Source organism: Nycticebus coucang, chromosome 5 (genome assembly GCF_027406575.1).
Source record: "Nycticebus coucang isolate mNycCou1 chromosome 5, mNycCou1.pri, whole genome shotgun sequence".
Taxonomy (NCBI): Eukaryota; Metazoa; Chordata; class Mammalia; order Primates; family Lorisidae; genus Nycticebus; species Nycticebus coucang.
In genome coordinates, this window is record NC_069784.1 from 129318169 (window position 1) to 129440064 (window position 121896).

The 121896-nt window shown below is 37.7% G+C and overlaps 1 protein-coding gene across 2 annotated transcripts; it reads left to right on the forward strand.

The window, feature by feature from the left end:
- Positions 1-53552: 53552 nt before the first annotated feature.
- On the forward strand, positions 53553-111885 carry OPRM1 (opioid receptor mu 1). 2 transcript variants are annotated; one of them, XM_053591328.1, is made up of 4 exons: positions 53553-54120; positions 94262-94614; positions 95377-95897; positions 111685-111885. In XM_053591328.1, the coding sequence occupies exons 1-4, from the start codon at positions 53831-53833 to the stop codon at positions 111721-111723; spliced, it is 1203 nt and encodes a 400-aa protein (XP_053447303.1). In that variant the 5' UTR covers positions 53553-53830; the 3' UTR covers positions 111724-111885. The 2 variants fall into 2 exon arrangements, with proteins under 2 accessions (XP_053447303.1, XP_053447304.1); XM_053591329.1 differs by lacking the exons at positions 94262-94614; positions 111685-111885 and having other exon boundaries at positions 53728-54120; positions 95377-95647.
- Positions 111886-121896: the final 10011 nt, after the last annotated feature.

A 121896-nucleotide genomic window follows, 5' to 3' on the forward strand; every position in this document is an offset into this window, starting at 1 on the left:
CTTTAGGGGGCAAAGGTGGGAGGATCGCTTGAGTTCAAGAATTCAGGAACAGCCTGAGTCAGAGCTAGCTAGACTTCATCTCCACCAAAAATAGAAAAAATTAGCTCGGTAGTGCGGCAGGTGCCTATAATCCCAGCTACTTGGGATACTGAGGCAGGAGGATTGCTTGAACTCAAGAGTCTGTGCTGTGAGTTAAGCTGATGGCATGTCACTCTAGCCTGGGCAACAGAGTGAGACTCTGTCTCAAAAAACAAAAACAAAAAATTCTGCGAGTATTATTTTTTAGCTGTTGTCTATTTTCATACCGCATATGATGCACATTGGGGAGTTTTCCTCAAATTTAGTCAACATGCCAAAATTTATAATTTTTATTAGTAGGACTTGCTAATTCATTTAGAACATTAACTATGTGCCTAAAACCACCCTTAGCACCACCTGTGCTCTGACAAAAAAAAAAAACACTGCTATTCTAGTATTCTCTGCAGGTTGTTAGACCTAGCAAATGAAAATATATGCCTAGTGACTCTTGAATTTTAGATGAACAAGAAATAATTTTCCATATTCTTGTGTCCTGTGCAATATTTGCCATTCTATATTTTATCTGGTAGGCCTAATTAGATGTCATATGGCCTTACACAGCATACTTTCTGGAATCCTTACTAGGTCAGGCCTAAAAGACATTCAGGTCACTATAATCTTAATTCCCTCAGATAACTAGAAAACACAGGAGGACCATTTATTTATGACATTTTCTGATTTTGCTCAAAGCCACTTTATATATATACATATATTTTACATATATATATAAATAATATATATCAAACCTCAAAGCCTAAAACATTCTTAATTTAAACTGTAGTTCTTTAGGATCTGTTATTATGCACTTTGCATTATGTCATGAGAATAATAGGCAATAAGCCAAATATAGAAAAAAAAACATTATGGGTAAAAGGAAAGAATGAAAACAATTTAAAAAGGCAAATTCTTAAATCTTACTAATGCACATAGTTATAAATATGCTAAATTATCTTTTCTTCTGTATGCTCTCTGTTTTTCACTTTTTTAAATCTATTAATTTTATCTCCCAGAATTTCTCACATAGAGAAACAAATTAGCCACTAGTTCTGTTACTAAAGTAACTGCTAGTTATATAATTCTGAAATTATAGAACAATAGTTCTGTAATTCCTGAACTTTACTTACCTTGAAAGAAGTTTTACCGTGATATATTTCCATACATACAATGATGCTGCCGGATGCTTTGAGAGCTGCCTTATCTGAAGTTTTGCTGATATAGAGAGAATATGTCATGTCACTTTCCTAAACAATTGATGAATAGTTTTGCTTCAAATAAAATTTGGCAAATGGGCCAAAATAATCTTGTGCCGTGGATTCACATAAAAATACACGTTTGTCTGTCTTTAAAATTGCAATATTAGTTCTTCAGAGGAACTCAAGAGGGTCTTAAAACAATTCACAACCACAAACTGAATATCAGAAAGTACGTGATGTCCTTTAGTATCTACTAGGCATGTTCTCTAACCTGTCACCAGATAGATAAACAAATGGATAGGCAAGGCTATTTTAATGTATAAAAAGTGTAAGAGCAAAAATGGAAAGCTAGTGCTGATGTTTCCCTTAGTCAGAGATTTTTATTCCTGTTGGCGCCAGTAACAGGGAAAGAAACTGGGAATTAGAATTGCAGGTATCCCTGGGAATTGCTGCTCCTTCACCTGAGACTTGGCTTGCCTTAAATGCCTTGTCAACTTAATTGCTCTATAAATCTTGATGTGGTCTGAGTTTTTCTACTGTATAAATTGGTTCATGAAATGAATCACTGACATTTCCCTGAAATGTAACATTTTATGTTCACTTTTGCTGCAGCTGTACTGAAACTCATACTGCTCAGCCCTGGGAAGCTGAGGTATCACACATGGGTGTCTACAGCTATTGGAAACCTCACTTTCCAAATGGCAGAACTAAATTTCATACGAGTGCTCATGAAGGCTTCAGTATCCAAAATCACTTTACTTACGCTCTCTGAAATTTGGAACCCAAGGGGATTTAGACAACACTATATTCTTCATATCCGAGATTACTACTGAGAGTCTCATTAACTAAACTCAGAAAATAAAGACATTTGGTTATTAAATTATATCACAAATAAATAAATGTAAACATCTCATTGTTGAAAGACAGCCTAAGGTACCCTAATAACACATTTGGAAGGACTACTTATTGAGAAAAGCAGATCTCCATCACAGTAAAAAGCTCAACATATACGGAAGGACAATTATTTTATAGTGAAGATAATTCCAATAGTAGTTGCTTGGTTTTGGCAGTATGTAAAAATATATAAAACTAGTCATTAATTTTAATAACTTAATAACCATTGGAGTAATCATTTCCAGTGTTTCTAAAAAGAGAGAGGTAGCTTTTAATTCTTTTCTTCTTAGATTTTTTAATTATTATTTCTAAAAATACAAAATATTTGCACCCTTGAAAATATGCATTTATGTGCGTCTCCTGTCACTAACCTTTCCCTGGCTGTTTTTTTCTTCCCAGCTGAACCAAAAAGACAGATTGAGAGTCACTCTTTATGACCCCTGCTGATGTAAAAGCATTTGGAAACTGGTCAGTCAATGAATGTTATTAAAATTCCTTTAGGGAATTTGTATCATACCTATCTGTTTTACCATTGTACTGGGTAAATTTAACAAAAAAATATAACCTTGAAATCTCAACCCAGGAAGGTAACATATTCATAAACAAAGCAATAATCACAGAGAGAAATGGATAAGTTATTTAGAACTAATTTTATTAGACTTCAGGCAAATTGAAATTTCTTACGCTAAACTAGTGTTGTTGATTTCTACATGTATTGCCTTGTATCAGAAAACCTCATGTATAGTAAGAGTAACTCAAAACACACAAAGCTGCCTGGGAGGTCTACTATTGATCGATTTTCTTGTGAGTGTTCTGTGAATGATAAAGTTGCATTTCTTAAGTGCAAGTTCTCTTTAAATCCTTTAGATCAGCTTTGTGAATCATTTTTAAATTGCTCATGTCTTACACACACATGTTTTAGATTAATCTATTTCTCCCCATTGGGTCAAAAGCATTCTTAGCTCATGAACTGACTCCCAACAGCCATAGTTTGCAACCCTTGTTCTAGGCAGCACAGTACATTGAAATACCACACGTACCTACAGGAGTTGGGGCGTCATGTCCAAGCCAAGGCCATGGGGACCCAAGCAAATCCAGCACAGAACTCAAACAAGACTGGAGTTTATTGCTCCTCTATGGTCTGATGTATGGATTCCAAAAATATCTCCTCATGTTCCTTCCTTATGGAATGTACTTTATTATCTTACCAGCTCTAATTCTATACTTAGAAGTCTCATTCTTTATTTAAAAAAAAAAAAAAAAACTAAACTAAAATTCTAAGGGGGAAAAATGCATCAGGCCACGCAATCTCTCACTGTGTGAAATTGTGAAAACGATTTCTTCTAACAACTACACCCAGAAAATGGAAGTTTTAATGGGGTAAATGAGAGGATGAAAGCCTCCTTTCAGATAATAGATCCCACAGAAGAAGGCTGAGTGTGCTGTGGAGGGAGGACGCAGGCCAGCAGGGGTCAGGGTGGGGGGCTAGGCAGTGAGAGACTAGGGTGACATACAGGTCAGGGGAGGTGCCACAGACGCTAAGGGGAGGGGACAGGCAGAGTAAAACAAAGCATGTTCAGTAATTGCCCCAGAATATACCTGGTTTTACCACTAAGATTAAATCCTACTAAAACAAGGATATTTGTGGGAAGGGGAGGAGGAAGATAAGAATCCTTTCCCTTTTTCTTTAGACTTCTCGTAGGGGTTACTTAGATGCACTTTAGACAAAAGACAAAATGAGGCATCTCACTTGATGCAAATGTGGGACAGTACTGAATGTGCCGCAGATGTAAGCCAGGATTTCACAAGGCGGGACCCCTGAGAGCTGTGGGGAAAATGTTCTGTCTCAGATACATTTGGAGGAAGAATATGTTCTCTGTAATGCAAGAGACATTTCCTTAGTGCTGTTTACAGTCCTAGATACTCAAATCGAATCTGTTAACCTACAAGGGGAGCTAAAGTGTCCATCATTTCCCAAATACATCTGAAAATAAGGGGTGTGTGTGTGTGTGTGTGTGTGAGAGAGAGAGAGAGAGAGATATCTTTCTGGGACAATCCTATTAAACATTTTTTTTCTTTCTCTTTTTCTTTTTCTTTTTTTTTGAGACAAAGTCTCACTCTGTCGCCCTGGGTACAGTGCTGTAGCATCATAGCTCACAGCAACCTCTAACTCTTGGGCTAAAGCTATTCTCTTGCCTCAGCCCCTGACTAGCTCGGACTACAGGTGCCGGCCATGAAGCCCGGCTAGTTTTTCTGCTTTTAGTAGAGACGGGATCTTGCTCTGGCTCAGACTGGTGTCAAACTCCTGAGCTAAAGCAATCCACACACCTCGGCCTCCCAGAGTGCTAGAATTACAAGCGTGAGCCACCATGCCCAGACACTAAACATATTTTCCAAAACATTACCTTAGTTATAACTTTCTTATGAAACTAAGAAAAATGGTGGTTAATTTCCTAGCCAAGCCTACTACTTTTTTTTAATAAAGCTGAAATAAATTAGTGAACATACAGTAAATTTTTAAAAATATTGTTAAAACAATAGTAATTAAATAAAACAGGGGTATATTTTTAACATAGTACATTAAATAGAACTCCTCTGGAAAAAAAGAAGAATTAGTGAAAGAAGGTATAAGAGTTTAAGAAAATTATGAAGGGAATTTTGTAGCTTATCACAGGCTGAGGTATTTATTTTCATTTTTAATAGTTTTACCTTCTTTCAAATTAAAAAGCATGACAAATATACAAAATTAAAACATAAAGATATAAAACCATATATTATTTTACCGTTAAGTATAATTTGCTTGAAATGTATTTTCTTACCTTCCTTGTTTTCTTTGCTTACCCACATATTTATCAGAAAGAGATTTTGCCTTAATCATGTTCCCTTCAGCTCTTTTTATCAAGTATCATAAACATATAAACAATGTTTATATGTTACAGAACCAATAATCTTCTCAGTGAATTATCAGGATGAGCACCCCAGTCACCGCCACCTCACAGAGGAGAGTAGGTTGGGTGCTGTGCCTCACGCCTGGAGTCCCTGAACTTTTGGAGGCCAACGTGGGAGGATCCTTTTAGGCCAGGAGTTCAAGAATAGCCTAGGAAACATAGCAAGACCACATCTCCATAAAAGTTTTTTTTTTTTTAAGAGAGAATAAAATAATACTGAGTTGAGGCATTTGCGACAGCTACTCAAGTGACCTCACAATCACGACTCCTCTCCTCATCAGTGGTAGCATGAACCTGACTTCCAGCAGAATTGATACTTTTGCAAGATTTGAAATTTATGAAAAGGATAAACCTCAAATGTCCACTTTGGGTTATGGCTTTTTAAGTCAATATGGCGTGTATAGTGTGTATAGTATTTTTCCATGTAATTACGTCTTGGTAGAATCTGTTTGCCTTTACTGTTGAATACTATACCACTATATGAATATATCGCTATAGAATATTACCTATTCTACTTTTGTTTTCAGGTGTTGGCTCTTTCACACTGATATGTGATTAATACTTAGCAATGGAAGAGCTGAGTCGCAGGCACTAAGTACATTCAGATTTAGTAAATAATGCCAAGTCGCTTGGCAAAGTGGTTGTTCCAATTGACATTTCTGCCAGAGCTTCCAAAGCTGCATAATCTTGCTAACACTTGGTATTGTCAGTTCATTCCATTTAGTCCTTCTGATAGATGGGGGAGGGGGATCAGGGGGGTGGGTTGTGTTTTAACTTGGCTGAGTAGCTAACTTTTTATGTATTTATTGAGCATTTGTGGATTTTCTTTTGTGTCCAAAATACTTGCTCATAATTTTACTGGATGTTCTATCTTGCTTTATTATCTTTTAATAATGTATATAGTCTATATATAAGCTGTACTCTATTTTTCAATCTTTTTAATGAAATAGTTGGATAAGGTTTTCAATATCTGCTAGGTTTACTGAAGGAACCGCTAACCTCTAACTGTCAGTGGAGGCACAAGTTGGATGTGCTGCAGCTCAGAGGGTGTGAGGACAAGTATTTTGTCTGCCTAATCTCTCAAGAGTCCAGAGTGACTGAAGTTTCACCATCTGGAATATTGTTAGTTGCTATGGTGGGACATAGAAACATAGAAATCCAGAAAATCTCATACCAGAAGTTGGAACATGTCATGTCTTGTCACACAAAATTGCCCAGAACTAGACAATTGTTCATGCCCCACAGTGAGAGTGATTGAGATGTGCAGTCGCTCAGATGCCCAAAACAGAAGAGGGAACTTGCAATGTCTGGACAGTTCTCCTTATTAATAATATACATCTATGTTCTAGCTTTTAATGTCTGCCGTGCATTCCGGTTTGGCCTTATACCACACTTACACCAGTTTTAGTTTCTACTGTACATAAAAGCTGTTGCTCTACAAATCGTAAATACCTGCAGATTTGTACTAAAAGGAAATAATGGCCTTTTGTACCTTATCAGGATTCTTGCTCATACTTCATAAAATGGAAATCTAGTTTTCCTCCAGGTTTAGCATATTAACATGATATGTTGAAAATTGTGTTGATTATACCTGCAATTTGTATAGTATTTAAGTTTTTCAGGATTCTGATATGGTCCTAAAAAATCCATAAAATTGTGTTGACTAGTTTTTTCAGGGTGAAACAAATAGAATTTTAGTTTACAAAATTGGTCATTCATTAAATTCAAGTTTGAGTAATTTTCTGGTAACAATGAAAGAAGTCACATCTATCACTTAAAGTAAAGCCATTCTGAAGATTATTTTTCCAGAATACTCTAGGTTTATCACATCTTATACAATATTTAACCAATTAATATGACTACATAAAATTCTATAGGTAAAGGAGTGTTACTGTAGATTTCCATAAAGCTCATAATTACACTTGAAGAGCTATACTAGTGAATTTAGACTGGTAAAAATAAATAAATCTGGCCAACTTAACTGACACGGAGATCTTTAGAACTCAGAAAATCAACATGGCAGTCTTTCAAATTAAAGTACATTTGATGACATTTTAATTTCAATCAAATACTCAAAAACTATTAAAATATTATATAAAGCAAACATAAACCGGGCTTCAACAAGATTCAGCAGCAAAGTATGTTACAAATAATGTTATTCTAATATGGTTCTTGCTTTATCCAATTCATTTTTTATATGATCTGGCTTTGTAAATTGCAATTTAAAGGAAATAGTAAATAGTTTTAAGTCATTTTCTTGTATTTTCTAGGAGGTTATTTTATTCTTTTAGATTTCAAGTGGATAGGATTAGTGCAATCAGCCACAGTTTATGACATACTGTGATGCTTGCTTATTGAATTCTTTGTAAATTTATTTTGCATGCTTTTATTTTGAACCCTCTTACCTCTTTGTATCATACCTAATATCACCTCATCTTCATTCCAATCCATCATGTCACAATAAACTATGTGAATATAATGTACATAATGGTCTTGAGTATTTTAATCTGTTTTTTCACAATTTTCATTCAAAATGTGTGAGTAATCCATGCTGCCCCATGTAGGTACAGAAGTTTCCTTTTCACTGTTGCATAGTGTTCCATCATTTGCAATACCACAATTTACCCTCAAGTCCCCATTGACAGACATTTAGATTTTTTTCCCACTCTTTGATTTTGTTAAGAATGCCAGGCAATCTCCTTGTGCACATGTGGAATGATTTTTCTTGGGAGTGTATCTCAAAGAACAGAGTTGATGAGTCACAATGTGTACTCATACACAAAGGCACTGCAAATGGGCTCTGAAAATTAATTTTGATGATAAAAATTATCATTTTAATTGCTTTATCTTTTCTTAACTTTAAAATATTCTTCACTAATGAGATTGTAAAACCTTTCCAGTCTGTTAGGTGTACATGTTCCTTCCTGTGAATTGCTTAATTATCCTCTTCTTGACTAAGGACCAGTGTTCTTGTCTTATTCTTTCTAAATTAAAAGAATTTCTTATATATTTGAGATTTTAATTATTTTTAGTTTTATATTGTTCCAGAATCATCTCCATGTCAGTGACTTATTGGTTGATTTTATCCACGTGCTCCTTGTATAATAGAAACCTTGTATTAAATGCAAAACCCTCAGATTGTGCCTTTATGTTTTTTACATGATGCACGTTTTATTTTTTAATGTTTACTGAGGCCTAACATGCTTAGGACATAGATTTTGAGTGTACATTGTGTGTGTAAACCCTTATAAGATCATACAGAACAACATTTACAACAATTCTAGCACTCCCGATGGTTCTCGTATCCCTTCGCCAGCCAAAACTCATACCTTCCCATCCCCCACAGCAACTACTCTACAGCCAGATATTAACTTCCTGTTTTTCACCTGCATAGAAGTGAAATCACACATTTTGTACTCTTTTCTGTGGTTTTATTCACTCACAGTATGACAGCGAGATCCATCCATGTTGTTGCAGAGAGCAGTGGTTCCATTGAATAGATTTACTGCAACACATCTGTGCACTCTGCTGCTGATGGGCGTTTGAGTTGTTTCCGGTTTGGGGCTATTACACTTGTTACACTCGTGTTGTACAAAGAATTTTACAAACACCTTTTGTACCTATGCCTTTAGGTGATCACATACACTTATTTCTCTTGAATGTATTTATATATACATTTATAAGGATATATAAGTTTCTGAGTCAAGGAGTGTGTATAAGTTTGGTATTTTACCTGTATACAAATAGCACTAAACACTATTTTTGTAAGATTACAACACTGGTTTTCAAAGTGGTTGTCCAAATTTATACTCCAAAGAGCAGTACACGAGAACTCTAATTGCTCTACATTCTTGCCAAGATTTTATAGTGTTGGTCTTTTTAATTATAGCCATTCTCACAAGCATATAGTACAATCATATTGTGTTTATTCTTTTTATTTCTCAATATTTAACTTATTTTCTCTGGCTTCTTGATTAATCTGTGTAACGAATATATTACCTGAAGTACCACGGTAGTAATCTTTGCATATGGACTATCAGTGTGTACAAGTCAATTTCCCGTTAAATTTCCCATTAAATTCATTAAATATTACTATTTAACCAGAATGTTTACCAGTCATAGATATTAACTTTTATCAAATTTATTTTCAACATCTGTGCAAATGTAAAATTATGATGTTTAGTATATTAGTTAATAAATTTTATTACTAGATTTCCAAGTGTTGAACCAAACTAGAATAAAATGCAGTTTATTGTGCTGCTAATGTGTTGCAATTCTGTTTGCTTCGAATTGTTTACTTTGAATGTCTCTATAACTATCCAAATGCAAGTTTAATTTACGGATATTTTCAGCGCTCTATTTTGGGACCATTAAAATCAAGGTTATGTTTGCTTCGTAAAAGATACTGGAAGTTTCTCTGTTTCTCCTCTTTGGAAATGGTCAAATAGCAGTGATTAAATCTCCTTCAAAGCCTGGAAGAATTTTCTTTGCCACTCTCTAGACTGATGCTTTTTTCAAGAAGTAGCTCTTTGACAGCAATTCCTACTTTTTCTGTGACTTGTTTGTGGCTTACTTTGGTTTTCTTAAAGGCAGTGTGCTAAAACTGCTGAAAAGACAGCATCCTGTGCCCAGAGGCCCGGTTAGACCCTTGCTTGATTCCAGCACCTACTGGCTGTGAGTCCTTAGGAAGATTATTCTTTTATGCCTCTATTTCTTCATTTGAAAAAGTGAGAATAATAAAAAATAAAACCCATCTCATAAGTTTCTTGTGAAGAAGAAAAGAAGGTATGCAAGCTCTCACAATAGTGCCTAGCACAGAATAAACAGCATTTAGTGCTTTTATCTCTTCTGGGGGCAATTTGAGCCATTTATACTCTTGTAGAAAATGGATTTCATCAAATTAAGTTGCATAATTTGGGCACAGCATCTCCTTCACATCTTTCAATTCCCTTTGTATCTTTTGTTATTTCCCCGTTATCATTTTTTATGGTTTATTGGCATATTCTGCTCTCTGTCCCTTGATTGATTTTGCTAACAGTTTTTAAAATGTTAGCAAATGATCTGGGGTTTTTGTTCCCGAGGAAAACCAAAATGAAGTTTTTTTCATTATTGGTAATGATTTTCAGTTCTAATTCATTATTTATCATTATCATTATTATTGCACTTTTCTTTCTGTTTTCTTTAGGTTTATTTTACTTTTGCTACATTCTTACATTGGGTGTTTCTTTTTTTTATGTTTTTCCCTTGATATTTTACATACAGGTATTTTCTTCCATCTGTATATATATCAAAGGATCAGATAGACAATATCACCTTTTTAAAAATTTTCCAGATATTTTGCTATTTTGGTATAGAGTTTCTCTTTTACTAAATAATGTTTTAAGGAATTTTTTTATCTGTTTTTTTTATGGTTTCGGTTTTCTTTGAAGAGATGTCTTGGTTCCTAACTATCTTATAAATAATTTGATTTATATTTAATTTTGATTGTTCTTAATTTATAGTATTAATTTTGTTAATACATGGTCTATTTTAATTTTCAGCACCACGAGCACTTGAAAATGACACTACATCTATTTTCTGGGCATGGGAACCATGGTACCACTCAGGTGACCAGACCTCTGTGGTTTTCCTTACGTTTTGTTTGCTTGATCTGCCATGAGCAAATAATAATGGAGTAAAGACTACCAATAATGAGGGGTTTTTTCTGTGTTTCCGATAGTTTTGCCTGTTGAATATTGAACCTGTTTTGTTTGGTACACGGATATTTATAGATTATCATACTTTATCTCATTTAATGCATTTTTACCTGATGTCACTCTAAAGTAAGATTATGACTTCTTTACTTTGGTTTGTGTTTCCTTTTCCTATCCTTTTAGTTTCAACATTTCTAAATTATTTTTAAAAGACATATCTTAAGCAGTAATTATTATTTGTGTTGTTTTGTAATTTAATCAGAAACTTTTCTTTGTGTGAGTTCATTTAGACCATTTGTATTTGTTCATACATTATTTTGATCTGATCTCTGTCATAATATGTTCTATTATACTTTAAATTCCATTGCTTTATACCTTCTGCTTTATTTTATTTGGGGTATGTATCTTTAAATAATTTAGACAATATTTTTATTCCAGTGATTACCTTTACATCTATAAACCTAAAAAATACCTTATTTTTATTTTTATAATATTTTATTTAATACATTGTATGATCAATGACAAAATCAATATGGTTCCTCTTCCTTCCTTTTCCTGTTTTATTTCCCTGTTATTCAATTTTTGAGAAATATATTTTCTTAGTGATATTACTTGATTTACCAGTTTTAAAATATATTTTGACCCATAGCAACAAAAAATGGGAAAATTGATGTACTTTATTCTCTGCCTCTTCCCCTTCTGATTTTTGTTATATAATTTCTGCTTTTTTTATATCTTATATTTTCTTTATTCATATGAATATACTTATGAATATACCATTTTTTTATTCATCCATCTATTGGATACTTGAGGGGGTTCATATCTTGGCTGTTGTGAAAAACACTACCATAAAGATGTGAGTTCAAATGTGTCTTCAATGTCTTAATTCAATGTTTTGGATATATACCCAGAAGTGGAATTGCTAGAGCATCTGCTATGACTTTTGCTTAGGCTATTGCTTTTGTTTTTAACATTTCTATAAACTGTTTTCTTCAGTTTATCAGTTTTTGGTGTCTTTAAAAACCTGTGATCCTTTGTTGGATATTTTTATCTATTTTATTGTGTAGTTTGGGTCTTTGCCAACTTTATAGTATTCATTATGAGCTAGGTGACTTGAGCACCCAAAGCAAAGGTCATTGGTAGGTCAGAGGTTCAGGGTCAGGCTAGCATGGTGGCATTAACACACTGCAGACAAGTTTCTAAGTAACAGAAGGGAAATACTGTCCTTTGCACAGCCTTTTATTATTTATGACATGGATAGCCCATTCCTTAATCAAAATTCAAACATTTATTATAGTTTTTGTCTTATTGTTAAATGAATGCATTATTTACCACAAACCCTTTTCTTATTTTTCCATTCATCTCTTGGCTGGCTTAAGTTCTAAGCAGTTGTCAAAGCAGTTTCTTCAAAAAAAGGTTAATGAGAACCACATTCTCAGAGTGAATCTGTTTGAAATGTTTGTTTGTTATTTTCTCCAATTTTCTTTTTATTTGCTTGAGAGCATGGCTGGACATGCACATTTTCACTTCTGAAATATACTCACACTATCGTACATTATGTCTCCAGGATTCTTTTTCTTTTTTTTTTTCATAACTGAACTTTGTACCCCTTGACAAACGTCTCCCTCTATTTCCCTGCCCTGGTCCTGTAATCACCCTTCTACTCTCTGTTTCTATCACTATGAGTCTGATGTTTTGAGATGTCCGTGTGGGTGAGACGACACAGTGTCTGTCCTTCTGCATCTGGCTTATGTCACTTAGCCTAATGTCTCCAGGTCATTGATGTCATTGCAAATGGCAGAATTTTCTTATATTTAAGGCCAATAGATACATTTTATTGTGTATATGCAACCACATTTTTTTTTTTTTTTTTTTGCAGTTTTTGGCTGGGGCTGGGTTTGAACCCACCACCTCCAGCATGTGGGGCTGGCGCCCTACCCCTTTGAGCCACAGGCGCCGCCCGCAACCACATTTTTTAAATACATTCATGCATTGATGGACATTTAGCCTGTAAAACCAATTGGCTCAAATTACTATCTTGGTAGAAAATATTTAACTATAGAGTCATTTTCATGAATGGTTATATTTTTAATGAATTCTAATAAATTACATTTTTCCCATTTTACCTTTCTAATGTTAACTTTATTTTGCCTAGTATTTTCTTGTTAAAATTCAGCAAAAATTTTTCATGTTTCTCAAAGAACCAACATTAGGTTTTCATTCCAACATGTTCTATCTTTAAATGTTATGGGTGGTTCTCTTTAGAATCTCCTTATTTATCTTTCTAGGGTCTTTTGTTTGTTTACTCTTGTGTCATTATTTATTGCTTTAGACATTTCATTCACAGCGACTTTGTCTTTTCTGTTTCAAGGGTACTTTTTGAAGAAAGCCTATCTTAATTCTTCTCTCATGACAGTTAAATAATATATTGGCCCTATAGAAATTACAGTGACAGCTTTTTCTGTGGGTGGTCAGGAGATGATTTACAGATGAGTTAAAACATACAGTGTTACAAGGGAGTAGTCAATTTCTAGGTTATTTTTTTCCTTTGTAGATAACTTAGTCTCTTGACTTTTGTCAGACTTTTGTTTTTGTATTCTTAGAATTAATAAATATCATCAAAATATCTTTGAACAAATTTATTTTTTCATAATTCCTGGCAGAAATTTGGTAAACTCTTTCAGTCTATAGATTCAACTCTATATTCAGGTCAGGAATTTTTTCTTTTAGGTTATGCTATCTCTTGCCTATTCCTTTCTTTCCTTTTTGAATGATTCACATGTCGGTTACCTGAGCCTATCAACCAAATCTTTAACCGTTTCTCCCAGAATTATTATCTTGCATTAATTTGCATTCCCACCAGCAGTGTAGAAGTGTTCCCTTTTCTCCACATCCACACCAACATCTCTGGTCTTGGGATTTTGTGATATGGGTTAATCTTACTGGAGTTAGATGATATCTCAAAGTAGTTTTGATTTGCATTTCTCTGATGATTCCTTTTGGAAAGATGTTTGGAGAACACTTAGAGATCTAAAAATAGATCTGTCATTCAATCCTATAATTCCTCTACTAGATTTATACCCAGAAGACCAAAAATCACATTACAACAAAGATCTTTGTACCAGAATGTTTATTGCAGCCCAATTCATAATTGCTAAGTCATGGAAGAAGGCCAAGTGACCATCAACCCATGAATGGATTAATAAATTCTATACGTACACCATGGAATATTATTCAGCCTTAAAGAAAGATGGAGACTTTACCTGTTTCATGTTTACATGGATGGAGATGGAACATATTCTTCTTAGTAAAGTATCTCAAGAATGGAAGAAAAAGTATCCAGTGTACTCAGCCCTACTATGAAACTAATTTATGGCTTTCACATGAAAACTATAACCCAGTTATAACCTAAGAATAGGGGGAAGGGAGAGAAGGAAGGGTGGGGGGGGAGGCTGGGTGGAGGGAGGGTGATTGGTGGGATTACACCTGCGGCGCATCTTACAAGGGTACATGTGGAATTTAGTAAATGTAGAATATAATTGTGTTAACACAATAACTAAGAAAATGCCAGGAAGGCTATGTTAACCAGTGTGATGAAAATGTGTCAAACAGTCTATAAAACCAGTGTATGGTGCCCCATGATCCCATTAATGTACACAGCTATGATTTAATAATAAAAAAAAAAATTTAAAAAAGAATTATTATCTTGCTTTTATTCTGGGCTTTGAGATTACTGATGCCCTTTGATCTTAAGGGCTATTAATGCAGCTTTCAATAGTGGCAATTTGGAATTAGGAATTCATCTACCAAATTGTTTATTTGTAAAATCATGGTTTTAAATACAGAAAAATTATTTTGTGTGCTCAATTTGTATTTCCTTAAAAGATGGAGGGATTTTTTTTCCTCTCAAAATGTATTATCTGCCTACAAAATCAATTATATTATACCCAATGTCCTGTTTGTTTTCCAACTGTTGGATTCCCTTAAATGAGATGTGTTATTCTTTTTTTTTTTTTGAGACAAAGTCTCAAGCTGTCGACCTGGGTAGAGTGCTGTGGCATCATAGTTCACAGCAACCTCCAACTCTTGGGCTCAAGCAATCTTCTTGCCTCAGTTTTTCTATTTTTAGTAGAGACAGGGTCTCACTTTTTGCTCAGGCTGGTCTTAAACTCTTGAGCTCAAACCTACCTTGGCCTCCCAGAGTATTAGGATTATAGGCATGAGCCATTATGCCCGGTGAAGATGTGTTATTCTTTACTTGGTCATCACAGGTGGCAAAAAGCAGAGTGGCTTCTATTCCAGTATGCCTGTGCCTACAGCAGAGTGGCTTCTATCCCAGTATGCCTAGCCTACAGCTAGACTTGCTTCCTGTTGGTGCACCCAGAGGAACCCTGTCATTTCCTCCAAGTGTTCAAGTCTACCAGCCTCTAGGACAGAAAGGACTTAGTCCACCTTAGCTCCTTCTTACCGTCTGGACTGTCAGGCAGACACAGCGCCAAGCTCACACTACGCACACTTAGCTAATGGAAAGCTCTTCCAAGAGCTCATCTGTGGGGTAGATTCACACCTAACATGTACAATGCATCTGTCCAGTGATGGGCACGCTTACAACTTTGACTCACATTGTACAAAAGAAATTCATGTGACCCAAACATTTGTGCCCTCACAATATTCTGAAATTTAAAGGAAAATTAAACAAAAAAAGAACTCCAACCAAAGTGTCCAAAGCTCTGCAGAGTTCTCTCTGCCCAGACACAAACTGTACCCAATTGCCTGTAGGCCACTGCTGTATTTTTGCTTTATTTTGAAGTATTTACTCTTCATACAGCTATTTATGGGATAAAGAGAACATTTTGAGAGCTGGACTTACTTAATTATCTAAAAATGGCATTCTTTTCTAGAAGCAAGTTTGCTGTTACTGTTGTGTTTTCTCTCTGAAATGTTTCCCACGGACCTCAGGATTAGGATGACTTCTGTGTCTCTGTCTTCTGTTGTTGCTTCCGTAAGCACCTCAGATGAGGATTATCACAACTGCCAGGACCACTATTCAGTAATTGTGGCTTTTATGCCTACCAGCCTCTAGGTATGTTTTTGTGCAAATTTATGGTTTTGTGCAAATTTAATCACTTTAGTTTTCAAAGTATTAGGAGATTTTTATTTGTTTTCTATTGTAGACAGAATAAAATGAGAACCAGACTCTTCATGTCTTTTAAGGAAAGCACACATTACACACAATCTTTATGGAAACCTGTAAATGAAGAGGAGAAGTATATTCCTGTTATTAGGAGCATTGCCTGGACTCTAGTCTAACAGGTGTTCATTCTGACGTCTGTGTTCCCTTCCAAGCTCAAAGCATCCTGGAATAGCTCTCCCCGCACAATGAAAGACTCAGTGGTGTTACATAGTGCCCAGGCCCTTCATTTGCGGCTAGCATCATTGATCAGGAAAATACCCCAAATTACATCACTCTTCTATATCAGTGAGAAGAAAGGGGAAATATTCTAAGACTTTTAAAATGTAAGTTAATACATAAGGCTTCACTTAATAAATAAGGAAATGCAAAGATTGTTCAATCCCTCCATAATGGTTATTCTAATCCTCACTATTCATACAGCAAGCCCCAGTTATCCCTCTCATATTCTAATTTAAGTCACTCTCAGAAAGGAAGGCATCCTCAGGCACCCTTGGGCTTTGGGGGGTAGGTGGAAGATATCAGCTATCTTAGTCTTGAGTTCTCAGAATAACTGGTGTTTGTTATGCCCTTCCCCCACCAATTTATTACAGCCCTAAGAAACTTCCTACCAAGTTGAAGTCTGAATATAAACCTCCTCCTATGGACATTCACCAGTCCCATTTCCAAAAATTCAATTACTCGGTCTAGGTAGTGTCTGCACAGGCACAGAGCTGGAAAAAGTCTGTGCTATCACTGTTACTTCAAAAACTAATTCTCATTCCACAGAATAAAATATTCATTCCCTGGAGGAACTGAGGACACTAAGAGCATGTTTAAATCGTCCGCCCATTATCACTTCTGAATGTGTCTGCTTCCTATGCCATTAGACAATTCAGTGACTCAAAGCCAGAAGTTCATATTCCCAAGTGAAAAGCCTTACATTTGGTCTAAAATTACAAATATACTACAGTGCAGAAAATGACACTCTGAGATTGGCCAAAGGGTTTTATTCAACATCAGAGCATGTAGACCACTTCTGAACTAGAACTAAAAATTATCTTTTATAAATATATTTTCTACATTGATGTGCTTTATATAAATACTTATGGTTCTAACAAAAAACTTAGTTTTCTTACAACTGTGGTTTCCCCTGACCTACGGCTCAAAAATAAATTATGATTTTTCTTTTAGGAAAAGAAAAGAAAAGGAAAGAAAAATCACATCGCCTTTTACTTAGCCGTGGGTTCCATCACTAGGCCTTATCTACTTATTTTCTCTACAATGGTGGATAGTTCTATTTGTTAAAGAAAAATACAGAAATTGGTCTGTTTTTATGCTTTGAAGCAGCATTCTTTTTGGCTGAGTAACATTCCATTCTGTGTGTGTATCACATTTTCTTTATCTAATCATCTGTTAATAGATACTTAGGCTGATTCAGTATCTTGGCTATTGTGAATAGTGTTTCAATAAACATGGGAGTGTAGACATCTCCTCGAAATATTGATTTCCTTTCTTTTTCTGAATATACCCAGCAGTGTGCTGGCTGGGTCACATGGTAGTTCTATTTTTAGTGCTATAAGGAACCTCCATACTCCATAGTGGCTGTACTAATTTATATTCTGACCAATAGTGTATAAGGGTTCCCCTTTCTCCCCATCCTCTCCAACACTTAGTATTGCCTCTTTTGGGGATGCTTGGTAATGATTGATACAGCATGCCATCATTATGAATTTCACTTTGTTGGTTACTGAATATTATATTTTTGTAATTTTATTCTGGTTACTATTCTTAATAACTATTTTTACATCCTTGTCTACTAATTCTACCATGTGTATTATTTGAGGGTTAGTTTTGCTGATTGATTTTTTTTACTCACTATGGATAACATATTCCAGCTTCTTGGGGGATGCTTGGTAATGATTGATACAGCATGCCATCATTATGAATTTCACTTTGTTGGTTACTGAATATTATATTTTTGTACATCTATAAATTTTATTCTGGTTACTATTCTTAATCTTTTTTTTTCTGGGACAGCTATAAGTTACATAGAAAGAGTATGATCCTTTCATATCTTGCTCTTAAACTTTGTTAGTCAGCTCCAGAGTGGCATTCGGTCTTGGGTTAATTTTTCCCACTACTGAAGTAAACAACTTTTGAGTACTTTTCTTGATGTACCATGTATTAGAAGGTTTTTAAAATTCAAATAGGAACTATTCTCAGCCCTAGTTCAAGTTTTCTTTAATACCGGCAGGTGGTTCTTCATCTGGCCTCAGACTCTGTTCTTGCGTGTGTACTTACTTGCATGCACCTGCCGTCTGGAGCAGCCTCTGAAGCTCTCTCCGTCTGCAGTGCTCTTCTCTGTGGAACTTTGCTCTGCCAACTCCAGCCACCTTGTCCTCCATGGACTCCCAGCTCGCTCTCTCTCTTCAATCGAAAGAAATCACCAGGCTCTGTGCGGACTTCCTCTTCCTGTGTGACAAACTCAGCATTTTCTCTAGACAGGATTTTGAGGTTTGGGGGGCCTCACCTTGGGGATTTCACGTCTCCAAGGCATCATCGTACTTTGTGGCCTGCCTGATGTCCAATACATTTAAAATAGTTTTCAGATATTTTTAGTTATTTTAGGCAAGAGGTTAAATCTAGCCCTCTGTTGCTGCATCTCTGGAAACGTAAATCCCAGAACGGAGGTTTTAAATTTATAAAATGTCAATCCAAATAGGAAAAGAATCTAAATTTGACATTTTATGCCCTAATTCTGCCTGAATATGTGTTTATTGATACAAGCTGTATGATTAATTGTAAATGGGAAGAGTTGAAATTTCACTAATATTTTTTCACTTCATACTCAATGAAGGAAGAAGCAATTTTTCCTTTTAAAGGTAGCTAACTCTGCCCCTACTTTTATTCTTTAAACTGCAATAATCTATTAAATCTCCCATCAGCTACATCAAAGGGAGAACCTTTCACCAAATGAAGTGGCTGAATAGCTCTCATTTACTGTTGACATCTTTTTCTGTGTTGGGAATAACATAAAGAATCTCTCTGGGAAAGATTCAGGAAGTAGAGACAGTAAGAAGTACTCAGTTGTGTTTTCCTTTTACTTTTTTTTATTATTATTAAATCATAGCTGTGTACATTAATGCAATCATGGGGTGCAATGTGCTGGTTTTATATACAATTTGAAATGTTTTCATCAAACTGGTTACCATAGCCTTCACAGCATTTTCTTAGTTATTGTGTTAAGACATCTATATTCTACATCTGATAAATTTCACATGTACCCTTGTAAGATGCACCGTGGATATGATCCCACCAATCACCCTCCCTCCACCCATTGTCCCCCCCTTCCCTTTCCCCTTCTTCTTGGGCTATAATTGGGTTATAGCTTTCATAATAAAGCTATAAATTGGTTTCATAGTATGGCTGAGTACATTGGATACTTTTTCTTCCATTCTTGAGATACTTTGCTAAGAAGAATATGTTTCAGCTCCATCCATGTAAACATGTAAGAGGCCAAGTCTCCATCTTTCTTTAAGGCTGCATAATATTCCATGGTGTACATATACCACAATTTATTGATCCATTCATGGGTCGATGGGCACTTGGGCTTCTTCCATGACTTAGCAATTATGAATTGGGCTGCAATGAACATTCTGGTATGTATATTTTTGTTATAATGTGATTTTTGGTCTTCTGGATATATACATAGTAGAGGAATTGTAGGATCGAATGGCAGGTCTATTTTTAGATCTCTAAGTGTTCTCCAAACATCTTTCCAAAGGAACGTATTAGCTTGCATTCCTAACAGCAGTGTAGAAGTGTTCCCTTTTCTCCACATCCATGCCATTCCTTTTACTTTTTATGGACCTCATGTTGTACTTGAGTCGAAGTTCATAGAGGTTTTAATAAATTTAAAACCTGGGTACTCATAAAACCATGTTCCCAACTCCAGAACTATAATTATGTTTTATTTGGCTCTGCTCCAAGGAATGCTAGCATACAACATATCTCAAAACAATTTTCCACTCCATTTAACTTGTGCGTTTGTTTAGTAAATATTTGTTGAGCATCTACTATGTCAATCTGCTATGTAGGACACTAAGAATATGATACATGAAACAAAAAACAGTCTCTGTAATAATGAAGGAAGTCATCTAGTCAGGAAATGGGTAATACAAGTACACAAATGGGTAAGTATTTCCTTATAAATTGTGTTGGGTGCTATGAAGTAAATTTAACAAGGTGCTATGCTAGACAATAAAAAGGTCATTGATTTTGATGATCTAGGGAAGTCCTCCCTAGGAAAGTCACATATAAAAGAACTGAATGAAAATAACCAAGCATAGAAATAGCAGGATGTACATGGAGGAGTATGTTTGCACTGAGATATTAAGAAAGGAAAGAAAAACTCATTGTGTTAAAGAAAATGAAATAAAGCCATGTGGCTGAAGTACAGAAGTACAGCAAAGGAGAGAATAGGACCAGCTGAGTTTGGAAGATCAGCAAAAGCCCTACAACTATGGGCCTGAGTGCAATGGCCGTTGAAGAGTTTAAAACAGGGGAACAGCTCTCTGGTTTTGGAAACTAAGTGAACAATGATGTTATTTGTTGAGATGGAAAAAGAGTGAGAAAAAGTTTTAGAAGTGAAATCAGCAGTTTGGTTTTAGCCTCATTAAGCTTGGGATGCATAGGAGTTGTCAAAATAGAAATGCGCACTGGCCAGCTGAATAAATACTTCAGAGGAGGGGCATGAAACAGAAATACAATATTGGTAGTTGTTAGAATTTAGGTTAAATTTAAAGGTGGGACTGGATAAATGTACCCAGGGAGAGAATGTAATGGGGGAAGCTAGGACTTATCCCCGAGGAGTTCCAGCATCTCAATGCAGGTGCAGAAAGAGAAGGCATGGCCAGAGGAGGAGGAGCAGTCTGATGTCATAAAAGTCAAGAGAGGAAAGTGATTTTACTTTTTAATTTAAAAAACATTATTTTTCATTATTATTGGTACATAATATTTTTATTAAGCAGGTTGAGGAAAGAGATGGCAAATTAACTCTATCAGAATAAAGGTCAAGAGTGCTCTTTTGAGCAACCAAATTTATGAAACATTATTAAGTGATCCAAGGTGAGGAAGTCGAGACTGCATGAGTGACAAATAACTTGGAAGAAATTAATTTGAACAAAATCAATGAAGTAGAATGCAAATAGGAGATATGGAGAAATACCAGATCTAAGGTCTCAGCCTGCCTTGTCTGACTCCAAAGCAAATACTCCTAAAGATGCGTTGTAATTTTTGGTAACCCAATGAACATAGCTTTCAGTTTCTCATTGTTTGGAAACTGCATTGGCCCAGGATTTGACATCCAGCAGAGTGGCATCCACTTGCTGGGGTCTGCTCGTAAAGAATGGGTTTAAGGACTGAATACTCACAGCATACTTGTGCTGTATCATTAGTAATATACATAAATACTGTATTTACTTAATACACCTTCTATGCTACATCTTTCATTATTTAAAAAATGGCATCATGTCATCCTAAAACTTGTTCTTTTCTCTGTGTCATCAATTTAGGATACTTTAAAAATAAATTGTTAAAGCGTATTTGAGTTTTCAGTGCTATATTAAAACATTTTTATTATGGAATTTAAAGAAGGCACCTTGTAATGAGCCCCAGTAGGACTGTGCTTAGAAACACAGGCCTGAGACCAAACTACCCAAATGATCCTCATTTCCACTCTGTATTACCAGTGTGAACTTGGGCAAGTTACTTTTATATATTCTATCTCAGTTTTTCCATCTACAAAATGGCAATAACTTCATGGCATCATTATGAAGATTAAATGAATTTAAAGAGTGCTTCGGTAATAGACTTCAGTATATGACAAGCATTAGGATATTATCTTCCCTAAAGAAGAACAATTATCTATTTGGAAAAGTCACCCCTTTAATGAAGTGTTCAAGTAACGTTAGGAACCGGCAGAGATGCCTCGCAGTTAAACCACTTGAGATCTTTTATCTAAACATAGATAACTAGAAGTTTAATATCAAAATCTTAACAAAATTGTCCTTGGCTCTTCGCAAATTTGCTTGTTGTTCAAGCTTTCTTCCATCCAATTACTCTTAGATTGTCTTCCTTTAAAAAGATAGGCAGGGCTAAATCCATCAGCACCAAAGCTGGGAAGCCCAACAGTTTCACTTGGAGGAGAATACTCCCCAGAGCTCAGAGGAGGTGCGATCTGTCATAACATTGCACACTTGCACTAACTCTGCATTCCAATAGTTTGCTGAACACAGGGGAAGCAAGCATGAAAGAGCAGCTGGGTCGGGCCGGCATCCCCACACAGTATGCAGTAATGACATTGCCTCAACTAATGGCCCCTTTCTGCTACAAACAGCAGAATTCAGTCAAGTGGATGTGGCAGAACTGAGTTGCTCTAAGATGATAAAAAAAAAAAAAGGGCCTCTGCCTTTCATGTGACTGCAGCTCCTTGCTCGTGTGGTTGCTACATGCAATAAATGTCATTCTAGAAGAAGGACCAACCCTGGCACCCCATCAGAACTTTTCCTGGAAACCTAGAGCACAGAACTCTGACATTCTCATCCCACCATGGCAGAAGCAGCTGTGTGAGGCGCGTTGCTGAGATTGGCATGGCCCTGGGCAAGGCAGGGTGCATTTATTTTGTTAGGGAAACTTTTCTACTGAATTTGCTGGAAAAAGAAGAGGAAAGGCTACTTGGCACTCATTTCCTGAGTCCCCATGATAGAAGAGCAGGCAAATGAAGAAGAGAAAAGCAAACACCACCGTGAACACGACGGAAGGTCAAAAGTTACGGTGTATTTGTGCATTCGTACAGCATGTCTATGTGGAATAAGTGGAATTTATGCCAAATGATGGCTTTATGGAACTTGTTTCATTGGTCTTGTTGTTACTTCTTAATTGTATGATACATTTGGGAGCCTGGACAATTTATAGGATATCCAGAGCTCCCAGGGATGGAAATTAAATCTTTAAAAAATGAGCCAAGGGCAGAAGAAAAGTTTGAACAGATCAAAAGTTTCACAAAAGTGTTGTATTTTTAGTATAAATGTAACCTACCTTGTGACCTCTGCAGTCGCACAAGCAAAAAATTGAAGCCCAAGTAATTCGAATTGAAATAATGCATGTGTTTCAATTACATGAGTGCTACAAGAGAAAGTAAAAATTAATTCTAACCACAATACTTTCTAAGATGATTTCACAATTTTGCATTTAGTCACATGTAGATATTTTAGAACCTTTCCACTTCAAAAATGATCATTTGTAGCAGCTGTTGGAATAGAAGACAAAATAGGCCCATTTGTTTATTTATTTCACAGATGGACTATGAATACAGATGGTACGATTAAAGTTATATCACAGCAACGTTTGCAGAGAAGTTGAATTTAAATCTGAATATGAAAAACTACTCATTCAGAATTAAAAAGAGTGAAACTTCAAGAGTCAAGACGAGTCAACCTTCCAAACAATTCAAACAATACTCTAATGATCAACTAAACAATGTATATCATGGACTTCCACTTCTAAATGTAAACATTTAGATGTCTTCTTTAGTTCAGTTCCATATGCCATGAAATCTCTGTCTCAAGAACACAAGTGAAGCAGAGAATTAAATGCATTTTTTTGCTCTTATGTGCTGGGACCAATTCAGCAATATCAATGCAACTGAGTATTTATAATTACGGCCTCAACAAAGGGCTTACTATTGGCTGACTGACAGAAGGATATGAAGGTTGGGTTTCCAATAAATAAGTTTGAATAGCTGACGAATTTCTGAAATAATCTCAAGTAAGTAAAACTTAGTAGAAAAAAGCATGTTTTCTAATTGCTGTTATGTAGAAGCTTATTGTAATTTATAAATTATTAAGAATTATTGCCTCTCAGAAAGGAGCAGTTAGATGGAACATCAATGTTTGTTCTGGATCATGAATGGATACGTCTCCTCCCTTCCCCTAAGAGCTGGTAGGTAGACTTAAGCAGAAACACAAATTTTCAGAGTTCACACTTTTGGCAAAACAGTGATCTTTACCACAACATCTTGTTTTCAGAGCTCTCTTAGATGTAATATCTTCAAAGGGATAAATTGACAAATAGTGCCCTGCTTGACGTCTCAGTCTCAAAGGTAAAAATTTTGTTTACAATTTCCATTCCTGGTATCTATCTAAGACAAATGAAAGTGTACGTTCTCACGAAAACTTGGAAAGAGATGTTTATTACAGCATTATTTATAATAATCAAAAACTGAAAAAATAAAAGCTCAACTGGCCATCAACAAACATAATAATGGATAAATAAATTTTGGAAATACCCACATGGTAGAATACTACTCAGCAATGAAAAGGTGAGAACTACTGATCTATGTAACAACATGGATGAATCTCAAAATAATTATGCTGCGTGAAAGAGACAAGACCAAAATTAAAAGAAAAACTAATACAAGTGACAGAAAAAAATACAAATAGCATATGAAAAAAAAATTTTTATAAATAATAAATTTTAATATATATTGCTAGGTAAATTCCCCAAAATCTTAGTAATTCTTTTCCAGTTCAAAAAAATTTCTATTTCTCTCCATTTTCTTTTTTTTCTGGGTAGAAGAGAATAGGAAACAATAAATCTTCCTCTCTTCCTTACCCAAGTTCTGAACTAATGAAGAAACATACAGTAACTACACAAATGGAGATTTTAAAATGTCATCTGAGAAGCTGGATTGGATGCTATGTCTTTAGATTGGCAATTAAATTGTCTTATTAGTATTTTATCTCAGCATCAGATAGATGGTCCCACCTCATCACGGAGACATCTGTCAACCACAGGTGTCCCTCTGGAGCCTACTGTATGGCCAGGAGCACATGGAGAGACCGTCCTCTGTGCAAACGGGGACAAGAGGATCCAGATGGCTCTGATCCAACACACTCAGCTTCCTTGACCAATCGTCCACTTCTGGACTGGAGAAAATGAGGAGCAGGAAAAGGGACTAGGGTGATTCCACAGTGAATCATCAGGCCGAGTTGGCGTTACCCCAACAGATGTTATCAATATATGTAATTTTCCCCAGTGGTAGATGTTTTGACTCGAGTTTCCCTGACAACTTATAAGATGGCCTTCTTTTCATAGGCTTATAGGCCACTGCATTTCCTTGGTGTAAACTGCCGGATTTTCTTCTGAGTTTTCTTTTTCTTATTCATATGTAGGAGGCTTTTTAAACATTAGGGGCACTAACTTTTTTGTCTGTCATACTTCTGCAAATGTCTTCCTCCTAGTGTATTATTTGTCTTTTGGCTGACTTTATAGTTTTTCTTCCCACAGAGAACCTTAAAGGTTTTATTTAGTAATGCCACTCAGCAAAGACTAGGACTTTTTGCTGTGATAATACACAATCGAATCTCGGGCAGTCTGGGTTTATTGAAAATCCTACAAAAACCCACTGAAAAAGGCTTTAAAAAAATTAATACAGTAAAAAGACCTGCTGTAATAGTTTTTACCTCTTTCCCTTACTTGACGAGGATAACCTCGTTAAAATCTACTAGCAGTTCCCTAGTTATCCATATGTCATCTGGCCACTTGCGTGGGCAGAAAATGATGAAATCAATTTAAACAGTGCGAGGAAGGGAATGAGGTCACTTCAAAATGATTTTAATCTACTGCACTAATTGCACCTCAAGTGCCTGCACACATTTCTCCCAATTTAAAACTCCTTTTTTTTTTATTGTTGGGGATTCACTGAGGTTACAATAAGCCAGGTCACATTGATTGCAATTTTTATGTAAAGTCCCCCTTGCAATTATGTCTTGCCCCCAGAAGGTGTGGCACACACCAAGGCCCCACCCACCTCCCTCATTCGCTCTTTCTGCTTTTCCTCCCCCCCATAACCTTAATTGTCATTAATTGTCCTCATATCAAAATTGATTACATAGGATTCATGCTTCTCCATTCTTGTGATGCTTTACTAAGAATAATGTCTTCCACGTCCATCCAGGTTAATACGAAGGATGTAAAGTCTCCATTTTTTTTAATAGCTGAATAGTATTCCATGGTGTACATATACCACAGCTTGTTAATCCATTCCTGGGTTGGTGGGCATTTAGGCTGTTTCCACATTTTGGCGATTGTAAATTGAGCTGCAATAAACAGTCTAGTACAAGTGTCCTTATGATAAAAGGATTTTTTTCCTTCTGGGTAGATGCCCAGTAATGGGATTGCAGGATCAAATGGGAGGTCTAGCTTGAGTGCTTTAGGGTTTCTCCATACTTCCTTCCAGAAAGGTTGTACTAGTTTGCAGTCCCACCAGCAGTGTAAAAGGGTTCCCTTCTCTCCACATCTACGCCAGCATCTGCAGTTTTGAGATTTTGTGATGTGGGCCATTCTCGCTGGGGTTAGATGATATCTCAGGGTTGGTTTGATTTGCATTTCTCTAATATATAGAGATGATGAAGATTTTTTTCATGTGTTTGTTAGCCATTTGTCTGTTATCTTTAGAGAAGGTTCTATTCATGTCTCTTGCCCATTGATATATGGGATTGTTGGCTTTTTTCATGTGGATCAATTTGAGTTCTCTATAGATCCTAGTTATCAAGCTTTTGTCTGATTGAAAATATGCAAATATCCTTTCCCATTGTGTAGGTTGTCTCTTTGCTTTGGTTATTGTCTCCTTAGCTGTACAGAAGCTTTTCAGTTTAATGAAGTCCCATTTGTTTATTTTTGTTGTTGTTGCACTTGCCATGGCAGTCTTCTTCATGAAGTCTTTCCCCAGGCCAATATCTTCCAGTGTTTTTCCTATGCTTTCTTTGAGGATTTTTATTGTTTCATGCCTTAAATTTAATTCCTTTATCCATCTTGAGTCAATTTTTGTGAGTGAGGAAAGGTGTGGGTCCAGTTTCAGTCTTTTACATGTAGACATCCAGTTCTCCCAACACCATTTATTCAATAGGGAGTCTTTCCCCCAAGGTATGTTCTTGTTTGGTTTATCGAAGATTAGGTGGTTGTAAGATGTTAGCTTCATTTCTTGGTTTTCAATTCGATTCCAAGTGTCTATGTCTCTGTTTTTGTGCCAGTCCCATGCTGTCTTGAGCACTATGGCTTTGTAGTACAGACTAAGATCTGGTATGCAGATGCCCCCAGCTTTATTTTTGTTACAGAGAACTGCCTTAGCTATACGGGTTTTTTTCCGGTTCCATACAAAACGCAGAATCATTTTTTCCAAATCTTGAAAGTACGATGTTGGTATTTTGATAGGAATGGCATTGAATAGGTAGATTGCTTTGGGAAGTATAGACATTTTAACAATGTTGATTCTTCCCAGCCATGAGCATGGTGTGTTCTTCCATTTGTTAATATCCTCTGCTATTTCCTTTCTGAGGATTTCATAGTTTTCTTTATAGAGGGCCTTCACCTCTTTCGTTAGGTATATTCCTAGGTACTTCATTTTCTTTGAGACTATGGTGAAGGGAGTTGTGTCCTTAATTAGCTTCTCATCTTGACTGTTATTGGTGTACACAAAGGCTACTGACTTGTGGACATTGATTTTATATCCTGAAACATTACTGTATTTTTTGATGACTTCTAGGAGTCTTGTGTTTGAGTCTTTGGGGTTCTCTAAGTATAAGATCATGTCGTCAGCAAAGAGGGAGAGTTTGACCTCCTCTGCTCCCATTTGGATTCCCTTTATTTCCTGGTCTTGCCTAATTGTATTGGCTAGAATTCCAGCACCATGTTGAATAGTAAAGGTGACAGAGGACAACTTTGTCTGGTTCCAGTTCTAAGAGGAAAAGCTTTCAGTTTTACTCCATTCAGTAAAATATTGGCTGTGGGTTTGTCATAGATAGCTTCAATCAGTTTTAGAAATGTGCCACCTACGCCTATACTCTTCAGTGTTCTAATTAGAAAAGGATGCTGGATTTTATCAAATGCTTTTTCTGCATCTATTGAGAGGATCATGTGATCTTTATTTTTGCCTCTGTTAATATAGTGGATAACGTTTATGGACTTGTGTATGTTAAACCAGCCTTGCATCCCTGGGATGAAGCCTACTTGATCATGATGAATGACTTTTTTGATGATAAGCTGTAACCTATTGGCTAGGATTTTGTTGAGAATTTTTGCATCTATGTTCATGAGTGAGATTGGTCTGAAATTCTCCTTTTTGTTTGGGTCTTTTCCTGGTTTTGGTATTAGGGTGATGTTTGCTTCATAGAATGTGTTGGGGAAGATTCCTTCTTCCTCAATTTTTTGGAATAATTTCTGCAGTACAGGAATAAGCTCTTCCTTGAAGGTTTGATAGAATTCTGGAGTGAAGCCATCTGGACCAGGGCATTTTTTAGTTGGAAGCTTTTTTATTGTTTCTTTGATCTCAGTGCTTGAAATTGGTCTGTTCAGGAGGTCTATTTCTTCCTGGCTAAGTCTAGGGAGAGGGTGTGATTCCAAATATTGATCCATTTCCTTCACATTATCAAATTTCTGGGCATAGAGTTTCTGGTAGTATTCAGAGATGATCTCTTGAATCTCTGTGGGATCAGTTGTTATTTCCCCTTTATCATTTCTGATTGAAGTTACTAGAAAATTTACTTTTCTATTTCTCATTAGTCTGGCCAATGGTTTATCTATTTTATTTATTTTTTCAAAAAACCAACTCCTTTATTCATTAATTTTCTGAATGATTCTTTTGTTTTCAATTTCATTGATGTCTGATTTGATTTTGGAGATTTCTTTTCTTCTACTGAGTTTAGGCTTAGATTGTCTTCTTTTTCCAATTCCATAAGATGGCTTGTGAGATTGTTGATGCGCACTCTTTCTGTTTTTCGAATGTAGGCATCTAAAGAGATGAATTTTCCTCTCAAAAGTGCTTTTGCAGTATCCCACAGGTTTTGGTAGCTTGTGTCTTCATTGTTGTTATGCTCAAGGAAGTTGATGATTTCCTGTTTTATTTCTTCCTTCACCCATCTGTTATTCAACAGAAGATTGTTTAATTTCCATGCCTTTGTGTGGGGTCGAGCGTTTTTGTTAGAGTTAAGTTCCACCTTTAGTGCCTTATGGTCTGAGAAGATACAAGGTAAAATTTCAATTCTTTTGATTCTGTTGATATTTGTTTTGTGTCCCAGGATATGATCAATTTTAGAGAATGTTCCATGGGGTGATGAGAAGAATGTATATTCTTTATCTTTGGGATGGAGTGTTCTATATGCATCTATCAAGCACAGTTGTTCTAGGGTCTCATTTAAGTCTCTTATATCCTTGTTTAATTTCTGTTTAGAGGATCTGTCCAGCTCTGTAAGAGGAGTGTTAAGGTCTCCTGTTATTATGGTATTGTCAGATATCATATTGCTCAGACTGAGTAAAGTCTGTTTCAAGAATCTGGGAGCATTTAAATTGGGTGCATAAATATTTAGAATTGAAACATCTTCTTGTTGTATTTTTCCCTTGACCAATATAAAGTGACCATCTTTGTCTTTTTTGACTTTAGTTGCTTTAAATCCACATGAATCTGAAAATAAGATTGCAACTCCTCTTTTCTTCTGAATTCCATTTGCCTGAAAAATTGTCTTCCAACCCTTGACTCGGAGCTTTAATTTGTCTTTTGAAGCCAGGTGTGTTTCTTGCAGACAGCAAATGGATGGCTTGTGTTTTTTAATCCGGTCAGCCAATCTATGTCTCTTCAGTGGGGAGTTCAAGCCATTAACGTTTATTGAGATAATTGATAAGTGTGGTAGTATTCTATTCGTCTTATTTTGTGAAAGTCCATTGCTTAGGTTTATCTTTTGCATCAGTGTGGAGGTTAGGTTCTGTCCTTTAATTTCTGAGTTCTTACTTTGCTGCTGATACATTGTGGTGGTCAGTGTGCAGAACAGGTTGAAGTATTTCCTGTAGAGCTGGTCTTGTTGTGGCGAATTTCCTCAATGTTTGTATATCCGTAAATGATTTGATTTCTCCATCAATTTTTAAGCTTAGCTTAGCATGGTACAGAATTCTGGGCTGAAAATTGTTCTGTTTAAGTAGATTAAAGGTAGATGACCATTGTCTTCTTGCTTGGAAAGTTTCACTAGAGAAGTCTGCGGTCACTCTGATGGATTTGCCCCTGTAGGTGAATTGGCGCTTACTCCTGGCAGCTTGCAGAATCTTGTCTTTTGTCTTGACTTTGGACAGGTTCATCACGATGTGTCTTGGAGAAGCTCGGTTAGAGTTGAGGCGACCTGGGGTCTGATATCCCTCTGAAAGCAGTGTGTCAGAATCTTTGGTGATATTTGGGAAATTTTCTTTTATAATATTCTCTAGTATGGCTTCCATTCCTCTGGGGCATTCTTCTTCCCCTTCTGGGATTCCTATAACTCGTATTTTGGAAGGCTTCATAAAGTCCCATAATTCTGACAGTGAACGTTCTTCTTTCTCTCTCTTCTTTTCTGCCTCTTTTACTGTCTGAGTTATCTCAAGAACTTTGTCTTCTTCCTCTGAAATTCTTTCTTCTGCATGGTCTAACCTGTTGCTGATACTTTCCATTGCATCTTTAAGTTCCCTAATTGACTGTTTCATTTCCTTCAGCTCTGCTATATCCTTTTTATATTCTTCATATCGTTCATCTCTGATTTGATTCTGTTTTTGGATTTCCTTTTGGTTATTTTCCACTTTATTTGAAGTTTCCTCCATTGTTTCCATCATTTCTTTCATTGTTTTCAACATGTGTATTCTAAATTCCCTTTCTGTCATTCCTAACATTTCTTTATAGGTGGAATCCTCTGCAGTAGCTACCTCTTGGTCCCTTGGTGGGGTTGTTCTGGACTGGTTCTTCATATTTCCTGGAGTTTTCTGCTGATTCTTCCTCATGAGTGATTTCTTTCATCTGTTTCCTTGCCCTAATTTTCCTTTCACTTCCTCTTGCTCTTTAAGTTCCTGTGCCTGTGGACTAAGGGTTGGATGAGTCCTTATGGTACAGGACCAGAAGGGTGAGAAGGTTGAAGAGCAAGAAAGGGATGAAAGAAAGGAGGACTGAATGAAAAGAAAAAAAAAAAAGAGAACTGAGAGGGGGTGGGTAAAAGGAATATTGACAAAAAGAGGAGAGGCACAAAAAGGGGGAGACAGAGCAATATAGGTGTAAAGTAGGGTACTTTGACACAACTTTAAAGAAAACCCACCTTCTGGGGGTGCCCAGTTGGGTGGTTCCCTTGAGGTCAGCAGCTCTTTGCTAACCTGGTCAGACACAGGTTAGTACCACACCTCCACCAAGTAGAGAGGAAAGACAAAAATGCTATAAATCAAACCGAAACAAGCAAACAGAAAACTTTACGGGATAAAATTGGGTGAAAAACCAAATAATAGCAGTAGAAACACTAGCAAAAATGAAGTTCTAGTTATTGAAAATGGCAGCAATGGGAAATTATAATTAAACTATGATCTCGGGTGCACCTGTGTGCTGATGGTATCAGAAGCCTGGAAGGGATGCTCTGAAGTTACTCACTCCATCTTTTTTGCAGTTCACTTGCCTGGATGCAGAGACTTAGGGTAGCCCTATCTCATGAGGTTATTCCAGGTCAAGCATCCAAAACAATGCCAGGCACACAGCTGACTTCCAGAAAAATGTGTTCATCATCCTGGTGAGTTGTAAGAAGGGAGAGGGAGGGAAGGAATCTGAAGCCATCACAAAGCTTCCCCACTTCTAACTTCCTTAAGTCCTCCTTCTGCCATTTCTCCGTACAGGTGACCACTGTAAAGTTGTCGGAATAATTGGAACATCAGTTTCTGAATTAGGAAAATGGAAATAAAATAATTCCTACCCAGCAAAAAAGTCAAGTCAGACCACTCAAGTAGCAGTGCGGAGGGGCTCCCTGGATGGGAGTGTCTTGGCCATCTACCCACTCAGTCCATTCAGTCAGTTAAGTTGACCGTTCGTCAGTCAAACAGGACATACCTGTGATCACACCAGGTAAAAGGCAATGAACTGTTCACCTTGTAGAATAAGGTACTTACTCATCGCACTCCCAGGGAAACCACAGACAAAAGATGTGCTCTTTTTTTCTGACTTTTGTTTAACATGCAGCATTTCTGTGTAAATCCAGAAAAAAATTTATCTTTCAGGTAAGAATATATCTAATTTTCTATTCTGTTCACAGTAACCCTTTATTGTCTTTTTTGTACCTGCTTATGAAAAATGTAGGAGTCTAATGTCTGTTATAGTCTTGGTAAATAATAAAAACAGGTTAAGTCCACTTATATCGTCCCAGGAGAAAGAATTCAATATTCTCATCTAAGGACAATGTTATTTTCTTTTTCCAATCTGCCAGTTCAGGAATGAGAACTCATCTTCTGAAAATACTACTATCTCCAGACCCAGGATAACCTTTCTCTTTACATTTCAAACATGGAAAAGTTTTTCAAACTGGAAAAGTAAAGCATTTTCTATTTGGATGCAAGGGCCACCATCTTCACCCCATTAACATCTTCTCTTTCTGAACACACAGTTTTTCTCTACAAATTTTGTTTTTCAGTGCATCACATTTTTTTTTTATTAAGTCATTGTACATAGATCATAAATACATTTATTCCATTATGGGATTCAATATGTTGCTTATTTGTACAAATTGGAGTGCTTACATCCTACTAATCAACATAGCCTTCACCTCATTTACCCAATTACAGCATTAAGACATTTGTGTTCTACACCTGATAGATCCAACTTGTACTTAATGTGCTCCATAGGTGTGGTCCCCCTACCAACCCTCCATTTATCAACCCACCCTGTTCCCTTTCTCCCTTCCTTCCCTCCTTCATCCTAGGCTATAGTTGTGTTTCATTTTTCATATTCTAGTGTGAATGATTATAAATTGGTTTCACAGTAGTACTGAGTACATTGGATATTTTTTTTCCATTCCCGAGATACTTTACTAAGAAGATTATTTTCCAGCTCCATCCATGTAAACATAAGAAAGGTAAAGTCTCCATTTTTTTTAATGCTGCATAGTATTCCATGGTATACATATATCACAATTTATTAATCCATTCATGGGTCGATGTCAGAAACTTTTTTTTTTTTTACAATATCACCATCTTATTTTATCCAGCTTACCATTTCCCCCTTCTCTTGTAGAGGTTTCTGCATGTCCTCTCTGGGGCTTTGTGTATTAAACAGTGTCCCCTTTATGATTTGATCCACCTTTAAAATATTTTAATATGGCTTCAAAAGACAAATTAAAGCTCCGAGTCAAGGGTTGGAAGACAATTTTTCAGGCAAATGGAATTCAGAAGAAAAGAGGAGTTGCAATCTTATTTTCAGATACATGTGGATTTAAAGCAACTAAAGTCAAAAAAGACAAAGATGGTCACTTTATATTGGTCAAGGGAAAACTACAACAAGAAGACATTTCCATTCTAAATATTTATGCACCCAATTTAAATGCTCCCAGATTCTTGAAGCAGACCTTACTCAGTCTGAGCAATATGATATCTGATAATACCATCATAACAGGGGACTTTAACACACCTCTTACAGAGCTGGACAGATCCTCTAAACAGAAATTAAACAAAGATGTAAGAGATTTAAATGAGACCCTAGACCAACTATGCTTGATAGACGTATATAGAACACTCCACCCCAAAGATAAAGAATATACATTCTTCTCATCACCCCATGGAACATTCTCCAAAATTGATCATATCCTGGGACACAAAACAAATATCAACAGAATCAAAAGAATTGAAATTTTACCTTGTATCTTTTCAGACCATAAGGCACTAAAGATGGAACTCAACTCTAACAAAAATGCTCAACCCCACCCAAAGGCATGGAAATTAAACAATCTTCTGTTGAATAACAGATGGGTGAAGGAAGAAATAAAACAGGAAATCATTAACTTCCTTGAGCATAACAAGAATGAAGACACAAGCTACCAAAACCTGTGGGATACTGCAAAAGCAGTTTTGAGAGGAAAATTCATCGCTTTAGATGCCTACATTCAAAAAACAGAAAGAGAGCACATCAACAATCTCACAAGAGATCTTATGGAATTGGAAAAAGAAGAACAATCTAAGCCTAAACCCAGTAGAAGAAAAGAAATATCCAAAATCAAATCAGAGATCAATGAAATTGAAAACAAAAGAATCATTCAGAAAATTAATGAAACAAGGAGTTGGTTTTTTGAAAAAATAAATAAAATAGATAAACCATTGGCCAGACTAACGAGGAATAGAAAAGTAAAATCTCTAATAACCTCAATCAGAAACGATAAAGGGGAAATAACAACTGATCCCACAGAGATACAAGAGATCATCTCTGAATACTACCAGAAACTCTATGCCCAGAAATTTGACAATGTGAAAGAAATGGATCAATATTTGGAATCACACCCTCTCCCTAGACTTAGCCAGGAAGAAATAGACCTCCTGAACAGACCAATTTCAAGCACTGAGATCAAAGAAACAATAAAAAAGCTTCCAACTAAAAAATGCCCTGGTCCAGATGGCTTCACTCCAGAATTCTATCAAACCTTCAAGGAAGAGCTTATTCCTGTACTGCAGAAATTATTCCAAAAAATTGAGGAAGAAGGAATCTTCCCCAACACATTCTATGAAGCAAACATCACCCTGATACCAAAACCAGGAAAAGACCCAAGCAAAAAGGAGAATTTCAGACCAATCTCACTCATGAATATAGATGGAAAAATTCTCAACAAAATCCTAGCCAATAGATTACAGCTTATCATCAAAAAAGTCATTCATCATGATCAAGTAGGCTTCATCCCAGGGATGCAAGGCTGGTTTAACATACGCAAGTCCATAAACGTTATCCACCATATTAACAGAGGCAAAAATAAAGATCACATGATCCTCTCAATAGATGCAGAAAAAGCATTTGATAAAATCCAGCATCCTTTTCTAATTAGAACACTGAAGAGTATAGGCATAGGTGGCACATTTCTAAAACTGATTGAAGCTATCTATGACAAACCCACAGCCAATATTTTACTGAATGGAGTAAAACTGAAAGCTTTTCCTCTTAGAACTGGAACCAGACAAGGTTGTCCTCTGTCACCTTTACTATTCAACATAGTGCTGGAAGTTCTAGCCAATACAATTAGGCAAGACAAGGAAATAAAGGGAATCCAAATGGGAGCAGAGGAGGTCAAACTCTCCCTCTTTGCTGACGACATGATCTTATACTTAGAGAACCCCAAAGAGTCAACCACAAGACTCCTAGAAGTCATCAGAAAATACAGTAATGTTTCAGGATATAAAATCAATGTCCACAAGTCAGTAGCCTTTGTATACACCAATAACAGTCAAGATGAGAAGCTAATTAAGGACACAACTCCCTTCACCATAGTTTCAAAGAAAATGAAATACCTAGGAATATACCTAACGAAGGAGGTGAAGGACCTCTATAAAGAAAACTATGAAATCCTCAGAAAGGAAATAGCAGAGGATATTAACAAATGGAAGAACATACCATGCTTATGGATGGGAAGAATCAACATTGTTAAAATGTCTATACTTCCCAAAGCAATCTACCTATTCAATGCCATTCCTATCAAAGTACCTACATCGTACTTTCAAGATTTGGAAAAAATGATTCTGCGTTTTGTATGGAACCGGAAAAAACCCCGTATAGCTAAGGCAGTTCTTAGTAACAAAAATAAAGCTGGGGGCATCAGCATACCAGATTTTAGTCTGTACTACAAAGCCATAGTGCTCAAGACAGCATGGTACTGGCACAAAAACAGAGACATAGACACTTGGAATCGAATTGAACACCAAGAAATGAAACTAACATCTTACAACCACCTAATCTTTGATAAACCAAACAAGAACTTACCTTGGGGGAAAGACTCCCTATTGAATAAATGGTGTTGGGAGAACTGGATGTCTACATGTAAAAGACTGAAACTGGACCCACACCTTTCCCCACTCACAAAAATTGATTCAAGATGGATAAAGGACTTAAATTTAAGGCATGAAACAATAAAAATCCTCAAAGAAAGCATAGGCAAAACACTGGAAGATATTGGCCTGGGGGAAGACTTCATGAAGAAGACTGCCATGGCAATGGCAACAACAACAAAAATAAACAAATGGGACTTCATTAAACTGAAAAGCTTCTGTACAGCTAAGGAGACAATAACCAAAGCAAAGAGACAACCTACACAATGGGAAAGGATATTTGCATATTTTCAATCAGACAAAAGCTTGATAACCAGGATCTATAGAGAACTCAAATTAATCCACATGAAAAAAGCCAACAATCCCTTATATCAATGGGCAAGAGACATGAATAGAACTTTCTCTAAAGACGACAGACGAATGGCTAACAAACACATGAAAAAATGTTCATCATCTCTATATATTAGAGAAATGCAAATCAAAACAACCCTGAGATATCATCTAACCCCAGTGAGAATGGCCCACATCACAAAATCTCAAAACTGCAGATGCTGGCGTGGATGTGGAGAGAAGGGAACACTTTTACACTGCTGGTGGGACTGCAAACTAGTACAACCTTTCTGGAAGGAAGTATGGAGAAACCTCAAAGCACTCAACCTAGACCTCCCATTCGATCCTGCAATCCCATTACTGGGCATCTACCCAGAAGGAAAAAAATCCTTTTATCATAAGGACACTTGTACTAGACTGTTTATTGCAGCTCAATTTACCATTGCCAAAATGTGGAAACAGCCTAAATGCCCACCAACCCAGGAATGGATTAACAAGCTGTGGTATATGTATACCATGGAATACTATTCAGCCATTAAAAAAAATGGAGACTTTACATCCTTCGTATTAACCTGGATGGAAGTGGAAGACATTATTCTTAGTAAAGCATCACAAGAATGGAGAAGCATGAATCCTATGTACTCAATCTTGATATGAGGACAATTAATGACAATTAAGGTTATGGGGGGGGAAGCAGAAAGAGGGATGGAGGGAGGAGGGTGAGGCCTTAGTGTGTGTCACATTTTATGGGGGCAAGACATTATTGCAAGAGGGACTTTACCTAACAATTGCAATCAGTGTAACTGGCTTATTGTACCCTCAATGAATCCCCAACAATAAAAAAAAAAAAAAAAAAAAAAAATATTTTAATATACTCAAGACTGACACGTTCTGAGGTAGTATAAGTGCAATGTGACAACAAATTAACTGTTTCTTTTTTTAAAAAAACTAAGCACTCTAAAACAGGAACATCTAAATGAAAGTAGTCTTTCAAATTGGTCATTTTGTAGGATTATCTATTTCTAGAAAAACAAGCTGTTTGGAGAATCAATCTTGGTATTGTCCTCAAAAATTTTATGAGCCAAATTAAAAACAATCCATCCCCACACTCTAAGACCGAATATCTTTTTCTAAACCCCAAATAAAATCATATGAGTATAACACAAAGCCGTGATTCAGAATTGTATTTCAGAATATCAGTTCTAGTTTCAGAAAATAAAGACTTAAACATTTGCTACTATATTAAAGGATACATCAATCATTTTAAGGAACCACAGTTCCAGGTGAGATTTGCTAGAAATATTCTAGTCTATTATTGATAATTCTGTAGGCTCCTGTCAGGAAATGTTTGAAGAGACATATATTTCTGTATATCTATTCAGGCATGTCCCCTTAAAAATCAGTAGCGTATCTGACAGACTGTACTCCTCTGAGAGTCTCTGCTTTTACATTTAAGAGGACATTTTAACATATTTATAAAGAATGGCAACTCCTGTACTTTTAAATTTGTTAAAAATTGATTAAGGAAATAAAAAGACAGGCATTGTGAGATCATTAGCATTTTATAACTTTATTTTTTTTTGAGACAGAGTCTCACTTTGTTGCCCTCGGTAGAGTGTTGTGGCATCACCGCTCACAGCAACCTCCAACTCCTGGGCTTAGGCAATTCCCTTGCCTCAGCCTCCCGAGTACCTGGGACTATAGGCACCTGCCCCAAGGCCCGGCTATTTTTTTGTTGCAGTTTGGTCGGAGCTGAGTTCGAACCCTCTATCGTTGGGATATGGGCCAGTGCCCTACCCACTGAGCCACAGATGCTGCCCACAACTTTTCTTTTATGCCCAGAAAAATTTTAAAGATTTAAAATAGGGACTACACCTATCTCTTTAAGAATTTAAATCTTCAAAAAAAAAAATAATAGCAAGACATGTGGAGGCCACCTGTAGTCCCAGCTACTAGGGAGGCTGAGGCAAGAGAACTGCTTGAGCCCAAGAGTTTGAGGTTGCTGTGAGCTGTAACACTACAGCACTCTACAGAGGAGGACAAAGTGAGACTGTCTCAATTTAAAAAAAAAAAAAAAAGAATTTGAATTTTCAATAATAGTTTATTATCAAGAATGAGCCTGAAATTGTCAGCTTGCCTCAACCAAAAGTTTTATTCTATGTCTGGACTCTTTCAAGAGAAATTAGGAGAAAAGTTAAATTTAAAGCTTAAAAAATGGAGAACAGATAACATTAACCAGATTATACTTTCCACTTTTTCATTAGCAGATTAATTTTAGTAGAAAAAAAATTTTTTTTTATATTTTCCCCACAAGTTTTGGCAAGTATAGAGAAATTGGAAAAGGGGTCTGGGTGCTGGACCTTGTCCTATATCAAATCTGTGCAAGTCTTTTTACTGAAAAGAGGAAACATTCTACGCAGATGGGAAGGATTTAGAATAAAAAGCATTAATATGTATGTGTTGCTTTCATTGTTGCTACTAGAAAGGGCTACAGAACAGTCAAAACCTAAGGCAAAGCTACATTAGTACAAGTCTCCTAACCTGCAAGTGAATGTAGGTGGAGCCTAGAATTTACATATGATCCAAGGCAAGGGGAAGAAATTCCAGCCACAAAGAATCTAAGTGCAAGTTAATTCCAGGGTTACCATAGAAGTTAGTTTTAATTTTACATTAAAAGTAGTAAGAGGGGAGCAATGAGTATTTTTTCATATGTATGTTGGCCATTTATCTGTCCTCATGAGAAAAGTTTCTGTTGATGTCTCTTGCCCAATTTTTAATGGAGTTGATTCATCTTTTCTTGCTGATTTGTTTGAGTTCTTTGTAGATTCTGGTTATTGACCCTTTGTCAGATTCGTAGCCTGCAAGCATCCTCTCCCATTCTATAGGTCATCTCTTTGCCTTGTCAATTATATGTTTAGCTGTCTTTCTATGAAAAGAAAAGCAATGAGAAAAAAATAAAATTTCTAATAGTTTAATCCCACCAACATACCTTTAAATAGTTTGTATTTCCTTAAATTTTCCTTTAAAAATGCAGTCTCTTAATGTTAGTATTAAAATATTGATTGACAATTTTAAATTATTTTACTAAAGGTGCTCAAAGGAAAAGTCATCAGTTAACTTTTAACTATTAAAAGTCATCAGTTAAAAGTCATCAGTTATCATTAGCGCATAAAGTTTTAAAGGACACTCTGATCCTTGTGTCTAGTGTGAACCTAACTTTTGGGTCTACACCACTTTCCTGGCAATCCATAACTACAGGAAGAACTGAAGAGCTGTGTATTCCATCACTGCCTGTATACACTGGCAATAGAAATGGTGTCTATTGTCAGTCAACAAATATTCATTAAATATCTACTATGTGCTCGAGAAAAATGCAAGCAAAAACAGAGACAAGAAAGTGCTTGCCAAGTTCAGGGAACCATCAGCTGCTTGATATTCCTGGGGAGCTAAGAAAGTGCAAATAGCAGGTGTCCGTAGATGCACTGGAAGGCGTATGTTGAAGGATCTTTGATATGAGTATGTTCAACTTTATCCTGTAAATTATGGGGAGCCAATTAGCATGATCAGCAATGGCATAGTCTTATTTTTTCTAAATATCATTTTTGGAAAAATGTATACAGTGAACTTGTAGAGAGGATAACAGATCAGTTAAAAGCTTACTGTACATAGATAATGTAACTCTCTATAAGTGATGAAAGTCCAAAGTAGAAAAGTGATACCATAATGAGAGGATGTTTAAAAGGCAGAATCAGCAATCACGGTGATTGAACATCAGAGCGAATTTAGTCTGGGATTTTTCTTAATAAATATTTACATCATGCTTACATGTGCTGAGAACTCAAGTGTTTTATTAACAGAAACATTTAATAACAATAAGAGCCCTATGAAGTAGGCAGTATAGAAAATTCAATTCTATAGATAAAAAAAACAGGCCATCAACAAGTTAAGTAAGTTGTCCATAGTCACAATACTGGCTCAGGGTTAGAACAGGGTTTTACCAAAAAAATGGGGCTCCAGAGTTTATGATAGTTTAACCACTACGAGATTCTGCCTACCTAGAAGGGTCAGGAAGGCTGCCAGGTTTCTGCCTTGGAAAATGCAAAGAATAGTGATACCATTAAGAAAATCATGTTTGGGGGTGGCGCCCGGGGCTCAAGGAGTAGGTGCCAGTCCCATATGCCGGAGGTGGTGGGTTCAAACCCAGCCCCGGCCAAAAAAAAAAAAAAAAAAAAGAAAATCATGTTTGGGTAGGAAGGTGAGAATACTTTGGGCATGTTGCATTTCCAGTGCCTGTAAGTTATTGAAGTAGAAACATCTTCCAAACTCACGTGTATAAGAATCCAAAGCTTCTAACAAAAATCTGAGCTAGAGTTATAGATTGGGTCGGTCAACATATAAGCTAAAATCTCAAATCATTCTGGAAGAGCTTATTAAGGTTAGTAGAGAGAATGCTGGAAACCTTTAATATTTAAGATGCACACAAAGGAAAAAGAAATCGTTAAAATAAACAAACAAAAATGATTGTCAAAAGTGAGAGGATAGGCCTGGCCATGGTGGCTCACACCTGTAACACTAACACTCTCGGAGACCAAGGCAAGTGGATCTCCCAAGACTCAGGAGTTCAAGACCAGCCTGAGCAAGACTGAGACCCCCATTTCTACTAAAAAATTTTAAAAATAGAAAAACTAGCCAGGCATTGTGGTGAGCCCCTATAGTCTCAGCTTCTTGGGAGGCTGAGGCAAGAGGATCGTTTGAGCCCAAGAGTTTGAGGTTGCTGTGAGCTGTGATGCCACAACACTCTACCCAGGGCAACAGAGTGAGACTCTGTCTCAAAGGGGAAAAAAGGAGTGGGAGGGTAATCAAGAAATAAAGTTATACAGGAGAGAACGGATCAAGAATATGAAGAAGAGAGAGCTTATAAAATAAAGGCTAAGATGCCAATAGGTTCAGCGTTATTAAAGTTCAAGTCCTTGGAAAGGGAGGCCTGACGTGGGAAAGTGGGGGAGTGTAAGTGAAGCCCTGAGAAGCAGAGGGAAGATGGAGGTGAGCACATGAATAATATGTCAATTTTAATGATAATGGAACAGCCCAATGTTATTAACACCAAAATAAAAGGGTCTTTTGTTCAAAAGCAGATGTTTAAAAACAGAATTGAATCACTAGAAAAGTGCTGCTCCCACCGTTTTCTCTGTGATCAGTGGAGCATGAAGTTCAGGGAAAGAAAGCACAGAACAGCAGACAGGTAAGAAGGAGGGTTAACCTCTTTTTCTTTTCTTTTTTTTTTTTTATTTTGGAGAGTAATTGAGGCTATCGTATAAAAGAGGGATGAGCTCAAGGAGTAATCCTAACATAATTAACATGTCACTGATACAAACGTTCAGCACATTGACAGGAAACAAAAGCAAGAAAGCCGAGATGTTTTTATAATGGTCTGTACTGGGGCTTCTGCAAGTGTGGTCTACGGATTTCTGGGGTCTCTGAGACACCCTTTAGGGATTGATGAGGTCAAAACTATTTTGGTAATCATTCTAGAAAATTAAATGGCTTTTTCACTGTATTGAAGTTGCATCAACAGAGCAAAAGAAGTAGTGGGTAAAGCTGCCAGCCCCTTAGCAGGAACGGAGACAGGAGCCCCACACCAGGCCAGCAGCAGCTGCACACTTCACGGAGCTGCAGTCACAGGAAAGGAAAAAGGAAGCTCCACTCCTAGGTCATTAATGGGTCAGTGAAAACTATTAATTTTATTACATCTCAACCCCAGAGAACATATCTTTTTAAAATTCTGTGTGACGCCATGGAAAGTACACATAAAACATTTCTGCCACCATCCAAAGTGGGATGCTTGTCCCAAGGAAAGAAACAAGCATGATTGTCTGATCTGCTAACCAAACTAATTATTTTTCCACGAAACGCTATTTTTTATTTAAAGAATGACTAAATAAACGATGTTTATTCAGCATTTTGGGTCTGGCAGATTATTTTCCTGAAAATGAAGGAAATGAGTGTATCACTTCAAGGAAAACAAAGTATTTATTACCAATGATGAAATTCAGGCTTTGAAGCAAAATTGAAAATTGGAAAACTTCTGTTCTCCACTGTAAAGAAATTTCCCATAAGACCAGTGCTGTTATTAACAAATGTGATTTGCTCTTATTATATAAGGAAATGGTTCAGCATTTGCAAAGTGACATAACGCAGTTAACTAATATGTATTTCATTACTAATATGTAATGAATAATGTTACAAAATCAGGTATGAGCAGCACATTCATTCAAAGTCAAAGATAGACCAATGAATTTAACTGTAGAGTACAAAAAAATGTGTTGATGTCATTTCCATGTCCACAAATTCCAACTAACACTGAGGAAACTAGCAGTTGTTAAGTTTAAGTTTAATGCTAAAGAAAAATATTCACCATTATGTGTAAAAGCCGCTAAAAAAGACCATCCTTTTTCCAGCCACGTATCTAGGTAAGTCCATATTTTTTTCATATACTTCAACCAATCAACGTATTGCCACAGACTGAATGCAGAAGCAAATATGAGAATCCAACCATCTTCATTTACATAAGACATTTGAAAGAACCACAAATGCAAAACAATGCCACTATTCTCACTAAGGTTGTTCTCCTAGAAAAATATTTATGTTGACATGTAACAGGTGTATTGTTGTTACTTTAAATGAATTGGTAAGTTTTTTTAAAATCCCTGTTTTAATTTCCAGTGTGATAGACTGTGCTAACAATAACCTACATAAACAGAAGCTCTTTGAATTGTCAGTAATTTTTTTCTTTGAGAATATATTATGGGGTGCAATTGTTTTGGTTGCACGATCTGCTTTTGTGCAGTTTGAGTCAAAGTTAAACATGCCCCGAATCCTCCATAATTTTTAAATACATAAAAAGAGTCCTGAGACTGGGCAGCGGCTCTTCCAGCGGAGCGCGGCGCGCGGCTTGCGCAGGAAGAAGGCCAAGTTCGCGCAGCTGTGCAAGGCTGCGCAGGAGCAGGGCCTGTGTGGCTGCTGGAGCCTGCGGTGGCTGCTGCAGAGGCTGGCGACGTGGCGGCGGTGCTATCTGCGGCGCGGGGAGCGGCCGGAGAGGCTGGAGGAGATCCCGCTGCTCGTGCTGGACCATGCACGGGCCGGAGACTAGGCCGCCTCGGCCCCGGCGGAGCCTGACCTCCACGCCACCTGCACGCTGCGCTTTGGGGTTCTGTTTTGTAAAGGAAGTCCACAGGCACAAAAACTTAAAGAGCAAGAGGAAGTGAAAGGAAAATTAGGGCAAGGAAACAGATAAAAGAAATCACCCATGAGGAAGAATCAGCAGAAAACTCCAGGCAACATGAAGAACCAGTCCAGAACAACCCCGCCAAGGGACCATGAGGTAGCTACTGCAGAGGATTCCACCTATACAGAAATGTTAGGAATGACAGAAAGGGAATTTAGAATACACATGTTGAAAACAATGAAAGAAATGATGGAAACAATGAAGGAAACTGCTAATAAAGTGGAAAATAACCAAAAGGAAATCCAAAAACAGAATCAAATCAGAGATGAACGATATGAAGAATATAAAAAGGATATAGCAGAGCTGAAGGAAATGAAACAGTCAATCAGGGAATTTAAAGATGCAATGGAAAGTATCAGCAACAGGTTGGACCATGCAGAAGAAAGAATTTCAGAGGTAGAAGACAAAGTTTTTGAGATAACTCAGATAGTAAAAGAGGCAGAAAAGAAGAGAGAGAAATCAGAACGTTCACTGTCAGAATTATGGGACTTTATGAAGCGTTCCAACATACGAGTTATAGGAATTCCAGAAGGGGAAGAAGAATGCCCCAGAGGAATGGAAGCCATACTAGAGAATATTATAAAAGAAAATTTCCCAAACATCACCAAAGATTCTGACACACTGCTTTCAGAGGGATATCGGACCCCAGGTCGCCTCAACTCTAACCGAGCTTCTCCAAGACACATTGTGATGAACCTGTCCAAAGTCAAGACAAAAGACAAGATTCTGCAAGCTGCCAGGAGTAAGCGCCAGTTGACCTACAGGGGCAAATCCATCAGATTGACCGCAGACTTCTCTAACGAAACTTTTCAAGCAAGAAGACAATGGTCATCTACCTTTAATCTACTTAAACAGAACAATTTCCAGCCCAGAATTCTGTACCCTGCTAAGCTAAGCTTCAAAATTGACAGAGAAATCAAATCATTTACGGATATACAAACATTGAGGAAATTCGCCACAACAAGACCAGCTTTACAGGAAACACTTCAACCTGTTCTGCACACTGACCACCACAATGGATCAGCAGCAAAGTAAGAACTCAGAAATTAAAGGACAGAACCAAACCTCCACACTGATGCAAAAGATAAAACTAAGCAATGGACTCTCAGAAAATAAGACGAATAGAATACTACCACACTTATCAATTATCTCAATAAATGTTAATGGCTTGAATTCCCCACTGAAGAGACATAGATTGGTTGACTGGATTAAAAAACACAAGCCATCCATTTGCTGTCTGCAAGAAACACACCTGGCTTCAAAAGACAAATTAAAGCTCCGAGTCAAGGGTTGGAAGACAATTTTTCAGGCAAATGGAATTCAGAAGAAAAGAGGAGTTGCAATCTTATTTTCAGATACATGTGGATTTAAAGCAACTAAAGTCAAAAAAGACAAAGATGGTCACTTTATATTGGTCAAGGGAAAAATACAACAAGAAGACATTTCAATTCTAAATATCTATGCACCCAATTTAAATGCTCCCAGATTCTTGAAACAGACCTTACTCAGTCTGAGCAATATGATATCTGATAATACCATAATAACAGGGGACCTTAACACTCCTCTTACAGAGCTGGACAGATCCTCTAAACAGAAATTAAACAAGGATATAAGAGACTTAAATGAGACCCTAGAACAACTGTGCTTGATAGACGCATATAGAACACTCCATCCCAAAGATAAAGAATATACATTCTTCTCATCACCCCATGGAACATTCTCCAAAATTGATCATATCCTGGGACACAAAACAAATATCAACAGAATCAAAAGAATTGAAATTTTACCTTGTATCTTTTCAGACCATAAGGCACTAAAGGTGGAACTCAACTCTAACAAAAATGCTCGACCCCACCCAAAGGCATGGAAACTAAACAATCTTCTGTTGAATAACAGATGGGTGAAGGAAGAAATAAAACAGGAAATCATTAACTTCCTTGAACATAACAACAATGAAGACACAAGCTACCAAAACCTGTGGGATACTGCAAAAGCAGTTTTGAGAGGAAAATTCATCGCTTTAGATGCCTACATTCGAAAAACAGAAAGAGAGCACATCAACAATCTCACAAGAGATCTTATGGACTTGGAAAAAGAAGAACAATCGAAGCCTAAACTCGGTAGAAGAAAAGAAATATCAAAAATCGAATCAGAGATCAATGAAATTGAAAACAAAAGAATCATTCAGAAAATTAATGAAACAAGGAGTTGGTTTTTTGAAAAAATAAATAAAATAGATAAACCATTGGCCAGACTAATGAGGAATAGAAAAGTAAAATCTCTAGTAACCTCAATCAGAAATGATAAAGGGGAAATAACAACTGATCCCACAGAGATACAAGAGATCATCTCTGAATACTACCAGAAACTCTATGCCCAGAAATATGACAATGTGAAAGAAATGGATCAATATTTGGAATCACACCCTCTCCCTAGACTCAGCCAGGAAGAAATAGAGCTCCCGAACAGACCAATTTCAAGCACTGAGATCAAAGAAACAATAAAAAATCTTCCAACCAAAAAATGCCCTGGTCCAGATGGCTTCACTCCAGAATTCTATCAAACCTTCAAGGAAGAGCTTATTCCTGTACTGCAGAAATTATTCCAAAAAATTGAGGAAGAAAGAATCTTCCCCAACACATTCTATGAAGCAAACATCACCCTGATACCAAAACCAGGAAAAGACCCAAACAAAAAGGAGAATTTCAGACCAATCTCACTCATGAACATAGATGCAAAAATTCTCAACAAAATCCTAGCCAATAGATTACAGCTTATCATCAAAAAAGTCATTCATCATGATCAAGTAGGCTTCATCCCAGGGATGCAAGGCTGGTTTAACATACGCAAGTCTATAAACATTATCCACCATATTAACAGAGGCAAAAATAAAGATCACATGATCCTCTCAGTAGATGCAGAAAAAGCATTTGATAAAATCCAGCATCCTTTTATAATTAGAACACAGAAGAGTATAGGCATAGGTGGCACATTTCTAAAACTGATTGAAGCTATCTATGACAAACCCACAGCCAATATTTTACTGAATGGAGTAAAACTGAAAGCTTTTCCTCTTAGAACTGGAACCAGACAAGGTTGTCCTCTGTCACCTTTACTATTCAACGTAGTGCTGGAAGTTCTAGCCAATACAATTAGGCAAGACCAGGAAATAAAGGGAATCCAAATGGGAGCAGAGGAGGTCAAACTCTCCCTCTTTGCTGACGACATGATCTTATCCTTAGAGAACCCCAAAGACTCAACCACAAGACTCCTAGAAGTCATCAAAAAATACAGTAATGTTTCAGGATATAAAATCAATGTCCACAAGTCAGTAGCCTTTGTGTACACCAATAACAGTCAAGATGAGAAGCTAATTAAGGACACAACTCCCTTCACCATAGTTTCAAAGAAAATGAAGTACCTAGGAATATACCTAACGAAGGAGGTGAAGGACCTCTATAAAGAAAACGATGAAATCCTCAGAAAGGAAATAGCAGAAGATATTACCAAATGGAAGAACATACCATGCTCATGGATGGGAAGCATCAACATTGTTAAAATGTCTATACTTCCCAAAGCAATCTACCTATTCAATGCCATTCCTATCAAAATACCAACATCGTACTTTCAAGATTTGGAAAAAATGATTCTGCGTTTTGTATGGAACCGGAAAAAACCCCATATAGCTAAGGCAGTTCTCTGTAACAAAAATAAAGCTGGGGGCATCAGCATACCAGATCTTAGTCTGTACTACAAAGCCATAGTGCTCAAGACAGCATGGGACTGGCACAAAAACAGACATAGACACCTGGAATCGAATTGAAAACCAAGAAATGAAACTAACATTTTACAACCACCTAATCTTTGATAAACCAAACAAGAACATACCTTGGGGGAAAGACTCCCTATTCAATAAATGGTGTTGGGAGAACTGGATGTCTACATGTAAAAGACTGAAACTGGACCCACACCTTTCCCCACTCACAAAAATTGATTCAAGATGGATAAAGGACTTAAACTTAAGGCATGAAACAATAAAAATCCTCAAAGAAAGCATAGGAAAAACACTGGAAGATATTGGCCTGGGGAAAGACTTCATGAAGAAGACTGCCATGGCAATTGCAACAACAACAAAAATAAACAAATGGGACTTCATTAAACTGAAAAGCTTCTGTACAGCTAAGGAGACAATAACCAAAGCAAAGAGACAACCTACACAATGGGAAAGGATATTTGCATATTTTCAATTAGACAAAAGCTTGATAACTAGGATCTATAGAGAACTCAAATTAATCCACATGAAAAAAGCCAACAATCCCTTATATCAATGGGCAAGAGACATGAATAGAACTTTCTCTAAAGACGACAGACGAATGGCTAACAAACACATGAAAAAATGTTCATCATCTCTATATATTAGAGAAATGCAAATCAAAACAACCCTGAGATATCATCTAACCCCAGTGAGAATGGCCCACATCACAAAATCTCAAAACTGCAGATGCTGGCGTGGATGTGGAGAGAAGGGAACACTTTTACACTGCTGGTGGGACTGCAAACTAGTACAACCTTTCTGGAAGGAAGTATGGAGAAACCTCAAACCACTCAAGCTAGACCTCCCATTTGATCCTGCAATCCCATTACTGGGCATCTACCCAGAAGGAAAAAAATCCTTTTATCATAAGGACACTTGTACCAGACTGTTTATTGCAGCTCAATTTACAATTGCCAAAATGTGGAAACAGCCTAAATGCCCACCAACCCAAGAATGGATTAACAAGCTGTGGTATATGTATACCATGGAATACTATTCAGCCATTAAAAAAAATGGAGACTTTACATCCTTCGTATTAACCTGGATGGACGTGGAAGACATTATTCTTAGTAAAGCATCACAAGAATGGAGAAGCATGAATCCTATGTACTCAATTTTGATATGAGGACAATTAATGACAATTATGGTTATAGGGGGGGAACAGAAGGAGGGAAGGAGGTAGGTGGGTGGGGACTTGGGTTGTGTCACACTTTATGGGGGCAAGACATGATTGCAAGAGGGACTTTACCTAATAATTGCAATCAGTGTAACCTGGCTTATTGTACCCTCAATGAATCCCCAACAATAAAAAAAAAAAACAAGTAATACTAAAAAAAAAAAAAAAAAAGAGTCCTGAGACTAAAAAATATGACACCTCTGTAAACATAGAGTGATGAGAGAGACTCCACGGGGTACTACCAAACCTTCATAACTAGCAAGTGAAAGCAAGACTCAAATAGAAAGATATTTATAACTATGGATCACTTCAACTAGTTGTTTGGATAAGTTATTGAAAGAGTTGAAGCCAAAGCCACCACCTTCAGGTCCTTAAAATAATCAGATCCTTTAAAGTCAATTCTGAACTATGGAATATAGTGCAATTGTAATTCTCCTTACTGATTTCTAGACCACAGACCATACAACAAGACATAAACACCCCAAAGGCAAAGGATAAACTCTTTCATTTACATGCAACCCTTCAAAACCTCTTTGAAGTTGATTTTTACATTTTACAGAGGAAAAAATCAAATAGTAGAAAGCATGAGTACTTTAAGTTCCAACGAAGTAAATATGAAAGCCTGGATTTTGGGCTGCTTTTGATTTCAAGTCCAGAGATTTCGTCCACTCCATCCCAGGTGCCTTCTGTTAGTTTTATCTGGTGGAGGTTGGTGTGAGAGTTTGGGGGTCTGATTTATCTCTTTGTGTATTTTACCATGTAAATAAATTCTACCTATTCCACTTTACTGGATGTTTATGCAACAGTGCAGTGATCAGGGATAATACTGTATTATAATATATTTGATTATAATGTATTTAGACATTATGTAACATAGAAAATATCTTTACACAACTACACAAAATGCTCTTGTAATGAAACCTTGAATGTCCCCTTTTTCCCTCAGCTCTAAACTGCTGTAATTGTTGCCTAGTAATCGTGCCTGTGTTCCTCATTAATAGCTGTTAATCATGTGTTCCATTAACAGCTACTCTCAGAATTAGCTCTGAGCTTTTAAAGTAAATGTAGGATGATGGCAATTATATAAATAACTAAAGCCAATAGATTTTGAAATTCAAGGAAGAGAAGTAACTTACACTGCTTTTCTGGGACTCATCAATACTATGACTAAATGCATTGCTTTGAAACAAATATTTTTATTAAAAATGTATATGATGTGGACTTGATACCACATCATATACATTGTTAAATCTAGACCAATAGATAATAAATTATTAGTACTTCAAATAGACAATTTGGGCTAAACAAGAAACATCAACAAATAGGCATATGACATAAATAATACATTGAGGCTTAAGAAAATTAAAGACTACATGAAGGGCTCAACCACAACTTGGCCTTTACCCAACAAATTCAAGCAGTGTGACTTCATCATATACCCTTATATTAATCTGAAATTAAAAAATAAGGTAAATTTTTAAAAGATTACATGTTTAGAATCCCTGCCACAAAAAATCATTAGGTTTATAATAAATTATTGACATATTTACTTACAGTTGATCTCCTTGTAAGGGATTTCTCCCTCGACTTCAGACCACTGTGGTAGGCAATGTATAATTATAGGAAAAAGGAGAATACACCATAGGGAAGTTAAGAAATAACAGAAGCTGAAACTTGAGGTCCTTTTATACTATATATTGAGTGGTATTAATTTATTATTTCGGTAACAACTTTTCTCTTGGTTTCTTATGACTGTCTTGATATATTGGAAAGAAAAACAAATTTGCTCTGCATTTTCCCAAAACGTATATTAATTGGATGGCCAATACTAAGGAGTAGATTAGTACAATTTAAGGGAGGACATGAAGTGATGTCCAGGACATCCTGTGTTTAAGATACAGGAATAATAATTGTCCTCAGTGAAAGATGAGAAAGACCAATAGAAAAAGAAAACATCAATCTCATTTAAGATTGAAGCATAAAGTTTAAATTCCTCTTCCAGAGAGTGATTACATTGTTTATAAAATAGAATTAGAAACAAATGTTTCTAGAAAAGGAGAATAGGAATTGTTTTTGTTTTTTTTTAACTTTTTTTAAGAAAAATCATGTGGTTAGCCCATAGGTCTATACATTTGCCTTCTGACTAACAGAAGGTATTGAGTTAGAAAGGGCAAAAATGTCTTAATTAAAGTTTTCATAAAGAGGCTTTGTTTTGAATCTATGCTACTTAAAGACTACCTAGATGGCTTTGGACAATGTAATAAAGCATATGCTAATTGTTTATTCAGTTAAATTCAAATATTATATGCATGTGTGCATATGTACTTAGTATATGAGAGAGGCAGAGAGAGAAGGAAGGAATCCACTTTGCACTAAGTGCCACATTCATGATCAGGCCTTCCATCAGGCACCTCACTGCAGAGTAGAGAAAGCCTGGGTAAATAAAGTACATAAAGTAGGAAGGATAAACACGAAAGGTGACACGATCACCGTTCCAAAAGACGTTGGTGGCTCATAATCATAAACTGGATCTAACAGGATGTAATTTAAAAGTAAAATAAACTACAGTGCTATAATCAGATTCCACACGTAAGTAAAATTTTGTAGGAAATGAAAAACTTCACTTACCAGGTGTAAGAAGAAATATCCAGGCCAACCACAGTGGCTCATGTCTGTAATCCTAGCTCTCTGGGAGGATGAGGTGGAAGGATTGCTTGAGCTCAGGAGTTTGAGACCAGTCTGAGAAAGATTGAGACCCCATCTCTACTAAAAACAGAAAAAATTATCAGGGTGTTATGTTGGGTGCCTGTAAGCCTATAGTCCCCACTATTCAGGAGGCTGAGGCAGGAGGATTGCTTATACCCAGGAATTGGAGGCTGCAGGGAGTTACGATGATGCCACTGCACTCCAGCCTGAGCAACAGAGTGAGACTCTGAAAAACAAACAAACAAACAAAGATCCTGCAATCAAAAACAACTGTAGCCATCTTTTTAAAATCCTGCTTCTATTATAGTTCCTGGTTTAAAGTGAATCTTTAATAAGTATTTGTTGAATTAACTTGGATCTTGTTTAGGGAATTTTCACAGTAATGAGCCTAATAGAGTGGAAAGAGCAGGGTGATCAAAAAAGTAAAAATAAAAAAGTTAATGGGATCAGGCGGTGCCTGTGGCTTAAAGGAGTAGTGTGCCGGCCCCGTATGCAGGAGGTGGTGGGTTCGAACCCAGCCCGGGCCAAAAAACTGCAAAAAAAAAAAAAAAAAAAAGTTAATGGGATCTTCATTGTACTGGTGGAAATAGGAAGTTTATCTTCTTGCTCAACATTTTTGGTCAGGAAAACTTAGTTCAAGCTAAAACCCTTTTTAGCTCTGGAGCAGTACTTTAACAGCAGAGAGATGAAGTATCACGTGAATAAGATGAACAGCAAGGACACGGAAGAACTCAAAACTACATCTTATAAGAAACAGGTGAAGGATGGTAATTTTTAACTGGTAAAAGAGACCATGCTCTTAATTTCAGACATATGAAGTATAATAGTAATGTGTTATCATTTCTTAAGCAACTACTATCTCGTCCATCTCATTTAATCCCACTCATAGACGTAGTCAGTCCTTATTTCTAACCAATGAGAAAACTGTCACTCAGTAAGGGAAAGTAACATATCCAAAGCCAGGCCTTATCACACGTGTGCATTTGTCTTTCCTGTGAAGCAAGCACAGCTGCCTCCATGGGGCCTCTCGGGAATGAATGAATGGCAGACAGATTTCAACTCAACGTAAGAGACCTGAGGTATTGCCTTCGTAGGAGAGTATGTTTTAAGGCATTTTTTGTTGGTCTCTAGGAAATCTCTAACATTTTATTGCTGAAATGTGAAAGGGTAAAAGGATCCTTTAATGTGAAAGGGTAAAAATAATACTGAACATTGGGAAAATAACCCATGATTAATACAATTTACCTATGAGTTATCTGTTTTCAAGACAAATGTCTAAAAATAATACTGGAAATAAATGTTCCTTCTCAGCTTGCCCCTTCTCTGCTCCTCAAGATGGTAGTTAACGTTCTACAACCAGCTGGGGCTGTAGATGTTCAATGTTTATGGTTGAAAGATTTGTGCGTGGACAGTGCATGCATGAGCAGGAAGGAGAATTACTTCGGAATTAGTGTTATCCTGACAAAAATAAACCTAACTCCTGTAGCACTGACAAATGTATTTTTTTAAATAGAGGCACTTGTGAACTTAGATGTAAAATTTTAAAATGCATCAGTGCTCTTCAGAGACCTTGCTGCAGCCACTCCAATTCCAGACACCTAGGTGCCTCCTCCTGGAATTCTGACACTTGAAAACAAACAGAAATCATGCAAATTGTGTTTGGTGTGAGCAGCTTTTCTCCTCAGAAGCGTGCATCTACCTGGGAAGGCTGGAGGTAAAAAGTATAAAAATCCCCAATATATATCTGAGATTTAAGATATGGGGGATCAGTCAACTTTACTGAAGGCCACAATGTCCTGATTCCCATAACTGGTTTTATGCCTCTTCCCCCACTAGGACAAAATCAGTTCCACACAGAACTTTTACTCTAGGAGAAATTGGGGTACATGGGGAACAGATTTTCTCCACAAAAGTTTGTTTCTTGCTTCTTTTCCTGGGGTGGGAGGGGTGGACAGATCACTCAGATTTCTGGTTTCAGGTAGGTTTGTAGGTTTAAGAATTTGAAAACATGATTGTCTTTCCTAAAGTGTAAGCAAAGGAGAGGATCGTGTGAGCCCTGCCCCCAGATGACTCCAGCAGGCAGTAGGGGGTTCGGGTGGTGTTGGGGTGCGTGAAACCACTGCCTTTCCTTCAGGCTGCAAAGAGTGAAGCGCTCTGGGGAAGCGCAGTGATGTCAGCCCCTTCCTTATTTTCACCGCTGCGGAAAACTCTCTCCCCACCCTCCTCTCCAACTTCCTCCCTCCGCTGCGCTGGCACCGCAGAGAGCCCCTCCTAGAGGTGTTGGCACAGGAGAGTGCCCGGTGGGGAGACACCTCCTCGGATCGCTTTGCGCAAAATCCACCCCTGCCCCCCGCCCCCGGCCCTGGGATCCCGCCCGGCCCGGGCTCCCCTGCGCAGCGCGCGGGGTCGGGATGCGCCTCCGTGGACGGCTGGGGCAGGAGGGGGCCGCCAGCCGAGGACAATGCCAGACGCTCGCCGTCTCCCGCCTGACATTCCTCTCTGGCTCCGCGGGGGTCGGTCTCTGTAGAAAACAGAGCAGGAGCTGAGACAGCGGCGAGAGGCTGCAGCGGAGGCGCTTGGAACCCGAAAAGCCCCGGCGCTCTCGGGTACCGCGCATCGCGGTCAGCGCCGGCGGTCAGCAGCATGGACAGCAGCGCCGTGCCCATGACCGCCAGCAACTGCAGCGATCTCTTCCCGCGCTCAGGCTGCTCCCCAGCCCCGAGCCCCGGGTCCTGGGTCAACTCGTCCCACTCGGACAGCAACGTGTCCGACCCCTGCGGTCCGAACCGCACCGAGCTGGGTGGTGGCGACAGCCTGTGTCCTCCGAGCGGCAGCCCTTCCATCGTCACGGCCGTCACCATCATGGCCCTCTACTCCATCGTGTGCGTGGTGGGGCTCTTTGGAAACTTCCTGGTCATGTATGTGATCGTCAGGTAAGAACGGCGCCACGGGTCCCCGCAGAGAGCTCAGCGGCTGGTGGGGGGGGGGGTATGGGGTGGGAAGGGACCCCCTAAGCCCCAGGGGGTGCTTGCCGGGGGACGACAGAGAGGAGGTAAACTGGGGGGCTGTGGCCACGACCTCGGACAGAGCGATTGCTCTTTGCGTGGGAAATTTTACCTCTCTGTTTTTTTTCCTCCATTGGTAAAAAGAAACCAAATTTTCGGGAACAGAAAAGTTGCTTTGACAAAGGCCATAAAGGTCTGGCAAAAACGAGGGGTGGAAGGAGGGAGAGAGAAAGGGAAGAGAGGAGGAAAAGACAGAGAAAGAAAGAAAAGCTCTATCTCAGCACGCTTCCCTGTCCTGAAAACCAAGAGCATGGAGTTCTGCACTCAGAGCCTCCGCAGAGCTGTGGAAGCAGCAAGTTGTGAGTAACGAGAGAGGAACTGGAGTTAGTTTTTCCTAACTGGGGAGCTGAGTCTTGTCAGCTTTTTAAAGCATGAGCCTTGCTCATTTTCCTGCCCCACCACAGCCCCACCCCTTCTCTACCATGTTCAAGCAGCCTTGGCCTCACTCTCCTTCCCCTCTGTTACCACAATAGGTACGGGAAGTTTTCCTGGCCTCCCTCTGTGACGGTGTCACTTTGTTTTGTTAGCTAGACCAATTTGCTGTTGGTAGCTGCAGATTCTCTAAGTTACAAATGGCATCTGGAAGAGGTAGGATGGTTCAGGAGATCTGCAGGACATAACTGATTTTCAATGCCTCTAAAACGTGGAGCCATCTAGGAGGGACCAAAAACATCGTAATTCTGCATTAGAAACTATTATATAGGAAGTTGTAACGGGTACTCGAAACTAAAGGAAGTGTCTTTATCAAGTGAAATCATTCCAAAAGAGTTTATCCAGGTGTTCCAGATTTATTTGGCAAAAATTGTGCAAGATTTCAGTGTTCAAATAGAGATTGATGTTGACTGGGTGGGTCTATGTTGATGTGTCTGTTCAAATACTATTTGAAATGTGGAATACTATGTGGTCAATTTTGTTAAACAGGATAAATTATTTAACACTTTAAAATGGCTCCTACTTTGAATTTTTCTTCCCACCAGCGGTTATATGTATATAGGGAACACGGCATTTTCATATTCAGTTACAACATTTGCTTCACCTATTTGGCAAGTATTGTAGGTTTCAGTGGAGCTTGTGAATCATTTAACAATCACCCTTCTCATTATGATTTCATTACTAATGTGCTGCAAATTGCTTGGAATTGATTCTTTCTACTTACGTGTCTGATTTTTTTTTAATTAATGATTACTAAACAGTAAAGCTAATTTCCTTACTCTTTTAATGAGAAATAAGCTGTGTCTCTGAGAAAAGAGCACCATCTATTGAGAGGAAAGCTAATAACAGAAAGAAAAATGCAGGAAGAGAACCAATGGAAGAATTTATTTTTGAAAACATTTATTTTATGTAATTTAATACAAAGATTCATACTAAAGATAAAAGCCAACTCCAACTCTGCAGTTATAATAATATAAAAAAACCTGTCTTTTAAAGGAGAAATATTTTTTCTTATTAAGGGCCTGTCTTGAAAAGGAGAAATATTTTATCTCATTTTTTAAATGAAAAAATCATAGAATCATAAACTGGCAGAGCTAGGAGAAACTCCAGAGATTATAAAGAGCCTCAGAAAATATAAATGACTTCTCTAAGAGCAGGTAGCTCATAAGTCTAATATCACTAAGTCCCTCAGCTAACAGAATTTTTGTTTATTAGAGCAGCAAATCATGATTTGAGTTAATTCAACTGTTGGTTTGTTAGAGGAGGTTAGCTAGTGGTAATAATGAGGGAATGATAAGTTACCCCAAGATTTATGGGTAGAATCCTAGAGGACAAAAAGCATGAAATGAAAATTACCAAAGCATCCAGTGATCCTGCCATCTGAAACATAATCTTTCATTCCCTTTCGTTGCTTCTCCTTGGTATTTTCCTTCCTCGTATTTCTCCCCTTTAGCTTTTGCTTTTCTATAAAGAGAGAACCAGGAGAGCAGCAACCAGCCATAGAATAAGCAGATTAGTCTTGCTCTAGGGTCTACGAGGGAGCTGGTTAGGTGAGTTCATTTTCAAGGCATCACCCTTTGACTTCTTCTTGACTTGGAGAAAAATAGTGACACTGTATCTCACCGAGCATATATTAGGCTTTGTTCTCTGCACTGAAAGTTCTGACAAAATGCAGCACTATTTGAAAGGTCAACTGAAACACCCACCTGTAGCTGGTTGAGTGTGTAATTCCAAGGTCAGGTAACCCTCTTGCAATGTGGTTGTGAAACAGAAAAATAGGCAGTTCCATAACGGATGACATGACAGGGGAAGCAGCTGGTGGTTGAAGAAAACACGTCTATTCAGCTATGAATGTATAATTGACTGTCTCCAGGCTATGATGTTTTAACCTCCAAATGATCAGTTCAAGGATATATTTATTGTCCCCGATAAAAGGGTAAATATAATTCTGCATCTATTGAAGAGTATTGAAGAGAGTTGCTCACTTCCTTCTATTCAAAATTCAGCAGCTACTACTGAATGATCAAGTACTTACAGTTTTCTGACCAGATTAAGAAAATATTTATTAGAATGTTTTAGTATATGGCATGAATCATGAGGCTCAGATGACTATGGCAACAACAAACAAAAATAACTGCAAATACAGATGCCGTGATGAATTCTTTTCTGTTCTGTGTCTTCTAACACCATCATTATCACCACCTTCATTAGCAACATTAAATAGTATGACTTAAGTGGGATTTTCGTGTAGTACCACACCAAGGAATATAAGGGAGGAAAAGCGATGCTGTGATATGATCTAAAAATTTAAAACCCATATGTTTAGGAATAGAATATTATCAGTAATCATCACCTGAAAACCTTCGAAGTTTTAAAAACAACAACAAAAAAGCTTGCAGAATAATAATGTTATATAAATTACCACAAAAGTTTTGGAAAATAGGATGATAAAAATATTTTTAAGTAGCAATTATTCAAAATGGTATGATAGTATATTATTGTCAAGAATCTTTTTTTTTTTTTCAGTTTTTGGCCAGGGCTGGGCTTGAACCCACCACCTCTGGCATATGGGGCCGGTGCCCTACTCTTTTGAGCCACAGGCGCCACCCTATTGTCAAGAATCTTTTTATAAAAACATTCAAAATAAGACACAAAGTTACAGCACCAGAGATATTTCACTGATGGAAAATATTTGACCAAAGTATAGAATAACCATATTGCAAAATCTAATATAGTGTGACACGTGTTTATTCTCTGAGGGTTTTTTCCAAAAAGATCTGTCCATGTAGCTCTGAACATGGTATGTACAGATACTGTGAGAAAAGATGGAGGCGTCGGAGCTCTGAGATCTTTCTAGCCTATGTAATCCATCCTCCCAGTAAGGTTCCAATGAATAGCTCCAAGTAATAGTGCCTGCATTTATTTATTTATTTACTTACTTACTTGAAACAGAGTTTCACTCTATCACCCTTGGTATAGTACTGTGGTATCATAACTCACAACAACCTCAAACTCTTGGAAGCAATCCTCTTGCCTCAGCCTCCCAAGAAGCTGGAACTATTGGCACCTGCCACAATGCCTGCTTATTTTTAGGTACAGGGTCTTGCTCTTGCTCAGGCTGGTCTCAACTTCGTCCCAAGTGCTAGGATTATAGGCGTGAGCCACTGAGCCAGGCCCAGTGTCTTTATTTTTAAGATTATTTCTTAAGGCGGCACCTGTGGCTCAAGGAGTAGGGTGCCGGCCCCATATGCCAGAGGTGGTGGGTTCAAACCCAGGCCCTGGCCAAAAACTGCAAAAAAAATAAAAAAGATTGTTTCTTAATTTAATTAGAGAAATTCTCAGTGTGTCTAGTTATCAGAGAAGAGAATTTAAATATATGCAATATGTTACTGTCGTTTCTTTTTCCAAAAATGTATTTCTGATTTTAGAAAAAGTTCTTCTATGAGCTTATACTTATTCTTATATAATAAATATTTGATTCAGTTTTAAATTATAAAAGCATCAGTCATGCTTTTTTGGAACAGAAGTATAAGTTTTTAAACTTAATTCAGACTTAAGTAGCTGAGAAATTAAGGAATAATAAAGTTTTAATCTAATTTAAGGATATAGGTGCATGTGTATACACACGCACAAACACGAGTATATGTATGTGTGTATATGCATCTATATTTGAATTAATTTAAATACTATATCACTACATATGCCCACTAGTAAATTTTGTAAAATAAAAAGATAATAATTTATTTAAAAAACTTAAATTTTAAGAAAGTTCACTTTTTTTTTTTAAGTCCACAAAATGTCCTAATTAGAGGACGAACTTAAAGGAGAAAAAAATTCAGAAACAAAATTTTGTCCTTAACATAATGGCTCAGATCAAAAAATACCAACTTAATTTCATGTCTTTCACTTAGTAATGGAGAGCTTCCAGTATCAATTACAATTTGAACTTTAACTGCTATTTCCCATATAGGTGCTGATTCTGTGGGAACACCTCTTCCCCTGTGTCTCCTGAACAAACTAAAGTGCTTTTACTTTCCTTGGTTGTAAGCTGTGTCTTTACCATTTACATGGAGTTACCCATCACTGAGTTTCTTATACTCTTCTTTTATTTTTTGCAGTTTTTGGCCAGGGCTGGGTTTGAACCTGCCACCTTCAGCATATGGGGCTGGCACCCTACCCCTTTGAGCCACAGGCACCACCCTATACTCTTCTTTTTTTCTTCCTTGAGTGAACTATCTTTTATTTTATAAAATATTTTCAACATAAACATGTATAATTATGTAATGATTCTTTTAAGAAATTATATATATAATTTTAATAATTTATACTTCCATATCCATGGAGGAATATGGATGGAGAGATAGATAAATAGACAGACAGATAATCTAAAACAGTTGAAATCTCCTCTGCTCCCTCACGACTGCCAAGGTAATGAATTTAGTGGAGATCATGCATGTGCACATTTTTAAACTTTTACTACATCTATGTGTTTACCCAAAGAAAATATAGGGTGTTTTTTTACATAGTCTTATAAATTTTTGTCATCTGTATCATATTACCCTTTTCAGTTTATACACATAATTTGACTTATTACCCCAAGTTGTTCTCATTCCAATAGGCCATTGAGAGAAACTAGATGTCAAACAAAACCACAAAAACAAACTAATGTACATTCTAGCCGTTAACTCTCCTGAGTAGTTTTAACTGATCCACTAAGAAAATTATGTGCTAAAAATTATTTGTAAAAATGTCTTTATAATTGGCTTCCCAAGCTACTAATATTTTTATTAATACTTAAATATAATATTCAGGAAGATTATTTTAGCTATTGCTACAACAAATAAATCTGTTAATAAATTTAAACAAGGGATAATCTCTCTATTTCTAAGACAAAAATAAAAATAATTGGTCTCTGACTGTCAAAATGTATTCAAATGATAAGTACTGACAATATTTACTTTAAGACTCTCAACAGCTTGTAGAGACCCCTTCCTTATGCATAAAAGTTAAAAATATTATTTCTTCTAGAATCCCACTTAAGGTAGTAGTTGAAATAGAATGTTTTGGCAACAGGGGAAAAAATAAGCTCATTTTGATAAAACAACATGATGCTTTGCAGTACACAAGTGGTAAATACCAAGACTAAATGTAGAGCGAAATTTTATTTATCTATTTTATGTATTTATTTATTTATTTATTTATTTGAGAGAGACTCTCACTTTGTTGCCCTTGGTAGAGTGCTGTGGTATCATAGATCACAGCAACCTCAACCTCCTGGACACAGTGATCTTCTTGCCTCAGCCTCACAAATAGACAGGACTACAGGTGCCCAACACAACAGCTGGCTATTTTTAGAGACAGGGTGTCACTCTTGCTCAGTCTGGTCTTGAACTTTTGAGCTCAAGAGATCCACCTGCCTCAGCCTCCCAGATTGCTAGGGTTACAGTTGAGTGGAATTTTAAAATATGAGAATTCGAGTCTTCAGTCCTCACAAAGTTTAACATAAACTTAACTGAAAGTTTGAAGATTGTGGCAGCAATCTTCAAACTTGTTTTTAGATGTAAGCAGATATTTCAAGAACTTGGAAGCCAAGGTATAAAACAGATGAAACTGGACCTGACCTGACTTAATCATGTATTGGGACCCAAAAGCACTGCTTGGCTTGCATATCTTTCCCACTTTCCATGGCTGTCCCCAGGACACCTGCATGGAATGTCTCTGGCTCTTGCAAACAATGGCTTTCATATTGTGTGAGATCATCCCTATAGCCACTCTCACTTCCTTCACTTCACCTTGTCCTCGGCCATTGCTTTGCAAGTCAGGATTGCCCAAATAAAATCTGGTTAATTCTTCACCTTAGCTGCCTCAACATCACTTGCCTTCTGCCCTGGGGCTTTTTACTGGAGTAATTGCCCTCTGTAGGAATCAGCCTGGAACTTACGTAGGCACTATGGACCTGAAGTCCATGGAGCAGCACTTGACAGAGAAATGGAAACCTGGGGACAAGTGGTCCCCTTGTTCTCCTCTCTCTCAGATGCAAGATCCTGGGACACCAACTATGAGGCACATTCAAAGGTCCCATCCACATTGTGGCATCTCAAGAATATGTCTTGTCTTGGCTTTTCTTCCTTTCTATTTTACTCTTTTAGATCTCCATATCTGTCCCTGCAATCATTTTGCAAAATGATTCACCCGCACAGTAGTTCTCAGCCTCTGCTAAATATTGTTTCTGTTCTTTTGTAATTGGTTACTATAAGTTATCTCAGTAAAATCTAGTTAAAAAATAGAGTTTTTACAGACCCATTGATATAAGTTTTTCTTGACAATTAAAAATTCTTAAGAAAAATTCTAATTGGTATCCCCAACTGGAACTACCAAGGTAGTTCCTAAGCTAAGCTTTCTCTTCCATACGTGTTCATGTTTCAGGATTCAGGAGAAGCTGCTGTAAGATTTGCTGAGCGGAGAGGGTGTAGGCAACAGTCATGTGCAGTGTTCAGTTTACCTCTTCTTGAGCTTGGGATGATGGGACCATTATTGTCTGTGATCAATAACGGCATTAAAAGTCTTCCAGTCCTTCTAACAAATTACCTGAGACTGTGTAAAAGAAAAACAACCTAGCACTCCCATCACCACTGATTTCAAGTTATAAAATAACTTTAAGAGTATCTTGTGATGATTAAGCTCAGGAAAATTTCAGGATCCTCAAAAGTAACCTAAGACATCAGGTACAAGAAACAAAATATGTAAGAAGCATCATACAGTGAGCCTGCCAAGCATCTCTTTCCTTATCCATGCTTTCTTACCTTACAGAACCTTTTTTCCTTCCCCACAAATTTTTCAGGCTGAAGGTCTTTGAACCAAGACATAAATTCCAAAAGGAGTAATAGTAGCGAAGAAGAAAACGGCCTTGGTTCAGACCACCAAGTGTCAATTGTGGCTCCACTTCAAAGCACTCTGTGACTCACTCTCCTTATCTGTGAAATGTGTGAATTGGACTAAGCATATCTTACGGTGGCTTCAATGACTATTAAGCACATTTTTTCCTGACTATACTATCTTTAATCATGTACAAAACTAAAATAGTCTTGGTGCCAATTCCATCACAACTCTTTGGATTCTACATAAGCTCAAATGGGTTCTGCCAGAAAGAGGGAAGAGGGAAAAGGAGAGAGAGAGAGTGTGTGTGTGTGAGAGAGAGACACTGACTGCCAGGTGTCCTGGCCAAGACCATAGTGAAAGTGAAAGTAACAGTCAAGATGTGGTTCATAAACTCCACATTATAAGGAAGAAGTCAAACAGAAAATTGTGCACTCCCCCAATGTTCCATTTCTTCTCAGAGAAGACACCACGTGAGGGTCACTTTTTTGAACACAGGTGCAGGAATGTGATGGGTGAAATGGGGTCATTTTCTTCACTGCACAAGGAGCTCCAAACAAAAGCTCCTGCTGTTTATGGATCTGTGGGCCTGAGGGAGGGATGAGAAAGACTAGGAGTGGGAAAGCACTGAGTCGGAGTGCAGAAAACGGTCTTCAAGGATCCTTGGTAAGGAAGTCTTCGCAAAGCCACCTGGGAAGTTTCTTGCAAGGGCTTCTCAAGATGGAGCCTTCTTAGGGATTAGGAATGCAACTCTGAGTGAGAGCATGCCTGGAAAAGGTGGCCAGGGCACACTCCTCCCTCTTTTTCATTCCCTATTTAATTCATAAGAGATTGCTTTAGTCTTCACCTTCAAATATTAGTTACATTCCAGATATTGTGTTCTAAAACTGATGCAGAGAGATAATGCATCAAATGACCCTTGTGAACCAGTGGACAGAGATGGAACACTTGATGAAATCTGTGACGAGTTCTAATGACAGATCACTATGCTCTGAATATGTTTCTGTCTAGGCAAGAATATTGTCAGATACAGTTTTTTTGTTTTATTTAATTAGACCATGTGTTCATTTATCCATTGTATAGAAGTAGGTGTGTCGGAGCACTCAGGCTACCATAGCAGAATGCCACAGGCTGGGTGGCTGACAACAACAGCAGGACTTTATTTCTACAATTCTGGAGACTGGGAGGCCGGGGCAGAGGTGCCAGCAGGTTCTGGAGCAGCATACTTCTTAGTTCATAGATAGCTATCTTATCACTGTGTCCCCATAAGACATAAAGCTCTCTAGGGCCTCATCATAAAGGCACTAATCACATTCATGGGAGCATGACCTACTCACCTTCCCAAATCCCTATGTCAACTACCATCACACTGGAGATGAGGTTTCAGTGAATGAATATGGGTAGAACAATTTAATATATAGCAGTAGGTATCCTAAAGTGATTCAAATAGTTACCATTCATATTTACTAAATCAAGCCAGCCTGACTCACCATCTTCCAGTACACTCATAATTTATCTCTTCTATATGTTTTTCTTCACTTTTCCCTCTTCTTTATTTTTCTTCTATCATCTAATTCTTTTCCTATCAAAATCCTTCTTATACTAGTCTCAATTTAAATCCATTCTTCTTTAAAGCCTCCTCCAAGTACTCCTATGACTAATTTTTCCAGCAGTGAACTCAAAATATGTTACCTTCATGAAAAGAAACCTGTGCATGGTCTTACAAAATGTTACTAGATATTCCTTGCAGATTTGAACTATGTCTATCTGTTTGTGTTTAGGTAAGAAATTCAATATTCAAAGTGGACCAACAGAACTACTCATCTTTAAATTAACTATGTAATTCTAAGTTTTTAGCAATTCAAATCTACCTCAAATTATTCAGGAATAAAATGTAACGTGGAAAATTGCCTCAATTTACTGCTTTATTCATGCCTATTTAGCTCTTACCACTTGAATTATGAAAAGTGATCTTTACCATATTAGCAAGTCATAAATTCAAATACGCACACACAAACATGTCTATGTATGCATATATATATATATATATATATATGTCACAAACCTTGCATAGGGAATAGATTGTTACTCTTATAATAGACATACAAAGGGTAAAATTCAAAGAAGTAAAAAAAATTAAAAGTTAATATAGTCAATTTTCATTAGTCATGGAAATTATGTTTTATAAAATCACTGTGACCACTGAATTAGCAAATAACAAATATTGGCTTCTAGGGGAAATACAGGAGTAGGCTCCTGTGAGCCCCTGGTTGTAATATTTTCATCAGGTAATCAATCCATAATCTTGCTTTATATGTGTTTCTATTTAAAGGCACCTTATTTAATATGTAGTTGATTTATTAGCATTGAACTCCCAGTTAATGGCACTATAACTCACACCTGCACAAAGCTTTTCTGGCACAAGTACTTTTTCCACCAGGCACATCACAACCTTCTTGGCTTAGGGACAATAGACATTAATGCAGCACTATGCGTGGGGCCATTATAAACAGTGAAATCACAGGCAGAAAATATAGAAAGGAGAGAAACAAGGCAATAAACAGACTCTAGAAAGGACAATTTCCCACAGTATGTGCTGAAACAAGATGGCAGCCCAGAGCTTTGTTTGACCTCACCTGGGAAAGTGCTCACAGAGGGACTCAGATTTTTCACTGCTCTTCACTTGTCCACACAAGTCGTCAAATGGCTGCAAAAGCCCACAAGTGTTATGGTTGGGTTAAATAGATCTTAGTGAATAGGTCAATTCCCAAATACAGAATTCTCAAATAATGAGGATCGAATGTGTATACAGTCTTCTTCATAAAAGTATTTTAAAAACACAACCAAAGAAGAAAATCAGGAAGCCATGTCCCATATTAAATGTGGCCGCAAGGTCATGACCTGAAGATAAGTTCTCTGTTTTTGTCATCATTTACTATAGTTAGGTAGAATCGTTAGAAAACGAAATGGCGTTCCATATGCCTCACTCATTAGTCACCAGAAGCCTAAGCACATCACGCAAGCTAAAAACATACATATTTTATTTTGTATATGGAAATAAAATCCTCAAAATTAAATTGACTCCCTTATATTTCTAACAATAGAAATTTAAGTAAAATTGGGACTATGTGATATACATAAGGAGTGTCAGGATCATACTTCAAAGTCAGCATATAGGTTGGTTGTCTCTTACGCTTTCATTTTTAGAATAGCTCTAAACTTCAGAAAAGACCTTTAGCTAATAAATAGTAACTGCACTATAGCTATAAAATCACAACGATAACTTGATACTTATATAAAATTGAGCAATTTTTAAGCCACCGAATTCTTATTCTAGTTTTAATAACAAACTGAAAAGGGCTCTCGGCCTATAATTTAATGGTGAGAATGAACAAAAAAAACCCAGAAATGCAATACAGAACATAGAAATCTATTTTATAGCAAAATAATTTTATGGGCCAATGTAATGTTAAGATTTAAGTGATTCTGAGATAAGACTCTCACCTCATTCTGTTCCATTGAGATGTACGTATAACTCACACCCGCTGGAGAAAGGGGGTCACCTTGCTCAGTCTTTCCTCCAAAGGCCTAGAAAGTAAACATTTGAGGCGTTAGCAACCAAATGATCTCTATCACAGCTACTGAAGTCTGCCACTGTGGCCCAGAGGCTGTCATGGGCAACACACAAAGTCATACACAAGACAGCAATGAGTAGCCACCACTGCTTTCCAGTAAAACTTTATACGGACGCTGAAATTTGAATTCCATATAATTATAGTGTGTCAGATTATGATTTTTCTTTTGATTTGTTTTCAACCACTTAAAAATGTAAAACCATTCTTAGCTGGCAAGCCACAGACAGAGGTGGTAGGCTGGACTTGTCCCATAAGCTGTCTTCTGCCAAACTGTGGCACAAAGCATGCTAAATAAAATGTGTATTTTTGTAGTGGTCATAAAATAGTTATATATCACCTTCTTTGGAAAATTTGATTTTACATTATTTAATAGATGAAGACAAAGCACATTTAGTTACAATAACCCTAAAACCACCTTGGAGTATTTTTGAACATCAGAAAATTGCAATACAGATATGAAGTTAACAGAAACCAGAACAGCAGCTATGGATTGTTAAGGCAGAGGATACGGCTTTTCTGCAAGTGATATTGAAACTGGGTTATAATAATGACCATGCAGGATTGTCTCAATTTCACTCCAGGCCCTCATCTCTAATTGTTGACTCTTCATTTGGCCCAGTCGGCCGTGTTCATCACCACCTTAGCCAGCAATTAAGGAGGAAGGAAGTGCTCAGAAAAAGCATTTCTGATGAATTTTCCTCGTTTGGATATGCTTTGTGGTTACCTTAAGTCACTGCAATTTTCTAGGCTTACTCACAATATTTTCATCTTCAATCATTCGGAAGCTTTCAGGAAAAATTGAAAATGTCATCTGCAAAGTCACATTAACTTCTTGGCAAATGTAAAACGTGTTCTCAAAGGTGCCTCTGCCTGCACCCCCTGTGTGCACCCAAAGAGGGAGCGGCAGTTTCATCTCGCTCCACCTCTCTTTATGCCGTTTTAAACTTAAAAGCTCATTGCTTTGATTTTTTTTTTCTTTTCTTTATGACTTACATAATTGCTCGTTTTTTAAAAAAATTGTTTTTTGCAGTTCTCAAAGACTGCTTTGGAAAATATTGTTACTTAGTCTTTAGAACCCAGACTTTTTAACTAGATAAGAAGTAGCCCTGGGATCGCCTAAGGTGTGTTTAGGACGTTTGGAGGCCCTCAGCTCCTCGGCCATGGTCTGGTTCATTGATTTCCTTGAGATTCACCAAGATCTCCTCACTACCCGACTCTACATCTTAAGTCAGCACTCACCTATCAATGTCTAAATGACTACTCCGTCCATCAGTCCTGCTCAGAGAAAACGTTCTTATATGTACAGAAATTCTTTAGATTAACCAGATGGTCATAGGGCAAAGATTTGCAAAGAGGGCCAAGTTGAAGGAGAGTTTCAACTGAGGTTCATATAGCCCAACTGAAAAATCCTATCAATCCTAGAATCTCTTAGTGAAAACCAGTTCTAAATTCTAGCAAGAAATTCAGAAAGGATAAAATGAATATTAATATTTGAGAGTTTCTTTCCAACTAATTCATGGAACATCAAAGCTGGGCCATAAATCCTTGGGACACACTTACACAGGTAGAAGGAGAGGCCTCCTGGACCTCCCCATCCAGGTCTCAGTCCTGATTACATATTAGAATAACCTGGGAATCTCATAAAATGGAAGCCCACCAGAGGCTAATTAAGTCAGAATCTCCAGGTAGTTCCTGGCACAGATAGCTGGAAAAGTCGCCCTGGTGCTTCTCCTGTGTAGCCAAGATGGAGAAGCCCAGGCCTGGTCCAGCCTATCCGGTTAGTGGCTGAGAAAACTGTGCCGTTTGTCAAAGAGATTTGAAGATCTGTCAATATGTTTTACTTTTCTGAACTTTAAGAAGTTGTTTCCAGAACAAGTAGCAAATTAGATTATCTTCCAGAAAAGTGAAATCTTGGGATATTTTGGAAATTTCCCTAATTTGACCAATCATCTCTCTTCAGAGTAGGTAGAGTGCGGTGAAAAGAGCAGTTAAAACCAGACTGAGAAAACGTGTCCAATCTCTGCCCCTTATCACTATGCAACCTCCATGAATCTCATCAGTTAGCCCTTACTGCAGGAATAATATATATGTATGTTCAATCTCACGTGTATCTTAGCCAAAATTAGATAAGATACCTGAAAGTGTGTGACAAACTTTCAAGTGTTATGTAAAGCTAAAGAGTTTTCTTATTTGCTCCCAATTTATCTTCCTTCCACCCGACCCGAGGACATTGGCATGTAATATAGCAACATTTACCCAGTCCTTTTGCATTGCTGTAGTTCAGATATACTACACATCATTGTGTTTCTTTTTTTTTTTTTTTTTGTAGAGACAGAGTCTCACTTTTACTGCCCTTGGTAGAGTGCCGTGGCGTCACACGGCTCACAGCAACCTCTTAACTCCTGGGCTTACGTGATTCTCTTGCCTCAGCCTCCCGAGTAGCTGGGACTACAGGTGCCCGCCACAACGCCCGGCTATTTTTTGGTTGCAGTTTGGCCGGGGCTGGGTTTGAACCCGCCACCCTCGGCATATGGGGCCAGCGCCCTACTCACTGAGCCACAGGCGCTGCCCAACACATTATTGTGTTTCTAATCACAATTTTTGTTTCTAAAATCACCATCTCTTCCGAGGTTTACGAAGCTAGGCAATGCATGGCAATTCTTTCTTCATTGCCGTCAGTTCGTTCCTGCTTGCTCTGGGTCATTTCAAAACCATTGAGTTGATGACGATGAGGATATGAAGAGAATGCAGAGCACAGATAATCGCAACTTATTTTGCAACTTCTTTGGTTTACTATTGATATATTTTTAAATAGTCTAATAAACTCAGGGAGGGGGGATGCAAAACAATTATTGTTTGGCCAAAATAGCCATGTTTGCTTCTTAAATCCCTCACAAATTTTTGAATTTGTGTCACAGTCAAAGAGTCTAACGCAGAATCTACGTGTGGACTGTGTGTTACGGAACTCCTTTCTACTCAGCAGCATTTGTTCATTTGTATTAGAAGAAATAACTGATAACAATGGCATTCTCCAAACACTGGCTTCGAGAATTTACGCATTTATGATTTCATTCTTGCAAAGAGTCATCCTGACCCCTGTTAAGTCTGACTCTGTAATCACAGGAAAATTGGTCAAACGATGGAGCTCTTCATGAGGGGGTGAATTAATGACAATTCCATGGGCCCACGTGTCTGTTTCTAATACCTTCACCATGGATTTTTCCAGGACTTGCAAGGCAGTATCTGCCAACTTCCTAAATCAGGGCATTAGACTTTATAAATAAAGCAGGCACAGGATGTAGTAGAGAGTAACATCCTTGAGGTTTATGGTGCCCCTGAGAACTAAGACTCTTCCAAGTACAGAATCTATGGGAACAAGATCAATGAAACCGGAGGCCTTTTTTGTTTCTGAGCATTTTTTCACTGAATCAATGGGTTCAGTGCCAGTGAGTGGTTGAGCTTTTTGCAGGGAAGTATTAAAGGGTAATTGAAAAATGTTGCCAGCAGTCTAACTTGAACATTAGAACCTGATTGTGCCTGCCAAGATGAACAAGGGAAATTATTATCAAGATTATAATTTTATATTTACTCAACCCCCATCAGCTCTGAAAAGGAAACCACATGGATTGAATAGAATTAAATATGAGCCTGCTTCTGATAATGTCCATGACCTGAGGTCAATAAAATAAGCAGCCCTATTAAAAGCAGACAGCATTAAGTGAGATCCGTCGAATAGTCTTCACTTCTGATGACAAAAGGAAACTTTTCCATCTTCTTTGTAAAATAAACAAAACACATCTAAGAGCTGAAGAGAATGTGTTGAACTTTTATAGGGTTGCACGTTTCTCTTTATATTTGAGTAATTTGATTCTCATAAACTTTCTGTGTGTATAGACAGGGAAGAAATTATTCTAGACTAATTTTAAAGAAATTATTCCAGACTAATTTTAAAGAAATTGCAACATACTTACTACATTTGTTGATTGGTATGTATCAAGTACCCTCTTAGAACTCCAGACATCAGTGAGCAAAATAGACACAGTCCTACCATTTTCTAAAGGGACAGTGTAATGGGTAAGAATATTAAATCATTTCATCAGTTTATATGTGCCAAAGGTAGGACTATAATAGCTTACCTTGTTTTCTTTCAACCACATTATCAGAAAACCATTGTTCTGAAGATTTATTCCAATCAATGACTGTAGTTCATTTTCCTTCAACGTCAAGCCCAGCCATGGGGTAACTCCTGATTTAAGTTTTGTTAAAGGACTCACTTATGAGTCAGAGACAAGATAGAGAAAAATGAGTGGAAAAGGCCACAGTTAATTTTTGTTAAAAAAAAAAAAAGAAAGAAAGAAAAAAAGAAAATTCTATTAGCCATAATTTACAAGTAAATTGTCAAACTGGATATTGTGAACGTTTTACAAATATTAAGGATGTTACCATTGAGTAGTAAAGCCTTGAATGAATGAAATTCATAGAAAACCTCAAGAATCCTTCTTCCCAGACATTCATTAGCTTGTTACTGTACTGAAACAATAATCATAAGTATTATCTACTTATGGATAATACTCCGTCAGATGAACACAGGCAGAAGGAAAATCAAGCTGGAGGTCAAACATAAAACTTCTGGCTTTTAAAAGCTAACAGTTTTATAAATTTAGGATATAAATATCAAAGGAGAAATTGATGGCATCTTTTAAAGAAGGATTACTGTTTGGAACAAAGAAGAAATATATCACAATCCACACAGGCATTGCCACGTTAGTCAGTGCCCCAAAACATAACTCAAAACACATACACTCCACCAACGATAATTTCCACAGGAGAGCAATAGTATCCCAGCATTTTAGAACTCGAAAGCATATGAATGAAGAAATTAACAGGCCTTCTACACACCCTCACTATTAAGAACTTTTTAAAACATATTATAAATAAAGATATATGTCTTCTACTTTACCAAAAATAATTCTAACTCAAGAATAAAGCTTAAAACCATACTTTTGTGTGACAACCACGCTTTGTTCACACAGTTGTTTGAAGTTAAGTTGATATTAAAAACATAATATCAGCATTCTAGATGGAATAGATAAAATCATACAATTTACCAAACCAAAACATTTTTGAAAAGATAATTGGCCAAGAGGACATGATTGCAAGAGGGACTTTACCTAACAAATGCAATCAGTGTAACTGGCTTATTGTACCCTCAATGAACCCCCAACAATAAAAAAATTAATTAATTTTAAAAAAGAAAGAAAATAGTCGTGTTTTCATGACACTTGTAAGTCAGAATGCATCAGTTGTCTTTAGCACACATGAAAACATCTTGAAACAATGGTAATATAATCAAAAGTGACCCTTTGATAGATATAAATCCTTAATATGGGCCCATATTCTAAAGACAAATAAACATGAATAAAGCAGAACATGTGCTTCCTAGTGATGTGTCTTGGAGAATGCTGTCAGCCTTACTCAATTTAAAATCCAAGATAGGCATCATCACCGTCATCACTGTACTTATTGAAAGTTGCTGTATATCAGACTCCATACTAACCATCTTTGGATACACAGCTCCATTTTATAAAATTTTCATCCCTACACCAACCTTTTATTTTTTTAATTTCAGGTTAATCTGAGGGTCCAAACAACTAGGTTACCGTACTTGCATTTGTTAGGTAGAGTCCACCTTGTACTTGTGTCACGCCCCCAGGAGTTATGCCATGTACCCTTACATTGTGCCCATTAAGTGGCAGTCCACCAATTCCCTTCCCTCATGTACCCTTCCTTTATCACCCCTCCCCCAACTTGAATTGAATTTGTTCTTTTATGTGAGCATGCATTAAATCATCTACTGGCTTCATATTAGCATTGAGCACATTGGATATATGCGTTTCCATTCTTGTGATACTTTACTAAGAAGAATATGTTTCAACTCCCTCCAGGTTAATACAAAAGATGTAAAGTCTCCATCTTTATTTTACAACTGAATAGTATTCCATGGTATACATATAGCCCAAAGTTTGTTAATCCATTCCTGGGTTGGTGGGCGTTTAGGTTGTTTCCACATGTTGGTGACTGTAAATTGAGCTGTGATAAACAATCTAGTGCAAATGTCATTATGAAAAAATGATTTTTTTTTTCTTCTGGATAGATACCTAGTAATTTGATTACAGGATCAAATCCGAGGTCTAATTTGAATTCTTTGAGGATTGTCCATATTTCTTCCCAAAGAGGCTGTATTAGTTTGTAGTCCCATCAACGGTTACACCAACCATTTAAGGAAGGTACTAATGTTGCCCAGCTTTTACAGATGGGGAGAAAAAAATTCTGATGATTTATGTAATAATCCCAAATTTGCTAAGCTAGTAAATGATGGAACTAAGATTTGAATCAAGAGCTTTATTATCCTGAAACTTCAGATTTTAAAGACTGTTGAAAGCTATTCAATTGCAGCAAGGAGAGATTTTCAAACCAGTTACCAAGCGTTCACTTAGGTGGCTGACAGGTATATTATTAAACCTTTTATATCTTACTTCTCAGAATGTTCCCCAATCGGCAAGCTGTTCACGAATTTTCCTTAATTGATAGGCTCTTCCCCATCAAAAAGAGAATGAAAGAAAGAAGAAATCTGTCTCCTTGAAAATCTAAATCTGGACGTTTTCCTTTATATCAGGCTGGATATTTTTAATTGACTTTTCGTCCCTAAGCTAACTAACTGGATCTAAGTCTCTAATGGAGTCTGCCTTTCAGCCTGAAAAAATAGAATCCATAATTACCTGTGGAATTTCTAATTACAAAATCTCACTTGTGATCTATAGGCACCATCACACTCTACACCCCAGAGCATCATTACTTAGGGTATGATCAATAGGCTTTAATAATCACTGACCAAGAGAGAGCCGCTATGCCAGGTCAGTGCAGGGAGCTATAAATCTATCTAGTGAGTCTTTCTGTATCTATTTTTTTGGCCAAGCACAATGACATTTTCATATTATCCTTTACATTAGTGCGTTTTTTTTCAAGAAAGGAAATTTCTAGTTTGGAGAATGTAGCATATAAGCTCCTTCAGGATGGAGACTATATGTTTTTGTTTTTGTTTTTTCTTTTTTTCTTTCCCTTTTGTATCCCGGAACTCAACAGAATAACAAATAATACTGAGGCGCAGGGTAGCTGAAATGTTTCAGTACACTGAATTGACTCCAATTTTATGTTTATGCTACATTAGTTTTGGCTGTTGGTGTTTGAATGCTCCATTTCTGATTTTTTAAAATGACAACTGTTAGATCATTATTCCTCTAGAAGTTAATAGTTGAAAGAAATTTGGAATTCCCAAGAGTAAATTCTTATAAAAGAGTTACCTATTGTTCGATTTGGGAGCAAAGGTATTTTCCAATGCTAATTTCCACATTTAAGTTGAGAGGGGAACCTAAGTCTGAGGTTTCTTCCTTTTTCCTTCTCCTACTGTATGTCCCAAGGAATCCAGATGTGAGTGGGGTTTGGAAGAGATAATGGTGATTGAGAAAAAAAGAATGTGGAAGAATTAAAACTTAGAGAAGCTCAGAATGTCAGTCTGGAGGAAGATCTTTTACTCAAGGATTTTGCTAAAGCATCCATCTAATTAAATTCAAGGAAAAGACACTTGTCTCCCTACCCTAGTGAGCAAAATGCCAGATGGACAGGCCGAAGGCACATTAGCTGGAGTTCCTGCCAAATGAAAGCAACCAGGCACAGCAGAATTACTGCAGGGAGCCTGAATAAAGCAAACAGACCCCAAAAGGACTAGAAATCCTCCTTCTCCCTTATGACTTGACTCTTACCTCTAACTCTTTGCTTCTCAAACAGCTGATGGGGTCTCTTATGAAAAGTATGGAATCCTAGCCAGTTCAACTCCATGCCAAGGCTTCCCGTAGACTCCTCCAGTTATTCCATATTCTATGCCTGAGAAGCAAATTGGGGGATGGGGGGATTAGGTATCTGGGGAGATTTCCAGAAAATGGAGTTTTGTTTATTGCTTCCATATAATAGACTGAAAAATGACAAACACTGAGAGAAGAATTCTTCACTGTGAGAGTGTTTTTTTCTTGAAAAATCTCCCGGGGGAGAAGGATGAGGTGTCAATGGTCATATTAACAAGACAACTAACTGTAAGGATGGGGTTCTTCCCTGGAAAATGGGAAGAAAGAAGGCACAAGACAATTTGTCACTAGGAACCCAGATTTCTTTCACAGATCACACAAGCAGGGTCTACTAGGTGACTATAGGAAATCTCTAGCCTCTACTATGCATTGGCTTTTCATAAACATTGAAAAGTACAAAATTTAAGTCAAGAAGAGAAAATCCTACTTCACAGACTGGAAAATACAGTGGCGATGAAATTTACTAATATCTCACTATCAGTGCAATGGGTAGCAACACTTATGAATTTAAACGGATTTAACAGAGGTTTATATTTGTGTCTGGAAAACAGATACATAACTTAATTTGCTCAGCCCCAAACTAATGGCTTTCTGCCATCATCAAAGACAAAATCCTTGGCATAAGGGGCAGGCATATGACCCTGAGAAGGAAATTTAATATTCTCAGAAGCCCATTCCATGGAATGAAGCAAAATTTAAATAACCGTGATGCTCCTGCCACCTAAATGCAGGCAAGGTGCACTTCTCAGTGTCCCCATGTCAACCCCTTCTGTTCAATAATATCCAACATGCCATTCTGAACTGATTTGGTTCCAGTCTCCTACCAGACTGAAGATTCCTCCCAGGCAAAGAGGCGTGTCTCAGTTGAGTACTTGGGCCTTCCAGATACTTGGCAAAAATAAAAATTAAAAAAGTATTAAATAAATATATGTTGACTTAATGTTGACATAAAGACAATTCACAGTGAACAAAAGTAATTATGAAAATATAATGCATTCTATAAAAATTTAAAGCACACCCCTAGCTGTTAGATGCTTTGTATCATAAAGTCCAAGAAAATTATCTTTAACTAGTTTGAAGTGTATGACTTTGATCACGAAGTTAGAGTATTAAATATATCAAATTTTTGTCAGAGTTTGTCTGCGCATGTTAAGTTTACAGTGATTGATTGGCATTTTAGTTTTTATATAGTTTAGTATTAGATTTTTAAAAATGAATACCCATTGGCATAGTAATACAACTATACATAATAATATGAAAACAAATAAGAAGGGAGAAAATTGCAAAAGTAGTAGGCAATCCTGAAAGGCAATAAAATATTGCATTGGAGAGATTTCCACTAACATCTAAATCAAGTTCACATTTGGAGCTTTCCCATCAATATTAAAAATACGGTTACATACTTTAATTTGTGACTAAAAAGGTTGTTAATGCCAAATGAGTCTATTCCAAGTTGGAGGGCAATTCTATATTGACTTAATAACCCCTATTATACAACAAGACTAAAATTTCAGGCTTTAAAAACTAATGGGAATTATTTGCTTTGCCAAATTACTAGTTTATTTGTTAATCATATTTCCTCCTAACCAATGTTATTGAAATCTCCACAGGGGAGAGGAAAATACCTTCTAAAAAATCTCTCTGTCTGAAAATACTTGGAAAAAACGCAATAAACTGCTTTCTGTTTCCTAGAAAAAAATCCCAAATCAGCATGATGGTTAAATTATAAAGGATTGTATAATTCTTGAATGGTAAACAGTTACCATAAATACACGATTTTATGTATATCAAGGTCTAAAGGCGCTAATTGCATTACCTTTATTTTTTCTTTGGTTGGTCCTAAGAGATTTTAGAAAGCCACTGCTGTAGACTTAACTAAATACCAAAATATTTAGATAAAAGCAGATACTATGGCACACTAAAATAAAAAAGATAAACATGAAATGTTCATCAACAAGTTTGGCAAATGGAACTTAGAAGTATGTCTTCATGAATTTTAATTAAGCCACTCTTTTGCAAAACTTAAGAGCAATGAGCACATTCTTATTTCAATGTCAACTTCCTACAGTGTCCTGATACATAATTCTCTCTGATGTGTTGTGCTATTATTAAATAATGCCAATGGTAACATCTCCAGGAAACACACCAAAGCTACAAATAACACAAATCTTAATTATCCAGATATTATGTTTGCATAGCAACAAACATCAAGATATCTCAAATGCTCAATGTTACACATTTTGTCTTTGACAATTGTTCTAGACCTTACTTCTCTTTTCTTTAAAATAAGAACTAATCATAGTCGTCTTAGCTACTACTAGGATCCTTGTGAGCATTAACTTGCACAAATGTATGCAGAAGACTTTGTAAACCTTATTATATTTTGTAAAACTGATTACCATGCACATAGCTTTATTTCATGGTGCACATACACCACCGGTGTGATGTAGTAGCAAAGACCATCAACTTTATTAAAAAACAGATATGTATGGATTTAAATTCTGCCTCTGACTTTTTTTTACTCTAATTCATATTTTTATTGTGGTAAAATACGCACAACATAGAATTTCCATCTTAACTATTTTTGAGTATACAATTCCGTGATCTTAAGTTTGCTTGTATCATTGTGCAATCATTACCACCATCCATCTCCAGAATACATTTCATCTTGCAAAACTGAAACTCTATACTCATTAAATAACAGTTCCCCAGTTTTTCCTCCCTCAAGCTCCAGGAAATCGTTTCAAAGATAGTATTTATCTTCACTTTAAATAATGTCCTCAAAGGTCGTCCACAGTGTACCATGTGTCAGAATTCCCATCCTTTTGAAGGCTGAATAATATTCTATTGCATGCACGTACCACATTTTGCTTATGCATTCCTCTGTTAATGGACTTAAGTTACTTCCATGTTTTAGTAATTATGAATAATGCAGCTATGACTTGGGGTGTGCAAATTTTTCTTGGAGACCCTTGTTTGAATTCCTTTGAGTGTACATGTATATAGCCACAAATGCAATTGCTAGATCATACGGTAATTCTACATTTCCACCTCACCAACACCGGTTACTTCCTGTTTCATTTGATAGTAATCATCCTCATTGGTGTGAGATAGTATCTCATCATGGTTTTGATTTTCATTTCCTTAATGATTAATGGCATTGAGCATCTTTCCATGTGCTTATTGTCCATTCATTTCATCCTTTTGGAGAAAAGTCCATTCAGGTCCTTGGTTTATTTTTTAATCAGGTTGTTTTTTGTTGCTGAGTATTAGGAGTTTTCTATATGTTCTGGATATGAATCCCTAACCAGATATATGATTTGCAAATATTTTTCCAATTCTGTAGATTGTCTTTTCACTACGTTGATAGTGTGTAAAAGTTTTCATTTTCATGAAATCCAATGTTTGCTTTTGTTGCCTGTGTCTTTAGTGTCATATCCAAGAAATCATTGTCAAATATAATGTAAAGGTTTTGCCCTATTTTTTCTAAGAGTTTTATACTCTACCAAAGAATGTTAACTTTGAGGATAATCTCAAAACCAGTTATCATAAATTGTTGATGAATCCATTTTAAATTAATTGCTATATACTAAAAGCTTTTATTTAGGTCTTTGGTCCATTTTAAGTTAATTGCTATATATCATGTTAGGTAAGGGTTCATTCTCATTCTTTTGCACATGAATATCTAGGCTTCCAAACACTGTTTGTTGAAAAGACTGTCCTTTCTCCATTGAGTGATCTTGGAGCCCTTGTTGAGAATCATTTGATCATATATACAAGGGTTTATTTCTGGATTCTCTTTTCAGTTGGTGGTAAGTCTGTCTTTATGCCAGTACCACATTGTTTTCATTATTACAGCTTTGAGGTAAGTTTTAAATCAGAAAATGTGAGCCTTTCAGGTTTGTTCTTTTTGAAGATTTTTTTATTTATTCTGGTTCCCTTGAGATGCCATATGAATTTTAGGATGGATTTGTCTACTTCAGCAAAAACTTCATTGGAATTAGAATAAAGATCGCATTGAATCTATAGATCACCATGGGTAGCATTGACATCTTAACAATACTACATCTCTAATCCATAAACATGGGCTTTCTTTCCATTTATTAACATCTTCTTTGATTTCCACCAGTAATGTTTTGTAGTTTTCATTGACAAAAATGTTTACTAGTTTTCATTGCTCTTCACCTCCTGGGTTCAGTTAATTACTAAGTGCCTTATTTTTGAAGCACTATTGTAAATAAAACTTTTTTCCTAATTTCCTTTTCAGATTGTTCATTGTTTGCACACAGGATAAAAACACAACAGATTTTTGCACTGGCTTTGTATACTGCTACTTTGCTGAATTCATGCACATGTATTAATTCTAACAAGTCAGTTTTGTGAAATTTTGTAGTTTCTTAAGTAGAAAATTATATCATCTGAAACAGAGATCATTTTGCTTCTTCTTTTCCAGTTTTATGTCTTTCAATGAGGCATATTTCCACAGTGGCAGCTGCCGTATTGGTTGATGCTTTTGTATCTTCTGGCCTACAGGCCAGAGAGAAGAGACAGCATCCATTATGAAACTGAAGCAGAGCTTGGGGAAGAGCTACTAGGCTGTACCTGGGATAGCAAGCAACTCTCCTGAGTAGAACAGTCAAAATGAAATGAGGAGCCTCTCGTATGTTACATCCACCTCCAGCCCATCTCATCTTCCTTTCTCACTGAAACTGTGTGGTGCACAAGGCCCAGGAGCTGATTCCAACTCTTCACTCTGTTTAGTAGAGAACAGTCTACTAAAGAATGTTAACTTTGAGGATAATCTCAAAACCAGTTATCATAATGTTGATGAATGACCACACCATGAAGGACACCAGGGCTAAGGACAGGAACACAATAAACAGAAGAATTTACACTTGAGGAAACAGAATTCAAAAGTAACCACACAAGAATTTTACAATAAATTATATTTAATATCTTTAGAAAGAAAAAGGAAAGCATTGTTTCTATGAAATAGGAACAAGCAATTTTAAAATAATAAGAGGTAGCTATTAACATTCAAAGCCAGGCATGGTGATACTTCCCAGCTACTCAGGAGGCTGAGGCTGGAGAAGCCTTCCAGCCCACGAGTTTGAGGCTGTGGGTGAGCTCTGGTCGTGGTGCTGCACTCCAGCCTGGGTGATGGAGTAAGACCTCATCTCTAAGTAAACAAATAATAAATTACATGAAAAGCCCAGCAGCTAAGGACTTAGGCAACCTGGGGTTGTAGCCTAGCACCGCAATTGCTAGCTGGGTGTCCCTAGGGCGAATTGCCTCATCAATCTTAGTTTTTTCATCTGTAAAATGGAGACAGTTGGTTACAATACCTACCTCATAGCCTTGGTATGAGGATTAAATTATTTAACATTTGTAAAGCAGGCGGAACAGTATTTGATGCATAAATGTTACATAAAGAAACAAATCAAAAATCTTGAAAATAATCATCATACTGTTTGGCATTCAAAATTTTAGGAGTGAACTGAGAAATAGAATGAAGATGAAGAGCATGTTAATAAGCTGTGAAAATGTAGTAGATGGAATAAAAATGGAGAGTGTGAAGAGACAAATAAGATGCCAGAAGGACTGACACAGAGAAGCTGTTGTTTATCCATTAAAAGTAGAGAACGCAGGAAATGGAAGAGAGGCACTATTTAAGGAATGATCCAGCCCCAAATTTCCTATAACTAAAAAAAATTGGTGAGGCTTTGAACTAGAGGGCACTCTGAGTGTCGAGCACAATAAATCTTTTTGTAAAATTCTCAGTAGATTTTAATGAAATTCAAGAGCACACACACACGCACACACACACACAAAGAGATAAGATAACAAGTACTACAAGAGAGAGGGTTCAGAAGAAGAGTTCTCATTAATGCAACTGGAGTGAAGACAAGGAAGGGAGAAGTATTTCCAAAGTGCCCAGCTGCTTTGAACATCAAGCCAAACTAAGTATTTTAGACATTACATCCTCAGTGCACACTGAAAGCACATTATTTAAAGATATTGAAGTAAATAATGATCAGTTACAAGCATCAAAAGTTATCTCATGAGCATTAGGAATGACATGGGATAAGAAAGATTGGTGATTTTCATCACACGGGTGTATTTCAATTATAAAGGTGATATCTCCTTATATAATCAAATTTAAAAAGCATTTTTGAGTGCCTCCTATGCATGAGGCTTGGAACAATTGTAAGACTCAGCCCTGACTTTAAAAGACTCCCCCTGTCTGTTAGAGGGAGGCTGAGTGGTAAACCCAATCTGTTACTTACTAGCTTTCCAACTTGGTGGAAGGGAGTTGATTTCTCTGAGGCTTAGTTTTCCTATCTGTAAAATGGGAGTGGGGTGATGGTAACGTGACGGTTCCATCAACTTTGTATATTACCTAGTGCAGCACCAGGCATTCATATTCTTTTTTTTTTTTTAATATACCTTTTATTTAAAATTTCCATCTGGCTCAAGGTGTTTTTAATTACTTTGGATCACCTTAACTTAGGGGCTTTATTTTTTTTTTGAGGTTTTTTTTTTTTTAAGTCATTTATACATAGATTATGAATACATTTATGCAGGCAGTATTCTAATCGTTACTCTGCTCATGTACATCAAGGAGCCGTTTGGATGCATGTTCTCCAAAATACTATCTCCAGATAGTAGGATTCAGCTTATTCTTCTTCAGCTTATTCTTTGTACTTTCTGTACTGTTTGATTTATTTATCCAGTGAACACATATAATTTTTATAGTATAAAGTTTAAAAAACACTCTGAAGGTATCAATATTTTTAAATTATTAACAGGCAATTTCAGAGATCATTTTTAATAACCTCAGAATAAGGCAATGCCTTTATGAGAAACACATTCACACACACACACACCATAGCACGTTAAAATTTAATACCTCTAAGGAACAAAAAACATCACAAATAAAGTTAAATAAATGGTAGTAGTCTTAGAAGGAATATCTGCAGTATATATTTTAACCTCGTAAAGTCAATAAGACAACATACCCCAATAAAAATGCTCAGAAGACAAAAATGAATTCATAGAAGAGTCCATACAATTGACCAAGAAACGTACAAAATTATTTTCAACTTCTGATCAGTAAACGGTTCGCGGAATCAGTAAGGAGATATTACCTGTCACTCATAAGATTTGTAGATATTTAAATTTTTTAACATAAATAAATTATTGGGAAGATCTGGTGGTGCCTATGGCTCAGTGAGTAGGGCAGAGGCCCCATATACGGAGGGTGGCAGGCTTAAACAGGGCCCCGGCCAAAATGCAACAACAACAACAACAACGTAGCCGGGCATTATGGCAGGCACCTGTAATCCCAGCTACTCAGGAGGCTGAGGCAAGAGAATCACCTAAGCCCAAGAGCTGAAGGTTGCTGTGAGCTGTGATGCCAAGCACTCTACCGAGGGCAACGAAGTGAGACTCTGTCTCAAAAAAGAAAAAAAAAATTATTGGGAGGATGTAGGAACCAGAATTTTATCCTTTCCTCAGGTGGGAGGATAATCACTGCACTGGGTAATTTGGGTGACTCTCTTTAACAGAAATGTGCACCCTCTATGATCTACCTGCCAGCCCAGAGAAAATCCTACCCATCAGCACTAGGGGACAGATGCAGGAACACCAGTGCTGCATTTTTAATATACAGGGAGAATGAACATAAATGCCAATTAGCAAAAAGCATACATAAAATGGAGAAAGCATGTAAAATGCTATAACAAAGCTATTTTTTAAAGACATATTAGGTCTATGGGTGTTAAGATGGAGAGCTCCCTGAATTACACTGCTTACTAAAGTTAAAGTAAGTACACACACACACACAGTAGGACTTTTATAACTGACCTCCTCTCTACATTGGCCACCTCATTATGTTGACCTAATTTTCATAGACCGGACATGCACCACACATATGTATCAGCACAGTAGGCCAAGTTCCTTACGTTGATCACTTCCATATGTTGACCAGTTACAGTCCCTTGGGTGGTCAACTTACAGAGATTCTACCCGTGTGTCTCTGTATACGTACATACATAGATACATATAAAGGTTTATAGAGAGAGAGTACGCTACTATTTGAGCTAAGAGAATAAATAATGAAGCATTGTACATTTTCTAAGGATACATATATTTATTATAAAAGCAATGTAACAATACATTTTTGTAAAAGCAATGTAACAGTACATTTTTGAGGAAAAGGGAAGCATGTGGTATTAGAGCTAGGGCACAAAGGGGTCTTTAACTGTCATGGTAAATTAATAAGAATTAATTTTAAAATTGGATAGCAAAAAGACAAATTTGACTCAATACTTGCATTTAATGAATCACATGTGCTAAAAAAAGATATCCATCCATAACTAAAATGCAAAACGTTAAATGAAGGAGGAAAAGCAGAAGAAGAAAAACAAGAATAAGAGCAATAAGAAGTGGTGGCGGCAGCAGCAGTCACCAGGCCACCCTTAGCGGAGCTCATGGTCCTGGGACATGGCGCCCATGGGAAGGTCGAGAGACATCAGGAAGGAGGTGGTATTCAACTGGGTCACTCGTGATATTTTATTCTACCTAAGTGTTAGCTCAGCCTTCCGTAATTCTACCCGAAAACTAGTCATCATCAGTAACTTCACAGCTCCCCTGCAAGAATCCCTGCCCTTCAGACCAGCACCTCTTCTTTCCCAGACCCTGAATCTGACCTATACCTCCCTCACCACTGAGCTGTCCAGTGCACCTTCCTAACCACTTGCTCTGTGGACAACAAATCTCGCATGAGCGCTGAATACTGTCAAGAGAATGTTTCTTCACCTTCCTTCACTTGCCTGCTCACCTCCCCTCTAGACCTCCCCCATTCCTTTCTCTATCACCCCCTTTTGTTGATTCTTTAGGGCTTTACTTCATTTGTTCATTTAATAAATATTTATTGTGGGCCTACCCAATGGAACTCTTGGCAGTGAATACAGATTATTTCTAGAAGCTTTGCTGAAAAGAAAAATAGAAGCAGAAATCACAAAACAGAAAAATAAAGGAGGCTTTCAATGAAAAAAAATAAAAGCAGGCATAAAAGTCATCCATGAAGCTCGAAGCCTTTTCTGTATCTGCAGCCTATTTTAAGTTTGGTTGCCAGCAATGCTCAGAACTGACCCAGCACCGTACATGTCCCCCGAGTCCCACCTCACTCAGTTTCTCAAGGACATTCCCCCACTAGCACCCTCCTTTCCCCTGCTTCTTCACATTCCCGTCCCTACATGGCTCAATAACACACACACATTTTCTAATCCATCAAATTATACTTTAAAAAAAAAAGACTTCCTCGAACTCACATCCCTTTCTGTCCCTCTTTGTACCAAAATATCTTAAGAGAGTTTTCTACATCTCCCTTTAGATCCTCACTCTCTATTTACTTTTTTAATTCATGTCTATTTCTATTATTTCTTATAGTAATCTTGATGGAAAGAATTCCTGTAAGATTTATTAGGAAAATAGGTACCCTATAAATAAAATGTGATTCAATGTCAAGATGCATAAAATATGTGATTTCATGTAGAGAGATACTCCTGGGTGTAGTATTGCAACAAAAATGCTTTCAAATGCAAAAAAATTCTGATAATTTTTCAAACAATTGCCATCAAATGAGTTATAGCCCATGAAGATTTTTTTTTTTTTTTGAGACAAAGTTTCCCTATGTCACCCTCAGTAGAGTGCCGTAGCATCACAGATCACAGATCACAGCAACCTCCAATTCTTGGGCTTAAGCGATTCTCTTGCCCCAGCCTCCCAAGTAGCTGGGACTACAGGTGCCTGCCACAACACCCGGCTATTTTTTTGTTGTAGTTGTCATTGTTGTTTAGCTGGCCTGGGCTGGATTTGAACCCGCCTGCCCCAGTGTATGTGGCAGGCACTCTAACCACTGAGCTACAGGCGCCAAGCCTGAATATTATATTTTACACTGTATAATCAACTGCATGATAGAAAAGAACTGTTTTGACTGATATTGATCAATCAAATCAATCCACTTACAAGAACGTGAGCTGCTAAGAAAACTTTCCCACACACCAGCTCCTGCCTCTGAAATCTCCAAAGTCATTTCTCTCCCACAGACATATTTCTGATGAGGCCTGTATAGTACCTGCATATCCCCTCCCCTCCCCCAACCTTTGCCTCTGTGTCTTCGGCATTTTTCCTATTCTGCATCATACCACAAAACAAACTCATCCACTTGCATGAGTCTGGTGACTTGGGGCTGAATTGTTCCAGCTAAAATGCAGACATGTATTTAGTTGCTTAACGAACACATCTCCTTGGTCCCACCACATAAAATATTCAAAGTTGAACTTTCTATCAACACGAGATCTGCTTTTCTTCTCTTCCTTCTCTGTTAGATAATGATATTACCATCTGTCCATTCTTCCATGCTAGAAATTTGGGAGTCATATTAGGCCCTTCCTCTTTTACTCCCTATTTCTAAAAAAAAAAAAATAGTTTTATTAATCTGTCTTCTTAATTATCTTAATTCCCTATTTGTTATAGCTTCTTAAATTAGGTCACTCTTCTCATTGTTTTGATGGTGGTAACGGTTGTGATGGTGGCGAAGGGGTGGGAAAGAATAAGTGCCAAGGATTGACAAGTGTTGCCTTTGAGCAGCCCTCAGGACAAGCACGTTCAGCTGTCCAAGTAGGAAATGCAGAACTCGGGAGAGAGAGTTTGAGAGTCAGTCACACAGAACTGACAGATTCAAACAGTGGAACGCAAGAGAATGAAGCAAAGGATACAGAACGAACCCAGCTAACAGCTATGATTCTGTTACAGCACTCAACATGAATGGGAAAATGTCTCAAGATGTCCCAAAGGCCCTCAGCACAGCCATCTTGGAAAGGAAGAAAAGAAAACTTTGGATGTTCACCTTGACTTAGCAGGCAGGATACTGCTGGGCCATACTATTTACAGCATTACTTGCAGCGCCCTCCCTGAAGCATACACAGCTCATAGCACAGTATAGAAGGCACACGTTAGTTTTAGGGGGAGTCTACAGAGGGAAGAGCCCCAGATATCTGTACCTCTCTCAGGTCCTTCAACATAGAGCACGGTGTAGTCCTCAAAGTCTCTTTCAGATCCTACTTCTCATTATTCTATGACCTTCTATGACCAAAGCTCTTTTTAATTTGATGATGAACTAGCAAGGTGAAAACAAATTATTTCCTCTTCATTTTTACTTCAAAAATTTCAGAGTTCTCCAAGGAAAATTGTTTTATGTTGTCACAATTAAATAAAATAATTCAAACCCTTATTTCTTTATTCAATTTCATTTGATAAGCATTTGCTGTTGAATGGAATTGATTGGAGTCTGTGCTAAATGGATAATTTTCCTCTATTTTTATCTGAATTGACTTTCCCTTCATGATAATTTTCATTCTTATCTACATTGTGTGATTATATGTCTACATCCTGTTAATAAAATGTATAATCTGTGGCATGTTCTTGAGCTTATACAAAAAAACAGTTTTCTAATATCAGTGATGGTAAAATTGTTTTTATCATATTTCAAGGTTACAGCCTTTTTTTATTCCTTCCATATTAAAGAAATACCTAGGGCTATACCATTATCTAAAGTTGCTGATAATGCATACTTGATTATTTTATGTGCATAAAACTCCCAGATCCTCAAGTACAAAATAAAACGTTTTTTCTCTTAGAAGTTCTAAATTTGAAAGCTAAGCTGTAACTATGTTCTAAATATCAGGGCTTTAGAATAAAAGCAGAACGTTGTCATCTATGAACCAAAAAGCTCTAGTTCCTAAAGTGAATGCTCTGATGCTGTTTTCAAAGTCATTCCATCCAATAAATACATATTTCATAAATTTGAAAACAAAAGCCTAATGTTACAGGTAAGACTATTTCATTCAGTTATAGCTTTGATACATCAGAGAATATAGCATTGTAATATTTTTCCTATGATACTTAAATATTTAACACAGAATATGAGAATCATAAAATCAAAACATGATCTTCAATATAAACTTCCGATAAGTGCCATTCATGTTTTGAAGTAAAATTTTCAGAAATCTAATAAAGCAGGAAATAAGCACTCCCAAAAAGCATAATCCAAAATGGCTAAGCCAAGTCTCTTGGCTACAGTGGCAGCGTCTGTCTTTTTATTACCCTTCCTGTATCCAGAGGAGTGGCAGGTTGATGCCTGGCTATGTTCTCCCCATCCTCCGCTTCAGCTTCCAATTCTAAAATGAGGCTTTGAAGAGCCTTACAAGAACGCATACAGTAAAATAAAAGAAATAAAAAAGAAAATCGGCAAATAGAAACCAAAAGTGAAGAGATTAGCAGGAAAGTTGGGACAATCTAATGTATACCATTAGATTCTACACTATTATTAAAGGGAGACACAAGTTTTACTCTGATTGGTTAGCACCAGATGCAAAAATAAAGATATGATCAGTTACTCAGTTTCATAGCTTCTATGTACAAATGTCATCATGGCTCCCCCAAAAGCCAAACTTTCCCTTGCTCTGTCTGAAAGACACTTGCCCCGTCATTTGCCAAGAAGGGGACGTGGAGGAGGAAGAAAGAAGGTTGAAAAAGAAAAGAAAGATGAGGAGGGTGTGGACAGAAAGAGATTAATGCTCAAACGAGAAGCTGCTGATGGTCACCCCACTCTGGTGACACCAAGAGACAGAAACAGCCACTTCACCTCTGGGAAGAGATGCCTCTTCCTTTCACTTCCTGGAATCCTTTTTCTGTGGTCTCTTTAGAAGCAAACTAGCAAACAATAGTCCCCTCGAGGCTCAGAGGGCTGAGATCACTACTGTCTCCATTCATTAATATTATGTAGGGGGTGCTCTCCCAAAAGTATACACATTTTTGAAGGAAAAAGTGTATTAAAGTTGAATACTCAATGTATACCAAGAACGCTTGTAAGAGATATTCTACCTTACATTTCTTGCAATGACAGAAGTCAAATGTGATTTCAGTATTACAATTTTTTAAGTTTTTTTCTGTCTTAAATTGTGTATAGATTTTTTTTTATACCTTCTGTGTTAGCTCATTGAAAATGTGGTCATTAACCGCATAAGAATACTTTGAAACAAATGTAAACGAGTGGTTTAAGAACATTTTACAGCAAAATGAGAAACCCCCTCTTCCCTCTTTCACTAAGACCATGGAGAATGTTACTAATTGCATATAACTAATATATGGTGTCTTTCCATATCACTTGTTTTGGCATTGTTTTGCTATTTTAGAACCCGTCCTCTTCTCTCCCCTGACCCCCATAGGCACACACCTGGGATATCCGAATGGAAGGGATCATAATGGAGACATTCAGCCAGATGCTCATTTAACCATTTTCTTCGTCTAAATAATAACCTGGAATTAGAGGTTTAAAGAGTTAACTCAAAAACAAAGGTCACAAAGCTCACAGGTTATACACAAGTAATTTATTCAGTGCAGCTTCATTTAGTACAAGTTGGTCAAAATTTGGTAGTAATGCTTGGAGAAATAAGATGAAAAAAAGTCTGAAGATACATAGAAATTATTTTATAACCATAAAAGAGAAAGACATTTAAAAACAAAAGCATAAATACAACTTCAGGGAATAGTTGAGCTGCCAACAAAATGGCCTTCATAACACCTCTTCCCTACCACAGCTTCTAAAGGCTCCGTAAAATCATTCTGATGGCTCAAACATTGAAGGTCTTGAGAAAAATACAACTGCTTTAAAAAAAAAAAAGAACTGCTTGGTAATTCATTTAGACTCATAAATGAACAAATTTAGCAGCCTAGAACACCTTTAAAGAAATACCTTCTACAAAAATGTCAGTGGGATAATTAGAAAGAAAAAACAGCTTGGGCCACTGCTTAAAAGGGAGACACATTTAAGTGAGTATGATAGGAATGGTCAGTGTTAGGAGGCCCCATGAGTTCAGGCAGGACTCTCCAAGGACATCACACATCCCACCCAGTTCACTTTGCCCACCCTGCCATGAAACACATTTATAGCCCAGTAATAAACAACAACACGGGCGGTGGTTCATGCCAGGATCTCAGCACTTCAGGAGGCCGAGACAGCAGGATCCCTTGAGGCCGGAAGTTTAGGACTAGCCTGGGCCACATACTAAGATCTTGTCTTTATAAAAAATTTAAAACTCATCCAAGTATGCTGGTGCACACCTGTGGTCCCATTTACTCAGGAGGCTGAGCCAGGAGGCTCACCTGAGCCCAGGTTTTTTTAGGTTGCAGTGAGCCGTGATAATGCCACTGTACTCTAGCCAGGGTGACAGAGTAAGATACTATCTCAAAAAGAAAAAATAAAAGAAGAAGCAATACAATAGGCAGAAAGGCTAGAAAAAAGATTGTGTTTTAATAACTAGTAGGTCTACTCAGACCCACTCAAGTACTAACCAGCAAGGGTAATTCTTGCTTTAAGTCCCCTCTTTGGCTGGTTTGCTAACTCTGGTTTGTACACCTCCATGGGACCCTGTAGTGTGACTCTCAGCATGCATTTGACTTTGCCAGGGCAACCTTCAGGCTACCACATCAGAACAGAGCAAAATGAAAAGCTTGTATTCGCTGGTTCACATTACCCATTTCCTGACCAGACCTTCTCTTCAGATTGAAGCCTTGGGCTATACACCCTAGGCAGCTGGAACTCCCAAACCTTTAGTCTCATGTAATTCTCTTTCACATAACTACGAAGTTGCTGACCCCCCTTTTATATGTTGCTGCATTCAAAGCATGAATAATTGGGAGGAAAATGCTGGCTATCTTTAAATAAGTGGAAAAAATTAAAACAGCATTCTTCCTGTAAAATGCTCATTGAAATCGTTCTTATAGACACTCACTTTTCTTTTTCTTTCTTTCTTTCCTTCTTTCTTTCTTTCTTTCCTTTTTTTATTTTTGCAGTTTTTTGGCCAGGGTCAGGTTTGAACCTGCCACCTCTCCAATATATGGGGCAAGTGCCCTACTCCTTTGAGCCACAGGCACTGCGCTATAAATACTCACTTTTCCTTTTACTATTTTTATTTTACTTTTTAAACCAACATAAACATATAAAACATCACTATACAAAGTGATGTTTTGAAACATATAAACACTGTAGAATGATTAATAAGGTAATTATTTTAACATATGCCTTAGCACACTTTTACTTTCTTTTGTGGCTTTTATTTTTTGAGACCCAGTCTAAATTAGTTATCTTTTCTAGAATGCAGAGGACTGATCAGAGCTCACGGTAAGCATAACCTCCAATTCCTGGCCTCAAGCAATCCTCGCACCTCAGCCTCCTGAGTAGCTGGAACTACAGGTGTGCTGCACCACACTCAGGGAATTTTTCTTTTGTATTTTTATACACACAGAGTCTCACTGTGTTGCCCAGGCTGGTCTCAAACTCCTTGTCTCCAGTGACCCTCCTGCCTTGGCCTCCCAAAGGGCTGGGGTATTCCCGGCACGAGCCACCAAGCCTGGCCCACAATTTTCCACTTAAGATGAAGGATTCATACCTAATTTTGTTTTATAAACACCTCATTCTGAGAAAGGCAAGGATTTTTTAACCGAAATAAGCATAAACATATTGTAAATAGAGCTAAGATAAGCCTGAAGAAAAGATTAGAAGGATGACGAGTCAGAAACCTGACTGTAAAGCAGCTGATTATTATTTTTTTAATTGTTAACTCATAGCTGTGTACATTAGTGCAATCAAGGGTACAATGTGCTGGTTTCATATACAATCTGAAATATTCTCATCAAACTATTCAACGTAGCCTTCATGGCATTTTCTTAGTTACTGTATGTAGGCATTTGTATTCTGCATTTAGTAAGTTTTGCCTGTACCCATTCTAAGATGCACCGTAGGTGTGGCCCCACCCATTACCCTCCCTCCACCCCAACCTCCCCCCTCCCTTCCCCTTCCTTGGCCCTTTCCTCATAGTCCTGTGCTATAGTTGGGTTATAGCCTTCAGGTGAAAGCTATAATTTAGCTTCATAGTAAGGCTGAGTACATTGGATACTTTTTCTTCCATTCCTGAGATACTTTGCTAAGAAGAATATGTTCCAGCTCCATCCATGTAAACATGAAAGAGGTAAAGTCTCCATCTTTCTTTAAGGCTGCATAATATTCCATGGTATACATGTACCACAATTTGCTAGTCCATTCATGGGTTGATGGGCACTTGAATTGGATGAATTGGGCTGCAATAAACATTCTGGTACAGATGTCTTTGTTATATTGTGATTGTTGGTCTTCTGGGTATAAACCTAGTAAAGGAGTTATAGGATTGAATGGCAGGTCTATTTTTAGGTCTCTAAGTATTTTCCAAACGTCCTTCCAGAAGGACGTTAGTGTGCATTCCCACCAGCAGTGTAGAAGTGTGCCCTTTTCTCCACATCCACGCCAACATCTCTGGTTTGGGGATTTTGTTATGTGGGCTACTCTTATTGGGGTTAGGTGATATCTCAAAGTAGTTTTGATTTGCATTTCTCTGATGATTAAGGATGATGAGCTTTTTTTCATGTGTTTGTAGATAGTGCATCTGTCTTCTTTAGAAAAGTTTCTCTTCAAGTCCCTTGCCCACCCTGAGATGGGATCACGTGTTCTTTTCTTGCTTATACGTTTGAGTTCTCTGTGGATTCTGGTAATTAGACCTTTATCAGAGGTATAACCTGCAAATATTTTCTCCCATTCTGAGGGCTGTCTGCTTGCTTTACTTACTATGTTCTTGGCTGTGCAGAAGCTTTTTAGTTTGATCAGGTCCCAGTAACGTATTTTTGATAGTTTCAATTCCCTGGGGAGTCGTCCTCATAAAATATTCACCCAGGCCGATTCCTTCAAGAGTTTTCCCTGCACTTTCTTCAAGTATTTTTATAGTTTCATGTCTTAAGTTTAAATCTTTTATCCAGTGAGAGTCTATCTTAGTTAATGGTGAAAGGTGTGTGTCCAGTTTCAATCTTCTACAGGTTGCCAGCCAGTTCACCCAGCACCATTTGTTAAATAGAGAATCTTTTCCCCACTGGATGTTTTTAATGGGCTTGTCAAAGATTAAATAACAGTAAGTAGCAGGATTCATCTCTTGGTTCTCTATTCTGTTCCAGACATCTACTTCTCTGTTTTTGTGCCAATACCATGCTGTTTTGATCACTATCGATTCATAGTACAGTCTCAGGTCTGTTAGCATGATTCCTCCTGCTGTGTTTTTATTGCTGAGTAATGTTTTGGCTATTTGAGGTTTTTTCTGATTCCATATAAAACAAAGTATTATTTTTTCAAGATCTTTAAAATATGACAATGGAACTTTAATAGGAATTGCATTAAAAGTATATATTGCTTTGGGTAGTATAGACATTTTAACAATGTTGATTCTTCCCAGCCATGAGCATGGTATGTTTTTCCGTTCGTTAACATCTTCAGCTATTTCTTTTCTTAGAGTTTCATAGTTCTCTTTGTAGAGATCTTTCACGTCCTTTGTTAGGTATACTCCCAAATATTTCATCTTCTTTGGCACTACTGTGAAAGGAATGGAGTCCTTAACTGTTTTTTCGGCTTGGCTATTGTTGGTATATATAAACGTTACAGATTTATGGGTGTTGATTTTGTAGCCTGAGACATTGCTGTATTCCTTGATCATTTCTAAAAGTTTTGTAGTAGAATCCCTGGTGTTTTCCAGATATACAATCATATCAACTGCGAAGAGTGAAAGTTTGATCTCTTCTGACCCTATGTGGATACCCTTGATCTCCTTTTCTTCCCTAATTGCAATGGCTAAAACTTCCATTACAATGTTAAAGAGCAATGGAGACAATGGGCAACCTTGCCTGGTTCCTGATCTAAGCGGAAATGATTTCATTTTAACTCCATTCAATACGATATTGGCTGTGGGTTTGCTGTAGATGGCCTCTATCAGTTTAAGAAATGTCCCTTCTATACCAATTTTCTTAAGTGTTCTGATCATGAAAGGATGGCAGCTGATTATTTAACATGAAACATTCTATTAAAGACAAGACTCACAGAGTAAGGTCTGCTGGGTGAGAAGTGGCCAATGTGGTCGACTGTGCCCTTAGATCATGCAGCTGTATAATCAACAGTGGTTCTAGCAAAAGTTATTTTTCTGCTTTGATGGAGAAACTTCTGCTTATAAACAGCACCAAAAAATTTTAAATTTCTTGAACATCAAGGCCACTTATTCCAAAAGCTTAAAATCACAGTTTAATTTTGTTTTTTGTTTGTTTATATCCTTAGAGTATCTTATCTATCCTTTTATACATGCCATATTTATTCTTCACTAAAATCAAATGGGTATGTCTATTCTAGTTAAATGGCTTTCTCTACCTTTTCCTGTAAAATTTTTTAAGGAAGTAAAACTTCTAAATTAAGTAAAAAAAATTACCCCCAAATCTGAAAATGGGGACCTCTTTTGGCAACAGTGAGACTTCTGCAAGTATTGTAGACCAGCTTTAGGTGTCAGAATTTTTAAAGTTCAAGATGTAATTCCAAACTATTGGAGATTTGTGAAACCTTGACATTTATTGAAATCAAACATTTCCCTGGAACACTGAAGTAGGGCCGTACCCAAATGCTTCTGGGATTCTCTTCCCCAGTCAACAGCTGTCTTGGGCTGAATGAGTTAGACTCCTAACTTCATGTAACTGAAAAACAGGAAAGAAAACCTAAAGTTTAAAAACAATTTACTGCACTATATATATGAATAAAAAGTCCAAGCAAGGTAGCCTTAGGTATGATCTCAAATTCACATTCTCTGGACTTGGGTCCATTTTACAGGCTTTTCCAACCACGACATACCATACACCTTCTCAGGTTTGAGTCAGAAAACTAATGCCCTCTTTCTCAAGAAGTCTTGAAAAAACACTGATGGACTCTAGTTGGAACATCAGATCATCCTTGGCCATTAACCGTGGCCCCAATGGCTACATATCTTCATTCCCTGAAATACTAACAGAACCCATTGCAAAACATGTGGTCTAAAAATAGGAAACAGGGAGCTGCCCACAGTGAAACTGAAGTATTATTTACTAAATTACGGTAAATGTATGTGGAAAGTTAAAAATAATAGACGTCCAATGTGTGCAAGACGTACGTTCACCGTTGGATAGAATTTATCGTGGCTAAGCGTGCCTGCCTATCTCTTCCCCTTGGCATTCTAATTTCTGCAGACTTTGAAGATACATAACATTACTAGATACCCAGGAAAAAGAAAGGCCTATTTCTCTATAAAGACTTACACATGAATGTTTGTAACAGTTAATTTGTGATAGTCAAAAGCTGTATTCAACTCAATTCCCATCAATGGATGAATTAACAAATTACTGTATAACCATGTGGTGGAATACTACTTGACCATAAAATGGAAAAAATTCTTGAAACATGGAACATGAGTGAATCTCAAAATAATTTTACTGAGTAAAAGAAGCTAGACAAAAAAGGAGTACATATTGAATGATTCTATTTGCATGAAACTCTAGAAAATGCCAAACGAGTCCATAAGGACAGAAGCAAAGTAAGATCAGTGATTGCCTAAGGAATAGTGGGGGTGGTGGTTGAGAAAGGGGGAGTGAGAGGGAAAGATTAAAGAGCTGCACCAGGAAACTTGTGAAGTGATTGATATGTTCATTATCTTCATCAGGGCATGGCACATGTAAAAGGCAAGGCAGGCCATCTATTCTGTTCCACTCAACTCTGCCATTGTAGCATCCAAACAACTGTAGATGTGTAATCATTCCTCTACTAGTTTCATATTAATATTGAGTACATTGGATGCTTGCTTTTCCATTCTTTGAAGGGTATATGGCACACATCCTGGGTGAAAGCCTCAGATGCAACTTGGACTTTACCTACCAATTGCAAACAATGTAACCTAATTATATGTGCCCTTATATTAATCTAAAATAAACCCAAAAAACTGTACATAAGATGATTTTTAAGAGGGTGTGGCTGTGTTCTAATAAAACCATTTACAAAAACAGGCAGTGCCCCGGCAGCACCTGTGGCTCAAAGGAGTAGGGCGCTGGCCTCATATGCCAGAAGTGGCGTGTTCAAACCCAGCCCCAGCCAAAAACTGGAAAAAAAACTAAAAACAAAACAGGAAGTGCCCCAATTCGGTCTACAGCAGCAGTTCTCAACCTATGTGTTGTGACCCACAGGAACTGTACTAAAGGGCTGTGGCATTAGGAAAGTTGAGAAGCATTGGTCTACAGGTTTATTTACCAATCCCTGAGCTTGATTATGGCGATGGTTTCACAAGTGTATATATATGTCACCACTTACCAATTTGTTTATTAGATGTTATTTATGGTCAATTATACCTCAATAAAGCTATTAAAAAATAAAAAGAAACTTAGGCTTCCCATCTTGGATTGAATAAAGTCTACTCCTCTAACCATGGCATAGACGTCATTGTCTGTGCTGGTCTCTCTCTTCCTGTCCTATCAGATCCTTCCTGTCCTATCAGACACGTAACATCACATCCTTTAAGATTTAGGCTTTGTTGGAGTTCTCTCTACTGTCTCTCTGCCTGGAATGACCTACCTGCTTTTATTAACTGTTGAACTCATCCTCATATACTTTAAGATTAAACTTGGGCATCTGCAGTTCCAGGAAGTATTCCCCACCTCACTCCTTTTTCCTTTGCATTATGTTCTGTGAGAGGCCTCTCTCTACACTCCCAAGAAAGCCTGTGTCTTGGTATGTGCCTGTGTGTGTAACACATACATGCTCGCAAAAAATTAATAGTGTCCAATAGTATTAAATTATGATCTATACATTAAAATTTTTTTATATATATGAAAGTATTATCCAGTCTGCATCTATCAAGCCTGTTACACTGAGAGGCACAATAAGAACAACAAAACAAGAACAACAAAAATAAAAACAAAACCTCAATACGTCAGCCCGGTTGCTTCTATTATTGTAACTATTTTACAGAGAAGAAAACTGGTAGAGAGATTACACATTTTGCTCTTAGGCATATGGCTGTAATTAGCCAAGCTAATAGTAGAAAGAAGTTCTATACCTCCTCTCAAATGCTTTCCACTGATTCATGCAAATGAACTGTTGGAAGCTTACTTGTATTTCACGTTGTCTTTTACTGACTCTGTCACCGTTTTTCCTTCGTCTCCTAGGTACACCAAAATGAAGACAGCTACCAATATCTATATTTTCAACCTTGCTCTGGCAGACGCCTTAGCCACCAGCACCCTCCCCTTCCAGAGTGTCAATTACCTAATGGGAACGTGGCCATTTGGGACGATCCTTTGCAAGATCGTGATCTCCATAGATTACTACAACATGTTCACCAGCATATTCACCCTCTGCACCATGAGTGTGGATCGCTACATTGCAGTCTGCCACCCTGTCAAGGCCCTGGATTTCCGTACTCCCCGAAATGCCAAAATTGTCAATGTCTGTAACTGGATCCTCTCTTCAGCCATTGGTCTTCCTGTCATGTTCATGGCAACTACAAAATACAGGCATGGTGAGCGACGTTGCAGGCCTGAAGGAGGAAGGGTTTATAGCCCAGTATGTTGGTAAACTTGTGAGTCCAGTAGAATTTGTGGAGTATCCCAATGTTTAAGTCAAATTGAAATTTTCATTACTCTTTCCAGAAAAATATCTGAATATTTTGAAATAGGAATTTTTTTATAATTTTAGGCTCAGCAAACATTTTAAAGGAAATAGTACCTGTTTCTGATTTCTTTGTACTTTATCAAACTTGTGGGTAGATAAGAATATGCCTCCCTCAAGTTTAGAGATTAAACCCAAATAGTATTATAGTGAGGCTTGTTTTAAAATTTCAAGGTGGCTTTATATAATAACAAATTTATCTTTCTAGACATAATAGTAGCTGAATAATTACTCATCAAAAAATGGAGTGGAAACATATTATCAGCTGGAGTCTCCTAGAAATTTTGGACAATGATTATATTTTTTAGAGAGACTTAGATTCTATCATAGAAGGTCTCGCTCATGGTGAGACAGCCATAATTGTTCACTGAATAAAAACTTAATGTGATCAAAGAGGACAACAAAATGAGAAATTTAGGGAAAAAATTAACTTTCTTTGTAGATCAACAGAGAACTGAGTTTCTTCCAAAATTTCTTTAAATCTGGCTTGTAGAGTAACAGCCTTAAGTTGCCTCTGGTCAAGGCTACAAATTAGTAAGCAAGATGGCAATATTAAGACTTGATGACATAAATCAATGTTGCTATTTTGTTCCCTTGCATTCCTTCCTTCCAGGTTCCATAGATTGCACCCTTGCATTCTCTCACCCAACCTGGTACTGGGAAAACTTAATGAAGATCTGTGTTTTCATCTTTGCCTTCGTCATGCCCATCCTCATCATCACAGTGTGCTATGGACTCATGATCTTACGCCTCAAGAGTGTCCGCATGCTGTCTGGCTCCAAAGAAAAGGACAGGAACCTTCGAAGGATCACCAGGATGGTGCTGGTGGTCGTGGCTGTGTTCATCGTCTGCTGGACCCCCATTCACATTTACGTCATCATTAAAGCCTTGGTCACAATTCCAGAAACTACTTTCCAGACTGTTTCTTGGCACTTCTGCATTGCCCTGGGTTACACCAACAGCTGCCTGAACCCAGTCCTTTATGCATTTCTGGATGAAAACTTTAAACGATGCTTCAGAGAGTTCTGTATCCCAACTTCCTCCACCATTGAGCAACAAAACTCCACTCGAATTCGTCAGAACACTAGAGATCACCCCTCCACGGCCAATACAGTGGATAGGACTAACCATCAGGTATGCAGTTTCTAGAATTAGGGGGGGATAACATAAAAAATCATAGATAACATAAAAATCATTTGTGCCAATCAAAGATTTTGATCTTTTTGATAGAGAATAGTAATGAGAAAAGTGAAGCTCAATGTAAAACTGGAGGGAAGAGGGGAGCAATTGTAATCGTAGTGTCAGAGAAGAGCTTTGTTAGATGAACTCTGCTCTTTATATATGACTATACATATCCATTTAGATATAAAGATATAACAACTAGAATTCTATAAAGCTACTAAAAAATCACTTTTTATAAGACCTTTTCTTCTATGTAAAAGTAATGACATCAGCAGATTGTAGAAGCAATTCTTATTTAGAATACTTTTCATTCTTCCTAGACATGGAGATATCATTCCAATATCCCTCTCACATCTCAAAAGCCAATCCTTCTCTGGCTCTGTAATTACAGAGAAAGGATTAGTGCCTTGCCCACCATAGTCATGATCACAAGAATTCCCACCAAGTCAGCCTCACGGCAGTGAATAAAAGATTTTAAAATAAAAGATTTTTGTTAAGCTTTGGTTTGTAAATGCTGCTATTTGAACAAATATCAAATATATTATTTGTTTATTTGTTTAAATAATTTTTTCACAGTCATCATACTAGTTGGGGATAATATCATGAGGAATGACTAGTTTGGGGAAGATATATTCCAAGTACAGATGATCCCGACACAGTAAATTTAAGATTTACACACAGTATTAGAGTCATACAAGAAAACAAGGAGGAAAAAGAAAAGATTGTCCTCAAGTCAATATTACCTGATTAAGACACTGGTTGGCAAAATTTGACCTCTGACCAACAAAGTCAATCAAACATTTGGCTTAATTATTAATATTAAGTAAATAAATTTCCAAGTAATGATGCAGCCTATATAATTTTTTAACAAAGAACTTGGATTCAAACCTCCTGTGAAGTAAATACTAAGAATCAGAACCTCAGATAAAGTCCTAGAGTCGGGAGTGGGACTGTGGGAACAGACAGCTCCATGAAAATGAACAGGAAGTCAGGTCCCTGAGGAGCCAGAGGGAGGGGTTGGCCACCAGGGAGTGGAGATGCTCCCTCTCCCTGCCCCTGGGCCCTGCTCCATCTGTCGTAATTCCCCATGTTGCCACTCAGCCCAGCCCAGGCTCACGCTGTCTAATTGACCACAGGACTAATGTAATATGGCCCAGATGCACTTGTCACAGGGGACATTAATCCTCATACCCCTGATATTCAATAATGCTGAAATGAAATGAACACAGGAACTTACACCCCCCCCCACCAGAGGGCATGAGGTAACGATGGCAAGCCCACTTCCAGCCAAGGGGAAATTATTAACTTATTATGTCTCACTTCTAATTCTATTTCAGAAATAAAAGCCAGAAATAAATGATTTTTGACTCTACTTCTTTTCTCTTATTTTTTTTCAAGACCTCTAAACCTGCTCCTTTTACTAAGCAGCTCTCCTATTCAGTAGCTGTCAAAATCTTGCGAGTAAGTTTAAAAGAGCAGGGATTTAAATAGAGTTTCTCGAACCCGAGGAGAGCATATAAAAGAAGGCAATTTAAAAATCTCAGTCCTACGCTAAGGTTAAAATATTTTGCTCTGGAGTACAATATTTCCAGTGGAGCAAAATGGCCATTATAAAGTTTTGACTCTTTCTCCTCATGTGCCCACCTGAGGCTCCCTCTCCCGCTGGGCTCTTTCAGGCATGGCTGTTTGGTCATGGACCCAGGACCACTGCTAAGGCCTAATGTCACACCTGACCCCTCTTACCATCCTCCATTCACCTCACTCTGGTGAGGCACAGCCCCCCACCCTTCTGGCAGGGCGTTTTCTTCTGAGTGAAGCTTGAGTGTCCTTTAGTTGCCCCACGCTGCCCTCAACTCCCTTACAAATCCCACATTTTCACAGTCATGTGGCTCTTGCACAACCAGATCGAGGAGAAAAGAAGCTAATTGGCAGAGTTCTGCTCTAAGTAACTAAAAGGTCTGCTTTAAAAATAATCCAATTAAGGCTTATCTTCATTGCTGCCTCTGTGAACCAGCTTCAGTGTCAGGTAACAGCAGAAACACTTTAGTCCAGAAATTGGCTGCCATCCCAAAAACGCCCTGGCTGGTCACAGGAGAGAGGCTGCCAGGAAAAGAGGAAAAGATGCTCTGACATATTGGAAAATCAAGATAAATCAAAGATCCCTTTGGCTAATCTCTACTAATGTGTCGTCATTAAAATTAAGACAGTTACTCATATGACTGGGACAATGCCCAAGCCTCTGGAGGTAGCATCAGCAATATATCAAAATAATAAAATGATTGGAAGGACAAATCGGAGACGTTCTGGCAGTGTCTATAGGACATATTGCATTAGCTGTGCAAATCCAGAATCCTACAGACAGATGTTCAGTGGTGGGAGTTGTTTTTACATCATAAGCCATCATGTTAGGGAACATAGCTAATTGGATTTGCATTCCCTTAACTGCTTGTTTGAAGTTTGTATGGGTTGTAAATGTTCATGTTCTGCCTCTATATTTGTATTTTCTCCAAGAAATATATTACACCAGCTATGTCAGATTTCAAGCACATTAGCCCACTTCATATTCTGCAGATCAGAGATGCAATATCAAACCTTCCCAGGGTGTCTGTATTCTGACAACTGTACGCTGAGGCCATGTCCGTGAAGTGGCGATTTGGCCGTTATCAAGGTAATTTGGTGAGCCCTATGAGAAAACCCTGTGCCCCACATAAACTTGGAGTCATATTTAAAACAGTAAAAAGCTACCCAGTCAGCTTTTGCTGCATAACAAATCACTGGAAGATCTAGTGGCTTGAAAATTCCATTTACTTAGTTTGCAGTTCTACAGATAAGTCATCCAGGCAGGGCTTGGCCAGACCATTCTTCTGGTCTTTAGCTGGGCTCACTCTGAGATCAGCTACCAGATGGGTTGTCAGCAATGACTCAGCAAGAATGGGCAGCTCCACGTGGACTCTCATCCCCTAGCGTGTTAGCCCAGGCTTGTTCTCAGGGTGGTCACAGGGTCTGAGAGAAAAAGAGAGAAAAGAAAGCAAAGCTTCTAGGGGTCTAGGGTCAGAAGTAGCAAAAGTCACTTCTGGGCTTTTTATAGGTCAAATAAAGTGACCTTGCTGATCACTTTTGACTCCACCTTGCTGATAAGAGCTCCAATCACATTGCAGATTGCAAAGGGATGTGGATATAGGGAGGGAACAACTGTGACCTCTTTTGATAAAAATCTACAGTGAGCACATGCTGCAAGGGACAGGCAAGCCATCGCTTCCTGGCAGCAGGAACACCAGTCTTGCTCTTTCTTGTACCTCCAGTGTCTACCTAGCTCAGCATCTAACACATTAAAAAGTACTTCTAAAGTATCTGCTGAATGAATGAATGATAGGCAAGCTCATGATATTTCAAGTCATGTAGCGGGACATAGAATGCCCCCTTTCTTATGCACAGACACATGACTGGGTCGTGCTCTGCTGTTATTACGGACTTTCCATCAGTGATGTGGAAACACTCACGGAGGGGCTTCTTCCTCTTCCCCTCCCGAGCTCTTAGTCCTGTGATCAAATGTTACACTTTTCAAAAAAGTGTTTACATTTGAACTTTTGTTCTAATTTTATTTTTAACAACGGCTTTTGATGAGAAAACCAAGAACTAGATTAAGGGCCTGAAAGAGGTTTTTCCCTAGCTAAGTAGGAGGGGAAAAAAAGAAAAGATGATCTCTTCTGTCTTTTCGTGGGCTCATCTCAGGGCTCAGCCTCCTGCTCCAGATGAAACATCTCTCCTATGATCTGCTTGTTGCCTTTATCGCTTCTAGATCTCTGTTAGTGTTAGGTAGACTTGGGCCTAGGCATGTGGGTTCCATTTTCTGCACATGTACCGCCCACTGTTGTCTTATTGAGCTTAGCTTCTCTCATTTACTGAGTCCAACTCAGACCCGCCATGTTGGCCACTGCTACCCTGCCCTCCCTCTTTGATTGTCACCCCAACCATATTCTCTAATGCAGTTTCTATTTTGAAAGTTAGGTGATTTTTGAAAACATTTAACATTGCATGGAGGAGGAAATGACTCTATTACATTGGTGGGATTATTTAAATAGCAGGTGCTAACTACACGCATAGTAATAAAGCTATCTTACATTTATACAATGATGTGCAGATGTAAAAGTGCTTTCATGAACCCTGTCACATCTTTTTCTGTAGCATTTATTCTGAGAAAATAAATGTCCAGGGAGGGTAAATGATTACACAGATCAAACAGCCAGTAAGCGGTAGAATCCAATCATGCCAGGCTTCTAGCATTAATCCAGAGCTTTCCTCTGCTTTCCCACACAATGCCACTTTCCACTCAATGATAACGGTGGGGTCTCAGCCAGGGATTCTCCACTTTACTATGAGCTCCAGAAAGTGTTAGTTACTAGAAACTCCTCTGAGAGATTATGTGTCATTGTATGAGGACAGGATCGAAGAATCTACATTTTAAATAAAAAACTGAAAACCTTGATTTAAACTGTAATTTCATCTGTACACACTACCAAATTTACTATTTTGTCTAACCTGGGTGACTGATTAAATCAAGCTGATTGGCATAAACTTTTTTACCAAATGTACCATGTGTCTTGCAAAATGATGTAGTTATCCTTGGAAAAAGCCTTGACGTACAAAGATGCCTATCACTGGGTCTTTTAGAACGAAGTGATGTAATAACAATGAAGCTAACGTTAGGGTATGTCAGGCTAATTCTTTTTCATTAATATGGCAAGGCCATTCCTAAACTCTGTGAATACTATTCTTAAAGAACTCCTTAACATTTTAGTAGAAATAGCAGATCGAAAAACCAGTAGATGCTTTGCACGAGGATTATACCAACTATTATCTGTAGCTAAACTAAACGCAGAAGCCTAATTTCTAAAATCAACTCCATATCTCTCAAATCTGGGTTTCAGTTTTTTGCAAGACATCTGTGGAGAGCTAATTTGGGAAAAAAATAATTTCAACTCCATGACGAAAACTCTAAATGAGAATGGCTCAGAAAATTATAGCACTGGACCACATTAATGCATACTTTGGGGATGAAATCAAAAGTCTATGGTTTAAAAAGAAAATGGTTCCAGTATTGTGTGTGTGTGTGTGTGTGTGTGCGCGCGCGCGCGCACGTGCACCGATGATATCAGTGTGCCTCTTTATTCACTTCTAGAATCAAAGTTTATCTAGGTTCAAATTAAATAATATTTCATAAACAGCAGAATAACTTGTTGTGTTTCTATAAATTACTTATAATCCGACAGTGAAAATATTATTTATTAGAAATATGTTCATCATTACTTCTCAGCCTTTTGTCTAAGATCAAGTGTAGAAATTTGTTCATTCTCAGAAAAATTTGGCTTTAAGACTATTAATACTAACATTCATTAACCAGTTTGTGCCTGGGATGGGATATCTTTTTTAATCATATTGGATATGGATTATAATCTCTACATTTGAGTAAACTAATATTTAAGAAAGGAACCTGTCTATGGTCATAGTTAAAAAGTGGTGGCTGAGGACTGACTCCAGTTAAATTTGATTTTATAACCCAGGCTCTTAATAAATGTGCCTTACCGTGTTCTCACCCTTCTCAGAGCCATGACTGATCTCTGATTTTTCAGGGAGATTTCATTTTAACTGTTAGTGTTCTAATATAATTAGTACATGTGCTTATTGCTCAAATTAATGTAACTGACTGATAAACATATAGCAACAATTTTTTCTCTAAAAATTAACTTAAATTGAGATGTCATCTTATTTGACTAAATTTAGGAAGTGAATTGCCATTTTGAAATCATGAAAATATTCTCAATTATTGAGATTTAGCACTTTGGAACATATCAATCTTTATTTTTCATCTCACATAGCTTTAGGAACTAATTGTGAAAAGTGCCTATTTTTCTCTTTTAACTTTTATTTATTTATTTTTGTGCAGTTTGGCTGGGGCCAGGTTCGACCCCACCACCCTCAGTATATGGGGCCGGCACCCTACTCACTGAGCCACAGGCGCCGCCCACTTTTAACTTTCTACAACACCATATTTTTTTTTACTTTCTAACTTTATGAATTTGAAATGGAGTTTCATGGTACTTTTTTTGCTTTTGCACTTTTCCTCTAACCTTAATGGAAAGGCTCATTTGAATGAATATGACCTATCACAAACTAGCCATTAAGTTTTGAATGTCAGTATGATTGCTGTATCTTTTGGCAGGTTGTGAATAAACACTTGCCTATTGCAGCAATTTGACAAAAATTATAAAATTACATTGGGGAAGACATTGTGAGAACTACATATTTCTAGAATAAAATAAGTGTTACTGATAATTATCCTTTTCTAATTATTATTTCAATCTGGAAATCATGAATCAGGGGCCACGACTCTGTCAGCCTTCTTCCTTTTCTGTCAGAATTTTTTTTTTCCTTTTACAGTAGAGTTCCTGGGTTTGAAGTGAAGTGAAATTTTTTGTGATGAAAAGAAGTGTTACAGCCAGATTTCTATGGCTTCTGCCTTTTGCCATGGTAATCTGGTATGGCCAGGGGAGGCTAGAAAGAAGATTGATTTCAAGCATTAATGAACAGTTTTCATGACATATATCAAAATGCCGTGAGGCCAGCTCTCATCACACCATGTGAGCTAATCATTGTTGTTGCCAGCTGCGTGTGTGCTGGAGTGAATACTCATGTATATTAACCCCACTGGTGGGGAATGAGTGCAAATGGAACAGAGTATTTGTTGCCTCATTCTTTATGAATCAAGGGAAATAAATCACTTACACTCTCAGCACTTGAATGTATTAGGAACACACACAAAAAGCTAATCAGCCTGATAGATTGACTATGTATCATTATTAGATACTGAATAAATATAAGCTGAAAGCTTCATCACAATTTACAGTAATGCCCCTCTCAGTCTAAAAATAAATATGAGGATAAGAATTTGGATCATTTGTCTACATAAAGCATAGTATTTATTGGGAGTGAAGGGAAGGAAGGAGGTGGGAAGGCAGGCAGGAAAAAGAGAGAATCTACAGAGTCTATTTCATGTCTGAACGCAGTGACCTTCTTCCTACTATTTTGTTTTCTACACAGACACAAGAAATCTCAGGAATACTAGAAATCTATAAAATGTAGCAAACCATACCTAGATTGTTTCTTTTTTTAAAAAAGAACTTTATAAATAGTTTTAAAAGATATATCTAGGAGGTTTATGTAAATAATCCAGAGTTTCCAATATTGCACCTAAGTCCCTTAAAGCAGAAAAATTAAATGTCTGATTGTGATGTAATGGATTCCCCTAAGACATGCACTAGAAAAGCAAAGTCTGTGGAAATAAGAATCTCTTGCTCCAGAAAAATCAAAGAAAAATTTTTAAAACTTTGACCAAAAAAATGTATATAGTGAATGTGGACTAGAATAGGACTACTACCCATTTGACAATAAAATCATCTATTTAACTCATCCTAATTTACCAATGCAGCAAGAATATCCCACTCTTGCTGTTCTCCATTCTTTTCTTATATTTTAAAATCCCCAAATATAATTAAATATGGGTTCATTCAGATTCAAAACGTCAACTTAAAAAAAGATGTTCTTCATAAGCTATTCTTTGGGAAAGGAAGTGATACATGTCACTCTCTCACAGAATCTTAAAACTTAACATTTTACTGATTGCTTCAAAATTTCAATAGGACAGTATTTTGGGGGGCCTAGATAGGATAATCACCTGAGGCCAGGAGTTTGAAACCAGCCTGGGCATTTTTCAAAAAAAAAATTGTAAATAACCAGGCATGGTAACACACGCTTATAGTCCCAGCTACTTGGAAGGCTGAGGCAGGAGGATTGCTTGAGCCCAAGAATTTGAGACTGCAGCAAGCTTGACAGCAACCTGTTTCAGAAAAAAAGAAAGGAAGGAAGGAAGAAAGAAACAAAGAGAAAGAGAGAAGAAGAAAAGGAAAGGAAAGGAAGAAATTCAATGAGACAAATGGAATTTCAAGTGGCTAAAAGTAAGTAATCAAAAGCAAATATCTAAGTCTCAATAATGCAACGAGATTTATCAAGGGTGCAAAATATTCACAACTATTAGAATGTTAGAAATGAAGATTATCTTGTCCAACCCTCCTCCTGCCATAGCTGTACATGGGGAAATCGCCCACCATAAATGTATTTATTTTATTGTATGCATTTTTTCACTAAATTTAAAAAATGATAATGAAGACTTTTCAAATACCTAGTTTTCAAATAGAGTTTAAAGAAAAATTTTGTACCTATAGAAAGGTCAGATCATTATGTTTTATATAAATGGTAGCATATGTAAATTTAATGTTTAAATTTTCAGCAGGTAAGGGGAAACTTTACAATTAAATACAATCACAATTTTTAATATAAAACCTTAAAAAGGTAAATGGTTCAGTTATTTACCCAAATTCTAACACAGACCTTGGGTATCCTTGGGTAAGTTTCTGAAAATTTCTGTGCTTCAATTTCCTCATGTGTGAGAAAGGTGGTGATGGTAGCAGTTAGGACAATGTAAGCAGGACATGTGATTATCCATGCAAAGTGTCAGGCCACTGGCTAATATTATTATTCTAAGCCATTTGATGAGGCTTCAGTGTTTTCATCTTCCCTCTTTCCTTTTCACTCAAAATTGAATTTTATCCCTTATAAAAAAAAAAATAAAAAACACTTAAAAAGAATGAAATAATTTGCCAAAAGAGACCATGAGGTGGTTTAACTCAAGCCTTCTCAATCTTGACACTAGCAACATTTGAACCAGACAATCCTTGGTTGTGGAGAAACATGGGTCATAGGATACCCAGAAGCTCCCCTGGCTTCTCACCCTGCATGCCAATTGCACCCACCTACCCCCAGTTGTGACAGCCAGAATGTCTCCAGACATTGCCAAATGTCTCCCCATGAGAGGAGGAATCAGATTCTCAACTGATATTGCCCCCAAGGGAACGAGTGAACTTAACTATGTTGAATAGATGAAGAAACATTGGGGTCCCAATTAGTTGTGATATCACTAATGTAATGTCTGAGAAAGTAGGTGTCCTGACTTTAGGACTAAAATGTCTCTGAAACATCTCAGTGATTTCTCAAAAGAAAGCTTTCTTCTGCACTGCTAACCGGTTACAATGAAAAAGACTCAATATTAATGGAAGACCAGGGGAAAGCACAATTCTTCAACCCTTGTATTTCTTCAAGCCTCTCTTTCAGAGAAAATGGTCATCAGCTTGAAACATCATTAAGAAAGAATTAAGGGCTAATAAAGAGGATGATATTGTTCAAGAATCCTGAGAGGTTCAGAATGAGGTCACATCTCCTGGTGGTATTAAAACATGAAGAGAAGTTGTAGATGAAACATACTTAATGAAACACAAATCATAATCTCTGAACAAGGAGGAATAGGAAGAGTCCCAGAAAACTACGGGGGGGGGGGGGTGAAGGTCCCGAATCTAATGGGAATATTGTAGCAACTGAAAATCACAGTTTTTAGCTTTGTACAGATTGTTTTTAGGACTCAGATCAAATCATTAAAATATATTTTGAGAGCACTTAGAAAGGAAGTGAGTAACCTCCAAGAGGCAAGATTATGATGAGTTATGGTGAAATAAATTATGTTTTCATACAGAAGTACTGGGTAACCAGGGGGATCAGCTTAACCTTCTAGTGACAGTGTTTTCAACAATAGACTTAACAAGATTTTGTTAATTTCTGTAATACCACACTGTGTTTAATTATTGTCTAAATAATAATGGTACGATGAAGTAGGTTTATAAACTTTTAACTGAAGCTCATCTTAAGAGTCCCAGTCAATAGAGAAATGCTAAATAACCTGGATCATAGAATGAGGAACCCAACATCCTGGAAGAGTAAGCCAAGACTGAAAAGACAATAGTCAACAGAGAAAAATCTAATCCAAACATTCAACTATACAAACATAGAATGTGAGTGATAACAGATACAAAAAAGGTCATAAGGGTTTTACTTCATGGACAATGAATACGATACCACCTTGAGACATCTACACTGCAATTATAGATTATATCAACAGAATCCTAGCATCTAGACCCAAAGAAATGTCAGCCTCCTTCTAGTAGACAATGTGTTTCAGGAACCAAAAAGCAAATTAGATTGTGTGTAGGAATGAATAACTGAGGTGGTGAAGGGAAGTTAAAACAACTGTGTAGAAGACTCAGAGAAGTCAAGATAGTTATCTTCTTATGCTTAAATCAATGTGAATAGGAAATTGTACTTATCCAATATAACCCCACTACTTAAAGCCAATGGATAGAAATTATAAGGAAAGGTATTTCAATATAACTAAGAGTCTTCGTCTTTTTTTAAAACCACTTTATTGAGGTATGATTGCCATACAAAAATATGTACCTCCTTACTGTATACAACTTCAAGACTCTGAAAAGATTTTTCTAAGGTTTGAGACATAGGAATGTCCTTATTACTAGAAGTCTCTAATGTTCAAACACCAGTATTTTGCCTACATGAAAGGGATATTGAGAGATTTCAGATGTTAACATTTGATGATTACAGAATCAGAGGGAATTACTCCTTGGTGAAAGTCTTCAGTCTTCACAAGTTCTACCAGGTTCTTGCAGACCATGGCCATAGTGAAATTTAAGAAAAGCTCCATAAACAAATTTCAGGAAATGTTTCCTATCTTATTTTGGTCAAGCATTTAAAAGGCTTTATAAAGGGCGGCGCCTGTGGCTCAAGGAGTAGGGCTCTTGAACCAGCCCCGGCAGGTTCAAACCCAGTCCCAGCCAAAGAAAAAGGCTTTAGAAAGCCCTACTTTATGTGTGGGTGTATGTGTGTATTGCATACACATAAAATTCTCTTTTTAAACCAAAGTTTTCAAACTTATGTGAGCACAGGTTGTTTTTCATAGAATGAAGATTTTACTAAGCAGTTTGAAAAACCCCCTGGAGACCATCAGTCCCAGTTAGTAGTGACTCTGTTAAAAATTCAATGTTCTTTGGAATAAATTACAATATGTCATAATTTAGGCATTAATTAGAATCCTAAAATTGAGTATTACATTCTTATTCACACCCATTTAAAATATTTAAATATTTCAGTATACAAACAAGACACTACAATTTCATATAAGGCACTTTTGCTTTGTTTTGAAGTTTAACACTTTCTGGTTATAATTAAAAGGGAAAATGTCTATGTAGCTTCAGGATATGTTTTCATTGCATTAAACTACACATTGCTAAGACTAAACATTGTAACTGACATATTCTTTTGCTTTGAATGAAATATCTCTGCAGGAAATAGATTTCTTTTAAAAGTCATCTATACTCAACTGTGAGAAGCATACCAATATAAAAATATATTATGATTTTTTTAAATGAAATAATGGAACATTAGCCTGGGTACAAGCCATCCTAATAATCACATATTTGAGTTTGATATCCAATGCCAGTAATTCCTTAAGGGATCCCTTCACGAGCAGGAGTTTCTGAGCCTCTTTTGATTGCTCAGGAATTTAGGCACATTTCTGGGTTTGAGTGATTACTCCCAATCAGACTCTAAGGGTCAGCTCCTCTTAGCGGATAACAAATGTAACCACCAAAAGATTTTTTTTAATGAAAAAATTGCTTTATCATAGTAAACAAAAGTAAAAGCAGGAGGAAGCATATAGCAGATTAAGTCTGGATCCTTGGAACCACCAAATTATTCCACCTCCTCTTGAATTCTCCTTTGCTAACAAGTTGGACTCTTTGTAATCTGGATTCCAATACGTCTGATCCAGGCAAGGGAGCCTGGGGTAAGGGATGAATTTCCTGTTACTTTGGTACATGGAGATCTTTGCCTTTGAGTTATCAACTCCACAGGTTTTTTAAGTGGTTGTTTTTATGATTTCTGTTACAAGTGAGCTTTTGAAGCCTATTACTGGCTGAAACTCTGATCAGCTTCAAAAGTACCTAAGCCTATTATTGGCTTCAGTGGCAACGTTGGATACCTCACAAATAAGAAAGAGAAAATGGAAGTGGAGGAGAGTGGCTGCAAAATGTTATAAAAATGTTAAACCAAAAAAAAAAAAAAAAGTCAAACCAACAGATGCAATTGGGTGTGTCACCTCTCGAGGTTCTATTTCTTTTCATAGGTTGATGAAGTTGAAAAAGATGATCCCTTAAATTTCCTCAATCTTCAAAACTGCAGGAAATACACATCAATCTTTGTATGGTAAAGAGTAAAAGTACCTTAAATAAGCTTCAGTTTGAACCTTAAAAGCTTTTCGAACATTTTATTTTTCAAAATAGGATAAAAAAAATAGCCCTGAGAGATTTGCCAGTAGATTTCCTAGAAAAATTATAGCTTAAAAAACTGTTGACAAAAAATGGAAAACTGATGGTAGAGAATAGTAGAATAATATTGCGTCTATATATCTAATGTATATATCTACTGTATCTGCTATGAACTGTCAAATCTATGAAAATATATTACTGTATGTGGTTTTTGTTAGATAATCCTGAATTTTTAGAAAATGGCAAAGAATTCCAAAATTCCAAAGGCGATATCTTAGCAAGCAAGCAGGTTGGCTTATGTCAACTCTAGGTGTGCCAGAAATAGAAAATGTGACTCAATGGACCAGAGAAAACTGTTTCTTACTCATACCAGAGCCAACAGCAGGAATATCAACATGAAATGCTAGTTCATTTGCCTCTGTGTCTCATGATATGACACAATGAATCCAGATTGCTGCCACACACACAATGCGCTGCACTCCAGTTGAGGGGCTCAGAGCCAAGGGTTCATCATCTTTTGCAGCAAGAAGTAGTCAAACCAATCCTCCCCCTCTGGGAGCCACAGTCACAAAGTAGTCAGACAGTGGTGCTCACGTGGTCAAGCAGTTACAGTTCTTAATTGACTGCACAGTAGCTGGAGAAACAACTCAGGGTCAGAAAATAGTGAAGTCTTGCAGTTCAGCTCCATCAGCACGAACAGGCAGGGATCCTCAGTGAACTGCTTCTCCTGACAATTCACAAGTCAGCCCAGCAAGCATGTTCTTGGCCCAACTTAAATTTTCAGCCACCTAAATATTGTGCCACCCTGTCAACAAGTTGGATTAGCCATATTGACAAAGGCCAGGACCAAATCTGTTCCATTTGTTTCAATCAATACTGATTAGGGTTAGGGTTATTGTCAACAGAATCCCATCCACTAGATGAGGTTAGGCTGCAGTACGGACTACAACCAGGCACTCCAGGATCCCAGACCCAACTGAACAAGTCCCCGTGAGGAAGACTAGGTCTTATTTCAGACAACCACTTAGTGTCTTTTCTGATGGTATGTATTGAATCGTACCACCACACTGTGGGTATTAATCCCAATACAGGAGCAGCCATGCAAACCTCCCCATTCAGCTGGAATCAATGATCCACTTACAATCCAAGGTGAGCTGCCATTGCCAAAGATGAGCCACAAAGCAATCCCCACGCTTAGTGGATAGATGTCCTGTGCTCCACTCTCTCCCATTTATAAACATCTAACTGAGGGGACTTGTTACCCTAGTTCAGGAGTCATTATAAGTTGGTTTGATTAACCTATATGGGCAGGGTCATCCAGGAGTACATAGAATAATCCATGGGCAGGAGAAGCATATGAATTCATGTAAGCTTACCACAAATAAGGTTGCATCTGTAGACAAGGAGCTACCTTTGATAACATCAGGCACAGGAGAATAATTCAGGACCAAGCAGCCAACATGAGTTTTTCTGATTTCACAACACATTGATGGCAATGATAAACCCAGCAGTGGTTTGGGTTGGAAGTGAGAGCTGCCAAATAATCATATGAACCATACTATTATTCTGGCAGACTGAGGGGCTAGAATTAATTGTTCCCTCTTCCCAGCTCCTCCAGGGTCTAAGGTATTCCTTCCCCCAGAGAAACGAGTAGTGGTACCAGGGAAGCAGTGAGTCCAGACCCCACAGGGGACTTCCAGGTAGAGGCAATCTCCCTTTCCAGAAGCCTGTAGTTCAGAAGGGCCCTATGGGGAGAGGGGGGGGTCTGCTGGGACAGCCTGCACTAACTCCAGCACCATCCAATGCTTAGTCTCTGGCCTCGTTTGGTATATTTTCTGATTAACATGTGTAGGACTGAACAAAGTGCATGCATAAATAAGGCACATGTTATCTCTACTATCTCACTAGTCCAATTAAGTGCCAGGCTTCCTTTTTGGCATGTGGAGCCACAGAGTAAAAAAACGTTTTCTTTATTGTCTTGAAGATCAACTTTTGAATCTTAATCCACCTTGTTCTCAAGACTTTGAGTTGGGTGCCTAATCCCATGTCTGATCAGAATTAAGAGCTTTTCTGGACCTTCATGCAATTTAGCATCTGCTAACTTTACCGATATACATGTGGGTACTTAAGAGAAGAGTCGTATCTTGATGTGCTTGCATTGCTAGTAATAATGGTTTAATAAGCTTAAAACCAATATTTAATTGTTAGTTGTAGTAAGTAGGTTAGAAATCATTGAATTAAATGATTGCAGATGATGGGCAAAAGGGAACAGAGACAGGAGAGAAGTGGGTCAGATAAACCCAAAGCCTGGTGGAAGATGCACTGCTGAAGGCCTAGTCCCTTTAAAACTGTAGAGGCTATCTTGCTGAACCTTCACTCCTCTCCCAGCAGGACTCTTCTGTGAGGTCACTGAGCAGGAGAGGCTAGCCTGGCAGGCGGGGGCGGGGGGGCGCACGGATTCCCTCTCCCAGAGAGTGAGTACTTTGGGGGAGTTAGGGAATGCAGAATGTTTGAACCTCATGAAAGAGAGCAACAGTTGATCTGGACTAAATGGGGAGAAAACTATCTCCTTTTTTCTGTGGCCTTGGTATGGTCAGAAGCATCAGTCCATCAGAGCATAAAGCTTCTTGAGTGTTAATACCCACTCCTGTGATTTTTGTGTGTGGACTAATCAGGGTCTTCTTTGACATCCTGCTCCTGGACTGTGTTCCCTGTCCCATGTTCTGTTTGTGTTAGAATCATAAATAACTTAGAATGAGATAAGTAAGAAGTGAATCAGTTTAATAAAGTACTCTACACCAGCATAAGACAGGAGGTCTGAGAATGCCTGGAGAAATGGCATGGTACACGTTATCTCCCGTGGAGGGTAGATTGGAACGATGCAGCAGTGTCTGACTTCTCCGAAACCTTTCATTGGTCTCTAACACAAAGCTATATGCAAAATACAAACATGTCAAAAGATAGGGTTAAAAGAATCCCAAGTGCCCAGGAAGACTGGATAAAGGGAAAGGCTGGGTAAATAGGAACATAGGATGGGGGTTGTTAACAAAAAGAATGTTAGTATTTAGAAAGGGGGAGGGGAAAACCAGTTTCATCCCTGCAGAGCAAGCAAGCTCTTTTCCCTAATTCAACTGAGTTCAAAGGATGTAGGTTTGCTAAAGGGCTCAGTCCCACCTCACCTGTTGACTCTCAACCCACAGGGATAGTCACAGTGGCTGTGTCCTGTCTGGGGGCAACTTGGGGCTCCTTGCATCTTCAATGGTCTTGATGAGCCCCAGGAATGGCACGACTGTGTCCTTTTCCCCAGGTTGAGCCTTGATGCCCAGCCAAGATCAGCCTATCTACCTCCCCGACATGAAGGCCCTCAATACAGTGCTCACACACAGAAGAGTCTCAGTACACGTGTGCTGCCACAAAAGGCAAAATGCTCACTGTCTTTGCCCTTTCTCCACTTTCAGCTAGAAAATCTGGAAGCTGAAACTGCTCCATTACCCTAACTGGTCTCGCGCCCTTCAGACCCTCACCAAGCTTAAAAGCCACCATGTGCGTGGAGCAGGTCACTGCAAGAATGTGTGGGAGGCTCTTCGTCCCTGGGAAAGCGCCCGCATTTGAATCATCAAAACTTTCCTCTCCGGCCACCCCACTCTGAACATCAGGGGGACGTCTAGGCTACGTGGAGCGTTTGTAAGGGAAGGGATATATGGTACTAGTGAGTCCGGCTTGTGCCCAGAATCCCCAGGAGGACACCCAGTAGGTCGAAAACACACCATGGTATGTGAACTAAGGTCAGCATAAAAGGTAACCTTTCTGTATGTAATATTTTATTTTCATGCAAATGTTTATGATCTCATCAAAGAAAAACCACCAACTGCTAAATTCACCATAGTAACATGTGAAGTAAATGCTACCTCTGATCAAAGCCCCTTGTGTGGTAAGTCTTTCCATGTTTTGTAAAGGAATATATTATTCTACTTTTGAATTTTAATGTTCACCTTACAATTATCATCTGGTAAAGACATCTTTTCCACCTCCATTTCTTGGTTTTGTATTGTTTCAGAGAATAACATCTCTCCTACCTTACTCCATAATTACAAGGGAAGAGATTACCGAACATGAAAGGCACCCTGAAATCCAGTCACGTGTCAGCTGCAGAAAGGTTGACTCTGTGCACCACACAGAGTTTCTAAGAGTCCTAACAGGGGATTTTCCATTTGAGCCTTTCAGTAATTTGCTCTCCAATTTTAAATGTGCAATTCCCATCTAAGTGTTCACAGAGGTACTAGTCAGCCAATGAGCTCATCACTGCATCCACACAGTAAGTCAGGTATTAAAATGTAGCCTTCCTTTCTCACCCGCTTCTCCATCCTGCATGCGTCCTACACATTTTTTCTTTTTTTTTTTTAACCTAGTTCAGAATACTGATGCCTTTTGAATCAGCATGATAAAATGACAAAGATTATTATTGAATGCCAGAAAAGTTTAAACACACACACAAATGGAGCCGATAAACTTAATCTCAAGACAAAAAGACTCAAATGACCATATAGATCCACTTTTCTATTCTGTGCGGTTACGTGGACCTGAAATATTAACAATAACCCAAAAATATTTCCTGAAAGACCGTGTTGATGTAATGTCATCACCGATATTTTAGTCTCTTTGATCTCCACTAAATGTCAAGTTTTCCCCTGTAAAGTGTCAATCTTCTAAGTGGTGTCTTGAAGACAGCTCTCCTCTGTGACTGGGTTTCTTTGTCAGGAAATGCTGTAAAGATCTGGCAATTCCCAATTCTACTTGATCTATGTAGACAGCCAGGTCAGATGGGCCTTGCCAAGAATCTCTCTGCTTTGAACTTTTGTCAGCACTGATTAATTGAATCAAACACATTTTCATTATCTGTGAAGATACAAGTAGAAAACAGGGTGCTGTCTTCTTAATATTTGCATCCCTGCATCAGCCTAACAAGGCACAAATATGCACCAGACATGCAAAGGCAGTATTTCTACAAGACAGCTGCTGTGGACTGGCATAACTGAATTTACTGTCTCAGATCCAGTTGGCTACAGTTATATGGACCCATCCAGTGTATCCATTAGCTGAGGAAAAAAAAAAAAAACTAATACAAGTGTTTTAATGTTTCCTTCTGGCAAAGTCCCGTGTTTCTCGTAATCTCTATTTCTCAAATACTGTGTGCCAAAAGAGATGTGCATTATGTTTAATTTTTTTATTATCTTCTAATCAAAGTAATTAAAACCAGGACCTTAAAAAGATTTAGAATGTTGAATAAATGTAGTTCATCTGTGTATATTTACATATCTACACTGCCAGAGCTTCCATAATTAAAATGGATGATCCCAATGGAACACAACAAGGCAGAGTGAAATATTTGTACACGTGTCACTGGGGAGGAAAATGCTTGCTTTTAATGGACTGTAATAACATGAGTTCTCTGAAGGGACAATGCTGTGTTGCTTTTGCTCATACAGTTGTTCTTCAACAATCGTTGTTTGTACGTAAGGACCAGATCCTAGTATGAATTCTCTGCCTTGTGGTTGAGAGCAGCTTAGTAAGACTTGATCTATCTTTCCCTACAAATATCAGGTAGCTCATCCATGCCATCTTGCAGGCTCTACATAGAACACACGATGAAGGGGGTTACTTACAAAAAGAAGATGTTCTAAAGTAAATAAAAAATAACTGTGCTGTCAACACCCAAGAGGCCATCCGAAGAGGCAGAGCTCTAAAATGTGGCCTTTTGAAACACTTCTCAACATTGAAATAGTTGACATTTTTAAAATAAACTCTTCTAAAAAACAGCTTTGAGTAGATAAGAAGATATTCATTTCCTCCAATAATATGATCCGTGTTGATAAAATTAATATCCGTATGGGCGGTGCCTGTGGCTCAGTGGGTAGGGCACCGGCCCCATATACCAAGGGTGGCAGATTCAAACCCAGCCCCGGCCAAACTGCAGCAACAACAAAAAAAGTAGCCAGGCATTGTAGTGGGTGCCTGTAGTCCTAGGAGGCTAAGACAAGAGAATCACCTAAGCCCAGGGTTGGAGGTTGCTGTGAGCTGTGTGATGCCACAGCCACTCTACCAAGGGTGATAAAGTAAGACTCTGTCTCTCCAAAAAAAAAAAAAAAAATTAATATCCATACAGTTGTGAATTTCAATATTGGTAAAAGGTGCCCTTAGCTCCTTTAATATCACTTAAAAGACACCAGCAACATTCTGTTTCTGGGGTTATCAGGTTATCACAGCATGCTGTTTACATCCCAGGATCCAAGCAAAAGTTGAAATTTGGAAGCATAAATAGCAAAGCCCAGTAGGAAAATGTGTCTGAGGTATAAAAGAATTACCTCTGAAAAGATCCTCTCTGACCACATTTATTGTAAAGCCCCCAGAGCATTCCAAGGCCTTAAGTCAAGTGTTTGAAAGCTAACAATGAGATCTTTTAGGTAATCTTTACATGAAATGTTTCATTCAAAATGGTGCAATGCATCTCACATAAAAAAGACAATTAGTTTATACATATTCTCTGTCTACTGGCAATTACCAAGATGAGATGTCCACTAGACAATTTTTTTTTGCAACTTCAGCCTTGAATACTGCAGAAGCTGACACTAACCCTTCTGGATAGTTCTAGCCAATGCCAGAACATGGGGTAGAACATGGTACCTCCCAAGGAGACACACCTACCCCAGCTATTCCTGAGGGCAGCTCTAACCAAGAACTATTGCTGGCAGAAATACAATCCTCTTCATAGAAATATCCACCCACAGAAAATAAGTATCTTCAGGAATTTTGCTGCCATTGCAGAAACATCAAGATTCTTGCCAAAATTCTCAACCTAATTCTTTTCTCGTGGGCCATATGGCATAGGCTAAGGAAAAGAGTGAGAACAGCTGTGCAACTTCACAAATGCTGAGTCCCTGCAGCCTTTCCCACTGAATGGTTCAGGGTCATGGTCAGAGGCACCCAGGTTGTAGCTAAGACCACTGTCATTAAGATCTAAAGCAAAAGTCAACTAAAAGGTCCAACTCTGGGACATCCATCCAGGAGCCAGTCGAATTTACCTGGATCATTTCAACTCAGAGTCCTCATTCTCTGCTGTCATCAGAAATGTGAAAAGTGCAGGGAATTACATACCTTTCTCACTGTTCAAGATGTAAACAAAATCAAACGCCAGCAGCTTCCTGTGCTAGTGTGTGGCAGATGTTCAAGCTCTTGTCATGCAAAACCATGGCATTTCTCAAAGGAGCAGGCAAGCAGGTCATCATATCCAGGGCAGTTGAGTTACAAGTGTAAGGACCATTGACACTGAGACTTTAGGATATGAAAAGGAGGTTGAGGGTGGATTGAAGGTGCTTTGTAACATTGAATAAATGCTGTGTGTGCAATTTAAAGACATTTTAAGTGCTCAGACATCATTAAAATTAAATGTATCAATCTTTGGAAGCACCTCCTGATTCAGATATATAAAAAATGATTCTAGACTCTGGGCAGAGAGTCAGCAAAAGATCAATTTTCTGGGGTTTCTTTCCACATGCATTTAATACAAATTTAATAATACACTTTTTCTCAACTCACTTGGCATTTCCTAGACACTTGAACTAAAGGAGAACGTCATTAAAATCCGCACTCGAGATTGCACTTAAACTTTACAAAATGACAGAGGAAGGTGGGGGTGTTACTTCTTCCTCTGAACTTTGAGAGCAGTTCAGGTTTGCGTCTCAGAGCTAAATGTCCTGGAAACTAATGTTTAAAGCTCGAGTTCAGGGCCCAGACCCCAGGGCCCATAGGAAGAATAGTCCTATGACCTTTGGTGGCACCTGGCGTGAGCACCTCCTTTTTCTCTCAACTTCCAAAAACTTAGTCTCTGATCCAATTGCATGCAAACAAACTTCATTTGCTTTAAAGTAAAATACAACTCCAGTGCAATAGGTAAGATGCTTCTTGAGCGTACTTTGAGGCAATGCAGGAGGCTTAGTATTTATTTGGGAAAACCAAGTAGAACCAAAAAAGGAAAAGGAGGGGAGGAAAGAGCTTCCTTATTTTGATCATCCTGACAGCAACATACCTTGCTGTCAGTCAGAGAAAGTTGGTTTGCCTTCTTACTCCTTATCCAAAGAAATTATCTCTAAAAAGTACTCAGGCTTTCTGTACAGCAGGTAGCAGCCTAGTCAACGTTGGAAAGATTCTGTAGACTTGATCAAATCAGAAACAGGACCTATCAAAGGCCACGCTGAGCATGGGCAGCTACCCTAGATAGTATTAGAGCTCTGGGTTTCAAGAAAACTTCTGTGCTTGGGGAAACAACACAAAACTATACCATTTCTTTTCTAGTGTAAAAATGGTTCAATATTCATCAGAACATCCTATATGTTTCAAGGTAACTAAAAAGAATAATAATAAAAAATAAATCTTTCAGAGTATATGTCTCCACTTCTGGTGTGGAAAGAACCGTAACTGTGTCTCATGCAGGGGGTACTCACGATCTTTATGGTAACTGTATTTTTCTCTCTCTGTACCTCTCAATGAGTTATGCTATTCAAAGCTAACTCTTGAATCAAATTTATTTAGTTTGCTTCTCATTCCAAACCATGTGCATGAAATGTAAACCTGTACAACTGAAAAATAGGTTGGTTTTTTTTTTTTTTGCTCAAATTCCAACAAATAGCATTCATAGCAATAAGCATATTCATAAAGAAAAATGAGTATTTGTGTTAGGCCCAGTAGGGAAAATTCACCTTGATGTTGTCCAACATGCCACAATGGGAATGTTCAGCAACAAAAACCTTCCAGGAAAAAAAAAAAAGTTGTTTTAAAATTTTCCTAGAATGTTCTCCTTCTTACCTTGCAATTCAATTTTTGAAAGGATCTAAATCTTGAAAACAGGCTCTCACATTCTATTCCCTTTCAAGCCTCTTAAAAGAAACTTCCGCTGTTTTGCCTCAAATGCATCATTTGCACTAGTCAGATTAGAAAATCCTCAATATTCATTGCACAGGGTTACAAAACACCAGATGGAAATGAGAGAAGTGGTGTAAACTGAGGAAGATACAGGAAAAGAGAAAAAGAGAGCCCTTTCTGTAAGAGCCCGGGTAAAACTGAACATAGTCATAGCCCAGAGTAGCTGGAATAAGCTTTGTTAACTTGGGCATGGCCACACTGCTTTAATTAACCAACACCAGGGCATTATATTTGCATGACCGGGTAGTGACTGTGATTCCATTGCCCAAAAGCATAGCTGGAATTTCTCTCTGTGTTGGGTCCTTGATCTTGGGGTTCAAAGAATGAAACCACAGACCACTCCAGTAAGTGAAAGGACAGGTTTTGTTGAAAGACAAGAGATCAAAAGGGAAGACGGAGCCTCTGGCAGTGGCGGGGGAGCAAGTGGACAGCCTTCCTGGGCCTTCTTTCCAGGGTTTAAGTACTGTTCTGCTTACCCTACGGCCAGGGAGGTTTGAGGAGCTTAAGTTCAGTTGGCCAGGGGTCTGCGGGCTGAAAATAACCCTAAAATTAGCTAAGGAATTCTGTCTTTGCAGTCCTTGCCCCCGGTGAGGAGCTCCTGGAGGAACTGCCCCATGACACACCAGTCAGGCTGCTTTTTCCCAACCTTGCTTGAATGCAGCCCAGGGAAGGGTCTGTTTATGCCTAAAGATGGGGGTCTGTGATGAGACTGATTTCTGAGCTCACCTAGACCTAGAAAATGGGGGATCCCTGCCTAGCCCTGAACGGCAGAACCCTGAATCAAAAGGACAGAACAGAAGAACCTCTGGGAAGAACAGCAATTATTTTTCCTCATTTTCAGGAGGGCAGAAATGCCCCAGGACTATAGGATATGGGCAAAATTCAGGTGCCTCAGAGGCTCTCCTTCTCCCGTTCCCCTCAGGAGCTGTGCTCCCAGGCTGTACTGATTATTTTTCATAGTCTGTGTTACATTATGGCAGCACTGCCACCACCCTGCACTGCTGGGACACCAAAACAACCAAGCCTCCAAATCAGCCAGTGCCTCTTTTAGTCTACAAGTGGCTGGTAGACTCAGCTTCTGCAGCTACAGCTCTGAGTTAGGAGGGCTCAGACACAGGCCTGCCATGCTCAGTAAGCTCCCAAAGGACCCCCAGGCAGGGCAAACCTCTGCATCCTGCTGGCTTTGAGGGACATAGCAGAGTTCTGACACTTCCCAAATAAGAAAGTGGTGCACGCATGTAGCGTCCCTTACTCAGCACAGCCTCAAGATGCAGCATTATTAAATTCTGTACTTTCCCCTCCATCATAACACATGCGGTCCAAAGCACCATGCTTTGAGATCAGTGAACATTATTGTCTAAGAATGTCAGAGACTTCCAAAAGAGAAGAGGTCCCATTTATAAAGCAACTTAGAATAAAATGGCCCATAAGGTGTTTCCAAATGCTACTCCTTATCTACCTCCTATTCGAGGACTTTGGGGTGGGGGGACAAGGTGTTTTTGTTTGGGTTTCAAGTTTTTTTTTTAATTTTTTTTTAATCGTTGTTGTTGTTTAATTGTTTTAAAACTTGTTGCTATATTCAAGATTTCTTTTTCTTCTCCCTGGAATGTTTGTCATCACACAGATGCATGCTCTCCTGAGAATAAAACACCGACCAGCCCAGGGTAGGAGAGGAGCACCACCAGTGGAGACACATCTGTCCTCACACCTGCCTGACACCGTGCGGGCCACCCACACTTTCCCTTTCCCTCACTAACAGCTCTCTTCTCTCCCTCAGTTTAACTTAGATCCAGCTTAGATCAATCTCCAATATCCTGACTAGCACTAGAAACCCAGGGCTGATTCTCTGCAGGTGGTAGACCTGATTCCCAGTGCCCTTTCCTACCTCCGCAGGGGTCCATTCAGGAAACAGGAAAATGACAAGGGCTTCCTGTTACTCTCCTCAGCTCTGAGACTACTGTTCCCTCTGCCCCCAGGCTCACCGGTGCTCTGACTCAGAGGGGAGTTGTTACTGATCAGCACTACATTCACTCCAAACTCATTTGCTTTATGGAAATTCATGGCCCTTATTTCTCAAAGAAATAGAGAAAACCAATTGGCCTCCTACCCAGCTGGGTACTTTCCATGCTGGCTACTGCATGTATATATAAATTAGGCTCAAATAACAGATTATTTTCAGAATTTATAAACTCAGTACCGCAAGTAGTAGTCTGGTAAATATTCTCAGGATCCCCTTGCTACAGGAATTCAGTAAAAAAATCTTGTGTTTACCTGAAGAACTGTCCAATAAGTTGTGTTTTTTCTTAAGAAATTTCATCCATTTATTGGAGCAACAAAATAAAGGTGGAGGGAATCCTGTTTACATGATTCCTTTTCCACTTTTGTGATTAACTCCCTCCTTCTAACTAAACCTTATTATAACCAAAACCATGAACCAAATTTAATACAGTTCCTAATAAGGGTCTATGATCCATTTATTTTATCTGTGCTTGCTACCACAAAATTCTAGTGAAATCTGAAACCTCGGACACCGAGGTCACTTGTACCAAGATGTTGCTTGGCCCCTGCACGTGGGAATGCGTATAAAAATATGGAAATCTCTTTTCAAGTCTCATTTTTCCCACAAAAAGGTTGAACTATCCAGTAGGAAATATGAGGATCAATTTGGTTACTGTTTTCTTATCGATCCTGAGGACAGTTGAAGCGATTATGCTGGTTTTCCTCTAACTAGTGGATTTCTCACTTCAAGACAGCTGGAAGCTGAGCAGATAAAGATGTCAGAGGGAGAGGGGCTCGCTCGGAGCTGAGGGAAAGGAGAGAGATCTGTCAAGGGTAACCTCCAGGTCACAGCGATGCCACCTGTGACATGAATCTGAAAATAAGAAGCATTTCTTCTAGTTCTGTTTTTACACAGTGTATACTTTTGTTAAAAAAAAAAACAGGAAATGTTAGGTTGAATCTATAAACACAAGTCAATTTAACCCTGTCATGTCAAAGGAGATTAGGAATTTTGACCTATATCTGTATTTCATAATATTTTGAAATATGAGAATCTCATGTCAACATTATATAATATTGAAGGCTTCCACATACAAATACGATTTGAATGTTAGTGCTCAGTGTTAGGAAAAAAAAAGTCTGTAATGTAAAAACAAAAACATCAATAATATTTTTAAATGTGTATTTTATTTCTCATAAGAGCACCTACATTTATTCAAACATATTCTTGAAACATGTTCTCTATATATATTCTTGAAACATGTTTATTTAGTTCAAGGTCTGATAAACATATGACTTCCCAGACTGCTGGGAAAAGATTCAGAAGACCCCTGTGATTTTTAAATGGCTGGTTTGTTTGAATGTTTTCTTAATAATCATTTTACCCATACTTTAAAAGAACCACCACCAGCCCCCAACACACATGCACACACACACATGCTCCATAATGAAATAGACTCTTGGGAACTATATGGGAATTGTGATCAAAATAGAAGGCAATGAATAAAATAAAACTTACCAAAGGCTCACCTCCTTATTTGAAAGTACAGAACGAATAAGTTATTTGTATTTGTACTCTGAAAGTAAACTTAAAACGAAAACTAGAACATGCTTTCTAGAACATACCGTCTCTAATTTAAACCTTAATTATAAATTGAAATCATCACATTTTCTCTGCTCAAACCATCAATTGCACCATAATGTTTGAATTATTCATAAATCCTGAATCAATAAAATTTAATATTACCATTTACCATTTAATACTACTACCATAACAATTTCTGTGATGAGCATAGCTACATGAATATTGGAATATCAATTCTAATTAACTTAAAGGGAATTAAATTTAAAAATTAGTGTATATATAAATATGCATCCCCATCATATACCAATTAAATAGCTATGTAATAAAATTAATATCATTATATGAAAATAGATGCCATCATATAGAAATATTTCTATTAACATAGACAGACTATATAAAGGGAATATATATACATACATCTATACACACCAATATAAATGAGAACCTATATTGGCCTATGAACACCTATTAATTGATTAATTAATTTATTTATTTTTGAGACAGTCCCACTATGTCGCCCTCAGTAGAGTGCCATGGCATCACAGCTCACAGCAACCTCCAACTCCTGGGCTTAAAGTGATTCTCTTGCCTCAGCCTCCTGAGTAGCTGGGACTACAGACGCCCACAGCAATGCCCAGCTATTTTTTGATTGCAGTTATCATTGTTGTTTAGCAGGCCCAGGCTTCGGTGTATGTGGCCCGCGCCCTACTCACTGAGCTACAGGTGTCAAGTCAAAACTATTAATTTAATAAGAATTAAAGATGAAATGCCAGGCTCCACTAAATCATCCTCCCCTTGGCAATACATTTCCTGAACTTTTCACCCTCTTAAATAATAATTCTGACAACATAAAACAATGAGTGACCTTGTTGTTTTCATTTTGTCATATTACATGAAAAAAGAAGCCACATTGCAAGTGGAGTTTATAAAAAGAAATAGAAAAATCCACTCCATCAAATGTAGCAAACAGACAAGTTAAACCACGTGTCTAAACATTCGGTGCTCTGTCACTTGTCATTAAATTTTTTGTAACATTAATGACACGTTTTTGCTCTCCAAAGATAATTTCCACTAGAAAAGAAAAGATACGCTGCATGTTTTAAATTACACT

Coding starts and splice junctions, on each gene's coding strand:
- OPRM1 (XM_053591328.1), top strand. CDS start 53,831: ATGGACAGCAGCGCCGTGCCCATGACCGCCAGCAACTGCAGCGATCTC. Junction 54,121..94,261: donor GTCATGTATGTGATCGTCAG/GTAAGAACGGCG, acceptor TTCGTCTCCTAG/GTACACCAAAATGAAGACAG. Junction 94,615..95,376: donor AACTACAAAATACAGGCATG/GTGAGCGACGTT, acceptor CCTTCCTTCCAG/GTTCCATAGATTGCACCCTT.